The sequence below is a fragment of the Epinephelus moara genome, chromosome 3 (genome assembly GCF_006386435.1).
Source record: "Epinephelus moara isolate mb chromosome 3, YSFRI_EMoa_1.0, whole genome shotgun sequence".
In the NCBI taxonomy this organism is placed as follows: Eukaryota; Metazoa; Chordata; class Actinopteri; order Perciformes; family Serranidae; genus Epinephelus; species Epinephelus moara.
The window spans coordinates 12646412-12790590 of NC_065508.1; the positions used below are offsets into that span (position 1 = coordinate 12646412).

The window sequence follows — 144179 nt, forward strand, 5'->3', positions numbered from 1 at the left end:
CGTTTACACTGTGAAAAGTTACCAAAGGAACTGTTCCACACCATCCCCGTTTTTGGTTCCCCCTCTGTTGGGGTACCTAGCACACAGATCCAGTACTAAAAGGTGGAGCTGTGAACACTGCAGTCTGTTGATTGGTCAATAGCAGACGGTCACTCTGCTCAGGGCTGAGTTGTGGCTGGTTTGAGGCTCATGTAACCGCTGTTCATACCGTGGAGAGTTTTATCAATAAACTGTAACTATAACATGAAAGGATGTTTTGTTGCCTCTTACAGCAGCTGGAGTCAGAGAAAATATGACTTAATTTACTGGGCTGACTGCCAGCGACTTTTAAGGTGGAACGTTAACTTGTAATATTACTCAATGCATGAGTTGATGATGTGAATCCATCAACACACCTTAAATTTCACTGACAGGTTTGACCATCACTTCAGTTTTTATATGACATACACTTTTAGTCATGAGTGGATCGTCACGTGTTGAAATATATTAATACTGCATATATTCTAATCCTCACTCAAAAAAGCGCCGTGGAGTGTTGTTCCTGTGGGCTCCGGCAACACCATTTCCTGAGCGCAACTGTGCACATAGGGATCTTTGTCTTTGTTTAGATTATACTTTACGTAAGATTCCACACTGTATATCCAACACATTCTCACTATGACCTTGTCACGTATTCATGCTTCAACAGCAAACGCACATGGTTGGGTTTGGCTTTATAATCTTACAGGAAGCAAACACCACTCTCTCGGGTGAAAGTCGGTGTTTGTTGGACCGATCCACCCCAGCTGGACTTTAGCTGCCTTAAATTTTGTCCTTGTCCCGCCACATTTCCCCCCGACGCTGCTGCCAGGCACCGTTAAACTATAACGTATCACGCTGACGTTAAAGGACGCCTTTTTTCGTTGGTTACTGATGCTGCAAGTCACTGCCAAAGTGCCGGATTTCGACGACATCAGCGTGAGACCGGGTGTCGTATATCTTATAATTTCAAATATATTGTCTTTTTTTTCAGCAATGTCTTTGCAATGTTTTTTTTCTTCCATTCTGGTATACCATCTTGTAATGTGCAAGCCATTTGTTGTGTTCTCTTCCCCTAATGGTCCAATTCTGAATTATTATACATGTATTATAAACCTCACACAACATGCTCTGGCAGTACTGTACCTTATTTAATTATGCCAATAAAACAATTTTGAATTGGAGAGACAGTGAGGTAGAGAATAAAAGGGAAATGAGAGAAAGCAAAACAGAGAAGAAGAAGAACAGAAAAACAGTAATTGAATTGTAATTGAGGCTCTGGCAATATTGTTGATGCAACATTTACGCCTGTAAAGCATGCTGAATTGTTGAAATTGAATTGAGGGAGATACAGGAGCGGTAGACACTCACTTGGACATAAGTGGATGAGTGGAAGATTATTTTAATAAGAGAGCCCATAACTGCTTCATCAACAACATACTGTATGCTTCTTGCCTGTCATGCCAGAGAAGCGCGCGCGCACACACACACACACACACACACACACACACACACACACACACACACACACACACACACACACACAGATAGAGAGAGGGAGGGAGGGAGAGAGGAGAGAGATGTTTTGGCTTTCATCAGTCACATCTCGCTGTTGGAGGGGGATTGAAGCGGCTGCCTCGGAGCTCTCCGGTAACGGAGACAGTAGACGGCACTGACTCACACTGACGATCCACACACAGCACATTACAGACTCTACCTGCCCTGCAACCTGACAGGAGGAAGACGACAATGAAGACATAAAGGAACTTTCCTCTGTTTTTTTTGTGGGACCGTTTTCCACCCGCTGTTGACAGCAGGCTTCTCTTAAATCCGGGCATCACATAAAGTCAGCATGCATGTTATTGATTCATAAACACCAGATGGCGGTGAGTTGAAATATCAGTGAAACACATCTGAGTGTGTTGGGACGGGACAAGGTGGTTTTTAATCACCTCTTTCGTTACAACTGCGGACGACAAAACTTCCTTTCTCCCGGTGGCGGACCTTCTGTTTTCGTCTTTAATTTTGTCAAACATCACCCGACCTCCTCCTCCTCCTCCTCCTCCTCCTTCACCACCTCCTCCTCCACCTCCAACCGTCTTCACTTGATAAAACAACAGCCGCCGCGGAGACAAGACTACAGCCTGCCTGCCAGCGGTCAAAGGGAATCAAAATAACAATTAAGCGAACAGCAGCACAGGATTGGACCCTCACAAGGATGCTACTCCAGCACAGACACCACTAGACGGTCCAAACAGCCGCTGCCAATATGTTCAGGCGAGGTAAGAGAAAGAGGAATACACTTGTTTTTGTTGCTGATAGCGCGCGCGGCTGGGCTGCTTATCGATGTGTGTGTGAGTTTGTTCAAATTCTTGGAGTGTTTTTTTAATTAGTATTTTTAAATGTTGGCTTAAAGGAGTCGCAGCTACAGAAGCCCCTCTGTGATTCACCTTAACAACTTACCAGCCCTCCTTTATCCGCGCTGGCGGCCGGGAATGGGAAGGGAATTAAATATTTATCCACTTCATGTAAAAATTATTCTTAAAATAGCGAACCGCTGCCGCACTGCAGTTTGTAGGACTTGCCTGCACGAGGACGGCTGGTGCTGTTGCTGCGCGCGCCAGTGTGCGAAATGGAAAGAGAGCGCGTGAGGATGAAATTGTTGGGGAAAAGTTAACAATTGTGCTTTTTGTTGTAAAAGTTTGACTCGTTTGGGCACTTTGTGTGCGCGTGCACCTTTGGTTGAAATGTGCGCGCTTGTGTGTGTGCGTATGTATATGTATGTGCATGTGTGTGTGTGTGCGCGCGCGTGTGTGTGTGTGGTTACATTGGCGTGACAGAATGAGACGCCCAGCCTACCAACAGCAGGATATTTTGACTTCTGTCTGCGCCAAGGGAGAGGGTGGCTCTCCCAGTGGACCGGAAGGCAAGTGAACAACAGCACGCGCCCAGCACCTGGCTGTTTACTATCACACTGGCACGCGGCTGTTTTGTGGTGAGAAAAGGTATTGAGTTTTACCAGGATGACCTTGCCTTGTGTGTTTGTGTGTGTGTGTGTTGACAGGGAGGCTCCAACCCCACTGTCAGCTTCCTTTTTCTGCGCGCGCGTGCGTGCGTACATGAACGTGCACGTGTGTGACACACTTGCCATCACTTTTAATAAATCTTAAAAAGCCACAAACTTGTGTTTCATGTTAAAAAAAATACAGTTTTTTGAAAAGATTTTGTGAAATATTAACGCACACACAAACATACAAGACAGAGAAACATTTTTAAAGTATTTGTGGAGTGGTGACTCATCTGCTAATCCACCCCCTTTACAAAAAAAAAAAAATTTCATTGGGGCCTTCCGTGAAAGGCAGATTGTCAGAGCACTGCTTTGTGATGAGTGGAGCGCACGGCTGACTGCACCCTGAGAACATAATAGAAAAACATTCTTTAATAGAGACACTGGAAGTCTGTCATTTGTCATATCAATGCAGCCCAACGCAGAGGAGGGAAACAACACGTGTACATCCATGCACATCATTATCTATTAGCTCACTTGGTTGGCCCGAGTCAGGGCCCGAGTCAGGGCACAAGCTGGGCGATCTCCTCATTAAGGGTGGGACCTAATGGGCTTGACAGAGGGCTGATTAGTGCTGTCATTGTATATGTGCGTATGTATGACAGAGCAAAAGGAAGACAGAGGGAGCGCTTGCTGGCTGGAGGCAGACAAGCTTTAATTTTAATCTTCCTGTAATTTCAGATGGATAGCACCCACCCACATACACACACGACAAACAGCGGTGATGGCTGATGCGGTGTGCTTTGTATCTCCTCCTACAAATATGTGGCTGTCAGTAACAATAATAAAATTCAGAGTAATTGTGCAGTCTGCCTGAGATACAGTTATCTATGTCTGTCACCTTTACCCACAGTATCTCTCTGCGGTGGGATGAAACAAGAGAGAGGGAGTGAGGAGAAGGAGGGGAAGTGTTTCTGTGTAATGAAAACTCCCTCTCTCTTTCTCTCTTTGTGTGTGTTTCTCGTTCTTTCTCTATCTCTCTGCTTGGCCAGTTCCCGCTGCCAGCCTCAGTCTGAGAGGAGAGAGGCCTGGCAGGCTGATTGGCCACTAGGCTGGCTGGTTTGGGTAGCTGCCGAAGCTTTGTTTCCCGGCTTGTTTGAAGCTGGATTTGTTTCCCTTACTTGACTTTGCCTCTGTCTCCAACTCTTAAGTTGTCTCTCTCTTTATCTACAGCTTTTCACAGTCACGTACGCGCTGACACTGGGTGAACAAAACACATGCCTTAAAATTAGTTATGAAAAGAAAAGCTCTTGTATTGAGAAAGACACAAATGAAAGGCTTTATTATGCTCTGTCACAGTCTGTAAAAGTGCACAAACTCAGTGCCGCATTTGGAGTTTTATGTTTTCAGCTCAGCCTGCAGCTGACGATTGCTTTTATTATTCATCTGCTCCTTATTTTCTTTTCAATGAATCAGGTTTTGTCCATTAATGTCAGAAGATCCTCACATTTTAACAGCCACAACATGTCACTTTAGCTTGAAAAAAATCACTGAAATAATTCATAGATTATGAAAATAGCTGCTGAATGATTTGGTCAATTAATGATTCATTAATTTAGCTCCATTTTCTCCACTGTTACAGTTTATTAGTATCTTTAAGTTATGAATTTACACCGTTTTATTGTCTTGCTACACATGACTAAAAGCATCTAGTTTTTTCATGCCTCTGCACTGGAGACAGTTGCCTCTGGATGCATCGTGTTTTCGGGTTGTCCGTCCTTCCCTTCATTCTCATGAATGCGACATTTCAGGAACACCTTATGGCACAAACGTCCACCAGGACTCAACAATGAACTGATCAGAATTAGGTCGCCAAAGGTCACAGTAACCTCACAAACATTTTTGGCCATAACTCAAGAATTCAAATGCTAACTATTTTACACAAATGTCTAACAGGATAAAATGATAAAGTGATGACGTTTTACATCCAAAAGGTCAAAGGTCAGCTTCACTGTGACATCATATGTAAAAAACATATTTTCTGGCCATTACTTAACAGCATAACCTGAGTCCATCTTAAAACTGTGGTGATTGTATAGATCTTCTCTCCTGGCGGGTTGAGGATGTGTGTGATGTATCCATGTGTTAGAATTTGGAGCTCCTTTGCAGCAATGTCCACATTTGAAGCACTGTCAACTGGCATGGCGACATATGGATACATAGGAAATGGCAACTTGACCGTTTCAAGTCGGCATACAGCCGCGAGGCACTAATTCTGGTTTTTACCTTTAGAAAAATGCAGACTTGCAGCTTTTTGCTGAATCTAACGCACAATCAGGTAAGCTCATGATTTCAGTCGGAAAACGCCGCCATTCAGTGCAAGCACTTACGAGCCGACCTGATCAGCAGTCAGAATGCGTGGATCATTTTAAGAGTCAACATGACAGTGATGGATCAGACGAGCAAATCAATTGCAACAGATCGATACAAAGACCTTTCTTAGGGATTTGAAAGCACTTTGATAGACAGGGTTTTCTTTAAAGAATTGAATAATGGCACCGCACCATCGTAGTCTCCATCAAAATCAGCCCCATCGCTCTCCTTTCAAACAAGGCTACATAATTTCAGGCCATTATGGCATTTTAGAATGAAATACACAGTAAAATTGATGGCATCATTTGAGGCTTTCTGGGGGAGACTCCTCAGAGAGTTTGTTAATCACCAAAGTGTCGTCCTCAGGAATTTTATGCGTTAAGAGTTTTCAGAAATATCTAAGATTAAATACCTCAGATTAGGGTATGCAGACATTTGATAAACGAGCTGTGGCAATACATAAAGTGATAAATACACTGATTTTGAAAACATTGTGGGTTGAAGGCAGTTTGAGTTAAAGCGATGACAATATAATCTATGGTTTGGTGCACGTAGAGCTTTGCTGCCTGTGTCAGGAGTCAGGAGTACGCTACACATCTTTTAGCCTTTATGTGTGCACATTTTGGCAAACTGGCACTTAACAGTATACCAAATTTGACTTCCTGTTTTTAGTACACCCATGAATTCACAGATAAATACTTTAATATGGAGGAAAAATTAAAAACATAATGACTCTCAGGCCAGTTTTAGCAAATTACAACAAGCGTATAATGAGCATTTTCATGATGTCTAAGCAGATTTCTGAATGGTCATTTGGGATGGACAGCAGAGATATTGATTTGCATGGGAATTCTTAGTCACGCTGAATCTAATACACGTCTCATGTCTGTGTGTTCAGATTTGACAGTATCTGCCTCACGTCGCTCCCTCGCTGCCCCTCCTTCAACATCTGCTCTAAACAATTCATGAGGACTGCAGAACAGCATGTAGCGTCTATGGATTTGCTGGTGTTTGTGTGTCACATTACGACACATGCGTTCAATTTATATGGATGACAGCATGATTCCAGGGCTTTGGAATGTGTGTAAAGTCCTACTTCTTGAGTTGGGAAACTTCTAAAAGGCTCGACACTGTCTCTTCTCCTTCTTATCATTACCTCTTGATATGATTTCATCCTCTCGCTCTCGGCCCCCGCCAATGAATATACTGTAATCCACGAAAATGTGCAATATCTGAGGAATGTTCTGTGATATTACCTTCAGCCATGATAATATATAATGAACTTCAGCTCAGTACTGAAATCCACTGATCAATATCAATATACGATGGTAAAATTGCAAGTCACTGTTCATTCAGACTATAGCCTCAACCTCGCTCGAGGGCCAATGGCTTTGTCAGGGCCCAAATGTGAATAAAGTCTGGCGTGATTATAAAACTTTCCAGCAGTGTTACGCAGTTCCTGCTCAACTTGAGCCTTAACGAATGAGACGTTGCAACATACTGTATGTTCATGCACAAGTGCTGACCTGCATGTAAGTCACACATGCTAATGTGGTTGAAATAACTTGTCATCATCACACCTACTTTTCTCATAGGATGCATTTTTATTTTATCTGATGGCATTCCGACAAAACTCATGTCACATCCTTACTTTGTCTCTCCGAGTTGACAGTTGCATTGGCACACGCATACATTTTGCCTGCGGGCCGTTGTCAAGTCTACAGTCAAAACAATTAGAAGCTGCTGTTGCGTGTGTGTGTGTGTGTGTGTGTTTACTTGCATCTATGATAGCCTTGGTGGATGATAATAACATATGGATTAGTGACAAAATGTTTATTCGGGTCGTGAAGCACCAAATGGTGGGGTAATTGAGTGCTGAGATTGATCCAAATTTGCTCTTGCAGTACCGACATCCTGAGGCAGCGGACAGATTTTACAGATTAGGCAGAGGGACACAATATAGGCTATGTGGCACTTTGTGTGGATTCTGTGGATATATCATATTAGAGAGCTAAATCGTCTTGGGATTTGATGACTGGAATGGAATTTATATGATAATCAATTAGATCTCTAATGCAAGTCACAGCGGAGAACAGGATGAAACGCATCACCACACACACCGCCACACACAGCGAGCGTCCGTGCGATGGCTGTGCATATCAATGACCTTTGCAACCGCTCCTTCTGCCTGATCTCAAGGTCACTCACAGACTCCTTTCTTCTGCTGTATCCTGAGCTCAGTGTGGTCTGCCTGCTGAATTCTATTTCATCATTAAGTTGCACAACAATTTTCTGGAACGTGCGCAGCGTTCACAATCGATACACCGTGTTTAAATGCGTTAAAATAATTACAGGGACTGATGTTTTACAGCTCGGAGCTTCTTAGCTGGTGAACTCTCACAAACACAATGCAAAAAAAGAAAAAGAAAGAGAAACAGTTAATGAGCAGGAATTGTTTTGATGCTAAATAAACAAACACCAAGTGTTACAAAATTATGCTGCACAGAGCATGAAATGGCATTTCACAATGGCCCTGTGGCGTTTTATTTCAACTGTCTTGCCAGACGAAGCTCTATCCCACACTCATCTTTACATTCAAATATACTGCTCTGCACTTTCAATATGTTTCACCAGGTTACAGTGCAAGTTGATGGAGCCAGCCATCAGATAGTGGTAAAAACCATAAGGCCAGCACATCAAAATGAAATGGTTTTTGGCACTACTTGTATAATTGTCGCTGCAGCAAAGTTGTTGCTGAATTGTTGGTAAATATGGTGCACTAACTTGCTTATGAGTCACCGAGGTTCACCTTGAGAGCCGGTGACACACGCACACACACACATACACACAGCAGGAAGGTCCTTTGTGAATGGAGTGCCCAGTCAAATGAGACATTAATCCCTATCAGGAGCCCTGTGGAGGCCTCTGATTGCAGGTTTACTTAGCAACAGCTATGGCTAGTTGTGCATATACTGTATGTGTGTGTTTATTTGTGTGCATTATATACAGAGACACAGAGTGAGATTATGGTTACATGGGTATGAGAAAGTTTTCGGATGAAAGGGATACAGATGTGTGTGATCGCATGGCAAGAACACACAATCATAAGGATTTTGTGCGTGTGTGTGTTTGTGTGTGAGCATCAGGAATCGTTAGTGTAAATGTCAGAGCTGGAGGACTAGAGTTATACTTTAAACCGAGCAGATGCTGACGCAGACATGTAGAAAGAGAGGAAAGATGGAGAGAAAGTGTGAGACAGAAAGATGGACACAGGAAGAAACTGACTGATGATGTAGAAACAGCCTTCACCTGGAGGATGAGGGAATGAACAGAGAGAGAGCCGGTGGCGGGTGAAAACTGAGCTGACGGGAACTGATTGTGTGTGTGTGTGTGTGTGTGTGTGTTTCAGGCTGACTTTCAGTTTCTCCACCTTTGGACCAGGAACTTTGGTATTTTCTTGTCTCCAGAGGGAGAGACAGTTGGACAAACCAATCGCTTGCAGCGGCGTCCTTGTTTGCTGACTGAAGTGTATGAGCCACTATTATTCATGTTAACGCTGGCCTGGCTTATCTTATATTATAAGATAAGATAAGCCTTCATTGATCCCCAGAGGATATATTCGGGTTGTTGCAGCAGCAGCTGCGGCAGCACAAGGACAGTAATAAGTACAGATAAATAGAGGAAGTGAATAATAATAGATATAAAACTAGAATGAGAATAGAAGTAAAAATAGAAACAATACAGGAGCAATTAAAGGCAAAGCCAAGTATAGTATACGTAAACAGTGCACACCAGACAGTGTGCAGTAAAACAGTGTAATATAGTATGGTATATAAGATCTAGTATAAGATAAAATGTCGGGGGTGGGAGGGTGTCGTGTGCTTTGAATTGTGAAAATCCAGCAGTGGTTGACATGTTGTGGAGGGGGTGGCATCATGACATTTGAAACCATAAACTTAAAATGTCAGTGAGATGAGAAGATGGATATCAATCTCATGTCTGTGCATAAAGTACATAACTAGAGTGGCTTAGCTTAGCATTAAAGAAGTGTTTCACTGCTGGAAAGATGGTCTTTTCATAAAACTGGGCTGTGTATGCAGAAAAAGACGCAAATACTTTTGAAATTGGTGCAATATGACCAGAGAAAACAGAGAAAAAGGGCTGTGGCATTTGCTTTTACTTAAGAGGCAGAAAACCTACAACTACAAGAATGCAATGCGCCACTCTGGACCCATGAACGCTCTCACTGGTTGGTGACGTAATATGAGCTTGGTCATTTTGACACAGGGAATGGCACTGTCTAGTTTTACTGTTTCATCTGAGTTTGGTCTGTGTTTGAGAGAGTGAGGGTGCTTTCACACCTGCCCCGTTTGGTTTGGTTTGGTTTGGTTTGGTTTGGTTCGACTGAACTCAAGTTTGTTTGCCCCCCTAAGTGCGGTTCATTTGGGCAGGTATGAACACAGCAATCGCACTCGGGTGTGCACCAAAACAACCAGACTGAGACCTTCTTGAAGAGGTGTTATCGACCGGGTTACAAACGAACTCTAGTGTGGTTCATTTATTTTGGCAAGAACGTGTTCTGAATCAACTGCAGTCGCATTACGCATTGTTTTGGTTAAACAAGCATGAGCATGTTACAGTCCTGGAGGATTATTAATGTGCGCCTCCTCCTGTTAATATGCACATTCAGCACACAACATTGTTTTCTAGTTGGAGCGGCACCTCGTTTTCAAACTGTATGGTTTGACTAAAGTGAACAATGACAGCAATATAGTCCACGATGAGCAGCGTTAAAATCACCCTGCGTAGTTGTCCCTCCATTGTGACATTAGAAAGTGTCACATTTATCTTGCAAGTGTACTCTTCTTCAACGTTTTGCTTACTTCCTGGATTTTTCCCACATGGAAATTCTGACCAATCAAGAGCAGCATTCTCACACAAGGCATTTGATCTGGTCGTTTGTAAATGCTGCTGTGAGAACACGAACCAACTCTAGGCAGTTATACAACTTTGTAACAAAATGAATCCCTGATTCACACCAAAGCAAGCGAACTCTAGGTCTGAAAGCACCCTAAGAGTCCGCTTCTATACTCTTTGTGTCTCTGGTAGTGGGCATATGACAATGTGGAAGTACACTCTGTAGTTTGAGGAACTGTCCTAAAGCCAGCAAAAATCCACCAGATGCTATGAAACTTGTCATCCGGCAGATTTTGGCTGAGAAATGAGCAGGGAGATCTGGGGCGCTGGCAAGACGGAGGAACGTTTACCATAGTTCACTGACACATACTAACAACACTGATAGATACGAAGCTGGTTAACAATCGTTAAAGTATCCCTTTAAGGCTCAAGGCAGGAGGAAACATCTAGTCTGACTCTATCTTAAGTTAAAAAATATGCCTAAATACAACTTAAGCTTACAAACTTAAAACCTGCACATGTATAGAAATGTGTGACTGCATGGGGAGTTACATGTTTGAGCTCTTTCATATGACAGCAGTTCCTCCATCCAGCTTTAATGCAGGTTGCCAGATTGGTGAGCACTTTAGTCCCTGAGCAGGCACACTGATACCAAACTGCTCAACTTACATGATGACATGACAGTGCACGCTGCTTTTGTTTGCCAAGAAACAGATCCAACATGAAACTCCCCCTTAAAACCGCAAGCTGTTGTTTTTTACATCATCAAAAATTTGTTTAACAAGATACAAGCATGTCAGTTTGTGAGCTTTAAAAGTTTTGTAAGGCCTTGATGCATCGCATTGCTTTTTTTGTTAAACCTGTATCCTCTTTATTGAATCGTTGCCAGACAAACACCTAATCACCTGTCGTTAGCTGAACTGCTTTTTTACTGTGAAGTAAACTCACAGATCTATAGATTAAAGTCTGGCGGAGGACACTTGCTCTGGCTCTGATTGAGTGGGAGAGGCTGTTCCCATTTGGAAACGGAGATCCGTGTGGGTGCATGAGACCCTCAGAAATCACAGGGAGTACCACCAGCTGGTGCAGGAGCCTTGCCTGGATGATTATTGGTTCAAGATTTATTTTAGGATGAGTCAGGGAGATTTTGACAATCTGCTCTCAATTCTCAGGCCTAATTACATTTGGTGAAAATCAGAAAGTAATTGAGGCTACAATTTGTTCAGATATGTTTTGCAGCTTGCCTAGTAGGGCGATGATGCTGTGAGCTAATGTTAGCTTAACACAACCACTTATTGTCATCGCCACCACAGAAGGCCCATCTCAAAATTCATCCCATTGCACAATGGGTAAAAACACAAAGACGTTGGGCAATCTTTCTGTTTTCAGTTGCATTGTTTTCAATTCGAGGCATGTAGGGCATGCCTGCAAAAACATGAGGTGCATCAAGTGGGAAAAAGCGAGGCACTCAGCAACACTAAAGCAACGACCAAAACGCTTCACTCTAATTTAAAACCATTACAAAAAGCCGCCCCAGGCTGCTAACATGCGCTCCGTCTGATCGGGGGCCTAAGCCTACTTTTTCACTTGGTGCATGAAGTGCACAATTAACCTTGTTCTGCCCAGTGAGATTGATGCTGATATTTAATCTCATTCACAAACAGAAAGCTGGAAGCGTATTGAACTATACCTATAAATTAAAGCCATTACAAATAAATCATACTAGCTCCAAGCTGTAAGTCCCATATTTGTACATTATTGCTGATGCATTAGTCAGAAAGTTACACGGCACGTTCCTGAGCACAGTGACAAAAAAGAAAGAAAATCAAATCCTTTGTGTCTAACTCCCATGCAGGATATATCTCCTCTATCCCCCCTCTCCCCTCAAATCTCCTCTCCTCCCATGTCTTCTCCTCTGTAGCTGGTTCACTCTGTACCTGTTGAATAATTGATAGCTGTTTTGGTTTCCGATAAGGCGTTTGGGGTCCACAGCTCTCAGCAGTATGGGCTTGCTGCTTTCCTCACGGCAGATCACACGGCTCAGTCCATCCTTTCACTCTTTTCCTTTTCTTCGCTCCTGTTTTTATCTTGTCTTCTACCATCCCACATTATTCTGAAATGCGCCACTCACATTCCCTGTAACATGTTTGCACACGTACTGTATTGAAGGCAACAGCTCTTAGTCCAGGTTTTATTCTAGATAAGCTCTTGATATGCATCTTCTTCTGATTACAAACAATCCTGCAAATATGAATAAATAGTTGTTTTCTTTCCGGTTATTACCATGGAAACTGAACTTGTAGAGACAGGAAATAAGTAAATAGGATAAGGTACTTAACATGTCTACATAAGCTGGCTCATACTGCGGCACATGGAGCTTTTTGCATGGGATCAGGATCTGCGCTTTACTCTGGTGTTTACAGGGGTTAGATACAAGAACAGGAACACTCCATGTGAAAGAATTTCAACTTTGAAGTGGATGAGTCATCACTGCAAAGATTTTCTTGAAAGGTGTGTCAAATCGGTGGCATGCCAATGAGCAGCGTTTACAAACTCCCTCCACGCTGTCCATCATATCCCTGTTGGTTAGTTTCAACCTGAGATTTCTGTCCCTCTGAGATAAGCCAGTATGTTGAGACTGTCCTCAAGAGAAAACGACTGCATTAGTTGTTTGTTCAGATGCCCGAGGCTGCGTTTTGGCTTCTGTTAAGTCCTTCAAACTCACAGATCTGTTACTCCAATCGTCCTTCCTTAATTATCATCTCACAGGTGCTGAAACAATACGCCCCTGCCAATGCAACCCCTTGCCTTTTCTTTTAAGCAGTGCTATTTTCGATCTAAACGCCGACTTATGTGGACTATATGTATGCTTACCTGACAAGAACCGCTAGTGGTGATTGGAATTGTAACTGGTGTCTATCAGGAAGAAAGGCAGAAGTAGCAGGGGGTCGTTTGACAACACAGAAATAACTGAAATGGACATGACATCTTAACAATGCATTACATGATAGTGGGCACAAAATGTGTTAAAATTAAGTGCTGGCAACATGAAAACAATGACAATGCAAAGTGTAATTTGAACGGGTGAAGTTTTAAACATATCCGTATGGTTTGGTTAAGTTCAGGGAAAGAAAAACACTCTGCTAGGTTTAGAGAACTCAAAATCTCTAAATCAACTTGGTTAATTTAGGAAAAGAAGTGCCTACGTAAAGTTCTTTGCGTAGCTACTTAAAGCCCGTAAAATCACGTAACTATGTTGACTTTTGTTCTCACATGGGACACGCCAGCCTCCCAACACCTTATACTCCAAGGTCGAGTTGGATGGTTAGGTCAGCAAAGCGTGTGATTTTGACACTGCTGATCATTTCTTAATTACAGATAATGTTGATTTATTTATTCATGGCTGCAATATTTGGCAAGCAAAGTGGATCTGTTTACCATAACACTTGTTCCCAAACCTTAATCAATTTGTTTTTGTGCCTAACCATACCTTAGCTAATCATTGTCTCATATGAACTCTGGACAGTGTCTGAAGAATCAGGTCTGGACATTATCGGGGGTTTCCCTTTCACACATGTGGCACACATAAGGAGATTGCACGCATCCGAAGCATTCTAACCTACTGGAAATGATCCCTTTGGTTTTAGGCGAGAGATGGCAGGACATCACATGGATTACGCCATGGTCATGTACCTGGTTTGTAATTTGATCATAAACAACACAGTCTGTTGCGGTTTCTTGAATTTGTCTGATGATTTTGGCTCCGGCCCTTATCAACAGAAGTTCCCATATCTCATCATCTCTCCAGTTCGACATTTTCGTTGCTGTCTTCGTGTAAATGAGCCTTCTTCTTTACCCTCAGATGTTTGTTTCCTTCTGGTTTGCATGATAAAAGCCGTATGATAGAAACATGATCAAAACGCCCACTCGCTTGCTGTGAATACTCCGAACAATTACCTGCTCTATTCACACACGGGCTCAATCGGACATTACACAGACGTTGGGGAGCTGGCAGAGTAAAGTCTGTTTAATGTCCGATCCAACTGATTTGGACATTTGCGTTCTCACATACAGCTCCTCTGGGTAACGTCTAGATAATTTCATGTTTGCTCTGCGTGTGTGAAAAGTGGCTGATGTTTGCAATAGTAATCTTCGTTATTTGGAAAGTACTGATGATGGTGTGGTCCTGCCAGGGGTGTTAGATAGAAAACTCTAATATTGGTTTGTGTGGACGGCAATGCGTTTGTCTAATGTTAACATTTCTGTCTTCATTAATATATTCAATCATCGAGCTGTGATATTTCTGACTGATGAACCTGCAGTTTGGACTGCAAATGATTTTGCCTCCACTGAGCTCTGTTGTCCTGATTTTGCATAATGCTCATATCAGAATTCTGATCCCCAGACCTCTTTTATAGTTAACAAATTAATTCAACCTCATATGATCCATTCACATTGAAGCAGTGTTTGTACTTCAGATATTTCATAGTTAAAAGTCATTTTTCATTTATTATTTATGTTGTTTTGTCTGCCCCCGTTCAGCAAATCGCATATGGAGCACTTGAGTATTTGTGTATTAATATGTATGTACAGAAACTGCCTTGCAACCTCCTTTCTTTATTTGTTCCCTTGGCCTCTGAGAGTCTCTCTCTCTGCTGCCTCTCACTCCCTTTCTGCTACCTCTGTGCAGTAAAGTGTTTAGAGCCCTGTATTGGCTGTTACTCAGCATGTGGGGAATTGAAGGAGATGGGTTAAAGAGGGAGAAGAGTTCATCAAACCCAGGACAACAAGTCAATTCCTCCTGATTTACCACATCAATCCCCATCTGTCCCGCACTGTTCCTATACGCACACACACAACAAAACACGTGTGTGTCTGCACATACATAATCGCTCCAACAGACACACACACACGTGCTGACTTACTCACAAGCTCCCTTTTACATTTCCCCCTCTCTCTCTCTGTACTGCAGTATAGACAGACAGGAGCGGCAGCAGTAGCAGCTCTTACATAACTACATCACTGCATTAACGAGCCCATCTGCCTCTGACTGGTGCTTACACTTAGAGTTAGAGCTCTGTTCAAATGAAACACACCTAATGCAAGTGCACAAGGTATAGGGTCCACCTGCAGTGTCCCTACAAGCAGGCTGACCAAGTGATACAGACTCATATATGTACCTACTGCTTGTCTTTACTGAGCACATTTTCATTTTTTAAAAGGACATATACTCCTTATATATGACCATAGACCAGTGGTTCCCAAGTGGTGGGTCGTGGTCCAAAAGTGGGTCGCGGGTCCATTCTGAATGGACCACAAGTAACTCGCAAACTTGTCATGTTTGTAAAAAACACATTTTATTTTAAAGTACTGTGAATTTCCGGCACAGAGCTTTCATTTTGAAGTGCCATTTCCTGTTGCAGATTGAGTGACTAACTGAAAGATACTGGACAGAGACAACAAACTAGCTCGATGACTCGGCAAAACGCAAGTATGACGCTAAATGTATTAAACTGTGTGGACCTTGAACTAATGACAAAAAAGTAATCCGGGCCCTGTGGCTGGACCAGCTGGGAACCACTGCCATAGACTGTGTAAACATTCACTCAACACCCACTGGTTTGTGGACCCTTCGTTGTGAAGCGTCGAGTTTAGCATTTTGGACATCACCATCTTGGATTTTTGGAGCAAGATGTGACGATATTTGGATGAGAGGGTGGAGCTAAGCCTAACGCTAGCTGCTAGCTTGGTTAGCACAATGCACTTACAACTATGGTTAACTATAATAATGCTAATGGTAATTTTTGCTAGCAAAAAACAGGGACAAATCCATTAAAACAAAATGTATAACGAGAAAAACTGAACGGGTCTTTTAGCACAACCAAATGTCAAACTTTTTTAGACGACCAAAACATGACAATTAATTTCCAGGAACTGAAAAACACACCGAAACAGTGACAGCTACATCCATACTCTGTGAATCTTGGGTTAGGCCATGTTTATGTTACCTACCAAACATTGTTGCCATTGATAGCGACTTGTCAACCCACCTGTCACTTATCGCAGCCACGCCCTAAATTATGCGTAACTTTAAGCCTTAATAAAACTTAAAGTGAGTTGTATAAAAATTAACCCCCCTGTACAGTTGTCGTAAATGGGAAACTAGTGATAGAGCCCAAAACTTTTTTGTGGGCATATTGACATGGGGAGGGTCTATTGGGATTGACTCGCTGCTGGAGCCTCAAGTGGCCATTAGAGGAACTGCAGTTTTTGGCACTTCAGCGTTGGCTTTATTTTTCAGCCCTGTAGGTTGACACTTGTACATGACACTTAAATGACACATGATATGTAGTTATGTTGCTAGTTTTTAACTTTTAAGTTACAATCAAGGCAAAATGCTGTTGACATACACACTCGGTTGTCAGTTTATTAGGTAAACATAGCTACAATTATTTCAGTCTAGTACAGCAGTCCTGTAATGAATCCTGCCTTCTTGATTTTTATAATGTTGACTGTTTGACAAGGGTTCTAATATTTTGTTTGCTCTCACTGACCCAAAAGTGACAGACAAAATATCAGAAACACCTCTCAGTATAACCAATTACAATTCAACTGCACCTTCAAAACAATTTCAACAAAAATGAGCACTGTTGTATTAAACTGTGTTAGTTTTAGGTCGATGTACCTAATAAACTGTCAACCGAGTGTAGATAACCGTGTCCTTCATCTTATGCTCTTGTCTTTTCTTTGCACTGCTTCCTTTCTTCTCCCTGTCTAGTGCTAACACAATCAGAGGATTAATTTACTGGCAGAAAATAACTAAGCGAATTTTATAATAATTGAATAATTGTGTAAGTCATTTACTAAGAAAAATGGCAAATATTTCCTGGTCCCAGCAAGTTTGGCTCTGGGAACTTGCGGTGTGTATTTTTCACAGTTCTATGATGTTTTACCAGCTGAGTTATTCATCAGTAAATGATTGACAAATTAACTGATTAAAATCATTACATGAAGCCCTAACTCTGCAACGTGTATACCATTCAACTGTTCTGTTTTTGGGAATCTGGATCGTACAGCAGATTCCTTCACTCCCAACACACACAGAAACACACACACACATCCAAACACAAACACACAGACATTTGCCAGGACCCACTAGTGAGTTTAATGATGCTCATCCTGTTCCATTTTTACTGATGCTAAATCCAAGTCCTGACTAAATTCCTAAATTAGCCCGAGAACAAATAGGGAGAAGCCAAAAATGACTTCACATTGCAAAGCCCACGCATAGGTGCACCGGCATACCACACAAAGACACTGACGCATGAAATGGCTGAAATTACTGTAGAAGCAGCTTCTATTTTGTGGCAGTCCGTGTTTGATGCGTGCTTCAGAGTGATGACAGGAAGTAAAGATGGAGTGATGTGAGAGAACAGGAGATGAGGGACGTGTGAGAAAGTGTTGTTTGTCTGCTGCCACAGCTTGTTTGTGTCTTCAGTCTGAGTCTCATTATAACACGGAGGCACTTGTGTGTGCATGTGAGCACGGTGTGTGTTCACGTGTGTGTGTGTGTGTGTCACAGTTAGCCTTACATAACAATCTGATGCTCAGCTGGGGACACTATACCGATGAATCCCAGGACGCCCCTTTTATTGGATCGAGTGTGGAGGTTTTCTGGAACACAACTAAAAAAGTAATCAGAGACGAACTTTTACAGAGCTGGAAAAGTCATAAATGTGTACTCACTCTAATATTCCAGTAAATCAGCATCATTATCATACATCGCTGCACAAACCCACAGTCATTTTTATGACATTACATTTATATTTTAGGCACTGCTGATGCTCTTTCCCAGAATGAGTGAGTCAGAACACTTTAGATGGGCTTTTACATATCTTGTTTTTAGCGTTTCTCGTCCTGCCATATTGAATTCATGCCTGGAAATGCTATTTTTGTAGCTTGATTATAAATTACAATAAATAAAGTACTGTATCTTGTTGATGGAATGACTAAACAGGGGGAATATCAAATCAAGGGAATACATTTAAATCCCTAAACCAACACTGACACCATGTTCCGCAAATTAGAAATAATGTGTACATGATGGGCTCAAGGTACCGGCTGCTATAATCCACACTGAGTTTTCCCTTTAATGTAGCGAGCTTTGATTTTATGTCAGCAATCATTCAAAGTGGCGGCGATGAAACATCTCATTTATGGCATGTTTAACAATTGTAAAGAACATTTGCCTTTGAATTATGGAGAGATTATCACAGGTTGATATCATAAGAATGGAGCAGAATGTTCACCCAGAGCTTCCGTATGTGCCGAGGGAGACAACGTTAAATGTAGTGAGCTTTAAATAAAAGTGTCAAGACGGTATAGCTATTGTTGACAGAGCTGGTTTATGGGGATGCTGTTGTCCCATGTAAGTGGTGTTTATGGGAGACGTGTCCCTGCAGCATCTGTGTCAGCACAGTTAATGGTGAGGGTTAGGGTGTGTTAGAGGATGATTACTACAACGCTGAACTGATGCGGGGTGGCTCGCTGTTGAAGTGTTACAGCGGTGAGAGGGAGAGAAGGGTGAAGCCATCCACAGTGCACCCTCCGAACTCCCTCTTCCCCCTTTAACCAATACCGCATTAATCTTCTTAAGCTGTCAGCATGACCTAAAACTGATGATGCACAAGTGCGCAGAGAAGAGAGAAAAACTCCCGCCAAGTAGACAACAGCTTGTGACTAATAGTGAGTTTAGCGCAGCTCACCAAGCTCATAACTGAGTTGTAGCACCAGCACCTTGGCACAATTCAATTACTGCTTTGAGAAAGGTGCTTACCTCAGATGTTTCTGCTCACTCATAAGTCAGTCCAACACTCTGCCTGGTGTGTGTGTGACCTTCCTGTGAACCAGGGCGGGCTTGAGAACAGCGACTTTCGAGACCTTTTTTTCTTCCAGGTGTGCAAATTAACAGATGGCACCGCTGGCTCACAAGTTAATGTCAGCTCACCCGCATGACGTGAGACATCCGTGTGGTTATGCAGGTGCGAGTTAATGAAAGGTGTGCATGCAGGAGCGGTGTGAAGCAAATGCTGTAACACTGCAAGGATGTGTGAAATAGCGAGGAAAGGAAAATGTGACGGAGGATGAGGAGGGTGGGCAGGGACAACAACATTCATGAGCTGCACAGGACTGATTTTTTACACCTTTGCTTGCACCTGTTATTTAGTGATATAATGACCTAAGAGATAATCACAACGCAACAGATGCCTACCTAATAATACAATCAATCCCAAAAAGCCTGTATGACCTGTGTTGTTGTTATGATTACTACCGTGCTACTGCCCCAATAAGGATCTGGCTACACTGCAGCACAGCTGTCATGAAGATGGGCTGTCTGCCCAACTACACCAGCTGTGCCAGCCCGACCATCACTTAATCACCCTGGGAGGGAAGGAGGGAGGGAGCGGGAAGGGAGGATGAGTTGCAGGGTTAAAAAAAGAAAGAGCAAGTGGCGAGGGTGAGGAAGTTCAGAAGAAGAGAGTTGAAGGAAAACTGCAGAAGGGAACAATGGAGTAGGCACAACATTGAGGGGGAGCGAGTGAGGAAGTGGAGAAGGGGGAGGAGTGGGGATGCAGATGCTTAAGCAGGAAGGAAAAGCTGATGGATTTGAGAAGCAAAGGATACAAAGAAGGAGGAACGGATGTATGAGGGGGAAACACAGAGGTGTAAGAAGCAGGAAAAAGTGGAGCAAGAAGTGAAGCGAGGAAAAGTCGAGACAGATGAGGGTGGGGTGGAAGGTAAGTGTTGGGGGAAGAGTGATGGCAGTGAGAGTGACAACATGAGGAAGGGAAAGGTGAGAGAGTGATTTGTAAAAGGTGGGAGGGAGCTGAGGTGAAGGCAAACGGCCTTATACTGTCAAATGATGAAAAGGGTGTGTGTGTGTGAAAGAGATGGAGCAGGATGGAGGAGGCGATGATGTCAAACATGTTTTAGGTCGATTTCTCAGCCGGGCAGATCAATACCTCTGCAATCAGTCTTGTAATAGCAAGAGAGATATGCAACCACACAAAGTGCAGTACACTATATTTAGCAGTAACTTCTCACAGACTTTTAGCACTTGATACAAACGCTAGGCCTTGGGATCTGACTGCAGTTAACATCTCTTAATGAACTAGACCAAATGCTGCAGTAAACATTAAACTGAAGTCGACCTTTTAAACAAAACAATTTGTCTTTCTCTCTCTGTTGCCGACCGACCCATCTAACTATCTAACCATCTATGCTGCTCCTCTAATGCCTTTTTCTCTCTCCCCTCTCTGAATATGTGTGACTAACATCATGTCAGGCAACGACTCTCAGAGCAAATCATCCGTCCCCAGGGCAGATTTGTGCTTCACCGCTCAAGATTTAGGGCGACCGAGATGAGTACATTTGTCTATATTGTAAAGACAGGTTATGCTTTATCTTCACGCTGACTGACGATGAGTTGATGCTGAAGGGAGGATCACTTACACGTGGATATTAAACTTGGCTGCTAACATAAACATATTTTCACTGCCAAGATAAATACATCCCGTGAGTTAAAGTGAGTCTTTCACCCTAACCTGATCAGTCAGCGGCCATTGATCTGAGCACATGCAATCCTGGAAAGCTGCAGGTTTGTATTGAGCAGAAGCAGCAACGCTCGCATTCATCGACTCAGAACTTGGAAAAACTAATTGATATGGACAACTCCCAGGAACTGCTGTAGTGCTGCAAAGCCCAGTTTAATTTATTTACATGGAGAGTTACCTGGGGCCATGAGGGCTGCAAGAAAAAAATATTGATTTTTTGGGCTAATAACAAAATAAACCTATTTTTTGTGTTTTAAAAAAAAGAAGACTAATCGTTTTTTTTATTGTGAAAAAAGCAGGTTTATACAAAGAGCAGAATAAATGAACGATGAAATGAAACATGAAAAATATAATCAAATTGAATAATAGATTTTTGTATTTTATCATAGGTATAAAAAAAAAAGAAGTGAAACCATTAAAACTATGACACTAATACAGAGTGCCAGGGTCTCAGGATGTGTTCTGGTCCGCATTTCCTTCTGCCTGCTCCTACCTGCTCCGTCTCTTCCCATCCGTCTCCTCTGCTAGTCTTGGGGACCTTACACGCTCCGCTCGGCAACAGATCAAGACAAGCTACATCTTCTCCAAATGTCATTTCACAAGCATTCCCCCAGACGCGTTCATGGAAGAGGTTTTTCATGTAGTCACATGTGCACATGGGTTACGTGGGAGTTAAGTCTGCTTCCAAACACGCCATATTTTTGTCCTCATCAGCCGGTGTAATAACCACTCGTGTCTTGTGTGTATGTCATGAGTGTGTGCTAAATAGATAGGTAGGATGTGAGGTAAATAAAGTTGTTAGAGGGATTTAATTCATCCTAAATCATTCAGAGATGCCACCAGAAGAGATGGTAATATCATGTAATCCATGTCTTCAATCCTATTGCTGCCAGTTGTTTGGATGCTAGTTTGGTGGTTTAATAATGACAAGGATGCTTCAGCAAAGGTAGATAAATTGGATTAAATGTGTAGATCAGATACTAAATCTGTAAGCACACACTGCACAGACAGACTCTGTGGCATCATCATTTTCTGCCCCTGTTTACACCCCCACCACACCACACCTCCTACATCCCAGGTTTCCCTTCATACCACAATCCCTCCGCGTTAACCCATGAGCCCCCTGTGCTCCAGAGGCGACTGAGCACAGGCTTACTTTAAAGAGTTAGCATCCTAATACCTGCTGGAATAGGAGTCAGTCAGCCAGGCCAGAGCAGCGTTAAGCCCTCACTCTACTCACATCAAAGGGGACGGGCCATCCGCAGCCATCTCCCTGAGAGAGAGGGAGGATGGAGGGGAGAGACAGAGAGGAGGAGGGGGGGCTGTCATATATTCCCTTTATCACGGGGAATTTTATGGCTCAGACCTGTGATTCTGAGAGGAGTTTTATGGGCTGACCAAAGATGGGCAGCTTCAATTCAAAAGTAGAGCTGTCTCATCACTTCCCAAGGTGTGTGTGCAGAGTGTGTGTGTGCGTGGTTGTGTTTGTGTGTTTTGGCCCATTTGTGCCAACCTTACCTTTCTTTACTTTAAAGGCATATTTTATCATCCTGACAGCTTATTGTTTATCAATCCCGCTTTGTACGAGCTGATTCATGCACCCACCGCTGCCTTCCACTCAGACCTGCATTTTTAATTGAACGCTTCTCCGAGAGGGCAGGGGAAAAAAAAAAATCAATTAATCAATTCATTTTGGGGGTTGTGTTGCAGGTTGTTTCTCTTTTCTTGGATATCAGCTGTGTCATTTCAACACGAGCGTCCTTGGAAAACATATCAGCACTACAACTACTTTTCGATGCTCTCGTGATGTTTTATGGACGGATTATCAGATTTGCGTACTCAGGCGGTTGTTTTCATACCCTGACAGAGATATTATCACAAGATGGCGTGGGCGCCGTTACGTGTCGTACACAAACGTTTGAGTAGACGCTCCAGTTACGTTGCATTAGTGAAACATGTTCTCTGGAGATTATTCATACTCTGTTTTAATTATGATATGGTCTCACTACACAATAAGCCTCTTATCTGACTGTGAGCATCAGTTTATTTCTAAATGAGCCACTGATATCCAAAACCCAGGCATGTGCATGCCCGCAAAGTGTGACCAGCACACACAGACACACAGACACACATCACACATATACACCACCTTATACTATGTAGCCATTACTCTTAAGAATTATGAACAAATGCAAAAATACGGACTATTTAAAAGTCTCAATCAGGTTACTATCAGTAAGTCCTACATGGAGACACTAATTCATGTCAAGGTTATCTCACATGTATGAAAGCCTGTGAGGCAAGTGAGAAAAAAAGTCTGGTGATCCATTTTCTAAGTCTGATCTAAATTGTTTTCTCCTGCGTTTCTGACAAGTCTAAATAGGACTAAAAGCATTCATGTTTTCTTCCAGGCCAGCTACATATATTGTGTTATCAAGCTCTTTAACATTACTGCCATGTCTTTCTTTTGGCTGAAAATGCATTTTACTGGTCACTAATCATACTTACCCTTTTGAGACCCGAGCTTTTCTTTGGTATGCATTTTTAATTTGTCTATTTGGGATCAGTGGAACCCAATAATTATGAATAAAAAACTCAACATTGTCAAATGAGAGGTGACAATAAAGTCCCACTGTCCTCAAATGAGTACTTTCTAATTAACAGTGTCTTACAGTAGCTTGTTACTATTGCTAAAATTGGTTGTTGCCATCAAACTATGAACATTATTAATAATAAATAAATGAGAATTTTTAAGATTGTCTGCAGACTGACTTGGCAGATATGGCTGCCATCTTGTTTTTACATGGATTAGTGTATTGTGCTCTTACTACCACTAGATGGCACAAAAAGTGTCCATGAACGTGGACAACAGGTCAAAGTTAAGTAGAATGAAGTGTAAGGGTCAAGTAAACACAAAATGTGATGTACATAATTGATTGTTAAATTGTATGATTTATGTATCAGACGCCAGAAAGACTAGCTGACATCAGGCTGTTAGCTAATGGGAATCCTAATACTCTATAATACACTCACTGCTAATCTGCTGTTAGCATTAGCTATACTGATATAAACCATTAGCCTGCGATAGCGAGTAAAAAATAATATGTTGAATTGCTTTAAGTCCTATTTAGACCATGGGGTAGTGGTGCACTTCTGACTGAATGGGTTGAAAGAATAAGTTTAACAAACAGAAACAAAATGATCCTGACAGAAAAAAACAAACTGCCAAACCTGTTTTCACAAAATGATGCTGGCAAAAGTTTTTTCCAGAGAGTTGTGTGGTGGACTGTAAGGCAAATGGTTAGAATTATTAACCAGTTGGATAAACGGATCGCAAATCATGGTGAGTGACGATAAGCCGAGTTTCCCGCACATTAATTTATTCGTGGCGGCCTGCCACAATACCAACTTTTACCACCACGTGTTCATGTCCAATTTTCTGAGCTGTACATTTCATTAGGGATGCTGTTGGAAAATATATACACTATTTGGTTATTCAGAGCACCACAGTCTTGGAGTGCAGAGCGTACTCTGGGCACAGACGGAGCAGCAGAACGCCAAGCGCAGTGAAAGTGAAACTTAACTGTTAATTAATTCATATAGAAATACATCACTATTTCTTGGAACAACACACATTTTAGTCTTGTCCATTGTTTTCAAAACTACTTCAGATTAAATAGGCTGCATTCCCATGGAAACTGCACACCCCGTGGTGCAGTGGTGGGTCTAAAAGTTTGCTTTCACTTGCCTCTGCAGCAGCTCCTCTGATCTAATCCATCGATCTGATCTGATCTGCTCTGCTCTGATCAGCGGACCTTAAACTGTTCAGATGATATATTCTCCACCCACGACTTAAACTGCTGCTGTAGATAAAAACAAAAAACCCAGAAAGTCCCACCGCAAATATTAAATTGAGCGGAGGAGATAAAGTTGATTTACATTTTTCATTCAACAGCAGCTCAGACCGGTAACATCATGATCAATACAGTCATGTGATGCAGAGAAGACATATTGCCTGAGTTTACTTCAGTGTGAACAGTCTGCTGGTAATGGCATCCTTAATCATTAGTTTAGTAGGCAGTATGCAGCACATACTGATTGAGTATTTAGCATGCAGTATATTAGTATGCAATTTCTAACACAGCCAAAGTTTTCAGGGGCTTTAATATATTTCAGGGGGAAACAGACACAGATTGTGTTTGTGATGTTAACACGTCAACACATTGCTCTATTGAACACATGCAAGATGTTTACTGCCAGTTTAAACATTCCCATAGTCTATCGTCAGAGAGACAAGGACATGAGCTCCTTCTCCAATACTTACACACACACGCAGCACAGTTATCATTGTGGTCATAGTGTACGTCTGTGTCTTTCCACATCATCTGTCATAAGCCATGAGTCAGTGTCACGTGTTTGAATATTTCACCACATAATTAGATTAACACAGGCATTGACAATGCATATTCCATCACCAATAACATCACTCTTCACAGATAAATGACCTTTCATAGATGACTTCATGTCACATTACGTTATTTCCAAAAAAAGTTTCAGCCACCAAAAACTTTAATTACATGAAGTTTCAGTCAAAGGGCAGGCGCTTCCTATTAGAGCTGCTACTCTGACCAACATTCATTTATCATGCAGGACAAAAAGTGAGTTGTAAAAGAGGCGTAGATGCAAGTTTATCCATTAATAGAAGCATCAACAGACTGCTCTGTAACATAATACAGAGTGCATATGCGTGGTTAGCCATTAGTGTTTAGTGGATGCTGGACATCAGCCCACAGGGCCAGAACTGTAAAAGTTCCTTACTATGTATTATAAACACAGCGCTGTACTTGTACTGACAGGATACCAGGAAATATGGAGTATATATTATGACTGCAACGAACCATTGTGTTCATTACTGATTAATGTGATGACTGTTTTCTTAGTTAATTGATCAGTTTTTTGGTTTATAGAACGTCAGAAAATAGCAGAAGAAAACAGCCTCTCACAGTTTCCCAGAGTGGAAGGTGATGTCAGTCCAAAATCCACAGATTCACAGTTCACAGTGACATGAAACAGAGAAGATAAGAAGAAGTCCTCATATTGAAGGACAGATGACGAGCATCTTTGTGTCCTTTTTGCTTAAAAATGTTAGATTCAGTGTACCTCTCTGTGCTGTCATTTGTCTCTGATTCAGGTTCCTGCACACATTATTACAGACTGTATGAGAAAGTCTTCTTTATACAACCATAGTATTAAACACTGGTACATTTTTCTCCATAAGGTCATATGACACAAACTGCCCCTTTATCTATGTTCTCCACTGACTCCTAAAACTATCCGTAGCCACAACCTTCAGTCATGTGGGGCAGTGTATGTACATCATTTCTTGCACCTGCACTGTCTTTTTTAGTTTGTTTGTTCTTTTATGTGAAACTCTTCATGCTGCTGTCTTAGCCAGGACTTCTTGCAAAAGAGGTTTTGAACCTCAATCGGAACTTCCTGGTAAAATAAAGGTCATTGCTCCTAAATACATAATTGCAAGAGATGCACTCAGATTTGTCCCAACAGCTTTATTGGCCCACGTTTTCATGGAGATATGCCGTAAGAAGGCATTCCTGCACGGGGTTAAGATGCAAAGCAACAGAATGAAGGTTATATTCTACATATATGCTTTATACTGAAGAGAATGTAACCCCTTTGTAACTATTAATATTTTGATTAGTAACTGTAATTTAATTACGTATTTTTTCCTCAGTAACTGAAATGAATTACAATGACATTTATTTAGTAACCTAAATATATAACTCGTGAACTATGAATTTTCATTCATTCATTCATTCATTCATTCATCGTCTAACCGCTTCATCCTCTTGAGGGTCGTGGGGGGGCTGGAGCCTATCCCAGCTGACATCGGGCGAGAGGCAGGGTACACCCTGGACNGCGAGAGTGCTAACCACCACACCACCATGCCGCCCCAGAGAGAGAGGGGATGACATGCAGCAAAGGGCCACAGGCTGGACTCGAACCCGGGCCGCTGCGGCAACAGCCTTGTACATGGGGCGCCTACTCTACCACTAAGCCACTGACGCCCCACTATGAATTTTATTTATTTTAAATGACATTGGAAGTAAGTAAGTTTGTAGGTTATGACAAGAGTTAGGAGAAAGACACAGCTGACCTGAGTGGAGTGAGAGGTCATATATCACTGTGGGAGGAGGGATAAATAGTTCCAACTGGGTGGTGCAGTAATAGGTCATGTAATAGTTGACGTTGAGGTTTTCGATGACCCACATGTGCTTATTGCGGTTAATACACTGAAATAGTTTCACCTTTGGTTTCTTGTACCGCTGGTGATGCATAATTGAAATCTTAGTCTGCAGTGGTGCTAATTGCTGAGTACTCAGTGTAAGAGCATCATCATACTAAATATTAAATGTACTGAAGTATTTTCAGGAAAGAGCAGTTCACTGTGCTGGTTTCTATTATAGAACAGGCGGGACCTAAAAAAGTACATTATTTTTAGTCTTTCAAACTCCACTGCAGTACTCTGTCTGTGTCAGTCTCCTTCTCCCTCTGTCTCTCTCTCACACAAACACAAACACACACACACACACACTCACGACAGAGCATTGACCATATTGAATGAAGTTCATTCTACTGACTATGTTCATTGACAATGTCACCATGGTATCCGGGATAAACCGATCAATTCTCCTTCATCTACAAGGAAGCTAGAGAGGCACTAAGCCTGTCTATGGAGCGGCATTATGCATTATGGACAGACCAATTAAGAAAGGGAGACAGAACTCCGGATGGAGATGAGACACTCAGGCAAAAATACTGAAATGTGGGAAGACGTCTACGCCGAGAGACTGTGCATAAAGTCAGATTGATGGTGTTGAACAAAGAAGAGATGGGAAAAGAATGATCTGAATGGATGAAAAAGAAAGACACTCATCAAGCCAACAGAAAGAGATCGATGCAAATGAACAACGTTAAAGTCGAGAGTGTATTGGAGCAGAAAGTGGGTTTTCGCAGTGATATAAGCTCCATCCAATAACAATCACTCATCCAGCAGGAGAGGAGATGGTAGAGCAGAGTAGATGCCACTGTTTTAGAATATATAAGCACAGCTGTCGCCTACAGCTAAAGCAGAACGATTACAGCTCAACTCTGTAACATCTGCTGCTCCCGAGCCGCGGAGAGGAGACCGCTGGAAAATACCGTAGAGAGAGGAATTAAAGACAAGGCTTGGAGCAGGGCAGGGGTCCTTTACGCCGCGTCACGGTGTCCATCCTATCTGTGTCACCTCTTCTTGTGATCTCGGTCGTTGTCCCACTTTGCAGAGGTGGAAACGAAGGGAGCAAGAGACGGGGAGGGGGAGGGTGAAATGTGTAAAACATTGACAGATGGAGGGGAGATTTTTGCACCAAAGCCACAAGGGTATGCAGCACCACCCTGATAACTGGTCGGGTGTGAGCGTGCACGCATGTCTTGTGTGTGAAAACAGAGGTTTGGCCTCATTAGGAGCTTGTTTGGGTAGGACAGGGCAACGCTACCGTGAGAAGGAGGATCAAGAGGGAGCAAAGAGGAAGCTTGAAGTACAGCAGGGATTGAAGTCAGATTGAAGGCTAGTCTCTGCAAAGACTGCGAGAGAAGGACATCAAAGAAATGCAAGAAATACACAGTTAATGGGCTCACTCGTATGTGCAGGGCCATTCATGTAGCCTTGGCTGAACAAAACCTTTTAAGTAAGTTTAAAAGCAAAACGGATCCAAAGTAAATTTTTTCATGTATTAATCATGGTTATGTTTCCTATAATGAATATATTTTACAGGACAATAATTTCAGTTATTAAATTTAATGGCTGCTTTGAATGTAAAAATTGAAACACAGAGGCTTAAAGTCTAAAAAACAGAGTCATTATGCTCCAGGATACAAAAGTGTTGAAATGACCAAGATTCTAATGATTTAGAGTCTTTCCAGGAAATTGCTCTCACTCTGAGTGCAGCCTGAGGAGAGGCCAAGTGGTCATTAAAATCTAAAAAGGTTTATCCCCATGACACCATGAATGTGCTCAGCAGCCGTCCTTGTACTCTGCCAATCAGGAGACATTTCTTTAGTGCCATCTTGATATTCTTGCCTGAGGGTGGTATTAGAGGAAAGGTTGAGTATCTGAACCTAAGAAGTTATCCTCCGGGGACCCTGAATGTCATCAGTAAATTTCATATAACTCTGGACGTTCAGTTTTGTGTACATAACTGACAGTTTGACCTGAAGGTGACACAAGAGGAAAGTTTGGAGGCCATCCAAAACACCTACTATGGGTACTGCGCAAATCAAGAGAACATTTAATGGAATTAACTTTCAGTATGTAAGAAGGGGACATTTTGAGATCATGAGTCCAGAATGACAAGATCTCCTCCTTTAAGGTGCTTGAACAAGCTTAGTCTATTTCAAGCTCTCTGTCCCAGGGTTCATTCATCTATATGTGGTGGCCCACCACCATATCTGATATCAGACATATCACAAATGTGTAAAGTTTGTAGAGAATACACTTTATTTTAAGTCCAGTGAAATTTTCAGCACAGAGCTTTTATTTTGAAGTGCCGTTACCTGCTGTAGAGTGAGTGACTAACGGACAGCAACTGCACAGAGACAGCAAACTAGCTCGACGACATGGCAAAGCGCAAGTATGACGCTGTATGTTTTTAACTGTGTGGACCTTGAACTAAGGAGAAATCTGGACCCTGTGGTTGGACCAGTTGGGAACCACTGCACTTAACTATTGATTAGGAGCACTGTTATTCAGAGCACCACACTCTCAAAGCGTGGAGCATACTGTGGGCGCAGACGAAGCAGTAGAGCGCCAGAGCACCAGGCACCGTGAAAGTGAAACTTATTATCAGTTCATATAGAAATAGAGTGCTCTGTTTCTTAGAATAACAGGGCTCTCATTTTAGTGTTGTCTATTGTTTTTCAAAACTACTTTAAATGAAACAAACTGTGTTCCCATAGAAACTGCCTGTGGTTGAGCACTGGGTGTAAAAGTTTTAGTTTTTATACGCCTCTGCAGCAGCTGCTCCTCTTATCCATCGATCTGATCTGATCTGATCTGATCTGATCAGCTGTGATCGATCCGACCACAAACTGCATGACTGATCAGTTCTCCACCCTGTGACTCAAACTCAAAAACATCATGAAGAGTTATGCCTGCGCTGTGTTCACAGACCCACAAAAACTGAATTTAGAGTGGGGATGCAGAATGATCTCAAAGGATTACAGGCACACAGAAAAAAAAAAAAAACACTCTCCACCCTTTGTCACATACCACCACATAAAGATTCTAATTCTGTGGGAAAAACACTGCAGTCCATACACATGGACAATTTTGTCCAGTGGTGGCACTGGAAAGAAGCAAGTGGGCCACAACTAACATCAGGATTGATCCTCTAGGGACCATGAATGAATGAATGAATATCAGCAACAAAAAAACAAAACAAACGGAAATAAGTTATCTTTAGATACCAAGCCATGGATGTCACAGGGTCACCATAATCAGTATTGTGACTCTTCTATCCATATTACTGTCGATCAAGTGCCCCATGAATAAGTCCTAAAACCCATAAGTAAGTTAGCATGTTACCACAACACGCTCCCTTGTCTCAAAGTCAATGGGCTTTTTGAATGGGTTTTTGGTTGGATATCCTGAAATAAGATCTGTGGTAAACACAGGCTGAAGAGACTTACACCAGTAAATACCCCACTCCTGAATTTTGAAGCTTTTATGTGTCTTAAAAAGGCGGTTACTAACAAGTGGCTAATGAGACGACAACAGAATGTGATCACACTGAGCCACGCCGAACACAGCTTTACAATCTTGTTACAGTGGTGACATTAGGTCATGCGACCGTGGTGTAGCTCATTTATAGCCTAACACTGGCTCTTTACTTCTGGCGGTTGCATTCAGACTTCAATAACCATGAAAGTGGTGTTCATTTGTGAATCATAAACGTTTGTTTGCTACAGAGCTTATTTTCGGCAATAATCCAAAATCCAGTGGAAAATCCCACAGGCTTCTTGACGAGGGAACCAGTGTGATGCTAACTTCTACGTCAGCCTACAGAAAAACATCATCCCTGGAGCACTCTATAGGCTATGACCAGTAGCTATGAAAACATCACGTTCTGGAGCAGTATTTGATGGGCAGACGATCTGACTGACTGACACATCCATCCTTTCAAAATAGGACTGAAAAATAACATACAAGTGCCGATGATTCATCATGGGATGAGTCGAAGTCGAACACACCAGGGATTTTGTGGAACTTTTGTTCTTACTGTTTGAAACCAAATTAGATGCAAAACAAAAACATGTTAATGCGACAGTTTTGTTTGTGCCAAGTTTTGTTTACAGTGTGAGCTTTGGAAAAAATATGCTGTTAGGTTGTCATGTTGTGACTTTCACACCTACAAACTCACACACAGGCACATGCACATACATACCAGCATGCACCTGGCACAAGAAAGAGAAACACACTGAATAGGTTGTTACTGAATTCTGATTTGGTTTGCTGTTTTGGACATTTTTTTCAATTTAAAACAGTTTTGGATATAATATGTGGCCATTACTGCCATTGTAATCACTGCTCAAAATACAATGATAATAATATAAAATACAGATCATATTGTGTTTGCCATAACGCAGCCATTGTGCACATCATTGTACCGGCACTTTGAGTGCAGTAAGATCAAATTCAAGTCTAGCAATCTTTGTCACAGAGGCTAAGTAGACGGCGAATTAAAAACCACAGCGAGGGAAGAGAGAAAAGAGGAATTTGGAGCAGAATTGATGAGGTGTAAAAAGAAAATGGGGCTGCGGTGGCTTTGATGTTTTCACACAGCATCCCTGACAGCCATGCTGCAATGGGACTAAGAAATTTTCCCATTATTTAAGCCATGAATGTGGAGAGTGCACCAAGCTAACATGGAGGAAAACAGAAAACAAGCATGTAAAAGCGAGCAGACCTCAATGTAGATTCTAGAGGTTTCTATTGACAGGATGTGATTGAGCCTGAGTGGCTGCAGAGGTGACTCACACATGCTGTATTCCATCCGTGTAGCCAAATCCAAACAGTTCAGTTCAGAGTAGTGTAGTACTCTTAGTAATATTTGTTTACAGCGTTTTAAAAGAGAGCTGGCTCCCCACATATAAAGCAGCTTGACAACAGTATTCCTTTCCCTGGTGGATTTTATTTTGTTAACAATTTATTTTTCCTTCATCACACTCACCCTGCAGCCCTCCTTTTAAAAGTGTCACAAAGACACACATGCTCTCAAACAAATAATCCTCCACACACAGCTGAAATACACACGTAGATAAGTATGTGTAAGAGAGAAGGCACACACACACCAACAGGTAGACAGAAGAATGAAAACAAACCATTTCTGTCTCCACACACAGACACACGCAGACCTATGGAGGTCAAAGAGGACAGGCTGCTGATTACCGGGAGGAGGTTTCATAACACTGTCCAGTGCCAGAGTATAAAGAATTAGACACAGAGTCTGTGGAGCTTATGTTCTGTAATAAGGACCGAGGAGTGGGATAAACAAGAAATAGAATCCCCCCTGTTTCTTTCTGTGTTTAGAAAAATAAGTATCTTGATACCTACATTGTACTAAATATGTCTCAGGTTCAAAGGTTAGGATTGCATATTTGTCTGTGAAACTCAGCAGAGGTCAGACTTGAATAAGGGTTGGAGATATTTATGCGGGCAATGTTGGAAATCAATGAGCACGGCTGCTTTATTCAATTAAATTCAAAACACTTTGTCACTTAATTCAAGACATTATGTCAATATTGGATTTCAGGGATTTTTGCATCAATGTGACCTTAAAGGGTTTTCTGAAGTGAGGCTGTATGAGGTACCTGTCCACAGTCAGTGTATTAGCTACAGTAGATGTCCGTTGGCACGCCCACAGTTTGGAGAAGCAGGCTGGGGTGCCAACATGGAGTCCAAGCCATATACTGCTGTGGATGGGGGACAGCAGCAAAATGGATTCAGGCTACCTAAAAAACAGTTTTTGTTAACAGCTTAGTTCCCATCTTTGCTCTCGTCAAAGCCAGCACTCTCCATTGTCAAAAGTAGTAATTTTGGCTCGCTGAACACAGGAGCTGCTGGTCCACTGCTGCCTAGATCAGTCAGTTTGTGTCATTGTGTGACTTTGGTGAATTCGAACTAACACTTCTGAACACCAAAGTCACACAATGACACACACAAAATACATGATGGAGGCAGCAGTAGACCAGCTGCTCCTGTGTTGAGCAAATCTAGGGCTGTACCCGACTCAGAATTACATCAGTCGAACCAGATTTGTAAGTTAAATGCAAATATTTTTTCCCTCCATATAAAGTTTGAAAGTTTGAACAGGGCTCAGCGCAGGGGTGGCTTTCATGCAATATAGGAAACAAGCTAACGGCGCTAACAGAAATCGATCAGAAATGTGCAGCATTTGTTGCCGACACTAGGTATTTACCGAAAGCCAGAGACTGCGACATGTTACAAATCTGTGAGATTTAGATTGTCCACTTCCAAGCAGTCTCTGACTGACAATTCGAAGCTCGGATTTTCGGGAACTGCCCATTGGTCCGACCATATTAAACCCATTGTTCCGAAGTCCGTTCCGAAATCATCATGATGCCCTGTGGTTAAGGTCTGGTTAGGTTTAGGTTTAGCATATCACAATATCGCAATAATATCGTATCGTGACCTAAATATCATGATAATATTGTATCGCAGGTCCTCTGGTGATTCCCATTCCTAACTGTTACTAGTGATTCTCCATTTTGTGTGCCTTATGACATGCCTGTGACACGATGCACATTCCTGTCAGTGATTTCATATTATTACACTGAACAACAGGTGGAGGTAATACGTCAGAAGCCACTGTGATACACAGGCGAACAGAAACAAGAAGACGGCTAGGTCTTAGAATTTTCCAAAAAAAGCGTCTTTGCAAATGTCTTGAGGAAGGAAATGTGTTGAGCATGTTTCTTAGACCTCAAGGACACACACAATGTGTTTTGGTGTGAACACTGTGTGTATTTGTGTGTGTGAGAGAGCGTGTTTTCTTGTACACGGATGTTTAACTCAGCTCAACTTTCAGCAGCTGACTGATTCCTCCTTATGTAACTCTGTTTCATATTTCATAGTCTTCTATTTCAGCCCCTCCGCCTGACATTGGCGGCTTCGTAGATATGAGGCAAAGAAATGTGTGAGATGTGACAGACATGTTGAGGAAATAAAAGGAGGGAAGGGAGAAAGAGGGTGAAAGAAGCAGGAGCAGACAGCAGACATGGGAGTGGGCTGAAGTGACTAAATGAAACAGCATTTACAGAAACTTTTCATAGTTTGCCATGACTTTCCGAGATGCCAAATTTAGAGATTTTGCCACTCCGAGGGAAGCATTTGAAAAGCATTTCAGCATACTTTTCCATGACTGACTACTAACCTGATTTGACCTGACGGTTTAAACCCCACACATCTGGCGAGGTTAAACCGAATGCTAATATTTACATGCTAAAATGATTTGTGCCGGGTCTTTAGGCGTTTTAAGTGAAAAAAAAGTTGTCTACGTGATGTGACGTCATGCCTGTAATCCTATAAAGACACTAGCAGGAAGAGGCGTAACATTCAAACCCTCAGCGAATATTGTTCAGCTGTCATATTCATCAGAGTCTGATCCCATTTGCGGGGATCAACGCCCCGGGAACATAATCTCACAATAATCTCTCTCTGTTTATAAACACAAGTATCCCAGTGTTTAAATCAAATGTATTTTGTGTAATAGAACAGAATGGACTCACATCTTATTTCACATGTTAGCGTCATCGTCCAAATCAAAAACAGCACTTCTCCAATACAGTAATATTGGCTATTTAATGCCTTTGTGTGAGATGCTTTCTCCATCGCCTGGAGGTTCACATTAAATCGTTTTCCCATATGCCTCAGACAACTGCCAAAACACACACACATACACACACACACTCCGAACACAATCTAATCCTCCTTTATTGTCCCAATCCACATCTCCTTTCACAGGGCCGCAGGAGGAAGGCATTTATGCAAAAAAAGGCCCAGTGCACTAATATGGAGATACACAGACAAGCACATTCACACATATGTTCATATCCCCCCACACACACAGACACACACACAAGCTCTTTCTCTCCAGTTGTGTCCCAGATGAAAAGGTGCCAATTATTACAGTAGTTTTACAGGAGATTTCATAGCCATCTCTGTATGCAAATTTCAAACTTGTTTGAAATAAACGCCTTCCCCATCAAAGAATAATTTGCTTTTTGCCTGTCTCTCTGTTTTTGTCACATACATGCACCAGCGCCACAGTCAGACACACTCAAGCACACAGGCACATCAACGCTGACAAACTATGAGAGGTAGCAGCAATAGAAATCTGTCCAGACTGGAAATGATAAGACAGCTGTGGCAGCACATCACAGCGCCGCAGCACGTTCATTTGTAAGTAGCCTGCAGAGACTCGAGGAAGTGTGTGAAGTCTGCTTGGATGTAGAATATGCATGTACACAGGTGTGTTGTGTGACTCAAGGAGGCAAACATTCATTGATTAAAATGTATTACAATAGGCTGAAAAGGTCTGCAGCAACAAAACCCTTTTCAATGTGGAAAACAAAGCAATTAAAGGGAGAGATGACAGTGTGCAGTCAGGTACAATCAAGTCAAATTTTGTGTCAAATTTCAATTTCACTGCAGTGTTTTCCCCACTGAGGAACTACGCTCAAAGTACAAAGCATCAGGGACATCTTCCTGATTTCCGGTTGCAGTCACATTTTAATTATCACAAGCTTTTTACCAGAACTCATCAGTTTCTGTTTATCAGAGTGTTTGCATGTTCTGTTTAACTTTGTGATTGATATTTAATAAGGGGACTCCATAACAGATAATGGCTTTTGCCTGGATTCACCTCATCAGGGTACTTGATGGAAACCGCTACCATCCCTAATGTGTTGCACATCCAGTGCACAGCTCCATACCCACTGTGACTGGAGAAATATACCAGGATCCCGTCAGCTGTGGCAGCTCTGTCCATTTTCGTACATCACCGAATCACACTCTGGAAATCCTCTCCATTACCACCGACAAATGTAACTCATGTCAAGATTTCCCCCACACCAAAACAGGCCCAGTTCCTGGAGCCATTCGCTTTTCTCCTTCATCTTCTCTACCCCTGTCAGTTTTCACCTCTGTGACAAACCTCTCCTGTTCTCAGATCTGTGAGATCTCAGCCACTGACCACGCCAGACTGGTTGCTGTGGACGTGAGAGGATGCCCAATACAGTCGTGACCTCAGCCACCTGAGTCGCAGCACTGCTCTGAAGAAACTGCAGAAGAAAATTGCGAGAAATTGCAAATTCAGCCTTGATGTGACTGGCCAAGTTCTTCCATCCCAAACTTTTTGCTGTCACGCATACCCTCAAGCAATTTGCAACTTAAGTAAACACAGACCTATTTCCAAAAGCTGTTAAACATGTTGTTCCACCACAGCTATAAACTTACCTTGACTTGAGCTAAGTCTACTCACTTTGACAGATTCTGCTGATCCACTTTGACAGTTAAACATATCGCCCAAAGTGATCTCATTAAGTAACTAATTAAAGCTTTCAGTTTACTGTGTACACTGATGTTGGAAGTCACAGCAGCAATGAGAATCATCATTGTCTATCATTCGTTATTTCGTGAAATACGGAATTCACTATCACAAAATTAAAATACAATTTATTATTTCATTATTCATGTATGAATCCAACACAAAAAATAATTAACAACTTGCCATGCATATTTTCAATTTTATGCGTCAAAAATAGCAAATGGACCTACTTTGATTTTGATATTTAATGTTTTGATTAATGTGATCAGGAAGTTACTGACTTCTTCATGTGTTCCATTTGATAAACGGAATATTCTGGACAACACTCTCATACCTAAACGACAGAATAGGTCAATTTCTACTGACTTCCAAAATGACAGATGTGACCATCCTCAAAACAACATTTATTTCTGTTCTAATAGTCGCAGTTTTAAATATGTCCTTAACATCATAAAATGACAGCCGTTACAATATTAAACTTTGTGAATAGGTTTAAACAACAAAACTAGGTGGTAAGGTTTAGAAAAACGTCGGTTTGTCACATCACCTACATCACTACACAGACATACTACAAAATGTTATTAAAAGAAGTCAATGTTGACTTTGGGTCACAAACAGGGGTCTCCATGGGTGAAAGTCCTGTGCTTGTTTGACAACATCCACCACCCCTCCCACCCACTCTTTAGGACTTCTTCCATCTTCAAACAACGTTACATGGACTTGAACGCTTTTTATACTGAGTCACTTTACTTCCACTTTTGCCACGATAATAATTACTAAGGCCACTAGAGGGCACTGCCTTATAATAACGTAAGTATGGGTCATGATAAGCTGCTTGCACAGTCGACTTATATTGGCTAGGTTATCAAGTGTAACAAAGAGGTCAGTAACCTCCTGGTCACACAAATTGGACACATTACATATGAAAATCAAATTCAGTCCATGCTTGTTTTTTTTATTTGACAAGAGTATGACATCTAAGTATGAAAAACAAGCCATTATTATAATATTTTGTTTGTTTTTGTTTTTTTGGCATTGGATTCATAAATGATTGACAACAAAGTGATAATTTTTATTTTTAATTTTCCAAATTTGGATTCCCAATTGAACATGACCAAATGATACACGCATCAATGAGTCAAAAGCACTTGGAGCTGGAGTACTGTTGTTGTAAACACTTCATTTAGACAAAACAAACAATGAATGCATGATCTTTTGTCTGCTAAGTTAAAAAAAAAAAATACCTTTCAGGCACAAACAATGGGGCTGCAGTTTTGCTCGGCTGTGGTTGGTTGAAGTGTGGGAGGTGTAAAGTCTCTGGCTTAACTTTTTTAACAGCTGAGACAGTTCTGCTGAAAAACACTAAAACATTTAGAGCTCATAAATATCTTAACGCTCTGCGCTGGTTCTTTAAAGCCTCAACTGAGGCGACAGGCAATTTTATTTCACTTCTATGCACTCAACAAGATGAAATTAAATGTAAAATATGTAGCATAAGCTCATTGTGCAGTGTTGATAGACGCAGCTGTCAATTAAAATGTTGATGCTATCAGCCTATGATGTGGTAGCTCATTGATGCTAGCTGGTAGCAGCACACTACAACTGTATTATTTTCAAGTGCATGGCTGTCTGAGTGTGCAGTAACCGTATAATGCATTCAAATCATGGACTTGCGGTTAAGAATGAGGACGAAAGAGGTTTCTGGATACAAAAAGAGCATATTGCAAACATTGTGAAGAAAATTCTTTGATGTTGATAATGATGATGATAGATCTTTCAGCACTCGAGGGTTATGCACAAGGCCAAACCCATCTGAGGGTCTCAGACAATTTCAAAATGACCTTTACATCACACAAAGAGAGTTTCATCTACTGTAGAAAAAAAATGAAAGCTAGTGAAGCACAAAGCCTAAAGTGGACAATGAAAAGTAGGCAGACCAGGGAAGCTCAACATTTACCACGGCCAGTGTAGACAAAAGAACCTCGATATGTTTGCAGCACAATCGAAAGAAGTATCCACTCGACACCACAGTGTAGCTGATGTCCAGTAGTCAACACGTCAGACTAATATCAAACTTGTTATTCAACTCATGCTCAGGCTTGTCCAACATTTATGAGCAAATGTTTCCAGACGCTGAACTTGCAAAGTTATATTCATGTTGTGCAACAAAAACAGCTTCCCTTTCATGTTTTGGTCTGTCATCTAGCTTCAGAAGATAGGCACTCAGCTATATAAGGTTGTCAAAGAGCGATGTCATATCTTTTGAAGAAGGTTTAAACAAAGTGACACTGTCTGAAAACATAGTTTTACAGTGCTGGAGTGTTAAAGAGGGAGAGGCTGTTGTGTTTTACCTGGCTTCAGACCTTGCAGATATGTTATAAACTATGAATACAATTTTTTGAACATTTCTGAAATGACCTTCTTCAAATTCTCTAATCTCTATCTGGAACTTTTTAAAGATATTCTAACAGCACAGAAGCCCCACAAAACCCAGACGAGTCAGAGTTGATCAGTCTTGGCAGCTGCGGTCCACAGTGTATGGCAGTTTTCATCAACAGTGGAGAGAGACCGAGATGGGAAACTGGAAGACATAATGCCCAAATGTACTCAAGCTGTTGCTGCCATTTACTTGCATCTGGAGTACAAACACATGGAGGAAACCGCACACAGTCACAACATCATCCATTTCAAAAAGTTAATGTAGAAATATGTCAGTGATCACATCTGTAGAGATCAAATATTTCTTAATATTTAAAGATAGATTTTCATTAAATCAACCTTTTTTTCTGCAATAATAATTCATTGCACTCAGTAATTATCTCCCATTGTGTTAGTTTTCATTGTTAGTGGCAGGGTCCGCCACACCCGCACTGGACTAAGGACTCTAAGGAAACAAGATGCATGCATGTAATTCAGCATCGGTGATATCAGCCTTGTTTGCAATCTTTACACCATATTAGAACTGTATTAAGGGAGTTATTGCTCATGCAAACGGCACAGTTCCAACCATTAAATGTTCATCAAGAAATGTATAATTTTGTGATTTTTTATTTTATCAGCATGTCAGTTTTAATTCTTGCACGTTCTCAGCAAGCTCACTAACTGTACTATGTGGAAAGCTATTTGCACCACGTGTGGCATCAGTCTTTTTAGTGCAGCTATTTTTTTTCACCAAGTAGTTAATTAAAACAACATGAGTTTATTTTGCTGCACTGTAAATACTGACTCCAGTTGCTCTTCTGTTGTATTCATGACAAAGTAGCTGCTCAGCTAGTGTTTTAGTGTTAAACTCCAATTGCTGTTCCTATTTTAAACACAGGTGTTACTAACAACTTAAAAAAAGCATTGCAATTGCTGTTACTTATAATTAAAATGTAGCCCGTGCATGCCACAGCACAGTGAGGTTGCACTAGGACCCGAGATGTAGGTCAGTTCAGATGGATGAGAGCAACACTTTCATAAGACCGTTCAAACAACCAGAGACAGTGAGAGCCCCGAAAGCCACTCGGGCAACTTTTCCCTAATACACCACTAGATGTTTTTGCGCACCACTATTTCCTTTCAAATTTTCTTCAAAGTTTTGTGTCAGAGGATGGCTGAAAAATTTAACAGTTGAAGAGCGTGCAGGAATAGATTCACAGTCAGAGAAAAATACAACTTGCAAAGCAGAAGATGTCAAAGTGCCCTCATCCAGGCACCTCATCAGCATCCTACAGTACTTTGCAAAAGGCCACTGTTGCTTATGCACATGAGTGGCATGACAGCAGCCCCCCCAAGTGCACATCCCTTTGAGGCAGAGCCACAGTTTTTTCCTTTGTTGCAGTGCAGCTAAAACATTTCTGAAATTTCAGATAGATGCCCCAGTGGTGGCCTTTTGGTTAAAGGAACTGGAACACTTTAGAGGGGGGCATCCTATTATCTCTGGTAGACTGAAAAAAATACTCAAAACAGTGAAGTTGGAACAGCTTGAAAAACACGGTGATGAAGCCATAAAAGACAGTATTCACATTAAAGCAAGCTATAGATACAGTATCATAAAATCACCAGGAAAACCAGCTGAGCTTTTAAGTAGATGAAGACGGAGTGCCTCTCCCTGACTGCCAGTGAAAAGTTGATTGAGAGAGCTGCTCTGATGTGTACTGCTTTCAGACGCACGAGCTCCCTTGATCCTGCGTTCATGATGCAGAATGCCAAACAGTTGGAGAACGTCCTATAGATTCTACTTAACCCCAAAGTGTTGATCTGTTTCCCAGCGTGGCAAAATCCTGGCTGAATACAAACCCTTTGTGACAGAGATGATTACAAAGTACAAAGCGCAGTCCCATTTTGTTTACAGCCTCTCCTGCTGAGTTGGATGATTGAACAGTGAAAAAGAAGAGTAGTCAGTACATCCCAATGGGCTTTTGAAATCATGCATGCCGCATAATGCTCAAAGTAGAGGTTCCCACACACCTACATGCACAACACACACAATCATGCCTTGTGATATAATTTAAAAAAGAAAATCTCATCTGATACATTTGCATGCGCTTGTGCTCACGCATTCTCATCTCCTCTAATAACGGGTGATTCATCAACAATTGGTTCAGTCTGAATCAGTCTTTCCAGCGAATCTGGTGCGAAAATGATTTCTGTGTGAGAGTTAGAAATCAGACTCCGCAATCAGAGACCACAGTGCTCCATATGTGAACATGCTCCTTTAAATCTCTGTCCATAGTCCAGCAGTACTTTGGTTCAGGTGTAAATGCTTACTCAGCATTGTCTTTCTCGCACAATGCGAGCTGCATGCACCAAAATAATCCAGAATAATCCATTATGCACATTCTACTGATGAAAGCAGGACCGTAATTACTCATCAACATGGCAGCAGAATGTTGCTTATGAATCATGTGTGTTTTGTAACTAGCTTTTTTTTGTCAAGCCAGTCATTAACATACACTATGACAGGTTTTTTTAAACAATTGTGAGGCAACATGTTCTTCTTCAAAAAGTTTTGGTTTGTGTATATTCAGGTCAGAGATGTGCGCAGCATAAATGCAGCCCTCTGCTGTTGTTCGCCTTGATGTTACTTGCTGATGGAGAATTTTCAAAGTCTGTCCTTTCTTTAAAACACCTACATACTTGGCTGACGTGCATTTGTAAGTGCTGCACACTGTAATTTATTGTTTCGTCTATTTTAAAGTACTCCTCCGCTCAGAAATGGGTTTTGCTTGTTGTTACTTCACCTGAGTGTTTGAGCTTCACTTTGATGTATGTGTTTTTACACTAGAAGGCTGTTTGTACTCATGGGCTGAAGGGGCAAGGTTTCTGAGTGTTCACCTGAAATCTCAGTTTAACACATGTGCATGTGAGCATCATTCTGTGACATCACAGCTAGTTTACCAGTCAGGGTCCAGTCCAAAGCCTCCAGTACACATACACTGAGAGGCGACCTTTCAGTGAACTAGGAGACATCTTGTGTCCATCAGTTAAACTTATGAAATAAACAATATTTGCACATCATAGATCCTGGATTGGGGATGGGAATAGCCGATGCCTTTTTTAGAGTTAACAAGGTAATTATGGAAAACACATGGACACCAATTATTATTTCAAGCAAAGTACTGTATTTTTATGTCTTAAAAGCAAACTTTGGTATTTTTTAACCCATGTTAAGCCATATTTTTTAAGTGATTAATAGAAACAACAGTTTTTGAAATTGGTCCAGTATTGAGAGAGACCGCTGCAGCTTAACAGGCTGCGCGTTCAGGTTATTGTGCACAATTTATGTCCATTAAAAGTTCTTGGTTTTGTCACTGACAGGCTCACATTGTTATTATAGGTTTATGACAACACTGCAAAAAGACCTGACAGAGAAATAAAATTATTTTCCTTACTTTTTGTTGATCTGGTCTGTCTGTTAGTGTTGGTAACCAAGTCTCACTGAAGAAGAAGTCTTGTTCTGAAATCTTGCTGACTTTTCCACATTGTCAAAATTAGCTAAACATTCAGTCATGACATTGGAAATCTTTGAGATCATGCTAGGCTCCACAACAAATGTGTAACTTCTCTATGGCTGTCCCCAACTAAGAGTTTTCCCAGTCGACCAATAGTCTTCATTTAGGGCCATTAGTCGACTAGTCGCCGGCATGTTTACCATATTACTTTGACTATTAAATTATATATTCTGGACAGGGCAACACAATGATTTGAGTTCAAGATGTGAGAAAGAATAGTATCAGTAACACTGTTAACACTGTGCTACATTACAGAGAAATACAAAACCGTACTAATGAACCTTCATTAATATAGGCCTATATTTTATCTACAAGTGCACGTCACACACTGAGCGAGCCGCCTGTTAATGACGCTGTGGGCAAAGCAGTAATGATTGTGCTAAGTGGCTAATTGGCATGTAGCTATTTCCATGTTTCAGATGATACGTCATGTTTGTAGTCGACCAGTGAAGATGAGTTTACATGTCACCTTGGGTTCTTCCTTCACCTTCTCAAAATGATCCCACACTTTGGATTTCCTGCGCGACATGTTATTAACTAGCCCGTGGAATAACCGCAGTAAATTAGGGGCCGTACACAAGCTGGGTCTTTAACCGGCTGGAGGTCAGGCGCTGGGTGCTTTTGCCTTATTAGTGCTAGCTTTAAAGAGCACGGCGGTTGTGTCTGAGGTAGCCCTGCACTAAAATGATCAACTTTTCTCTATTTATCAGACTGAATATTTACAGAAGAAGGGAAAGATATCTGTCAGCTGTGAGTGGTTTGTGACGTGACTCCTGTCTGATTACCGAGTGTGGCCTCTTCCTGTGTCTGTCCATTTAAACTAAATTCCCACATGGTCCAGTCATACAGGTTTTGATTTATTTTGACAAGGCGCAGCTCCTAATAGAGCTGCACACTTGTTCTTTTTTTTTTAGACTAAGCAACCAACGAAATATTGCAGACTAATGACCTTTATGGTTGACTAATGCTTGGTCGACTATTAGAGGGCAGCCCTAAATTTCTCTGTAAAGGCACTGTTATCAGATGTAAATTGCTTACAGATATTACATTGCAGATGTGGCTGCAGCGCTCTTTCTCACTACTGGACCAGTTTCAAAATTGTTGTCTCCATTAGTCATTAGACACAAAAACATGGGGGAATAAGGTCCACGTTGAGAATATCAAAGTTTCCCTTTCCCATGTCTACAAGGATCTTTAAATATGTATGTGTGTGATGTAGCATAAACACATCGGCCTATAAAAATGCTAAAATGTAATCGAATGAAGCTGCAAAAATAGAGTTACAAACTCAGATCGGCTCTACATCTCTTCTAATGTGACACTGGACTACAAATTCGCTGTTATTGCTTTCGGCACAATTTATTTTCATCTACTGTAGCTCCATCATTGAGTACATGATATAAAACGGAAACATGTCCTTGAGCTAGAGACCAAATCTCCCAAATGTTTTAATAAGATGTGAAGCAACTGTCCTGCATGTGCATATTTTCCCCTTTCAAATGCTCCTCATTGTAAAAACTGTCACACATGAAGTCCTCAGGGCATCCTGGTGGCTCAGTTGGCTCAGCAGTTACCATGTACCAGTGATGTCCTGGTTTCATGTCTGTGACATTTGTCTCATGTCAACACCCAGTCCCCCTTTTTTCTGTCTCACTCTATTGTAGAGTGTCAAAAAAAAGAAGAAAAAAGGCCATAAATAATCTGTAAAAATGGTCTTTTTGTGTTTTTGTGTTACATCTGCACTACAACATTCAGTCAACACACGGGACTTAGGAAACTAGCTTTTGGAATCACTGTGCCTCCAACAAGGTACTGCAGTCTTTTCTCTTCTCCTCTCTATTACTGTCATGCTCCACAAAAACACTGCATTTAGTACTGTCAATGCTGCTGTAAGCACTGACCTTTTTAAGTCTATTTCCATCCCGTGGATCTGTATCTTCTGTGGTTAGCGCACGCCTCGTGGAGCAGAAACTATTCCCCAATAAAGCAGAGAACGGTTATCTCGTGATTGTGTTTACTGCGCACTTTATGATGTCTGGTCTCAAACAGTTGGACATTTGGCTGATTTATGTTCACTTTGGTGTGCCTTTAGATCATAAGTCATTTATTTTCTGGTTGCAGCTTACCAAGTGTGAGGATTTTCTCAGATTTACATCATTGTAAATTAAATATCTTTGAGTTTTGGCCTCTTGCTTTGAAGATGTGGGACTCCGGGAACTTATAATGGGTATTTTTAGCGTCGCTCTAGGGATGGTAATGTCGGTCAGTTGGTCTACCACTCCAAATTGAAATATCTCAGCATGTGTTAAATGCCAAAAAAAAATGGTTCAGACATTCATGGTCCCCAAAGGATGAATTCTACTGACTTTTGGAGAATTTGGTGATCCCATGACCTCTCCTCTAGTGTCACCACAAGGCTACTGTGTGGTTCAGAGTGAAATGTCTCAACAACTATTGAATGGATTGCCATGAAATTTGGTTCAGACATTCACATCTCCTTCAGGATGAATTGTAACAACTTTGGTGGCACCATGTGGTCCTGAGGGACTGTCCATTGTTCCGATGGCCCAAAATCTCAAAGCCCTGTTAGTCCAAAAAATGTCCCATTGGACCGAAAGCCTATTTCTCTGACAGCCTGTTATCCCAAAAACCATTGCTTCAAAGTCTTGTTTCTCTAAAAATACATACTCGCTGCAGTTCGACAACACAGTCGCCAAAAAAAAGACAAAAGTGGCATTGTACATTTCTGTATACCACGTTTGTCGTTTGTCAATGCTGTGGTGAATGTGTGGTTGGGTTAAGGCCAGGGATGCATGATAGAATCGGCATGTCATCGGTATCGGCCGATATCGTCTTTAAAATGATCAGAGTTGGCCAACATCCTTTTTTTTAATTGAATGAATGAATGAATGTTACGTACATTGAAAAGCATTTTATTTCATGTCTCCAACTGATGGTGGGCCATCACCATAAGAGTATGCATGTGTAATATGATAAGAGACTTGATGATCACTAAAATTAGGTGAGGAAAAAAGTGGATATATCGATATTGGTATCGGTTATCGGCCAAATAAGTTGTTATATATTGACACATCAGATATCGGCAAAAATCAAATATCGTGCATCCCCAGTTTAGGCACAAAAACCACTTGGTTATAATTAGGAAAATATCATGATTTGGCTTAAAACACCAACATTAGATAGCACAGAAGTCATTGAAAAAGGATAGACAGGTCGGTTACAAACACTTGCTGCTAAGAAACGCCACGAAAGGTCGGTAAAAACACCTGGGATTGATGGCTCAAACGCTGCTGGGAAACTGAAACTTTACCAGTAGAGAGGGTGTACTGTTGGAGAAACGGTATTTTGGAGCAATGGCCTTCAGACTTTGGGATAGCGGGTTGTTGCAGAATTTGGCTTTTGGTCCAGTGGGACATTTTTGGGCCATCGGGACAATGGCTTGTCCTACACTATGGTTTATGACCAAATTCTTGCAAAACCCATGACATCCCCGCCTCAGACGTGATTGCTTTTGATGCTGATTATCAGATGTTAGCATGCTAAACTAAGATGGTAAAAGCAGTGGACATTACTTGTTAGCATGTTAACATGCTGGTATTAACATTTAGCTAAACGCACCATTGCCCCAAGGACAGACTCACATAGCCATTTACTATTTTCTGACATCCCATAGACTCAATGATTCATTTATGAATTAACAGAATGAAGAGAGACATTTATCATTAGCTGCAGCCCTGGTTTCGGCAGTGCACGGCTTGATCAGTTTTCCTGCTGTGATTATAGTCTCGGCTCTGTTTTCCTCTCTGCCTCACAATGTGCATCTTTCTATCACATCACAATTACATCCCCCTTTTGTTTATGTGACAGTGCGTCTGTTTACACGAACACTGCACCTCATTGACCCCTGTTTGTGGCGTCCTTCCTTTTTATCTTTCCCTCCGATCATTCCTTTTCTCTCTCTCCGCTCTCCTCCTGTCCTGCTGTTATAATCCGTCTCACCGTTGCCCCTCAGCTCTTAGCACTCAGGTAGACTCATTATATTGCAAGGCCAGCTGGTAATTAGTGATATTTTAACAAGCTTGTGAATTGCTCCCAGTCCCACCCCTCTTCATCTCTTTCTTTCTCTCACCAGCCCCCCCGCCCAACCCTCCACCCTCCCCTTCAGCTTCACCGTCTTTCTCTTGTCCTGGTCTCTCTCTCTTGTGTCCCAATTTCACATTACAGCTGAAATCAGATATCAGATAAACACCACAGATGGAGTAGCTGTAGTGCCTGAGCCCCAGCACTCCGCATCCTCTTCTGATTGTTTCGATTAGCATTCTACCTTTGTGCATCTGCAATTAAAAACAGAGGAGGGATGTTTCATCACATCCGCAGTATCATATCATGTCACATTTTCGCTTGTCTCATCCGAGCCTCCTGACACTGTTTATTTGGCCACCTTTCTTTTTCAATCTCATCTAATCTTATCGCCCTGCACTGTTCCAGTATTTGGCTTCATCATGTCTCCCCTGACTAACCCCCACCCCACCTCCCTGGTGCTCCTCTATCATTCTGCTTGCTATGCCGCTCACACAGACCTGTCTAATTACAGTGGAAAGAGGAAAGAAAAAAAAAAGACAGAACAAGAAAGAACAAGACACATCCCTCTCTCCACCCCTCCGAGCCTTCTTTCTCTTGTTCTCTCTGTGCTTTCTTTCATTTTATTCGGTTTTTTTCCCCTCTCAACCTCTCGTCTTCACACACACACACACAAACACACACACACACACACACACACACACACACACACACACACACACACACACACACACACACAGAGTTAAATGCAAACACACGTTGAGTTGTACGCTGTTCACATATTGTCCAGATGGGCGAGGCAGCTGAAGACGTGAGCTGGTGTCATCAGCAGATTTGAATAACTGCCTATTAAAAAAAAGAAAGGAAAAGCAATGATGGAAGTGTTGTTTGTCTAAGTGTGTTTGTGTGTGTGTGTGTGTGTGTGTGTGTGTGTGTGTTGTTCTCACACAAGGCTTCGACCCTTTGTAAACCACAGGCAAACGAACAAATTAGAAAATGCAGCAAAATTATCTAAAATGCACAGATTCACACAGCTATTGAAGTGTCCTTGAGCAACACACTGCCTCTCTGTGAGCTCCAGGGTCCAGCAGGTCCTGTTCTGTCCTGAGCTTTCCACTCTGACCTTGCTGTGCAGAGGAGACATTGAAAAGTGAAGAGAGTCTCCCTGCAGGAGTGAAGCAGCTCTCACACAACAACATAAGTTACTGAAGCTGATTCATGTTCGATGACAGATCCAGATGTTTGTCGGCGCTCTTGTTGCCTTTTGAGTTTAACAGACTGAGTCTGAGCGGCTCGATTAGCTTGGCCTTTGTCTCACATGGGAGACCTCAATTAATTTAGGCTGCTTGGCCAGGGCTGGTTGCCATGCCAATTGGTGATCAAATCACACCAGTGCTTTTATGACCTCTGTTCTTTTCATTGCTACCGATGCGCTACATTTAGCCCAACGGGCGGCTGTTATTGTGTTTCCCGGCCTCTATTTGCTTTGAACAGACAACATGTTCTGCTTGTAATGCCGCTCATTTATTTTCACCTGGGAGGACAAATACTGTAAGTGAAACCAGCCACCAGCTAAGAGGGAAGAGGCAAGATGAAAACGAGTGATTCTTCTCCCCCTAAAACCACAGTTGCGATCATCGATAAGCTAATTGTGAGCTCATTATTTCTGCATTTCATTTTTCCAAAACAAATTATCAGTGCGGAAATTGGATAGGAGTTTAACTGTTTAGTTCAGTCTGTTACTTTTTTAATGAGGCATCTTGGCGCACAATCAGCAACTTATTTGCCTTTTTTCATCATTTGTCTTTCTTTTTGAAAGCGTGCAGTGTGTTGTGAGCTGTTGAGAGGGCCCACTTTAGTGTGAACAGTGTGCTGTGAACAGTGTCTTCTTCCAGCAGCAAGTAATTTTTGATTCATGTGTGGCCATAAAATCCAGGTAAAAAACACTTTAAGGGAATACTTTCTTTTAGAAAATAAGACAGATGTGATGACAATTTGTGATTGCAAGAGGATCTATTTCCTAATGACAGTTTATTGATCTGGATATGGTGCAGTCAGACACAGTAAGTGGGGACAGGTTTTGTTTTTGGCTTCTTTAGAGATACAGTGGTAGAAAACTTAGAATACTGTGTTTGGCCTCCAGATGCATGCTTTCACACCTGCCCTGTTTGGTTCGGTTTGCCCCCTAAGTGCGGTTCGTTTGGGCAGGTGTGAACACAGCAATCACTCTCAGTTGCACACCTGAGATCTTCTTGGAGGGAGGGTCTCTGTCCAGCTACAAACGAACTCTGGTGCGGTTCAGTTCAAGCAATTTTACTGACAGATATTCTAATGGTGGAATAAAATCAAGATTGTTTTACCTCAGTTGGTGCATGCTTCTCTGATCTTGATCTTTTAGCGTAAGGTGGTCATAAAACTCAGCCTGAGCTGTCTTAAGTCATTTTTTTCTCCTCTTAAAAGACAAAATCAAACATGTTTAATATTATTGTAAGTTTTTATTCTTGGCTCATGCAAATAGTTAAGAATAGGAGTGCTCCCGCCAGCACCAAACAAGAAGCATCCAGGTAGACAGTAAACAGTAAAGAGAAACTGGTGGAGGGAACAAGAGTCAGCGTTTAATTTGGCGCGTACCTGATCCACCAAACAGCGTTTATTTTAGTAAGAAGTCTTTTTTTTTTTTTAAAGGTTTGCCTCTTATTCCCCAGTCTCCTCCCAATAAAATAGTGCAGTGCAGTGGCGAGTTGAGGCGCCAAAATCCAAAATGTAAAATACTGTTTATCTTTAATGATTATATTGACGTCGAATTTACAAGAATACTGTCAACATATGACAACTTGTGTTTTTTTTTAGAAAGGGAGTTTGGCATAATGTTTTTCACCAGAAGCAGGATGGGAAATCATTTCAAAAGGAATTCAGTTGTAGGCTTGCAAATAGGGACCTTGCAACATCCCCAACTCTTACAGTCTGTGAGTGAAAGCTCACATTGTCTTTAGATGTGAGAAGGTGTCTGACTTTAGTCTTTAAAAAGTCCTTTCAAAGTCCTCTAGTGTATGGTGGGCATGAAGGACGCCATTTCCCAAAATATTGAACTATTCCTTTAAACCATTATGCAATTTTTTTTTCAAAAATCTGTTTATTTTTCAGTAAAAATATGAACATTGATGAGCCCTCTGTTCCTGAAGCTGCAGCTGGATTACCCTTGTGCGTGATAGGAGGAGGTGTGTCATCATGTGTGTGTGTTTTATCTTCAGAAATGGTATTATAAAATGTTTTATTTATGATTTAGGCTGTCTTTAGCATTACTGTCACTACTGGTGGCAGGTAGCACCGATACGGGTTTGTGTGCATGCGTGTATGTGTGTACATGTGTGCTTGTTTTTGGATTACGGTGGGATGGCAGAAGTGCTGAAGATGAAGGTTAGGGTTGAGCTAATGGTCGTTAAAGGCCCCAGTGTTTATCTTGTCCTTGTCAACATGAAATATAACCTCCCTCTCTCTCTCTGTGTGGCGGTAGCTGTGTGTTATTGCTGTGGGCCTCGGTCGTCTGCTCACCTCTGAAAGCCGGATTCGTGTGTAGCCACCGCAGCGGATCATTGGGAAATTTAATTACCCGTCTGAAAGCTCTTTCAATCAGACAGATTACCCGCTCGGCGTGTGCGCCTCTGTGTTTATGTGGGTGCGCATCGGGCTGTGTATGTGCGTGTTTGCAGGCGTATACGGTCAGTGCGTATGCGTGTGTTAGCACAGGCTGCCCACTGAGCACCACTCCTGGGAGCCCGGAGAGGCTGAGCAGGGAGAGAAGCAGTTTTTTTTTTTTTTTTTTTTTTTTTAAATGCTTTTTTCTCACACAAGTGAAAGTAAGATTAATGGAGGGTGTATTTGATCGATTTCCGTCACGCAGAGACAGATTTCTCACAAAGAAAATCAAAAGAAAACTGAACCTTTGATATTCTAACCCCAGACTCCGTTTTATTTAATAATACCGCATGATACTAAGCAGCCCACAAAAGCAGCAGATTCCGAACCTTAGGCAAATAAAATAGCCTTAACACCTTTGAAACGTACAGCTGGATGGAAAATCAAACAAATCAATTTGGTATTGGGGTCTTAGTGACAGATTCTTTACGTGGTACTGCCGTTTAATACTCCTCCCTGGCTTTCTTCACCCTTTCCGCTGAGGCCTAATCCCTTAGTCATGTGGCCTGACTATATGTGTGTTGTTTTCTCTTTTCTTCTCAACTGGACCAAATAATTCCTGTGAATTATGCTAAAACACAATACAGCCACAGCGCTCAGTTCCATTGCAACAAAGCCAGTATGGAGGCTGGGGAGAGGGATTTAGTGTTAGTGTGTTTGCCTTCAACACCAGAGATCTGGGGCCAGATGTATGAACAATGTGTCTGCATGTTTTTTTGTGCGAATACATTGTTCATGCCATTTCCCTACACATAAGCTGGTATTTATAAAAGCAGAATGTAGGATGAGGAATTGCGTACATCGCACTCACTGCGGACCAGATTTACACATACAGTATGATACACTGGCAAACGCATTTTTTTACACAGCGATCTGTACAGTATAATGCCAACCAAAGGACATTTACCAGCATACACTTTGTTGTACTGATTTATGCTTGATGAATTTCATCATTCTTTTTATTTACTTTGGAGCCATCATCTCCCTGTGTTCAGGATCTTTTGATGATTTATGCTCCACTGTGAAGCACTTTGTAAATCTTGTTCCAAAATGAGCACTATAAATTAATCTTTTATTATCTTCCTGACATTTAATAATGATGATTGAGACATTGCCGCCGATGATGGAGCAGAAAGAAAGGCAGGTGATGTTATAGAGCAATGAAGTCCACATAGGGAGGTGGCCGGGGTTGATAAGAGTCAAAGTGAGACCTCTGTTCATTTCCCTTATTTCAACAGTCAACTGCGCTGACTGAAAATCATTCCCTAACCTTCACTACGTACTTATTATTGCAACCATAACAATAAAGGTCTCCTAACCTTAAAGAAGTACTTATCTTAACTCAAACCATGATATTTCCCAGATCAGCTTTGATGTACCTTGGTGTAGGTGCCGTCTAAAGCCCCTTTCCCACCGGGCAAAAACTCCACTAACACCTGCTGACATCTGGCTTTTGTCTTTAGTAGGAGAGGCTGCAATCGTTATTCACTCCTGGGACAAATGACTCTGCAGTAGTCAGGGGTATTTATCGGCTCAGGCTTGGATCAGCAGCGATTGGCAGAGATGGAAATATGACACGCAGGTGGACACACTAAGCTGTTGGGAGAAGTTTGCCTAGAAGGCTTTTTGCCAGGAAGAGATTTCTTGGATAAAGGTTGGACAAATACATTGGGGTTTGGGTTGAAATGATTACATTTCTGCCTGAAAGGAAAACTAGGCACATTCCTCCATATGCATGTGCTAAATTTCGTCCATTTTCCAGCTTGATGCAATGACACCAGAGAGATTGAGTAAGTAACAGATATAAAAAGAGAAATAACCATTGAAACACTGTAACTAGCTTCCATGCTGCTTTCTACTGTTTACTAACCCTGTTTTCTGGCACATTAGTACGCTGAACATGACAGAACGGTAAAACAACAACAACAAAAAACAGAAAGGCACACACATCTACTGCAGAGCCTTGTAGACAGCTCTGGTCTACAGGCAATGGGAACGGAGTCTATTCTCTATATGAAACCTGCATATAGGCGTTAATTTTGGTAGAAAAGGGTTTAACACACTGATGTTTACCTGTGTTGAGATATGCTGACTGTGAGGACCATAGCATATGATTCACTTCATTTTCATACTTCACCCGTGCCCTGTATGGAAGCATCTGCATTTGTAATGTTTCCCCACTCGTCTGTTCAGACTTTATATCGTCACCTAAACTTTGGCACTGCGTTTCCCAACAATTGTCCTCAGTAATGGACACTGTAGGCTTGTCCCAATACTCACACTTCCCCTAGAAATACCCACTTGCACTTGGTTGCGTGCGTTCACGTTTAGGCTAGTGGTATCCCAAAACAGAATTGAGGTAGTGGAAGTTAAAACCCGCCCTAGATTCCAAGGGAGCCCCGACCCACACTTTCAAAGAAGTGGAAGATGAAGTCAGCAACTTTGGCGAGATTTGGAAAACGATTTGTTACAGTACGATCGGAATGTAGGCTAAACAAACAACAGATGGTTGGACTAGCGTAAACTCATCGGCAACTTGTTTGACCACGGCGTCAAAATATTTAAACAAATCGACTTACTCGAACAAAATCGATCAGAACTAGAAGACGTCGTAGGCGCCTCCTGTTTTCAGCATTTCTTCTCCGTTGATTCATCAGATGGAGAAGAAGAAACATAGCGCCACAACACATGGCTGGAGCCGGCATTTTCATTGCGTCGCTGCTACGCGTGACGTATGCCTGCACGTTGGTCACGCCGATTTGCATGAAGTGGTGTCCCATTTCTTTGGGAAAGATCTCTACCCTAATATTTCTCACTTCCCTCATCAAGGGTTATCTTGCAAACGAGGGCACTCAATACTAAGTGCAAGATTTAAGGGGTAGAAATGGGACAGGCCTCTGCACACTGGTTTCCAGTAAGTTTAAAAACCAGTGTCTCTGACTGTACCGATACCATGTAGCTGCATGGTTTTAACCTCCTGCTGCATATTAGACCTTTAATCCCCTATGAGCCAGTATGCAGCCTCGACTACCTACTTTCTAAAGTCAAAGGCAAAAGGTGACCAGGTTTTTGCTGTCAGAGCTCTGGAGCTTTGAGAGACATGTCTGAAACATGAGAGGAAAAGTTTCAACTTAATATCTTTTTGGAAAAAAATATACTTCCTTGACCAAATATCTTCAGTGCTAGTAATTTGAGAATGACCTGATTTAATCTTAATGAATTATATCGGATTCTATTTTAGTTAAGCCAACATTCAAAAATATTTTTTGTGCTGTAACTTGAAGAATTTATTCAGTATTAAAATGTATTATTATTATTGTAACAATAATAGTGCTACCAGTAATAGCATTAGCAGCAGTGTGACTTTTATTTTGTCTGTCTAATCTAAGTTTTCTCAAAAACTTTTAATTGGGTTTCCATTAAACTCAAACTTTAAGAGGGAAAAACAATGTTGTGATCAGAAATAATGTTTTGTTTTGCTTTGTTTATTATTTATTTATAGTCCAAGATGCCAGTCAAGCACATGGTTGTTAGATTTTTATTCAAAGTTGTCTACATGCTGTTAATTTGGAGCTTCAAATTTGGAGTTTCTTTTTGTTTTTATGCAATATGTTAATGTTGGGACAATTAAAAGTATCCTTGACAGAGGATAACAACAATCCCAGGATGAACTAGAGGGTGATATTACTGCAAGTGGGAAAATGGAAAATACTGAATGTTTAGTATCCAGAGGGTTAAAAATGATCAATGTCACCTAAAATGTAACTGACAGTAAAGATGCTCTTTGGTGTGACATCCATTTGAGGGTTGATTAGCATTGGTGATGCTGTGCACTCTAAGTGCATTTAAAGTAATCGACTGATTGGTACTGGATGTTTTCCAGTAAAACAAGTTGATCAATATCTTCGCAGTTTAGCAAAAAGTTCCTCTCAGCTTTAGTTTCCAGATTAGACGACTTAGCTGAAGTCAAAGTGACTGACAGTGTTGAAGCATTAGCTGGTGCTTTTATGTATAACCACCCTTTAATCTTCAGTAGCTTTCAATGAGTGAGCAGTTAGGGGTTCAATCTTACTCTGGGGCACTTTGACAAGACACACTGTGGTTTGGAAACAGTTTGGCAGCTGCAGAATTTGTTGCTGTGAACCCAGAGTTACTCAGTCTGGCCTGGAAGCAGACAACGTACAGAATGTCCATGTGAGAGGAGATGGAACGGACAAGCTGCATGGCGATAAGAAAATAACTCTGCACTGTCACTGGCTGGGCTAGGAGCAGATGAAATTCAGGAATACCAAATCTCTTTGCCGTGCCTGACTGATCTACTGTTTGCCTGCTGCTTTGCATCCTTCTGTTGCCTTGGGCACACACAGAAACAGTGCAGATCAAAGAGTAAGCTAATGTGCAATGTTGCAACAAGATTTTAAACAAGATTGTTCACGACTTCTCATTTGGACTCCTTGATAAAATACCATCACCTTATGACAGAGCGGGAGCCAGAAATGCATTCAGAGCAGGATGATATACTGAAAGATAGCGAGAGAATATGATTGACACAGCAGGTGCAGGACAAAAATAGAGCAAACATGCAATACAAAAATACTGAAATATGTTTGAAATATAGATGTTGAGTCCTAAAAATTTGAGACCATCGGGGAGGGAAAACACACAATTGTACTCAATGTTTCAAACTTATTCTGTATTAATGGAACATATTTTCTAGTAACAAGTGCTCACATTTAATGGAGGCAATGATAAGCAGAAGGCTCTCAAAGTTAATGAGGTTCATCGTTAATAATTTGATGCCGAATTTAGAATCTCCCCTCTTACCCCTCTGGAGAGCTTCAAAACTCCTGAAGGTACACTTACCCCAGTTTGGGAATAGTGGTACTACATACAATATGCTCTTCAGTGTAGAGGAAAAAACCCTCAACAGATCCAGGGGCCTCATTTCAGATTCTCACACACACACACACACACACACACCCCCACACACACACACATTTTGTGATTCCCAAAACAGCTCCAGTCAAAGCAGTGATTCATGCTGCTTACTACTGAATTGGAAAATTTGCCAATTTCCTGACTTTACTTTTTCGCAAAACGCCAAAAGTTCTCCTTTTAAATGGCTGCCTGCTGAGCTGTTGCTGCACTTTTGTTCCGTTCCCAGAGGGGATAGTTTGAAAAACTCACACTGGTAAAAACAAACAATGGTCTGGTAGCTGTAGGTTGATACTGCAAGGTTATGAGGTGTCACAGCCAGGCTTGGATGGTATCTATTTTTTCATACCTTCACACCTCTCTGACATTTCACAAGGGTATGTGGTAGATTAGATAGATAGATGGCAGAGTTTGTGTTTTAAAAAATGTAATCTGTGTCTTATATATAATGCTACAATGAAGGATGTCCATATTAAACATGGCCGATGTTTCAAATAATGAGGTAAACATATGTAAAAACAATCCTGTGACCACAAAACCTCAAGTTTCCTACCATTGTAAACACTAGCTTAATGAAGCTACATGCTAATGTTAGAGAAACATGTAAACTCGGTCGCATATGCTGTAAATTTCTCCCAGATTTAGGTTTAGAAGCTCCTATTGGTGATTTCTCAGGGTAATATGAGCTACTATCTGTGTTACAGTCATTTCCTGTCTGCAAGTACACTGCTAACATACATGTAGCTAAATGCTAATGTCAGGGAAACAATAATCTTGGTTGCTGATGTTAATTTCTCCCCAGTTTTGGATCATATTCCTGCTGGAATATGTCTCCTTTGGTTTAGGAGCTTTTATTGGTGATCTTTCACGTTAAAAAAAGCACCACTATTCACTGTGAAAGTCATTTCCGAGCTGCAATGACATCACAGAGAAACACTGACCAATGAGATGCAGACTGGGCTTTTTCGGGAGCGGGGCTTGAAGAGACAGGCGTTGACCTTGTACTAAAACATATTAATGAATGCTTATTTAGATCTGTTAGTAATGCTGATGGGGTGAATTCGACTTAAAAGGCTGTGTTACCTTTAATATGAGGCTCAAATAGCCTAGGTTTCGCGGCTCCACACAGATTTATTTTTCATTTTTGGCCAGAAATGGCTCTTCTGATAGTAAAAGTTGCCGACCCCTGTTCTAGTAGAAACCTTAAAACATGCATAAAGAGGCAGACGCGGATCATTAATCATCAATAAAATTACCCATTCACTTTCCCAACCAAGATATTCTCAGTGAGGGGTCTGAAACCAAAAGGCCTCGTTTGTGAAATATTTTTAAGCTGCACTCAACGATAAAATCAAAACATTTTATAAAGAATGAGCCCACAATTCGACTGTGGGACAGTCAAGTGACACAAGTGAGTAAAACCAGAGCCTGTGCATTTGATGGGAGTGCTGTAATAGAGACAGAGCAGGGAATTGTTAAGAGAGGGGTATTATAGAATTATTACTGTTCAGAACATGCACTGTTGCATAATGCAAGAGTCAACGCTTTGATTCCTCCAACTGCCTGTATGCTTTAACTTCCAGCGGTACAGATGCTGTCTTTCAGTTTAAAACAGTATGCAAATGCTCTTCTGGGAATCAAGTGCTTATTTCCTGCATAAAACATAGTTATTCTGGTTCAAGCTTGCCTTCATTTTGCACTTGAATTAATTTTCCCTAAAACCTGTCTCGAATGGGAGCACAGCAATTCTTCAACTTTACTCTTATACAATGACACATTTGCATTGTTTCCCATGGTTATTTCCATATTCATATCCCCACTCTTATTCTCATGTTTCCATAATTATGACTTATGTACAGTAACATATTCCCTTGTCAATATTCATGCCATTGGGATCTGCCTGCAGCACTGCAGTACTACACAAAGCACTGTAAGTACAGTAAGTGGACAGTCGTGTTGAAATGACGACACACTGTAATAGTATGCACATATTTGGTTTTTATGTGTTATTCTGTAAGTGTGCTATATTCATGCACATGCTTCACTGCTTTGGCCTATACGCCTCTTACATCATGTCTGACCCACAAGAGTCGGTCCGCATATATATCTGTGCTTGTTCCTCTTGTACATTTTTATGATGTACAGTCAGGACCAGTTGTAGTTCAGCGATGGAGTTTGATACTCAGTGTGGATGAGTCACATCACTGCTGGTTCCAGTCTGTCACTGTTAGCTTCCTCAGCTCGGCCTCGGGACACATGCTCAGGGTTCCCAACCTTTTAGACTTGTGACGCCTTAAAATGAAGAAATGTTTACTTGTGACCCACTTTCCTTGTTTTAGTTGGTTAATAATTAGGAAGCCTGAAGAGGTAGAAGCTCCCAAGTAATTCACAAGAAACAAAAAACAGTTGAGAGAAAATGTATGTAGTAATTCTGTGTAGAAGAATTTTTCCTTTTTTTGCATTTTAACCAGACCCTCAGGAACGCTGCTCAGCCTTGCTTCCAATTTTTCCCAGTGGCCACTCACGGTAACTGCAACAAAAAAAAAATCCCCTGCTGCCCAAAAGCATTTCCCTCCGAGAACACTATTATAAAAGAGATGTCTGTAAAACTGTTAACGGGACACGTCAAACTATCGAACACGTCAAATTATGGAGGTTTCATATTTGTAAAACCTTTCTCAAGCTGAGAAAAGTGATTTAAAAATCCTTCATGTCATCACAATGTAAAGTCCATCAGCCAAGCGGAAACTCACTGACGGGACCAGCAGGAGAAACACTGCTGCGCATATTCAGTGGGCTGCACACCCTGGAAGCAAAGCCGGAAGGTAGAAACTTTTTGCCGTATGAGCTAGGAGAGCAATTCCATTGGACTGAACAGATGCCATCCTGCTAATATAACTCAGATTTTAGATGCTGTGTCTTCACATTGCTTTGTGCAGGGTCCACCATTTTGGTCCAATCTGAAATATCTCAACAAATGTTCAATGGATTGCCAATAAATTTCATACAGTCATGGTCCACAGAGGATGAACCGAAATAACTTTGGTAATCCCATAAATTTTACTCTTGTGCTGCTATCAGATCAAAAGTTCATCTTCCATAATATTTTACCTTCTTACCCTATATTTGCAAAACTAATGACATTACAATACGCCTAAAGAAGAATTCACACTTATGCGTTGACTCATTGCCCTAACTTCCTGTTTGAAATTGTCGCTATTAAGCCATGTTTAGTGTGTGTTTTGAATCAGCTCAACCTTACACCACTTCACAGAAACCCCGCTGCGGACTGGTGATTTGGAGGTGTAGCTGCAGAGTGACAGACATCACCACTGCACAAGTATAAATACTCACACCGGCGTAGGCCACGTGTGCAGGCTACGGCATAGAGCTGACACACAAGTATAAACCCGTCTTCAGATAAAGATGTTGAGCGCTAAATAACAGATGTTAGCATGCTAACATGTTAAATCAAGATAATGAACCTGGTTAACATTACACCTGCTAAACATCAGCATGTTAACAGAGCGGAGTGCAGCCTCAGGGCCATTAACGTGGTCACAGTTCCTGCTCTATCTTATCAAATTAAAAACTTAGTGTCATCTACAAATGGTGAACAAACCACAGAAACAGCACTGAATCCAGTACAGCAGCCTGATTTGCTTAACACTGTAGAAGCTGCTAATTATTCCTGTTACTTGTTTGTTACACATAAATCTTCTGTATAGGGAAAGTTCTGGGGGTTTATGCGCCAACATCTGGCACATGGATACAGTTCATCTAGTCTCAACATCTTTACTGCGGAGCTGAGCTGACAGTTGAGCAACGCCATTATAGAACACATGTTTCTTAAATCCCCACAGCGATGCACAATTATCATATTCTGTTTCCACGTCGCTGAGTGTAGGTCGAAACTTTTGATTATGCTGGTACTGTATGTGCGTTTTGCAGCCCAGCGCATCGTGTGCAGTGACTTTAATGCGTATTCTAGCAGGTTTCCTCAAGGCACTACACCACCAACATGTACATGCATAAAGACATAAAGAGTGACACTCTAAGGGTCAGTGTATGTGACTCTATGTGCACGGTGGGTTTGATACTCTGAAGCTGACCCGCTTGACATCGTGTCAAAAATATGTCCTGCTCTCCATCTTGTATTTTCCATCTCCCGTCTCTCTTCACCTCTCACCTCCTTGCTGCATGACCATCCAATAACCAGTGCCACGCTTCATTAAGTGACCATTTGAGTGTGTGGAGAAACATCTCCTGTTCTTCCTGGCATCGTTAGTTTTGACCTCTACTGTCTCGAGCATTTACCACTGTTTTAATCTCATGTGTGCAGAATGAGAGGCAGATTTTTTTTTAACAATATGATTTTCACATGTGCACTGTTGTACTACAGTGTTTTCAAATACTTCCTAGTGCTCTCAGAGTACATGTCAGGGTGTACTAATAACTCAAGGAAGTATGATGTATGGAAAAATTGCACTATTTTATGGGTTTTGTAGAGAATTGCTGCTTTCAAGGAACAGATTTCACTTAATCAGTAATGTCTGCACACAGAACCAGCAGCCCAGTTAACAGGACATGATGTCCCTCAGCTGCACTGTTCTGCGCCGTCAAGGGGGACTTTCCATGTTGGCAGGCAGGCAGGCAGGCTTATTTATGAAGCATTATCTAATATTTTATCATAGCAGTTAATCTTACTCCACTAATACCCACATGCGTCAACTATTATATCCTAGTGTATTTAAGGCTTATGGCTCTATCAAAGCTTTTTTTTTTTTTAACTTCTCTTCTCTCAGCAGAACAAAAATCACCTTACAAACAACACAGCGCTGAGCTCGCCTTTGATTTCAAAGAGCAGGTATTTACATGTTCCTGTGTGCTGGGCCTGAAGCTAGTGAAGGTCAAAGCACAGGTAACATGCTGCACTCACATGACGTGGCGAGCTTTTGATGCCATTGCGAGTGAATTTCTTCCTCACAATTAAAATGAAAGAGCCATTGGAGATGAGAGTGAGGAAAGCAAGATGTTTTTTCAGATGTGTGCAGAAGTTATTTTGTGAATGTGTGTAGCACAGCAGCGGAGTATTTGCTTCTTGAGCATTTCGAGATTTTAAAAAGTTCCAGATGAATTTTCTCCATTCACGATGGCTCCGTTTGTTTTGCATTTGTTTCTGTGCGTGTAATAATCTGCACTTCTGACGACTCCTCTTGCCACGTTTTAATCCTGCTCTAATTTCTGTCTTCACCTCACCAAAGGTAGAAAACATCCAATACTAAATCCTATTTTTCTCTATCCTTGATAACCTCTGACCTTGGCTAAGCCAGAGAAAAGCCCTCTGGGAAATGAAACATGAAGCCAGTTATTTGATGCTTTTTTACAGATCCCTGCACACTAACATTCATAAGGGCCCAGAGACACACACACGCCCTCAGTCACTCACACACACACAGATACAAGCACCGACCTCTACACCTGGATGGCTTTAAGACTGACCATTTAACATGAAGATGATCCTGTGACCCTGAAGTAACACGTGGAATCTTTGACATCACCGCTCAATTGTACGTATTGATGTCGGTCTTAGCAGATGACTTTGATAATGGAGGGCCTGTGCGAAGAAGACTTTGAGTGTGTGTGTGGGGGGGGGGGCTTCATCCCTGTGGGAGCAGTTATTCTGAGAGGGAATGGATGGTGTGTCACATTGTGCTGCGTTGGGCAGAAACACAACAGTTTTAGTAATGGCAACCCATTGACCTCTCCACTAATGCCTCGCACCCTCCTTTCTTGGAATCACAACACCTCCAAAACAGCATAGTATATTTGATATTTATATGTATATATATATATATATATATATATATATTTGAATATTTGATAAATTATGAACCATAGCATCTTGTAGAATTTTTTTACAGTGCAAAATATTACAGCTTTTAAAAAATAATGAGGGAGTTGGGAAAAAAAGATTCATAACTTTGTTGTGCACCTACACGTTAGGACTGCACGATATACGGAAAATACCAACTCAAACCATTGTGTTGCCCCCGCCCAAAATATATTATTTTATAATTAAATTAATATCGCAAACATGCGGGTGACTAGTCAAATAATGGCCCTTAATGACGACTATTGGTCGACGAGGAAATTTCTCAGTCTGGGGCAGCGCTCATCCTGTCACTGGTTCCTCTTTCAACCAATAAGTTATTCAGCCCTAGTCTAACACTGTGTTTATTGCACAAATTGACATTGCGATGGTGATATGTATACAAATTTTATATATACAGTACAGGCCAAAAGTTTGGACACACCTTCTCATTCAATGCGTTTTCTTTATTTTCATGACNACACTGTGTTTATTGCACAAATTGACATTGCGATGGTGATATGTATACAAATTTTATATATATGTATACATATAGTGCATCTCTGCTATGCATAATGCGGCTTTGATGTCTGACAAGTCAGTAATTAGCAGCGACTGGCCCGCTAACTGGTACCAGTCCATGCAGTGTTAACTTCAGATCTGCAGAACTGTTGACAAGAATGAACTCTTCTCTCTGTTACACACTCTCCGCCCGCTGCCAACTTCTGCCAGTGTAACCAATAAGTGTAAACCTACTATTCCCAACCACAGCCACAAAAACAAAATATTGTCTTCCCTCTCCTCCTGGAGCTGTCCGTGGCTCTGACACATTTCTTTTTATGGCTGGAACCCCCTGAAAGTGTGTAGCTCGACAATGCAATGTGAACACTGTTCTGTGGGAGCAAGAAATAGATGTAATCAAAATTGGAAGTGCATGCCTTCAAATAAAACAGATAAGACAGTGTTGAAGATGCTTACATGTAAGGCAAGTTTAGGCTAAAGGTTTGGTAATAAACTTAACAAAAATTGGTCACGGTCAGACTCATTAAATGACATTATCATTTTCACACTTGCTGGAGTGACAAATAAACTAGTCCTGAAACTGCTGCACCACTGAAAATAATATGAGCTTGACTGCTCTGAAAATGTGTATCATACATTGAGCACTTAAACCGCCTGAAACTGGGTACCTTTAAACAACAGACAATAAAAACGATTCATTGTTCACGAAGTGAGATACGTCCACCCACCACACTTTGTAATTCTGTCTATTTAAAAGTCAAATTACCACCTGTTTCTACTCTCGTCTCTGCTTGTGTTATGCTGCGAAAATATAGTCCTCTCATCTCTCAGTCACGTGGAAAATGTCATTCGTGACAGCTGTTCCTGAGAAGTGTCAATTATTTGCAGGCAAATTTTAAGATGGAATTCGTGTCTATATTCAGAGTTGACGGCCCTGGTTCAGAACCAATTATTATAATGCATTTTAAATAATTTGAATAAGATGTAAAAAAACAAAAAAAACAATCACAAATCCTCAAATTTAGTCCCTGATTAACTGTGAACTGAGCGGCACCAGGATGCGAATCAGCATAACATCACAGACTAAAGTCTTAATTTTCTGGTTTCCAGCTGTGGGAGAGAGATACGCACACACACACACTCAAACACACACACAGCTAATGGTGATGTCCTACTTAAGAAAAAATATCACACTCTCTGAGCACTGTTAGCCTTGAAATGACACATCTGTGTGATCATTATCGTTGTTATGTAGACTTTGGAGTGATGCTCTTTTTACTTTTTCTTACATCCACACTGGGGTTGGCTTTGATCATTACCATTTCATAAACCGCCTTTATTTCTGCCAGTAGCCAGCAAACTGAGCACCGCTGTATTAATAATCATCTGTGGGCGAGGACCGTGTCTGTCATTCTCCTCTCAAGGTAACAACATTGGCAGAGTTTTGAGGACAGAAATGTTTTACAGCAGGAATAACGTTTTTTTTGACTGCAGCCTCAAACATTCATCGAGCATCTTTTCATTTAGCATCTCCAGTCAGCAGCATATTCTTCCTCTTGCACCCAATTAGGGTATTGTCAGCCCATTAAATGCCCATTATCTGTGGGTATAAGCCTCACAGATATGGGTCAGTAGAGGCCTGCTACACCTACTGGTAGTTTCAGTAGCCTGTTATCAGCCCATTTAATGGCAGATACCAGCTTATTAGGTTTCACAAGTTCAGGCACCACAATGACATGGTTTGGTTTGGATAATAGTTGGGTGTAAATATTGGTCTCACATGGGACTCCCACTCTGTTCTCCTGAGTAAAAGTCCTGCGTTTCACCCATCCACCACTGCCTCCCATCCTTATACAGGGAGAAAGTCCCATTGAAGCCATTTCTGGCAGAAAGTTTAATTCCATGGCCTGATAATAACCTTCTCAACGTAAGTAGCTGTAGGAGGCCCCTACTCACCCATACAACGCTTATCACAGCCATTTAATGGCCTGATAACAGCCAAATCAGTTTCTTCTTCTGACAGAGCAGCAGCCTCTCACCACCTCTACCCTCTATGCCAAACTAACACTTCCTGATCCAGTCTGTCCACTGAGCGCACACAGACTAAACTGTTACCAGCTGTCCCATCCAGCTCCTGGTAACACAGCCAACAAGCCGACCCCTGAAATGTTTTAGTAACAGAGAGCTTCTGATATTAGTTAGTCATGTAATTACTAAATGCCTTTATTTCCTTGACATTTTGACATGTTACTGTAGTAAAAGCACAGGTGTAAATAATAAAATGAATGACGGCTGAATTCCATTTAGCTGCTTCAGTTGTAGGGTTTTGGTATTGTGTGTGCTGCTCACTGTCACACTGTCACGGCTTAATGGGACACTTCAATAGAATGGATTACTAATACCTGTGCTTTTACTGTACTACCTCACAAGTCAAAGTATCTGCTGTGGGGAAAGACCTTTTTTAAATTGCACTCCCTCACACTACAGAATAAAGTATTGACAATAAAAATAATGTAACATATTTCCTAGTGAGAATACTTGTTTCAGTCAGGACACTCACCTTAAGTTTCAGCAACATATGGCAATAATCAATGTTGTGCATGAATGTGTTAAAAAACATGTTCATTGAATGTGCTAACCTATCAGTTTGCAACTCATGAGCTTAAACCTGAGCATCGTTCTCTCTCCAGACAGTTACCGACAACTGGCTGACACAACATAACACTGGCATGGCTAGTGCTAGTGGCACTTCAGACAACATAGCTACCGGTACTGCTGAAGCCAGCTCATATGGATATTTAAAGGATTTTATGTCCAGTCAGTTCAGATTCCAACACACACACTCACATTATATGCCAACTGTGTTTGCTAGGTCTTAAAGGATAAGTTCAAACATCAGCCACACCAACAACAAATCTGAAACGACACATCGAGTTGAAGCATCTGACGAGTCTGGAAAATACCTGGGAGCGAATGATGATCACATGATTTGATCTCAAAAAATTAACTAAACTTCGGGTTAGCTCATGTGAAGTGTGAACATGCGCAACACTGACAATGATATACTATCGAGCTGCTGTGGCGTCAAGGATGTACTCATCATTGGTGTATAAATAATAGCCCACGTTTTTAATAGATTAACAGCTGAAGGTAAACAAAAATCCAGACTTTCACTGCTACAATCACTCTTCTATTAAAACCTGACAAAGACCCCGCTTCCCCATCAAGCTACCATCCCCTATCTCTCCTCAACACAGATATATAAATCATCAGCCAAGCCCTAGCACTACGAATCAAAATAGTTACTCCATCTATTATCCAATCAGACCAAACTGGCTTTATGGAAGGAAGACTCTCAACTAACAACCTATGCGGACGAGTCAACCTAATATATTACACATCACACACAAACTCACCAACAGCCATAGTGCCATTAGACGCAGAAAAGGCATGTGTTAAAGTAAATTGGATAATTTTATTTTCCACACTAAGCATTGGTGTATACAAATCGAATGAGTGCATGATCTGCCTAGTGTTACTGTCGATGACATATGACTGATTGGTATAAAGAACGTGACTATAAAAAGCCTGTATACCACAAGGGAAAAACAAGCAGAAGAAGAAAATACAGTCTTAAATCTTACATTTTACTGCACTCTTTCAAGATAATACATGTTTACATTTGGTATAAAGTACTGTATTTACAGCAGTTGACAGTGTTTCCAGTATGAACATGACAGCAGTGTGGCTGCTTATTCCTTCCAAACTGCTCATCATCCACCACGATCCCTTTTAACATTACCTTGATGAACTGCGCAGATCTTGTCAAAATAAAAGTAAACCCTGCCTCAAACTAATCATTACAAGAGATGGAAATTACAGTCATCTTGCAAGAGCGTCCATTTTTCATGTCTCCCTTGTGTCTGATTTTCCTGAACACACGCAAACACCGCTAATTTTATCAAAGCTTATGCCTGATGTGTTTGATTCTTATCTGTCGGTCTCCATCCATTATTTTCAGACAGACTTTTTTTTTTTTTTTCCCCTTCCATCCTTGTCCCGTCCTGCCCTCCCGGCTTCAGCAGCATGTCAAATAGATAATCAATAGCCTCCCGTGGCTTTGTTCCCCTGCATGCTAGATAATAGTTAGAGTTGCCAGTGTGCTGAACACACCTCATTAACCACTGGTTGCAGTGGTTTGGCTTTTCCAGTGCAGCCTCAGCCCCTAGTCAACAGTATGACTAATGCACCTGACAGTCATGGCAATGACACACATATTTCAGCGCTGCTGCCACTTCATGGGTGACGATTCTCATCACATTCGGACTCACTCCAAGTCAGGTTATGAAAAACAGACGACTGCTTCTCTCATATTCTGCATCTTTATTTATTTGTCTTTAATGCGGAAATGTACATAAATAAAAGCACATACATTGCTTCCTGTATGTGTGGCTGCATGAAGGGTGGCGGGTTAAAATCAATCTGGAGGTGTGAGAAGTATTTTAAAGGAAGATACTAGCTGACTGAAAAGTCCATCTTATATCACACAGACTATACCGACACACACACACACACACACCATATTGTCAAAACATGGATGTGGGAGGCCGAATGCAAAATAAGCAAGGGAGACAAAGAGAATAGAGAAATGGACAGAGAGAGCCAGCGATGGTTGTGTGAATCGTAAAGAAGGATGGAGAAGCTCAGAGATAATCCAGAGACTGTTGTCAGCAGTTCTGCCTGAGTGCATACGTGTGCATGTGTGTGTGTGTGTGTGTGAGACTGAGAGAGAGACCTGCATGGGGTGTTATTTAAAGTCACACATGTACAGAGACAAGCATCACCTGAGCAGTGCGTGCTCTGCTGAAAGGCTGACTTCCTATCCGCAAATCAATACATGTATTTATCAGGGAGAACGTGAAATGTCTCGTGTTGTCCGCCGTGAATGTGAATCAGAAAACTTTGCAGTTCTCTGTGGTGCTAATGGTTTATTTACACATTATACTGCACACTCACACATCTAAAACTCCTGCAACATGGACAGACAGGAAAACAACAGTTCAATACAAACAATGCAATCAGCTCAAAAACAGCCAATTACAAGACAGAGTTACCAGCATGGAGGGACTAAAGGGTAACTGAAGGTTTTAATTAATATCCACAGTTACTGGGGATAATTGTGGACAGTTTTTTATTTAAATAATTAGAATGCTTCAATGAGAAAAGAGAATGTAAAAATGGACATTTTAAGCCTCATATCTTTAGAGCACAAACAGCTCTCTTTCTCTCTGCTTCCTGCCTCCTCTCCTTGCATCTTTCAAGTTCTTTTTTTCCCTCCACCTCATATTCCACCTCTTCCTTGATTGGACAATCTCCCTTACTGGAGATTTTGATTGGCTCAGAGGCTCAGAGAGCCTTGTCGTGCAGTCTCTGTGTCATACGGAGACAAGGCTGAGGCGTCTCTATTTCAGACGCTCGTGGAGATGCACACACAAATGTGCATGCGTGCAGACTCGCACACCCAGGCTAATTTTTCCTCCACTTTTCACCCAAACACTCCAATGTTATGATATTGAATCTAAATAATTGAAATGGAGTCCTATCTGCACACTATTCCCCAAAGTAATTATGTGAAGCAGAGACGGAGACTGTGCGCATCAGCCCCATCATGTCATCATGTTAGTCATCTTGTTCATTCCATTTCATTTCCTACAAGCCGTAAAAGTTTAAATTCGATGGTATCCCTCAGCACAGCAAACACACGAGTCAAGACATTATTTAGTCGCTCAGATCATTTCACAATAATGTTGTGATTCTTTGGGTGGAATTGAAATCGCTAGGGGGAAAAAAAGTAGACTAAAAGCACATGGAGGCATGAAATTTATTTTTCAAGGAATGATCTGATGATCTTGACTTCCACCCCCCTAAAAATCCCTGTCAGAGCACAGTCAATCTCTGCTCCTCTTTCAGTGTTCTTGTTCATTATTAAACACATGTCTGCAGTCGTGTTGAGCATGGTATGTAGGTGTTACTACTGTCACAGCTTTGCATGGTGATGCCTTAATAGAGATCATGTCTGGTGCAATATTATTACATACCAAAAGCACATTATGTCTCCAGTCCTGGTTGTTTTTATATTAAGAGGCAACAAAAATACTCCTGCACATGACCCCCAAGAAAACACTATTTGTCATATTTACACCTACACAGAGCGAGGCTAGCTGTGTCCCCCTGTTTCTAATTTATATTGACAGATATTTGCATATGTATGCAGAATCTGTGGGCAACGGAACAAGATGTTGGTATTGGAAGTGTTCTGGTCTTGTAGTCTGAGTAATGTTGAGCAGTTTGAGCAGCTGGTAAACAAATAGTCCATGTGGAGAGGCAGAATGCATCGGCCGAAACTCAATCACCTGACAGTGATTCAGCTATTTTTAGCTTTTTTCTTTATTTATTTTTTTTAAATTTATTTTTATTTATTTAATTTTAATTTATCTGCATTCATACACAGATATCTGTCTATTGAGATTAGCCAAAATGGCCAGCACACAGAGGAGAAGGTCTTGCCCTAGATTTATTTATTAATGTTTTTATTCAACCTTTATTTAACCAGGAAGTCCCACTGAGATTGAAAATCTCTTTTACAAGAGAGACCTGGCCAAGGTAGCAGACACATTGAAATGCAACAAATACAACATATAATACAAACATCCAGAATAAAGAAAACATCCATTCAAACATAGTGGCCTCTAAAGAAAAAAAGGACATGTCTCTGTCACCACATTCTGTATGATGCCCTGAAATTCATCGATGGATATAAGTGTTTCAAATTTTAGATCTTTCAGACGATTGTTCCATGTCCATGGTGCAGAGTAGGAGAATGCAGTTTTCCCCAGATCTGTTAAAACCCAATCACATGGAGGAGCGTAGCTGGTAACTACCAGAGCTGACACACAGAAGGTTGCAGAGTTAGGCCGGAAGTTTGCCCAATATTGCTTTATAGACAAAAAAAAAACAACTGAGAGGTCAGTGACGTCCAAGCCACCAAATCATAAAGAACGCAGTGATGACTAAGTGACTTTGCATTTGTAATAAAACATAGAGGTATTCACTAGCTACACCAGATCCTCCAAAGAATTGGCCTTTCCCCCAGAGACTTTGTCACCAAACAATAGCCAATGGATTCCAATGTTGCCATGTTCTCATTTTTTATGCTAAGCTAACTGTCTGCAGCTTCTATCCTCACTTACCCCACAGACATGAGATTTATACTGATCTATGTATCCAACTCTCAGCAGGACATGAATACTTCCCATAATCAGAAACTATTCCTTCAACTGATGCAGTACTTTTGTGGATAGCAGGGATGAGGGGGGTCCCGTCCCCCTTGTTAGCTCAATGACCAAAATGAATCCCCCTTCTTAACTTGCCACACCCCTCCATTATGAGTTCACAAATAGGCGGCCTGCGATCTGGGTCCAGACCTTGGAACAGTCCTATCTGGACCCAGACCTTTAACCATCAACTTACTGAGGATTATTAAATTTGAACGCAGCGTTTGTTTTACCGGTGCAGCATTTCTAGTATTTTGTGGCCTAGAAGACTCACAGACCAATTGCATGCTTTGTAAATCATCTCACGTGATGCTATTCAGCCAACAGTACATGTATGCATCTAGTACACGTATCCCTGTCTATAACTATGTGTCAAAAAACAAACAGTAACAAAACAACAGTTTAAGAGGATTGGACAGCCTTGGCAGAGGTATGCATTCTCTGAGTGCTTTCTACTTTGAAAACTGGCACTGGTTTGCAACTGTATAAGGCCTCTCTGCTTAGCAAATTTACAGACACAGCATAAAATAACTGAGCAGGAACCAAAGCAAACAGAATTCGACTGTGTAGAACTTTAAGCTCACATCCTAAAACATAATCAGAACCTGACCTTGACATGTCAAATGCAACGATGCTGGAGGCATCATTTCAGCTGAATCGTGACTTACTCATTGTGGGCATAGAGATATATTTTCTTCATATATAATATAGAAATATACAGTAGATCAGCAACTTGGGAAGAGAATTATATGAAATGTGAAATTATGAATTATTTCTTCTTCCAGATAATTTGCCCTATTGAATTTACTCGACTTATCATCTATCACTGGAGTCCCATGAGGCTTAGTGGAGCATGTTTCACTCAGCTGTATATCAGATCCTCTGAGCTCTTCTGTTACTGTACATCACATTAATTCATATAATCCCCGGCTCTGCCATCCTTTACATTAACATTGCCAGTACAATCATGCCAAGGAATAAACCCATGGATTACTTGTGCATAGTTAGATGTTTAAAAAAAGAATGACAGGAAGAAGACAAGAGACATAAGAGAGAGGTGGGAGGAGATGACGTGAGTGATTGAAAGAGTGATGAAAGATGAGGGGATACACAGATGGGTTCAGGTCAGGATGAGGAAAGAGAAGATAACTGTGATTTGGATTTTAATGCCAGATGAAGCGGAGGGGAAGGGGTGGAGAGAAGGGAGGGAAAGAGAGCAAGGGCTACATCAGGAAAGGATGAATATTTCATCAAACTTGTGAAGACCTGGAACACACAGAGAGAGAAGGGGGGGCGAGGTGGGGAGAGTGAGGGCAAAAATAGAGAGAAAGAACAAGAGAAGGACATTTACATCTGGAGCCAGCGGTACCAGCTGTTCATCAAGTTCAAAGTGCAGTTATACCCATAGAGTGAATAAAATAATGGACGTCGCTATGGTGACATCACCCATGGTTTGTGGACTGCTGTTTTGAAGCCTTGAATTGGCATTTTGGCCATCTTGGCTTTTTGGAGTCAGAGGTGACCATATGGGCGAGAGGCTGGAGCCGGGAGCGAGGGATAGATATGACTTGTAGACTCACTCAAGCAGCCCCGCCCTCAAATACATATCATTTTAAGAATAATAAAATGCAAATGGGTGAGTTTACCCCCTGAACAGTTGTCATGAATGATGAAATTAGATATAGAGACCAAAAGCGTTTTTCATATCAGGCTGTAAACATGTTTTTTTCTGCTATAAGGTTGGGCATTTTAACATGGGAGTCAAAGAGGATTGACTCACTTCTCAGCCTCAAGTGGCCATTGGAGGAACTGCAGTTTTTGGCACCTCCATGTTGGCTTTATTTCTCAGCCCCGGAGGTTGCCGCTTGTATTACCGTTAGTAATACAAGTAGTGGGGACTTATGCATCACTATAATTAAATATGTTTTGAAACGAAGCAACCTTTAGCTCACCTGGTAGCTTGTATGCCCCATACAGACGGAGTCCTTTGCAGCGGCCCATGGCCAGAAAAAGAAGTGGGTATACCCCTTATATCTGTGTATACCCTCCACTTCACCACTGAGTACGCAGGTCATACTGAAGTATGCAGGCTCCAACTATGGCCATAAGTATCAACAGTTAACCAACGCTCTACCTGAAGACACTGAACACTTAAAGACATATTTTACTGCTGGAAAGATAGTCCTGTCATAAAACTGAAATGTGTATGCAATTAAAGACCCAAACACTTTTAATAAAAGGACTGTGGCATTCACTTTTGCTCAAAAGGTAAGAAAACCTACAACTACCAGAATGCACTGCACCTCAGTGGACCAATAAACTGTCTTGCAGACACAGTGGCAACTGGCTGGTGACAGCGAGCTTGTTAAACAGTACGCTAAAACGTGTTTCTGAAAACATCTGAGGAGAGAAATAGGGATTTTAATAGCAGAATCTTGGTTTACTTTTGATCATCGCTGCTTATTTTTTAATTTTAACGCTCAATCTCCATTTTAACAGCCACTGTTTTAACTATGCAGGAAACAGTATGGCACCCACTTCCTGTTCACAAACTCTCGCTATTACAGCTAAACAGGGCACTAAAATGTGTTTCTAAAGAACATTTTAGGTGAGAAATAGGCAGTGCAGTAACAGAATCTTGGTTTATTTTTGATCAGCACTGCCTAGTTTGAGTTTGTCACTTCCCTCTCACCATACAACAAAGGTAAATCTGATATGTTTAATACATCACCTCCTAAAACTGTAATTTTGGAGGTTTTGTTACAGCTCATGTGACTTTCTGCTTACATTGCTTTTGATTGGACTGTGCTGAAGATGTTTCTTCGACTTTCCTGTTTGCTGTGCTGGTGTAACAGAAAGCAGATTGTGTACTCTGCAGTTGGTTATTTAGTTGCAGGTGGAACTTTTACTTAAAGTAACACATAAGTATAAGGCGATCAAGGTGGCGGAAAACACAGACTGGTAGTGTCTGTGGGAAGGACTAGTGAACGTGAACGGGGGTGTCTGCATCACTGTTGTCAAAGTCTCTCTTTCTGCCCATCCAGACTAAAATGCAATCCCAGGATGTTCAAACCAAAACAAGTTCATGAACATTTTCAAAGGTCCATGTTTAAGGGGTTTTAAAAATGCATGAGTGTCAACGCTGGGGGTTAATGTACCAAAAGTTATGTGCTTAAAAATGAAAATGTATCTGTGTTAACGTCGCCTTACAGCTGAATTACACAAAAGTCATAAGGCTACTAGTTGAGACATTTCTGAATCCTGTATTAATCAATTTTTTTAGCCACTGGTGTGCAGAGTAGCAAGCTGTCAATGCAACCTTGACATATTGTCACCTTAAAAATTTGATATGGCAAACTAGTATGCAAACAGACATGGAGAAACATCGGAAGTCTTTCGAAGTCGCATTTGTTTCCTCCCTATTAGCTCTGTTTTTGGGTTCCACCAGCTCCTGAGGGAAATATCTGGCTATGTATCTGCTAAATGCTGCACTGTGTTCACCAGCTAACTTTGTCTGTCTGGCTATTGATGCAGGGCAGGTAGCATATAGCTGGTTTATCACAGCTTTTTTTTTTTTTCTTTTTTTTTTTACTGAAAACAGCTTCTGCTGAAAATAACACTGTGAGAGTGAACCAAAGAAGTGAAGTTGTGTTTTGTAAGATTATAAGCTGAAGGACATTTAACTGCACTCTAAGGTGATAAGTCTGTGGGTTCATCAGTATGAACAGTACCCTTTCATATTACACTCATTTCATCCATTGTTAATGTACAAATATTGATCTGCAGCTCTAAGTTTTAATGGTGTAACCTGATGTAGTTTGAAAGTAGCTGGAAGCGACTGAGAACTTAGGAAAGAACTTACAAATAGCAAGTGCAACACAGTCCTTTCCTTTCCTCTCTTTTATATCCTCTCCATGCCTTGTTTTCTACCACACTGACTTTCCCCCTGCTCTTACAATCACTTACTATTTTCTCCTTCCCCTCAGCCTCTCTCTTTACCTCCTCTCCTCTTTTCTTCTTCCTCGCTCTATATCAAAAGTGGTTTCCTCTTCTCACCTCTCCTCAGTTTATTTTGGTCCTGTGCCTGTTAGCAGCGCAGGGCGGTTGTCACCCTTATCCACCACCCCTTTGCTACCCACCCCTCACTCTTCCCCTCCCTCCTCTTTACACTGCCCTAAATAATTTTCATGCTGGTAATCTTCATCTCCTCCTTTCGCTTATGATCACTTTTTCTCCCGTCGTGGCTGGTCGGTTCAGTCTCGGCCAACGCTGTGCACCTTCTTCCTCTTGTTTATCTTCTCTCTCCCTCCTCCTCACTCTGTCCGTCTCTCCTCTCCCGGTCATTTAGCAGGTATATTTTCAGCAGAGGAAGCGTACGTTTTGGCATTAGCCTCCGTGCTGGGGTTCATCAGTGCCGGGGTGCGAGGACTCAGCCTGAGAGGTTGCGCGGGGGTTACTGCCACTGTGGAACTATAATTACCTCAGCTGTCAGTCAAACAGCAATGCATCCACACACACACACACACTCACACACACACACATATATATAAGGTCTCTTGTGAAGTCAGTGGGACTGTAATTGTACGTCTGGCTCCTTTACTTTATGTAAGAATACAGTGAATAACTGCTGCTGCTGCTGCCCAGCATCCTGCTGTGAGTTCCACTTCTGGTGCCAACAAAGGCTGACTTACAGTATGAGTAACTAAAAGGAAGAATTATCCGGTGTTTAATGCGTGTTAATATTTGTGTTCCTGTTTGTCTGTATGCATGTATATGCTTGATTTCTTTAGTTTTTCTAAGGGTGCTCAAGTTTCCGTGGGGCAGTTTTGTCTCTGCTGACTCATGAGCAAGATTCTTGAGGGTCACCAAAGGTCATCTTCTTCGATTCCCGTTCTGCATGTGATTGCGTTGCTTGAGGAAACCTTCAGACATCAGAAAAATACTGAGCTAATTAGAGGGGGTCTGGCTGATGTTTTTGAAGGAATTTCTCTATAAGGCTGTGCGGGGATAGTGGTGGGCGTACTACAGTATAAAACAAAATATCTGTAGGCCAGGGATTTAGTATTAGCCTAATGGTGTGCAGGATTTTACACAGAGAGACATCTTTGGGGTATGGCAGCAGTAAATGGGAAAATAAACAATGAAAATTAAAACCCTCCACTCCCGTTTTTAAACAGATTGTGAAAATACCCTGTCAGTCACTGGAAATGCCTATCATGCAAAGTATGAAATTGTTAAAATATCGCTTCCATGTTGTTTGGCGTGAAAAAAGAGAAATTCCAGTGAATACAAGTGCAAAACAAACCAATAACCAATTATGTTTTCATCTGGCAACAGTCTCCAGATGTGACAAGCGCCTCATTTTTTTTGTTGGCTGCGTGTGCTTTCACTGGAATATATCTATCTTGATTGTATCATGTACCAAATGTGTGCTATCGTGTGTTTGTTGCAGCATCCTGGTCTCAGTAATTGGAAAACAAAGTCAAATTCATTTTAAATCCACTTTCGACCTCGTAAACCTTGAAGCATGCCAATTAGTGATGGGTAGTGAGCGCAGTACAGTGGAGACAACACATTGTTTGGAGTGCAGTTAATGCTGCTAACATGGTGCCGCTTGTATGCCGAGTGAGGATTCAGGGAGAGCTGTGTTAAATATTTCAGCTGATGTCCTCGCAGGCATTTGCTGTACTCGGAGGGAGAGACTATTGATGTGGTTAACAGCTGAAAGATGGATGAGGATAGATCATACTAAAGTAGCAATAACAACAAGGCAATAACAGTTTATCATCTTTGTTTTTCACTGTAACATTACTGCAGTTTAGAGTACCATTGGAAGTGAAAACGTGAGCTGGAAAAACTCTGGCTGAGATGGAGTGATGGAAAAACTGAGCGGGTCCCAGAGTGCTGTGAGATTTGGATCCCAGCTGCACAACTGTTACACCAACAGGGAAGAGTTAATGTGGAAAAAGCACAGACTGTAAAAAAAATAATGAACGTAGCCGCCGTGATGTCATCCACTAATTTGTAGACTCTTAAGTTTGGCATTTTGGCCGTCGCCATCTTGGATTTGTGGAGCTAGAAGTGACCATATTTGGACGAGAGGGTGGAGCTATGGAGGAGCGAGGAGTGGATCTGTGTCATAGACTGTGGTGACCTCTCGCAGACAGTCACTCAAGGTCACGCCCTTAAATATGCATAACTTTGAGCCTTGATAACATTTAAACCAGTGAGTTATATAAAAACTCACCTCCCATAGTGTCGTCCAAAAAATCAAGTTATCAATACTGATTCTGAATATTTGAGTTACAATACTCATCTTCTGCATCTCTCTTGTTTTGACAATGAGTCGACACGCACCGCCGTGGTGCCACAATAGCCCTGCCTCTTCTTACTCACTCTCAGTATGCACACAATCAAGACATACTGCTTTCTCACAATATTACGCCCTGAGCCTTAACCCTCTTGCTTTTATGTCCGTTACCTTGGAGATAAACAAACGCCACTCACCGAGTTCGCCAGAGACGAAGATCAACCCAGAAAGATCTGCTGCTGTTACTTTGCAATGTTTATAACTGCACAGATTGTAGATTCTAACATTGTATATTTGCAACAGTGAAATTACATCTGCATTTCTCATTTTATAAACAATTAATATTCCTATTATTACTGTTCAACTGGTCATCAGTTACTTTAATGTGCTGTCATCCATCGTTAGGACTTCTGACAGCTGTCAATCAGATGTCAAACAGCTGTCATCTTTCTGCAGCTCAGTCGATGCGACGTATCGTCCACTGTGCAGAGGATTGTGGGTCAGAATAGCCAGAAAATGATGTTTGCTTGCATACTGCAAAATCGGACCGGATGTAGTAGAACATCCTGGTATTTTTGGCATTCTGCATTTGACATACTATGCATTGGGACATACTAAATCTTTTTCTGGCATACTATATAGTATGGTAGTATGGGTGCTGGAACGCTCAGTCTGTCTCATTCACTCTGGTTGCATACAGGCTTCTGCTGCACAGATTTGTTCTGATTTTTACTTGTACTTCATTATCTCTTTAATGTGTTACAATCGCAGAGGCTTTTGGACACACTCCACTCCTGCAATGAATAACGTTTTCATTAATATAAAAAAGTTTTAAGTATTGTCAGTATTTACTACAGTCATTCTGCTGTTCTCTGCTTCTAAACAAGAAATTATAAGTCCTTGTTGTCATGTTATAGCCTTGTTATATTTATCTTAGGATAAAAAAATAATTTATTTACGCCCTTCATGTCAAAGTTTCCCTGTGTTATTGAAAATGGTATAGATTATCGATATTTTAAGTATTGTATTGCAGTAACACATTCCAGTATCGTGACAGCACTAACAGTTGTCATGAACTGGGAAATTCATTAAACAGACCAAAATCTTTAAATCTTTACTTTATTAATCCCCCTGAGGGGAAATTCAATTTTTTCACTCTGTTATCAATTACACACAGGTCCGAAATACACACATGCACAATCAGGACCTATACATGCACTAAGTGGAGAGATATCAGAGTGAGTCAGGTGTTCGGTGCCTTGCTCCAGGGCACCTTGGCAGTGCCCAGGAGGTGAACTGGCACCTCTCCAACTACCAGTCCACGCTCCATATTTGGACTTGAACAGGCGACCTCTGGTTCCCAACCCAAGTTCCTATGGACTGAGCTACTGCCGCCCCATCATGTCCTTTGTCTTATCTTTTCCTTTCTTTGCTGTGTCTGCTCTCACCATCTCGGTCACTGAACTGGCCTCTACCAGAATATGCATCTTTATGAAACCCCGCCATTAAAATCCAATAACAAGCAACAAATCTGATCTTTGAAGAAGGACTCTTTCTCATCTCGGCCCGCCTCTTTCCTGTCTCTGTCTCAGCAACAAGGTGGATTCTGTCTGAAATACCGACACACAAAGCGAAGAAGAGCCGTAGATGTTTTCCCGGCTATTATTTCCAGCTCTCTCCATGCCGTAATACGCTCAGCGCTCTGTTTTGATGTGTACAATAAACTTATCAGAGGAACACTGCAGGAGGTCTGTGCAACACTGGGAGTGGCGCGGTAGGGAAGGCAGCTTAGGAGCTTATGGACAACCAACACAGCTGTTATAGACAAAACAACACTGAGCTGCACCATTCTACATCCTGCTTGCTGCCAAGCATGGCAAATCATGCAGCGCCGCTTTCTCCTAACAGGTGCAAATGTTTATGACCGACAATGAATAAATAAAGAAATAAACAAACTGTGGGAAAATATGGTGCAGTGAGTTCAAACTTGACTCAAAAACTCTAGGTGTCTGTTCCTGCAGTCATATTGGAGATGTTTTACCACTGTGAAGACTGGAGGCAGTAATAAATGACTTTTTACAACTGTGTCAACGCTCTCACACATTTAATGATTCCCTGCATGTTTCAAATGCATCAATTTATCCATTTTTTGGTTGGATAATGGCACTGCTCTGCGTAAAGTGCAAGAGAGCATAAACAGGTGCCAAATGTTGCACCCTAGAGTGTCTCTCCCCATTTACACCCTTCCTCTTTTACATTCTGAAAATCTGAGTGTTTACTTCATTTCTCACTTTTCCTTCTCCCTCAGCTCCCCTTCCTTTTTTTCCCTCTCTCCCTGTTTTACATCCCTTGTCCTTTAATCGGACTTTTTTGAGAAGTAGAGAGAAGAGAGAACGTCTCCAGGAGATTTGAGAAGCCCATAAAGTAAAGCGGCTCTCTTCCAAAGGCAGCTAAGAGGCTCAGGGGAGGATGGCAGTCGCCGTCTTCTTCCAGAACATGTGCCTCAAAGCAGTGACATGGTGTCATAGTGAAAGAGGAGCACAGAGGAGGAGAGGAGAAAGTGAAAAAAGCAAAGGGGTGGAAGAGAGACAGAAAGAGACAGAGAAAGAGAAAGACAGAGAGAGAAAGAACTTGGTCAACTTGTCATCCATTATAGATTGCCTATTATTCATTCAGGCCCAACTCGCCTTGTGCTGTGCTGTTCTCCCGCTTTCATCTCTGCTCTCTTACTCAATCTTTCTGCATGTCTGTATCTGTCTCTAGGCAGAAAACACACTGTGCAGTATTTTAGGATCTCCATAAGGGCAGCTCTGACGTGTACAGTAAAGTGTAGGGCTGTGCACTTCTTACAACACACACACATTCAAAACATATCGATCACAAAAAGACATGGCACACAACAAAAGAACAAACAACCTACCTACTGAACTCACAATGAAGTCAAGAAAAAACTTCACTGCTCCGACAGTAGATTTGTCTGTGCAGTGAAATCATTTTACTACACGTATCGACTGATTCAGAAATAAAGGCGATGGAGCCTATACCTGCCATATTGTACAGCACTTTGTTTTTAAAAGATTATTATACACACACCGGGCCTCATTGAACTGTATCTTCCTGAGTTTTTTATCTTGATTTGTTTTTGAGGAAGGTCCTAAGAAAAGGCATGTTCTTGAACTGGGAATAGCCCACACCTGTGTTCTTATAATGATGAATCCCATCGTCCTTGAAAGCTGAAAGCGTATGCTAGTTCATCTTAATTAACACAGGTAAACGCCCCACCAATCCCCTTAAAAGGGCACAAGACTGCAGAGCCATGTGCATACACTGAAGAAGAAGAAGACGAAGAAGTACAGAAGGAATAAAATGCTGCAGGGATGACTGGTTTGGTTTCCTTGTAAAGAAGCCAATAGGATTTTTCTATTGAATTTTGGATTATTGCAGAAAATAAGCTTTTTGGCAAACAAAAGTTTAGGTTAGGTTTTGTTTAGCAAGATAATCTCTCATCTATGGTCATGAACTCTGGGTAGTGACCTAAAGAATGAGATCACGGATGGTGGAAATGACTTTACTCCGTGGGGTGGCTGGGCTCAGCCTTAGAGATAGGGTAAGGAGCTTGGACATCTGGAGGGAGCTCGGAGTAGAGCCGCTGCTCCTTCGCGTCGAAAGGGGTCAGGTGAGGTGGTGGGGGCATCTGACTAGGATGCCTCCTGGGCGCCTCCCGCTGGAGGTGTCCCAGGCACGTCCCACTGGTAGGAGGCCCCGGGGCAGAACCAGAACACGCTGGAGGGATTACATACCTCGTCTGGCCTTGGGGTCCCCCAGGAGGAGCTGGAAAGCGTTGCCGGGGAAAGGGATGTCTGGGGTGCTTTGCTCGGCCTGCTGCTCCTGCGACCCGGCCCCGGATAAGCGGATGGAAATGGATGGGTGGATGGATGGATGGATGGATGGATGGATGGATGGATGGATGGATGGAAGATAATCTTCACAAATAAACACCACTTTTTGGAATTTTGATGCATAAATGCAATCGCTAGAAGTAAAAAGCTAACATTTGGCTATAAACGGACTACACTACAGTTGCATGTCATAACGTCTCCACAACAACAAGTCTGTAAAGCTGTGTTCAGCATGATGATGTTCTGAAGTCTCAAGTAGTCACTTGTTAGCAACTGCCTTTTTTAAGACACACAAGAGCTTCAAAATTCACAAGTTTTATATCGTAGAACAAAACATGAAAGCTTGTGTGAACCACAGACCTTATTTCCAGTGTCTAACCTAAAACCTACAGACTTTAAAATACAGGGTGTAGCTACTGTGATGACACCTACTGGTTTGTGGACTTCCGCTCTGAAGCCTCGAGACAGCTTGTCACTCAAAGCAGCCTGCTCAACTGTAAGCTACTAGCTACTAAGCTACTAACTTTAAGCAATTAATGTCACACACTATAGAGACCAAAAACTTTTTTTTGTACTTATTTCTATATTTATTTCAGCTGGCCATTTTAACATGGGGGCCTATGGTGATTGACTGGCTGTTAGAGACAAAAGTAGCCATTCAAGGAATTGCAGGTTTTGGCACTTACTTGCTGGCTTCATTTCTCAGCTCTGGAGGTTGCTGCTTGCAAAACCCATTCAAAAAACCCACTAACTGCAAGACAAGGGAATGCTAAAATGCTCATTTCTGGGTTATAGGACTTCTCCCTGCACCAGTTGGTTAAGTCAAGACTGCCAAAACAAAAGTCTAAAGAGGGTGGAGCACAGGACTACAAACAAAAAAATTCCAGTAGTTCTGCTGTGGAGGTACCTCTATAGGATGTGAACGCCAAACAAGCTGTTATATTCAGTAGCATCAGTTGCAGAGAGGTGCATAGGACACTAAAAATACATGTTAATCAACCACCTGACCAGCAAACTGGAAACGATATAGTAGCACAACTGTCAGGACCGAGGTCAATGACAAGCACCACCGAACTCTCAATGTGTGTGTGTGTATGTGTGCATTTAAGAGAGAGACAGAAAAGGTTGAAGACAGTATTTGTGCAATGTTTTGGTCGGTTATTAATAAAGTACTCTGAATGCTCAGTTGGTCCTGCTCGCCCGGAGTGCCCAAGATATTTTCTGAGCATTATTCTGTATAGCAATTTCCTGCCTGCCTCAATATGCAGTGTCTTTGGAAATGCCGAGATCCTGGCTTGTTGTCAAAATAAAAGTTAAGTGAGTTTTAACAACATTTGTGATGACCGACACACCGCTGGCTCATGAAAAGGTTTAAAAGGTTAAAAGAAAGCAGCACACAGCCATGTGTGCATCGCATCAACACCACCCGTTCTGGAATAACCTTTGGTGTTCCTTTCACGGCAACAACCACTGTAAATAAGCCAGCTCTCACAGGTGGCTCACCACTTGGTCAATCACAGCACTGCACTGCTCCACAGGATACCAGAGATGCTATTCATGTTAACATGCTCAGGAGCTGCTCAGTAAACAGTTTGATGCTGTGTTGTTGCCATAAAATAGCTTCAGAAGGTCAGAGGAGAGAGTTGGTGGTGAATGCTTTAGAAACCCAAATAGCTGTTAGTGCAACAGTTGTCTCTGAGAGAAGCGCACAATACCGACCTGCTGCAATGTCACAAACACCTACAAGGTCTAAATTCAAGCATCTCGCATGATGGCAAGAATTTACATTTTACAGATTTTTAACCTTACTCAGGAGAACAGGAGTTAGACATATGCAGTGTGGGTTTAATGGAAGACATTATGCTTAGGTGTAAAATAACACTGCATTGGCCAAGGATGTAAAGGATGTCTGCATTTCACCTACGCTCCACATTTGTTTTTGAGACCTTCTTATGTGTAAGAAGATGATGCAACATTGAAAGCTTCCTTTTTATGATACAGGAAATAAACATTTGCATGTCTGGCTAATAACAACCTGCAAAGTTACGACATTTAACCATCACATATTAAAATGAGCTGGGAAATGTTTTCTTACTCAACAGAAGCAGGAACACCTCAGATATGTAAGAGTGAGAATTAGCTTCTGTCATGTGTAAGATTCAAATGTGGCACCTCACTGTCAGCCTCAGCAGATCCTGGTTTTTGAAACATAATGTAACAGCCTTAGCCTGAGGAAAATGTTGGCAGTGTACATTTCTGCACACCACAGATTTACTCCTCACATTTCTGCGTTTCATATGTATCAATGTTTCTCAAGTGGCATAGCTCTGATTACATGTATATGAGCTGACTTTTTCAGCCAGAGGTGTAGGACAGTGTTTCCTCAATTGGTCCAGCTATGGGGTCCAGATGTCTCCTTAGTCATTAGTTCAAGGTCCACACAGTTATATACATTCAGTGTCATACTTGAGATTGGCCTTATGGTCGAGCTAGTTTGCGTCCCTGTCACGTAGCTGCCTGTTAGTTACTCACTCTACAGCAGGAAACAGCAAAGGTATAATATGTAGTTTTTCCACATAAAAATGTCTAAAAACGACTAAACCAATATTATATATTTTGTTTAGTTGTGTACTTTGATTATCAGAAATGTTTCCAACAATTTTTCAAACCCAGATAAATATGAAATATTAATAAAAGTTACGGACCGTGTCATTAGGTCGCATGTCAATGGCGACGTAACTCCAGTTACCATAGCCATTAAATGAAGGAGAAGAAGAAGAAGCAGACCGGATGAGACGTCAGAGAATGAACGTTACTGTTGCTAGGCTAAGCTAACTCGTCATGGATCATGATTATGCATTGACGGTTGCTGCACCTTCTGACACCGAAGCTGTCCCGGTAAACAAGCCGGTAAAACGGAAACGTACGGGTCAACCAAGCGATCCCAGAAGAATTTGGGATAAGAAGAGAGCTAAATCAAGGAAAAATATTGGTGTGGCCTTTCTGAGATGGAGAGAGCTTCGTGAAAATCTAGGACTACAATTCAACGCCGACCTTGCGTGTGTTCTACTAGACAAGCAAACATCTGGCTGATGTTATCGAAATATTAATCATTTCCACCAGAGTATTGCAAGCACTGCCGCCCGCCGGGGCACCAGCGCTCCGGCCAGCCACGGTCGGTTTCGGTTTCACGGAGTGAAGAACGTCAGATCTGTATCTGTTATATGACTACAACTCCCATGATCCCACGCTACTTCGTGATGTCATCCAACTCCGTCTTCTGTTATTGTTTTGGTTTGAGACCCCTAGCGACAGAAAATTACATATTGCACGTTTAAAAGAAAAGTTTTGGGCCGAAAATTCACTGTACTTAAAGATAAAGTGTGTTTTTTACAAACTTGACAACTGCGTTCCATTTGGGAACCAATGGTGTAGGAGATGGTGGTTAGACGGACACCTAGGCAAGACAGTTGCAAGGCTTCAAACCACTGTTCAAAACAAAGAAAGAACAAAAGCGGTTGTTTTTTAGCGAGACATTGCTTCATTTCCTGTTGTGATTGTGGCACCAAAACCGGGTATTTAACAACAAAACGTGATCTTTTCCCAGTCATTGAGCATAAACATAACCACAAGTTAAGTACAGTGTTGTTAAAACAAAGAAACTTAAAGGTTTCAACCTCTGCTACATAACAACATACACATGGTTTGCAGAAATATGCAATGCCTACATTTATTCTGGCCACTGGGTTGCAATTAAACAAGTTTCTTTAGCTCTATAAATGATTCTAAGAAAAAGTAGTAAACCTGATCAACACAGAAACCTGATTTAAGAGTATTCTGATAGTTTGACCATCTGCACGACAAAGACCCTGCACAGGTTAAGGGCCTGTCCCAATACCCACACTTCCCCTAGAAATACCCACTTGCACTTGGTTGTGCACATTCACGTTTAGGCTAGTGGTGTCCCAAACCAGAAATGAGGTAGTGGAAGTGGTTTCCAGCACCTAAAACCCGTCCTAGATTCCAAGGGAGCCCCGACCCACACTTTCAACGAAGTGGAAACACCTTGCAAAGTCAGCAAAGTTTTGGAAAACAATTTGTTACTGTACGATCGGAATGTCTATACAAACAACAGATGGTTGGACTAGCATAAACTCATCAGCAACTCAGTTGAACACAGCGTCAAAATATTTAAACAAATCAACTTACCCAAACAAAACCGATCAGAACTAGAAGACGTCGTAGGCGCCTCCTGTTTTCAGCATTTCTTCTCCGTTGATTCATCAGACGGAGAAGAATAAACATAGCGCCACAACACAAGCGCTGGAGCCGGCATTTTCATTGCGTCGCTAATACATGTGACGTATGCCTGCACGTCGGCCATGCCGATTTGCATGAAGTGGTGTCTCATTTCTTAGGGAAAGATCTCTACCCTAATATTTCTCACTTCCCTCATCAAGGGTTATCTCGCAAACGAGGGCACTCAATACCAAGCAGAAGATTTAAGGGATAGAAATGGAATTGGGCCTAAGTATTGCTTTGTTCAGTAGGTTGGTCAGACAGAAATCTGATTACTGACATGATCAGTACATGTTAAATGTAGTTTCTGTCAGTAATGAGCCTACTTGTGCACATGAAGCACGCCATCTGTTTTCTTCCTTAGACTGATTTCTCACATTAATCTGGTTTCTGGTGTGCATGTAAATGTAGTCATTGAGGAGAAGTCCTGTCAACAGGCGGGTGTGATTCAGTGCTCTGCAATGTCAGTTGGAATATATGCACCAGAGTTCCCCAAAATCCTCTCATTCTGGATTTCTCTCTCTTGTGTCAGGTAGTTTTCATTCTAGCAGTCTAATTAGGGTCCGATTTACACCTGAGCCGACAGGTGACTGCAGTTAATTACATGGAAGCATGCAGAGACTGAACTGGATTTGAGGATCACTGACACACACACACACACACACACACACACACAGGAACACGCCTGCAGATACTTAGACACATGACACATGCATGCAGACACACATTGCCCACGCATGCACTGAACATTTCCCACTGCTCCCTCCTCACCTTCTTGTCACTGTCAAAGTAGTTACATAACGTCTGTGAGACTAGACGCCACTAAAACGCAACAAACAAATAGTTTAACCTCTTGAGACTGAAGAAGAAACAAGAGAAAACACTCTGCTCTTTGCTCCTGAAGTGCTGTCAGACTTTGTTTTATCACGGGAGACAATGCAGAAAAGTTGCTCTTGAATTTGGAGTTGCGGGGGCGTCGTCCAGGTTTCTTTTTATGGAAGCAAAAGGTTTGCTTTGTGGCAGTTGGGTCTAACATTTTCAGGCCTGTTCTTTGTCATCATTCATTGTTTCCAGCAGGAGTTTAAAAAGGACAGTTCTGGTTTATTACAGCTTTAATTTTCAGAGTCTTGGTCATCATTTCTGTTGGTTACTGTGTGAAAATGTAGTTCTTACCATAGACATTGCTGAGCTCTGGATGACACTTCAAAGAAGTCTGACATGGCAAGGAGGTAAAACATAAAAATAGGGATGCACCAATATGGATTTTTTCAACCGATACCAATAACTGATAATTACCTGCTTCTCTTGGCCGATACAATAACTGATAATTTCACATTTTTGTATTTTAAAAAGAAGTGTATAACCTGTAGTGTATGTGCACCAGAGGGTGAGAAAGGCTGAGATGTAGTGAGAAAATATGGCTGATTTAATATTCCATAGTTCTGATCGAACCCAACCAACCTTACATCACCATTGCTAACAAAACAAAAACAAAGAACAGTTCTGACTCTTCATACTGCATTTTTATAAACACACTCAGGCACCATCTCATCATCCCACCACAGACTAGCCTACAACAACCGAGTAGAACAGCGATGCACCATTGATTTACACACATTAACACCCAACTCAGTCAAACGAGCGGCTGTGTCTCACTACTGCAGCCAGAGAGGTAACAATACAAATAATCGCTAACTGTAGCATCACATAGGTTTAACAACAAAGTCAAGCCTTTTAAAAACATTTTTTTAAAGATATTTTTTTGGGCATTTTAGCCATCAATTGATAGGACAGAAAAGCGTGAAAGGGGGAGAGAGAGTGGGAGTGACATGCAGCAGAGGGCCACGGGCTGGAGTCGAGCCTGGGCTGCTGCGGCAACAGCCATGGGGCACGTGCTCTAACCACTAAGCCACCAACGCCCCAAGCCTTTTAAAAACTTGGTGTTGGATGCACACTGCTGCTGCTAATTAGCTCATGCTAACACTCTGGAGACGGTCCTTCAGCGCTATGTCAAACCTGTGTCCGGCGGTCAAAGGTCAGACCCTCCACACTATGGACACAAGACGTCTGCAGTGCGACACATTTTGCCCTCTAGTTAGCTCTGTTCTTCTTCTCTGTGTTTCTTGGCAGCTTACAAACCGAGTTTAGAGGTACATGTACTGCCACACACTGTGTCAGAGTGTATAGATGCTAGCCTTGTAAAGTCAATGACAGCAGTCTGGCTTCATATTATCAGCGCTATTTATTGGCTATAATTTTAATTATTAGAATAATGCATAATTATAAAAATGTCCCATTACTGGACGATAATTTATTGCCCAGATATATATCATTCATCCCTACTGAAAATTAGCACAACTAGAAATGTCTGTAATAATCCCACATTACTTCCTACAGTAAAGTGTGGGTGCACAAACATGAGTAAGAATGGCAGGTCACAGTTGATACAGAAATAAAGTGTGATGGATGTTTACACCAGGCAGTCTGGGTAATAATTTTACGGTTTGCTGATGTTCTCTCCTCTGAGCAAGTTTGACTAACCTGAGGGTTTGTTTTAAACCTACATGATCCATGGCCCTGTCAAAGAGATTTGTGGAGATAGCGCTGCATTCCAAAATCTCAGCAATTGACCGCTCACCTACCAACAAAGGTAGCAACCAAGTGTTATTTCCAAAGGCAAGGACTGTTATGTGCTGTCAGTATTAACATGTGGGGTTACAGGTAACCATAGTGGATGCTTCAGAAATGAACAGGTATTTTTCTGAGATGAAATAAGATTAGAAGAGTGCTCTTTGTTTATTTTGGAGAAGTCTACAGTTTAGCAGCTAAAGCCAAACTTGTGTTAGTATCACATTTGCCAAACATCTCAGTCATCCTTCATCATCAAATCCTTTAAAGTAAGTAGTAAAGCACACTGTTAGAAACTACCAAGGTTAAAGCATAAATCTAACCACTGTGTTGCTTTGTCCAAGTCCAAGTATTTCTATAGTGAGCTTTCAAACCATCCCAGGGTTATGTTAGAATACATAACATGTCAGTTACATGTTTTATTTATAATACTGTACAAGAACATGCCTTTCTCCTACATGGATCATCAGCTGGCTGACTTTCTACCTGGGATACTGAGCTGTAACCGTCGTCTTTTTGCATGTTATCTTGTATGTAGCCATTATGTGCATACCTAAAGGTATACTACAAGGAACTGTCAGTTACTACTTGTAAACGCAACATTCAGACTTGGCCCCTCCTCCATTCACTGCCAGCTACAATTGTTGTAATAAAAAAGCTAACGAAGCTAACCCAGTCATCTACCTGTCCAACAGAACACAGGCCAACTTCACTCCTCTCCTATACCCCTGTTACAATGAAATTAGTGTATACGTGCAAGATTTTTAAATGCAGGAGCACCTGCTAAAAACAGGTGATAGACTCTTACCATTGCCAGTGGATGAGTATGCCTCTATGTCTCCCAGTGGACGAGTAAGCTAGATGTTAATGGATGCTATTGATTTCTGTCCAATGGGAAAGGGGCTCCACAGTGCTCACCAGCGAAAGTGAAAGCCAACCCCTTGACCTTTTTTTCGGCGCTGTGTCCGTGTTTTTTGTAGCTTCCTCTTGGTTGCATGCTACTTACAGTCTAGCGCCTGTTGCTACCTTTTTATAAAGACCTGACCTCACCTGTGCACTCAGACTAGGAACATCCCCACCACGGCAAAATAAGATGAAAATAAGAAAATACAGGAAGGAGCAACCTCTAGCTCTCCAGGTAGAGTGTGCGCCACATGTAGGCAGATTCCTGAGCAGCAGCCATGGTTTGATTCCAACCTGTGGCCCTTTGCTGCATGTCATCCCCATGGTCTCTCCCCGCTTTCCCATCAGTTGTTTTATGATAAAGGAAAAAAGCCCTTAAAAAATGATCTTCAATTTAAAAAAAAGAAAAAAAGAAAATACAGGCAGAGGGCTGAGTCTTTGCGGATAAATACACAAGCAGACTAGCCTGGAAATCCAGACCCAAATCTAGAAAGATTTAGGGTCTGGCTATGAGTAATGAAAATGGCCCAACTCGAGGGGCGGCACCAAGCATGCATTTGAAAATATCACTGCACGCAATTGGATAACACTACGACCAATCAGAACAATACACGGGGTGACGTATCCAGAGCTTAGCTACCAGCGGAGCTAACTGGTAGATTAGACTCTTGCCGTATCCGGTCGGCAAAACAGCAAAAACGTCCTTCTTGCAAAGGAAAGATTCGAGCGCCGTCTTCTGTTCCTCTTTTAGAGAAAAAGCCAAGTCTAACTCGTTCATTGTAGCGGCCAAAGCCGTTTCAAACAACTGGTGTTCATCCGTAGCCATCTTGCAATGTTTACTGACTGATTCCGGACTTCGTCGTCGCAGCGCTGTCGTCATCTGTTTAGCTCGCCTCTGGCCCGCCTATATCAAATACACCGATGTGATTGGTGCAGCTCGGCTCCAACGGCATGGGTAATGAGCATCATTACTGATTGCCAGAGTGACTCGCTGAGCAAATTCAAATTGTGCTCTCGCGAGAACCCTGGATTTCCAGGGTACCAGCAGACACTTCTAGTGGGTCAAATGATGACTGAGATTGATTTATATCAATGTATGTCAATACACTGTTGTTTATAAAAATCCTCCATAATATACCTTTAGGACTCCTTTTACAAGCTTATTCTTTTGAAACCAATCAGCTGAAAACATTGAAACATCATTTGGAGATTGAGTTCTTAACCAACTGAAGTTATGGAGCAAGCATTAGCAGTTCATTAGAAGTCATACCTGCTAGCTACAGCTGATAAAATCTGTATATATCAGCCACAAATGAGAAACTTACTTTGTTTATTACATCTTTGCAAAATCTAAAATACATTGTTTAAAATGTTGCTGCAAATTTTGGTCGGTATATCTTGCACTTTTATAATCATAGTTATGATCATATTCAGGATATGTTGTTTACATGAGCACAGAGAAATCAGGTTATTTATATTCCCCGTATACATGATTAATACTAGTTCCCGGTTACTGATTGATTACTGCGTCCTATTTGTGCAGGTGCAGCGATGTCTACCAAACAAACTGGCACTTTTGTAACCTTTAATCTGACACTCACATCCTGTAACTGTTACACTTAAAAAAAAAATGACAGTGGCTTAAAGGGAATCCTTTTTCACATTTACCGGGCTTAGCACTAATAATTTCCAACTGAGTGTTGCCGACTTGGCTCCTCAACCTGGTCGCTGGCAATGGGAGATGAGAGCGACAGAAAATTTTACACAAGTCCTTGACTTTGACTGGTGTCTGCCTGTCACTTTAACTGCCACCGTGCGGAACAAGAGAGCAGTGGATGAAGATCCGCAGCCATAACTGTTGGTCACGATGGAGTTCACTGATTCCCAGTGGAGAGAAAATTTTCACTACAGGCTTGAATAGAGGGCTGTACACATGCCGCATCTTTAACCACCCGGAAAATGCAAGGTCGGGCACTGGGCACTACTTTTGTGACTTTTTCGAGCCAGCTTTCAAGACCAAGGTGGCAGGTTGCGTCTGAGGTTGCTAAGCAACCTTAACAAGCACTGTACCATAGCCCATTTACCTGAAATCCTGATTGCAGAGCTGATCTTCTTCCAGGCGCTGTTTATAAGTGTGTGGGCCTATCGTCCGTGGGACAGATGTAAAGCTCTGGCAGCCCTGCACCAAAACAATCAAATTTTCCATATTTATCACAGACTGATATTTACAGAAGAAGGGAAAGATATCTGGGGCTGTGATTGGTTAATCCTCATCACATGACATGCGGTGCACACTGCTACATTCCAAAAGTAGAACTGAGTTTATCTCGGTGCACAGCCGTTGTGCCCTGAAAAATAGCTATCGGGAACATGTGCACGCCGTAACGGTGTTGCTCTGGTGTTTGAGCGTGTCTGCTGCACGTCTACATTGAAAACAATGAATTTGGGGCGCAAAAAACCATCCAGTCCTCACTATATTTAACTCTTTAAATACAGAAACACAAAACTCTGTTTCCTGGTCGCTCCAGAAGAGAGGTGCTTTCACCACCGCCGTTGCTGTTACCATGTAACCAAGGTAACAGCCGTGCCTGCGCAGATATTCAGCAGCCCTCAATAACCGGGATAAGGTGTAGACATGCCACAGTATCACGATTTCTTTAGGTGTATTCCACCTCAGATATTCAGGTTTCTCATAAACACAATAAGGCTTTATCCCGGTTTCTGTAAACAGGATATGGTGTTTACATGCTCAAATATCAACGGGATACTCCACTAACTCATTAATACACAGGTTATTCATGTACATGTAAACGCACTGATAGTAAACAGCCAATGTGCAGCACACAGAAGGCTCAACAGGCATAGCAACAGTAACTAAGGGGGCAGGGATCAGTGACTTACTTATATCATAATCATCTTTTATCACTAATAGGAGTTATGGTCAAAACTCTGAAAGTTCTAATAAACTGTTATTATCCTTTTAAAAGATTACATCGTTTGTTTTTGTAAAAATGTAGTTACTGCATAATTTTCTCCATAGTTTATTCCTGTGCATATTTGTGTTTGTGTGTGTGTGTGTATTTGGTACTGTGTGTATGTGGTCTGTCTCATCCTCCCAGCTGAGAAGCATTGCTGTTAATTACTTAGTTGTTGAATGTTGCGAGGGCGATCCCAAGGCCTTATGGGATGGGGTGTAAATACGAGCTGAACACAGCAGGATGTTTGTGTGCATGTGGGCGAGCAACAGTGTGTGTGTTTGTGTGTGTGTGCCTTAGTGTGTCCGTGTAGTGTTATGTGCATTTTGCAAAGTCAGAGTGTAATCGCTGTGTATGTTTTGTAAGGAGCCAACCAGAGAGAGAGATAATGCACTGCACTACAGGTAACAAATCCCTGTGCAGTGAGTACGTGAGGCAGAGAAATGTATGGAGTTAAAGAAGTGAACAAAATGGCTTCAAAATCCAATTTCCCAAACCTGCTCTACATTCAGCAGGGAGTGCTTGTTCCTAAATGCAGCATAACTTAGATTTTTTAAACGACATTTGGCTTGTAGTATTTTTTTTTCTATCATTTCTACCCATGTCATGTGTCATACTGCACATCTCTGTGACAGGCAGCAGTCAGAGGGAATACTGAATTTAATTTTAATAAGTTTGTTTGTTTGTGCATTTAGACACACTGCAGTGATGGGCAAATGTTCTTTTCAGTGTACTAAATCACTAGAATCTATTAACAGAATTTGTGCAAAAGATTCGTTGACCAAAACTTGCAGAGCTTGACCGGAGCTTCGACTGCACATAGTCCCACTCACTGAACTGAAACATGGCTGAACATTCAGTTTAGCTGACTAACTAGTAAAATGAGGATGGAGAATTTAGTTAGATAAAAATACAGTTTGAAAAGGGAAAGCGAAAGTCCATGTTTTTGCAGCGTGTAATTACTAAATAAAATTTTTGGTACTACTTTAAGACTTCAAGACTCAGTGACTGTTTACAGCTGGTAAACAATGGAGGAGAAACTGATGGTAGCGGTTGCTGTATACCCAGAGCAGGTTGTCAAACTGCCCCCAAGTCATCCTAAAATATGCCTGGAACTGGCCTTCATTGAGGTGAAGCTCCTGGACCAACTGGTGGTGCTCCCCATGACCCACATTCTTTTTTAGGGTCTCATGTACCCACACAGATCTCCGTTTCCCTGCGCCAAAAAAACTGTTTGCTGACAGCCTCTCACTCTCAACCAGAGCTACAGCAAGTACCGTCCGTCTGTCTACTTTAGGAACTAGATACTAATTACTGTGAAATAAGTAAAATAAATAAACAAACAGTAAATTGATTACACTGGTTAGAATAAGGAGGTGAGTCTGTGGGTGCCTGGCATTCAATTTAACAAAAAAAAAAAAAAGGGCAGAGCGGCGCGCGTTGTGTTTTACAACCTGCAAAATGCTTTCTGTGTGACTGGGACCTTTCTGAACCTGCACCGTTTCCTCACCATAAAAGGATCTGAGACAGTTTCAGGCTCAGCCAGCCTTTTTTTTTTTTTTTTATAATGCAGGTTTCACCACGTGTTGTAAACTACGAAAGGTGGTGAGATTTAAAAAAAAATAATAATAATTTTAAAATGTTTGTAATCTAATAAGTAAAGATGCAGCAATTTTGTCTATGATTGTTTAATGACTTGAATCACTCACTTAGTGACTCCCTGCACGTTTGCTCATGACTGACTAGCCCATCGTTTCAGAAAGTGATTCACTTCAACCAAAAGATCTGTTCTTTTGAACAAATTGTTCATGAATGACACAACACTAGCAGACTGCTGAATTTATTCATGTCTCGTTGGAGTTTAGCGTGTTTCTGTATGCATACATGTCGTGTTACTGTAAGTCTAGTCTATGCATGTTAATAAATGTATTGCTGGGACATTGTGTGTGTGCGTGTTTGTGTGTCTATAAGCGTGTTCCCCTATTTTCAGCTCTGAAAATGCTCATTTATGGTTTTCCAAACGTTTGTTTTTTTAATCTACTTCACTTCAAAGGGGCACATGGAGAGCTGGGGGCCTTCTAGCATATGGGCTCTAATTGAAGGAGAGACAGACAAACAGAGAGATAAAGAGAGAGAGGGAGAGAAAGAAATTTGAGGTTGAGAGTGTGTGAGTGTGTGTGTGAGTGTGTGTGTGTGTGTGTGTGTGTGTGTATAAGGGGTGGGGGAAGTGCTGGCATACAGTTACCTCTCTGCAGTGAGACACTTTACCATCATGCAAAACCCTGCAGCAGAGAACAACGGTAACAACCCTCTGTATGTGTGTGTGTGTGTGTGTGTGTGTTCAGAGCTGCCATACGCTGGCAGGAGAAAGTGGTATTTGTAAGATGCATAAGCACACACATAAACACACAGACTTATGTTACTGCCATTGCCTACCAGCCCTCTGCTAGTTGGAGGGAAAATGTCAACCAGCACTCCCTCTCTCTCTCATACACACAAACACACAACAATTTTTGCTCATTCCGCTCAGCAGGACTGGATAAAATTTATAATTTTCGATACCGGTGCCAGTACGATTCCAAAGTCTTAGCGTCAGCACAAAAAATATACTTTTTCTTCCAGATATCCTATTTTTAAAAATATCAGCAGGTTTCTATTTAATACTTTAAGACTCATTCCTCAAATAAATGTGTCATTTTGTCTTTCGTGTTTCTATCTATCTATTTAGGTCGGTGCAGTGGTTAGCACTGTTGTACCTCACAGCAGTGTGTGTTGCAGGTTCAAACCTGCATGTACTCTTTGTGGGTTTTCTCCAGCTTTGTCCCACAGTCCAAAGAGCAGTTTAGTTTCATTAGGGACTCTAAATTGCCCGTAGGTGCGACTGTGAACATAAATGGTTTTCTGTCTTTATGTGTCAGCCCTGTGATAGTCTGGCAACCTGACCAGGGTGCCCAGTGTCAACTGGGATGGGCTCCAGTCCTCCCTTGACTCTGTACCAGTGTAAGCGCATATGGACAATAAATGAATGTTTCTATTTAACATCATGAGACAAACTCTTGAAATGAATGTGGTGTAAAATAGAAGCACAAAAGACTTCATGAAAACAAACTCCTCAAATAAATGTGTTTCATTTTGTATGAAGCAGTACGACAACTCTGTTTAAATAACAAAAACATGTAAAATGTGTCAACACTAAGCTGCCTAAATTTGTGTTTTTGGCCTTGTCTATAATGTAACCAACAATAATTTTTATTTTGATTAATCTGCTCATTATTTTCCATTTCGTTGTTTTATTCTATTTAAATGTCAGAAAAAACTGGAGAAAAAAATTAAAATATAATTTGTCACAGCCCGAGGCAATGTAGTCTGATTGCTTGTTTTGTCCAAATAACAGTCTAAAACCCAAAAATATTTAGTTTAAAATCATATATGCCAAAGAAAAGGAACAAATCCTCACATTTGAGAAGCCACAGAACGTGTTTGCTGAGAAACTGATTGAAATGATTAATCAATCATCCCAAATTATGCTAAATATAAAAACTGAGGCCTCTCATATTAGTTCAGACAAAGGAACAAAGGCTTTGTAGTCTGGTGATCGTGCCGGGTCAGGAGCTGTGTGGCAGTAAACTTGACTTTGTCTCCTCTAACTTTCTCTGTGATAACTCATGTTAAACCATAATGTAGCCGATTACACGGCGCAGCTGCTATCATTCATTTGCAATCATAAAATAGAGGTTTGATTGGTGTCTTCGTACAGTAGCACAGTAAATACTGGCTGCCTGGCAGTTAACAGGTGATATTTATGAGACTAATTACACAGTGAGTTCAGCTGGATTGAAACCGTATAACTGATAATGGAGACAGAGGAGCTTTAACCAACTGAGGCTGTGAGTGATGTTGATGTTTTATTTGTTGCCAACCAAAAAAGGGTGCAGAACAAGACAAGATTCAGCAGTTTGTCTAATGTTGAGGCAGAAAAACAAACAGAGAGGGACAGTTTTCAGGGACTTTTTCTCAATTGTATCACCATGCAGAAGGAAGCATGCATCTACTGATAGCTCAGCTAGCACCACTGAGCTAGCTAACATTACAGCTCAGCCAAGGAGGATGCCATTAATGTTTACATCTCACGCTGTCACAAGCACGAGCCTTCGTCCATGAGTAGATGCACACTTCCTTCTGCAAGACGTTATGGTTGGCGAGTGTAGTTCTTTTGGGGGTTTTTTTCATTGTTTTGCAAGTCGAAGGTAAGTCACAAGTTTTTGCACTCAAGTCCAAAGTCAAGACAGGTGAGTCCCCAGGAGTAAGGGGTCTCAAGTCTTAAACTTTGATTTTCAAGTCATAATTTGCTCTTCACTTCACCAAATCTAATGTCATTTTAACAACAGAGAGATAACGTTAGCTAAGCAAGAGCTCATTTTCTTGATATTTGCCTTGGCTTACAAATGTCGAAAGAAGTTGGAAGTTGTTGCATTTTCGTGCATAATTTTTAACCTACACATTTTGCATTCTGCGATTAATTTCATGTTGGCTGCCACATTGTTTTTGTACACAAGCAAAATAATTTTTGCCGTAATTTTAACCAACCAGCGCTCAGTAACGTAACGTTAGTTCTTCATGACTCCCTCCTGTAACTTTAATGGTTGCTGTTGGATTAATTCAAACAAAGTGGATCTGGGGGATTAAGTGTCCACTTGCTTGGAAAGAATAGCAGTAACATTAGTTGGTTTAGGAAGTCAAGTATTTTTAAGTCGAAAAGGATTGAGCCCAAGTGAAGTCACAAGTCACTGGTGTTAAAGTCCAATTTAAGTTGCAAGTCTTTTTTGATTATATCAAGTCGAGTCTAACGTCATCAAATTTGTGACTCAAGTCTGACTCGATTTCCCACGTGAAACTACTCCCAACATGATCTGCAGATTGTGTTGAGTAACTGGGTCATGATTCTTTGCTCATTGCTGTTGAATTTTCTTAAATGATTTTTCTTTCTTTTTTTGGCACTTTGAGCACCACAAGTTGAGTGCCATTTATTCCATTATATTTGAGAGAAGGCAGACATCTCTACAGCCGGTATCTCCAGCACTCTGCAGCTCACACCAAAACAATCAACATTGATAAAAAGCCTTACAGGGAAGAGGGAACACTTGTTTATCGGATTTTGAGGTGAAAAGTCCCTTTAAAAAAAGACAGCTTGCCAAAATTTTGTCGGCTTATTATGAATGTCGACTCCGAAACACACAAAGAGCAGAAACCTCTCTTTTCACACACGTTCTTTTTTTATCTATGTCTCTAATTCTCTCGCACACATTACACCACCCGGTTTTGTAAAAATCCTTGACTGCAGCACTTCACAAATGAAGCATCAGAATTCAGAGCCACACTGCCTGATAGGTCAATCCCTATTCAGATACAAAGACAAATTCAGGAGGTGGAGGAGGAGGAAGATGAGGAGAAGGAACAGAGGAGTGGAAACAGAGTGAAGAGAGGGGTCAGAGGAAGGTGGTGCAAAACTGGTGAGAAATTGAGAGGATTATACAGCCAAGGTGAAGGTGGATTGAGTGGATGGACTTGAATCGGGAGGGAGGATGGAGTCAGAGATATGCATTCATAATTCATTTCCAAGCTGGTGTGTGCATTTGTATGTGAGGTTTTGGTGTGAAGTACAATGTGTGCGTGCATGGGATGGCGTGCTTTTGTGATGCCATGCGAGTAGCACATGTTTGTGGGAGCAAAAAGGTGTGTCTTCATGCATGCCACTGAGAATATAAATGCGGGTATAGCGATGTCCGTGTTTGCAGGTGGTATATTCCAACGTAGTGATGAGTGTTCGTGTGCGCTTGTGAATGCAGGTTCCTGTCTTTTAATGGGTGCCCACGTGTGTGCGCGTTTGCAGGTGTGTTTGTGTGCGACACGTGTGGCCTTGAGGAAAAAAATCAAAACATTTTTGGAGTTGTGATGAGTGCTGTTGCCAGTGTGCTGAAAAAAGATCAGGGACACACTGCACTCAGGGTACGCTTCTCTCTTCGTTACTCGCCTCAGGTGAGGAAGGGAACGGAGTCGCCCTGTCTGGAATAAAATGTTTCAGCTGAATTCAAAAATAACGAATTGGGAAGATGTCTCTTGTTAAGGAGCCCTTGTCCTTGTGTGTATGTGTGTGCCAAAAAGGAGGTTCACGGGAAATTTCTTGGAGTTTAGCCTCTTAGGCGGCACTCATTATGTGAACAAGTTGGACCTAGACCCAAACCCAGTCATGAACCTAACCCTTCATTCCACTCAAATTAGAAAAAAGATTTTTTCATTTGGCCCTTGCGTGTATCTCCCCACGCAGATAGTTTTAGTTTTATTTGCGGAGGCTTTGATACATCCGTCTCAGCAACCTCTACTGCCACCCCAATACAATGGAGGTGAATCGAATTTCATTTTCTGATGTTCAAAGCGCCTAAAAAATGACATCTGAAAACCTCAACAGTGACATGTCTTCCCAGAAACAGTGTCCCAGTCACCCTGGATAATCCACAGACCTCTCTGTGAACTGTTTTCATTCAAACTACTCTCTACCGATACAGATAGCGGCAATGAACTGTGAGCTGCTGCAATCACCCGAAGAAGATAAATAAGAAGTAGAGAGAGGCAGGAAACAAGGAAGGATGAGAAGAAACTCAGGCAAAAAAAACCCAGGAAGTTGGAAGTGAATGAACAGAGTAAAAAGTGAATAAAGAGGGATGAAATGTTGAATTATGATGACTGAGTGTGGTAATATTCACTGTCAAGAAATCTCAAGTATTGCCTGAATCATGCGAACTGATGCCCTGCCACATCATTTCTGGAGTGCACCCATTCAGACGCTCTCACAAAGCAACCAAAAGCTTTCCGCTCCACTCTGCAGCTCTTGTTAAATCCAACTGAGAAAAAACAAAATCAAACTCAAACTTTAAAACTTGTGGTAGCTTTCTTGCCCTCGTGTTTTCCAAGTCAAACTCAAATATAGACCGAATCACAATGTTTGTCTACAATAACTTCCAGACAGTCTAAAATACAGTTTGCTGAGGCTCTGTCCTCAGCAGTACTTTGCTTAGCTTCCATGCTGGTTGATTTGGTTTATCAAAGATGCTGGCAAAGTACATAAAGTACATAAAATTAGAAATGTCACATAGGCTTGACCGCCGATTCATTCATTTTCTGTAACCGCTTATCCTGTTGGGGGTCACAGGTGTGCTGGAGCCTATCCCAGCTGACATTGGACAAAGGGCGGGGTACACCCCCGACAGGTCGCCAGACTATCACAGGGCTGACAGATAGAGCCAAACAGCCTTTCACACTCACATTCACACCTACGGCCAATTTGGAGTCACCAATTAACCTGCATGTCTTTGGACTGTGGGAGGAAGCTGGAGTACCTGGAGAAAACCCATGCCGACACAAGGAGAACATGCAAACTCCACACAGAGGGGCTCCCCCACCCTGGGTCCGAACCAGGAACCCTCTTGCTGTGACACGACATTGCTAACTACTGCATCACTGTGCCGCCCGACTGTTTAACTACATATCTTTAAACACACAGTTACTGAAAACACAGAAATACACAAGTTTGCTGGTTTCAATTATCTCTGCATTTCAAAACAATTGTCAGTTGTCTACCCAGATGTGAGTCGTGTTGTTAGCTTAATGTCACAGTTATTTGGTCTATAGATGAGGTTGTACATACAAGTGTGGACCCATAGAGTAAAACATACCTTTAAAATAATTGGCAGTACTTCATTTTTAGTCTTGATCACATTTCACTACTTCATTAACTCGTATCCTATTACCTGGATCTTCACAGACATTACTCTTGGCTTTTAGAGACAGCAACAAAACAATTAAACTGAGAACCTCTCTCTGTGTGGTTTATGTAAACCTATATTTCTGTTGCAGAACGAGTGTCTAATGTATGTAAAGCTCTACTGTCCTTTTTTTTCTTCTCTCAATCCCTCTCATACTGCGCTACAGAAAAGCTATTTAAAGAGCCAATCTCGAGTTTATTTTTAGAAATATCAGATTTTCAATCACATCAATGCCAGTGTGCCTCGCTATTTTTATCTGCCTTCTTTTAGGGTGCAAAATTCAAGGAAGTCACAATTCAGATCAGCAGTAAAACACAAAGAGTGAGGACGGAGAGCATATAGCTCAACAGCAGAGCAGATGATTGCACTGCAGGAGTGGTTTGAAAGGTTTCTGTCAATGTTTAGAGACATTATCATGTCGTGACTGAGTCATCACTGGAGCCCATTGTCACTGCTGTGAATGCAAGCTGTACAGCTGCCGTCCTCCACGGAGAAGCAGGCTGCAAACTTTTCAGAGCCACTTTTCAATCCTACAGACGGCGAGACAGTTTTTCAGTGGAGTTCTCTCTTTAAATAGAAACAAGATCTCCAAAATGGGAGGGCAAACAAGTCCATGATCAAAATCAAAAGGGTAGCTGAGAAGTAAACAGAGCGCAACCTCACAGGAACCACAGAAGAAACAAACTATACAGCAGAACAGGACGAGTCATTTCCAGATGATTCTAACCTTCGCAGAAGCCGAACGCCATGACTGATGGCGGAGTTTAACCAGCAACCTTCAGATTAGCCAGATCTGATGACGGATTGAGGGAGTTTAACCGACATGCTCTTCTCGCTTCATCCATCTCTCTTTAGCTGATGGGGCAAAGCTGTGACACCTCCTCCTGTTCGCCTGTCATACATCCTTCCTCTCCCTTCCACTGCCCTTCTCATATTTCCTGACTGATGTCTTCTCTCCACTATTTCTCTGTCATGCCACCTGAATGTATTTTCCTCTAGCGCCAGGGTATGATGTCAACAAGAGAAAGCGGGGCCGAAGCATAGCACTTTGGTACGCTAATATCATGCTAATAGTGTTGTGAGAATGCTTAAAATTGCTGTCAGTTGTAAGCTATTAGAAACATTTCAGTCTGACACTCTGGATTTAGATAGAGGGGGTTGATCCAGCAATTTCATTCCAGCGCAGTTTACTGTATGTAGTTGTGCTCTCAAGTCATTAATCATTTTGTTGCTGTAGGTCTCACATTTGTCAGCTGCTAGATAACTCATTTTGGAAAGAAACTGATCGCATCAAGCGCTGACAGTTCTATGGCGCTTAAAATCACTCTCCGTGGGGAGGCTGCTTAATGAGAGACCTGATGACGATCTCCCCCGTCTGTTTTGGCCAATCAGTCTGAAAAATGGCCCATGCCTGCCTGTGATTGGCTCAGTCACAGGCAAGTGTGCAGTAACAGCGTGTTATCCGATAAAACACCCCGGTGACAGATGATCCTTCGGACATGTCAGTGTGCTGAAATCGCTCACTTAACTTGTCATTCTGGATATTTGGATTTGTAACCCTTCATCTTCTTCTGCCTCCTTCCTCTTTTCTTCTCTCTTTTCTCAAATCTGTGCGTGTCTGATTTACAAGTGTAATCCGCGAGCATGACGGAAATTTTCTCGCTCCGAGAGCCTCAAAAACAAATACCGTGGAAACAAGGTGCAAGAGAGCGCAGACAGTCATTGCCATGAAAGATTTATGCAATAATAAGTCCTGATGTACTTTTAGCAGTCTTTGTAATAGAGACAGATGGGAAACTAAACGAACAACAGGGAGGAGAGCGGAGGAGGGTGACAAAGGGTGATTCATACCTGCAGTGTATAGAGGAGAGAGCAGGGGATGATGTAGTCACAAGAAGAGGAAGAGAGATTTTGCTCGTGCTTGGGGAATTGGACAAACAGCCATAAAGAGAAGAAACAGCTCGCCCCGATGCTGCACTTTCCCTTCCTCTTCTCATTGGCTTGTTGGACAGGCTCATTTCTCCCAGCTCTCCACTGAGAGGATCTGCCAAAAAGCGTTCCAGATCCAGTCATGGCAAGACACAGAAGAGCAATCAGCACTCTAGCCACAACTGCTGCAACACATAAACTGCACACATAGGTTCACACACACCATCTCAGCAGACACAGATGCCTTCTGCAAAATCAGGGTCAGTCAGCTGTGAAATTCCCGTGTATTAGCTCCATTGGGGGTTTACATCTGTGTTAGTGTGTGTATGAGTGTCACTTTGCATCTGAATTTATGCCTGCAAGCTTGTGAGTTATTGTTTGGAATAGTGCACTTCTCATCGTTATCACTTTTTTTTTTTTTAATTTGTTTTTTTACTGATTTTCAGCAAAATACTTTCACCCAGATTTTATGTTCCCACGCATCCAAACATTATGTTTTCAGCTCTAAGAGGACTCTGATCGCATCAATTTACAATAAACAAGGTTCTCTTTCAATACTAGCGGCTCAGATGCTCATATAATACCTCTGGGAATGAAAAGTGAAGAGAGAAATGGCACAAATAAGCAACTGATTGTGAACCGATGCACCTCTAAGTAATTTGGAAAATAAGCAGTTGAAACACAGTGCTTTGCCCCTGCATATGTTCTTTTTGCATAGCTTGTTTTCCAGTTTTCACCTATTTCATGATCAAAATAATGCTCCCTGTGTCGAGTCAGGAGTGTGTGTGTGTCTCAGCTCCCTGTGCCCTTGCGTGCCTGAAAACATTAGTGTTCGACGCCTGAGGAGGAGGAGGTGCCACACCTCCTCATCGAAGTCTGAACATGGCCACTGTTTCCCATTGACACATGTCACCCTGTCGGCCTGTGTTATCATCGTGGTTTCAGTGAGGCAGGACGAGACGGAGAGCAGCAGCAGCAGCAGCACTACTGTACTCCCGCTCACATCTTTCCTCCACTAATAGGCAGGAGTTAAATAGGGAAAGCTGTGACCTGCATCATCTGATTATGCATGTGGAGAGTGTGTGTATATGGGAGGGAGGGGTGGGCAAAGTTTTCTGAGTATAATTAGAGCTTGATTAGTGTTGAGATAAGCTTAGCCTTTCAAATGACCCAATTACTGCATGCAAAGAGGGTAGAGGTTATTTTTGCATTTTTCTCTCTCCCTCTCTCTCTCAATGTTTCAGACACGTATGCACTAAACGTGATCAGAGTAAAGTGTGTGTGGGTATATTGTGTGCTGAACAGATGTCGCAATGCCGGGTCCGGGACCAAGGAGGACGCGACAGAACAAGGCGGTGTCAGGCAGGGGAGGATAGACCGCACAAGACCAGCCCTAATTATAAGATACCCAGATATCCTGAAAAATATCTTTCAAGCAGGGCTTCTCGGATTTGTTAAGCAGGCAAGGTACCACTTAAGGTGCTTCATGATAATGAACATCGATTTTTCTTTCAACTTTAAGCACTCTGCTTCCCTGCTGGACAGAGGCAGACAATACCGCTGTGCTGGGGATCCTGAGGTTAAAGAGTCTGCAGTTTCCTATTATCACACGAAATTAAAAGCACTATAACTGGCAGATTTGCATGCTTTAGCGCATTAACAATAGCTATTTTCCAAACTGTATACTGTACTGCAAGTGTTCAGATCTCCTCCTCTCCAGGCAGCCACTGATGTACGCTGCTAGAGACATCAACATGCTTGAGATGGGTAGTCCATCACAGCGAGTGCTTCACTGCCACTCATTTGACACTGTGTATTCACAAGCAAGGACGGTTTTGATTGTTACTGGTGGTGTATTCAAGGACACTTCAACATCCAAAATTTCTACTTCAGCTATTCATAATCATTTGCTTTCACAAAACTGAACCAAGAAGACAGATGACAACCAAACGTGGAGAAAAAAAAAATCACATCAGTGTGGATGTTCCTTTTTGGCAAGCAAATCATCCCTCTTGAGGCAATCAAGGACACATCAACGAATACATTTAAAAAGACTATTCTGATAGATCTGGACGCCTAAACTCTTTGTGGGACAGCAGTATTTTTGTTCTTCAAGCCATGTCCCAAAGGCATTAGTGCCACGACTTCTAAGATGCTCTGTAAACACTCAGAGCTGCTCGTAGGTATACCTACGAAAAGTAATGCAGCAGAGTTCATCCGCATAATCATGGAGGGTGCAATAATGTGACAAATGCACCTACAGGAGTAAAGGAGGAAGTAGTGTGACTGAACATCTGCGTAAGGAGACAAGTGGTCACGTCCCATGTGTAACCAAATGAACGTTTAGTTATTTTAAGGCAGTGGTTCCCAACTGGTGGGTTGCATTCTGAATGGTCTGCAAGTGACTCCCAAACATGTCAAGTTTTGAAGTACAGTGAATTTCTGGCACAGAGCTTTTATTTTGGAGTGAAGGTTCCTGCTGTACAGTGAGTCACTTACAGACAGCTTCTTGACAGAGACGGCAAAATAGCTCGACAGCATTGCCAAACGCAAGTATGATGCTGAATATATTACAACTGTGTGGACCTTGAACTAATGACTAAGTAGAAATCTGGACCCCATGCTGGACCAGTTGGGACCCACTGTTTAAGTATGTAACGTGACGAAGGCCAACTGTGTTTCTTTACCTTGACCTAACCTATGTAACTTTACTTTCCTAATCATACCCCACATAATTTTGGACACTAATTTGTTGGGCACCAATTTATTAGATACCATACGACCCGGGAACAGTGGACAGGATCAAGGATCAAGACAGGGACATAGCTATTTACTTCTACTCTGCCCGGTCAGCCAGTGAGTGCGACTTTAAATAAAAGAAACTTTCAACACTACGAAACAGTAATTCCTAGGCCACAGAGGATCAGTGGTGCAGAGCCGGAAATATTGACCTGATTTGTCTCCAATATGAAGATGGATGCAATGGTTATGTACTATATTACATGAGAGGGGAGGATTATATAGTGCAGAGATATTTCAGCTGTGTCTTTGAGGCAATGACGCCATTTAAATCTCTCATTAACTCTGCCAGAGATTTATCACCATTTGAATGAGCAACGCTAAATGATCTTTGGGATTATGCTAAGCTAAATCAACCACCAACAAGAGAGGAGCAGCATCTATATTGAGTGTCTGAGCTAGCCGTTGTCCCTTCTGCACCCCCTTCTCACTCTTTGCCTCCTCGTCATTTTTTTTTGTAAATTCCCCTCTTATTTGTCTCCTTTTTTCCAAACTGTGTTTTTCTCTTGCTTTTTTCTGGTTGAATCCTGCCAGTGCTGCTTAATTAGGGTTGATTATCTGTGTCTGTATGTGGGTGTATGAGCCTGCGGCCTGCGTGCACATGTGTGTGCGCACCTGGATGCACAAAAGAATGTTTCAGTGTGACTAAATGCTTTATTTTTTTCTGCAAGTTGAGTTGTGTGTTAATCAATTTGCGAGTGTTTATCTGACTCACCTCGCAGAAGGTCAAAGAATTAGTTGGCACTTCATCGGAAGTCGCAGTTGTGTAGTTGTGCAGAGTAGACAGACATTTACACACCTACCTATATAATGGTCTACGCTTCGCAGTAGATCCCTGTCACCCCCATCATCCTTTTTTAGCTGCCGTCTCACTCGCTCTGCTCTCTCTCCCTCCCACACCGCCACGCTGTGCCTCTCTCCCCTTGCCTCGGCTTTCATGTTTTAAGAGCTCCTCATTCCCTTTGAGTATGATATTGCCCACATCCTCCCCTCTCTGGCTCCCCTCCTCTCCTTTTCCCTCCCTCTCGCACATTCCCCGCTCTGCTACTTTCTCCTTGTGTTTGCCAGAATGAGTGGCAGGTGTCTCCTCCAGATGCCAAGTTGTAGTTGGGAGGCAGTTGCGATGATGGCCTGACAAGCAGCATGTGTATGTGCTTATGTGGGGTTTCTTTTCTTTTCTTTTCTTTTCTTTTCNAGAGAAACAGAGGAGGGAGATGGCTCTTGTAATTGAACCCTGGCTGTGCTTGATGAAGCTTTCAGCAAATATCTAACCGGGGAGGCTAAGATGAGAATTTAGACAAACAACCAGCGGGAAACGGATGCAGAGACAAAGCGAGCAAAGAAAGAAAATGAGAGAGAGAGAGAGAGAGAGAGAGAGAGAGAGAGAGAGGGGAGAGTTTTGATTAAAAAGGCATCACTTGCTGAAATGGACAATTACTTGTGTAAAGTGAAAGCCATGTGTGTATACCAACCCAGAGGACAAAAGGACATCATCACCAGTGTGATTATGATCCAATCAAGCTGGAATTTGAACAGCAAAACAGCTCTGGTTGTGTGGTGTGGTGTGGTAGACAGCACTCTATCACTTTTCTAAAAGGAGAATTACACAGATACGGCCATAACGTGGGCACTGTGTATGTGGACACCCTGTGCTTTATACTGTTGTGTTCTTTTCGTTGGAACCCCTAGTTCCAGTACAGGGACTCTTGATGCGACAGCAAACAGTGATGCCTGTTTTAAGTCAAACTGAAACTTTTTATACGAGGGAATATGCACTGAAATAGTACTGCACATTGATTTGCATTTCCAGTTTTTAAATACAAAAAAGTAGCGGTGGGAATCACCAGAGGATCCACAATATAATATTATCACGATACTTAAGCCATGATACAAGATTATTGGGATTTTAAATATGTTTTGATATGCAGAGTATTGGGATGAAATATATTGCAATATAGTTTAGTTTATTTGCACATACATGTGTAGAAAATACAGGAAAAAGAAATTAAAAGTTAAAACATTGTGCAGGAGAGGTCAGAAGCCAAAAATGGCTCATGAAGATACTTCCGTCTATTAAATAACAACAATCATACATAAAAAGAAAAGGATGAAAATAAAGATTGCATAACTGAATAAGAGTTCCAGACTTAGAAGTATTACAAAATCGTAACAACAAAAAAACACAAAACGAATTACAAATAAATCAGTGAAGTGTTAAGAGTTCTTTTCAGATGTTTTTTGAATAACAATGTAGATTACCTTTCTTTAACTGTAAATTATGTCCCCAAAGGAAACCTTTATTAACACCTGTTCTAATTTTAAAAAAGTTTTCAGTCTGTTCATCTGACTTCAGCCTTCCTTTTTTTTTTACAGCAAATTGTATGTAGTGGACTGAAAAGCAATGAGCAGTAGGCTATCTAAAGTTTAACTTTTGTCTATTTATATGATTAAAAAAACCCTGATAATTGGCACTGTGTGATGATATTGCCACACAAAAATATTGCAATACTATACTGCATTGATTTTTCCCCCTGACCCCGAAGCTAAGCTAGGCTAATCAGCTTCCATTTGGAAAGCCAAAACTAGTTAGCGCCACTTACCACTAAACTCTCAACTTTTGTGAGCAAAGCGATTTGTGTGTGAAGTGAAGTGTGGTTGTTGTTCTTTGTCGTTTATAACCTGCGAGACAGCTGAATTTCCCTTCGGGGATGAATAAAGTTCTTTCTATTCTATTCTATTAATGTGAGCTCCACTTTGTGACCGGTGTCTGTGAAATGTACTATATTTAAACTGTACTTCCTTGATTCCAGTTATGGTGGTGGCAAAATGCAACAGGTAACAACATCGGTTTGCTTCTTAATGTCACATATAGTTATATTCTAATCTATTTTTAGTTTCTGCCCACACAGATATTAAACCAATCAAAAGGCAATACCAACATCATCCGTTTGAAACAAAACTAAATGAATGGCCTTGTGGGAAACACTAGTGTAGGGGCCACTATCACAGCATTTTTTTTGTTTTTTGTTTTTTTTAGCAATTATAAATCTATCTTACAAGACACGTCAGAACTAATACAAAAGACATCTGTACTGGTTTCTGAACTCTAATTGTAATTGCAGTTTGACTTCCAGACAATAGCGTGCTTCCAATTTTTTCTACAACGCTGAGGAAGACTTTTTCCTGTATGAACATTAAAAATACCCCCGTGCACAAAGCCAGTACAGTTTGCTGTATGTCCAGGCCTGCACGGAGCCCTGACCTCTGACCTCAACCTGACAACACTTTTGGGATTAACTGAAACACCGACTACGAGCTGGGCCTCATTGCTCATCAGTGTCTGATCTTACTAATGTTAATCCCTGCAGCCAGGTTCAAAAATCTTGTGAAAAGCTTTTCCAGTAGAGTGGAGGCTGTTAAACTGCAGCAGCAGATTATTTTTCAAGTATTTTGGGGGTATTTTAAGCCATTTCAGACAGTGAAAAGGCGACAGGAAGATGCAACAAAAGGGCCATGGCGGGACATTGTAGTGCAGAGGTCAGCATCTTAACCTCTGAGCTACAGGGCCAGCAAATAATCCTCCTGGTTTTGCAATGAGGTGATTAAGAATTAAATGCTTTGTGGCTGTAACACTCGGGTAACCACATACTTATGCACTGCGTGCATGTGTAGTGACTGATGTTTACTCTGGTAGTCTGGTATTGTTCAGGTATTTTATACATATTAGATGAACAGTAGAGAAAATGTGTATTTTCTCTGATTGCTGCCTTTTATCGAGACGAGTAATCAAATTTGCAAATGATTTAGCAAAAGCAAACATAAGACGATTAAGCCGCGGCCCACATGCTGCGCTCCATCTTTGTTCAGAGCAAAGCGCCTGGTTGACAAAAATCACACAAATATTTCAATCTTAAGAAGGTAGTAGGTATCAGATGAGCTTTAAAACATTACAACCCTTCGCCAGAGATTCACACTGGGCACAAATCACTTTTATGGAAACTCACCCTGATTCATTTCCCTATTTAACAGCAGTACATGGGGAAATGCGTCATGGAGAATTACTGGTAAAACATATTTTCATTTACATCTACGCTCCTTACTGGGAGCTGTAACAGGTCTGAGGCTTGGCTTAATGCCAGCTTGATGCCTCGGCTAATTGCTGATTTGCAGTTAATTGTCTATTTATGTATTGCAGACTGCGCCAGTGCTGTGGAGCTGAAGGCATTAAAATCTATGTGCTGACGTGGTGTTAAAATGTTTGGAAACATGTTTTCAACACTTGAAAACAAGGTACAAAGAATCTGATGTTGATGCAGGATTGGAGATTTTCCCTCACTGCAGCTGAGAGCAGTACAGAAAAAAAAGCACAGCTCATGCATTATCTAAACGAGTATACTATTCAAACCTTGAACTGCAAATGTTTTTTTCTGTTTTGCCACTTGCTATCAAAAGCAGACTATCACTATAATAGAGTAATAGACATAATTGTATGTTTCATGAGGCAAGTGATAAATAAAATGTTTGAACGACTGGATGCTGGTGGGAGATTTGATGCCCCCAGTGTCACAGCCATATGGCAGTCAGCAACTTCTCTACCTAATATCATCACTTCCATCTCTCAATCTATAAATTTTAAAACACCCACAAGCTGCGAGCAGAGATGTAGACACATTTCCCTCAGATGGGCTCAAATGTATACAAGCTCAACCAGGGACAGTCATGTACGCACTATATTACACAATAAACAGCAGGGAGATATAGAGGATATAATTGGGAAGAATGAAAGAGGCAAAGCGGAGGAAGGAGGAAGTCAGATATGAAGCGATGATGATGAAAATACAAAAAGAAAAAAAAAAAGAAGGACTGCAGGGGTAAACAGAAGGCAACGACGAAGCAAAAGCAATTGGAAATGCAAACTAATGCTAGAGGCACCATCACAAGAACATGTCAAGCAGACTTGTACTGAAGACAATTTGAATATACATATATATATATATATATATATAAGAAATTAATGGGACCAGTGGGAACACCCCAGTGGTGAGTTTAACACTGTAAACTAAAATTAACAGCTGAGAAATCACAAATGTCATCTGTGACGCAGTTTGGCTTTGAACAAAGAAAATTGCTCAACTATCATTCATGGACCTCTAGTCGCATGTAGAGCGCACTTTACCAGACATACGGATAAACTTGAAGAGCTAAATGTCACCATCATGTCAGTTTTGTTGATAACATTTACAAGCTGAAAGGATCTAAGAAAGACTGACAATGCAAAAGGTTCTATTCAAACCAAGAAAATACAGCTCAGCCATGTAATTCACACACAAACACAAAAGGACACAGCCGTAGATACTAACAGGCAATGCAAGCGCACATTCTTACCCACTCACATACAGAAAGTAGCAAATAGCAGCTTTATACCTAATTAACAGACACAGCAGGCGGGGCAGAGCGGTGCATGAGGGTAAAGCTGTGGAGGAAGGGAAGTGTAAACGTTGTGGAGAAAAGGATGCAGAGGAGCATGAAGCAAAGGGCAACACAGATGGACAGATAAGGCAGAGGAGGAGAGACAGAAAGAATGGAGAGATAAAATCATTTGATGACCCAGGGCACTGAATACACACTGTATGTTAGAGCTTTTGAAAATATCGTTTGACCAATCAAAGAGAGGGTGTAAAGAGCTCGCCGGCATCAGCATCAATAATAAATGTGAAGTGGTCATTGTTTATTTATTATCCGACCTTCCTTCAACCCAGCAGTGGGTCTATCAATATGAAAATACATTTGTCACATGGCCAAACGGTTTGAAACAAAAGATCTCATCAAGATAGAGAATATATTTATAGTGTCTTTATGTGTGTTGTAAACATGTAAACACATTCACAAAATGGTACTGTTTATTTATAAGTCTAACAACTGTTAAAGAAGAAATTTTATTTAAATTCATTCATTTTCCATAACTGTTAATCCTGTAAGGGGTCGCGGGGGGCTGGAGCCTATCCCAGCTGACATTGGGCGAGAGGCAGGGTACACCCTGGACATCCCAGCTGACATTGGGCGAGAGGCAGGGTACACCCTGGACAGGTCGCCAAACCATCACAGGGCTGACACATAGAGACAGACAACCATTCACACTCACATTCACACCTACGGCCAATTTAGAGTCACCAGTTAACCTGCATGTCTTTGGACTGTGGGAGGAAGCTGGAGTACCCAGAGAAAACCCACGCTGACACGGGGAGAACATGCAAACTCCACACTCCCCCACCCTGGGTTCAAACCAGGAACCCTCTTACTCTGAGGCAACAATGCTAACCACTGCACCACCGTGCCGCCAGTTTAAGTATTACTACTTATTTGTTATCTAGCTAACTCAGATAGCAGGACTTAGAGAGTTTGGCAGCCATGGTAGTGTCCCTGACCCAGCCTACTCTTCCACTCTCTGACTGGCTGGTGCTCATTGCCTTTGTTGGTTAGGATTAGGCAAGAGGGTTGGGATTGGTTAGGGTCAGAGCATGTGAGCGGAGCGGAGCGGGTGAAAATTTCCGCTCCTCGCTCGCAGACCTGTCACTTTGCGCCGCTTGTCCGCTCCACTTGGTTCTGCACATTCTTCGCTCCGCTCCATCATAAATTTTATCCCGCTCCACTCGCTCACCACTCCGCTCAAAAAAACTGCGTCGTACTACCCTAACCTGTAATCTTCTATTCACAAATAAAACTGGGTCTGCCCATTTTTCCGACAGCCCATTGGTCCGACATCCCATTGTTCCGACCATATTAAACCCATTGTTCCGAAGTCCCGTTGTTCCGAAATCATCATGATGCCCTGTGGTTAAGGTCTGGTTAGGTTTAGGCACAAAAACCACTTGGTTAGGGTTAGGAAAAGATCATGGTGTGGGTTAAAATGAAAAAGAAAGTGGCAAACACATAAGCCGTGAGCCTGCTTCGCCTCAAGCCTTTCCCAGCTGACCCAGAGCCGGTCGCGGCGCACCATCAAGGCAGAAATACGCCCGCCGGGAGCCGTTCAGCACCGCGGAGAGCTCCCCACACAACCCGGACCCCAGAGTTAATAACAGGAGGTTATGGTGTTTCATTCTCTCCTCTCTATGACACTTGTATCTCGACCAGTAGCCTACTTTTGTTGCGTTGCTGATCCTCTATGGTACACAAATACAGTAATAATCACATATCGGAACAACGGGACGTCGGACTAATGAGAGGTCGGAACAATGAGAGGTCGGAACAATGCTACGGCACCAATAAAACATGAGCTTGGTAGATTCTCCGGGGAAGCCCTCTCCCCGCAGTTAGGGACCGTTCTACACGGTACCGCTGGCAGGGTGGAAATAAGTCAAAGTGTAGAGGAGACGGACCGGGTTAAGCGGCCGACCTCCGGGGAAGCCCTCTCGCCTCTCCCCGCAGTTAGGGACCGTTCTCCAAGGTACCGCTGCTTCTCTTCTCAGTTTCTTTTTCTGAAGTACACAGTAAACTCATAGTTTTGAAAGAAAATAGTGTGGGTGTGCGCAGGTGCAAAGATGCATTCTGGGTGGGGCATGAGCGACCGGAGCGAAATTGGAGCGAGAGATAAGGCTCCGCTCCACCTTTTAAAAAAATAGCCGCTCCTCGCTCAACACAAAATCCTCCCACTCCCCGCTCCCCGCTCCACTCACATGCTCTGGTTAGGGTTAGGGTAAGAATGTCAGGGTGAGCCAATCAGAGACAGAGCAAGGCAAAGTAGGGCAGGCAGGTCATGCCTTTGCCATCCTAGACACACACACGTTCATACGCTGGTGGACAAGGCTGCCATACATGGTGCCACCTGCTACTCAATTTTTAACACACTCACAATGATGGAGCAGCCATTGTGAGCTATCTTGCTCAAGGATACTTTGACATGCGGACAGGAAGAGCTGGAGATCGAACCGCCGCTCTTCCGATCAGTGGACAACCCGCTCTACCTTCTGATCCGCAGCCGCCCAAATGTAGTATAGTTGCATTTTAAGCTAAATGTTAATATCAGCCTGCTAACATTCTCATAATTACAACTTGCTCACATTTAAAAAACATAGTAGTCACGCACATCTAAAAACCGTTTAAAGCAGGTGCTGGACAAAAAAATAGCAATAATCAACAGGAAAAAAGGGAGGAGTGAATCACGGAGGCAGCAACACGTTTTGAAAACATCTCAAATTCAATATCGGAACAGGAAAATATGAGGGAACCTGAGAATGGACTGTTACATTCAGCACTCACCTGTGGGAAAAGACACGGAAGAGGTTATAAGACAACACTGGAATATTCTGGACACAAATCCTTCACTGAAAGGATGCTTTAATAACCCTCCTCGTGTTGTGTATAAAAGACCACATTATCTTCGCAATATGCTGGTCAGAGCAGACCCCCCCACCCCCAGCCCCCTCAAATCCCACCTGGCAATTACAGAGGTGGAAACGGCCAACAATGCCATTTTACATTAAAAACACAGACCCACAGTCATCCTCATTCTGGAGAAATGTTTGACATTAAGGACATTGTTTCTTGTAAAATGAAAAATGTCATACAAATGTTGAAGTGTCCCTGCAGCCTCGCATACATTTGAAAAACAATGAGGGCCCGAAAAACTAGGATCACTGAACACAGAAGTGCCATTTGTAATCATGATGCATCACGTCTAGTTGCTGTCCACTTCACTAAAGCCCAACATAGCATATCCACTCTCAGATACGCTGAGACCATTAAAGGTCCTCACAGAGGAGGAGATATTGACTCTCTTCTTCTGAAAAAAGACTGAATTTCATTGCCATCCATCCAGTTGTCAACTTCATGGTGGCACCAGAGAATAAGTGAGGGGATCTACAAAATCAGCAGGCTTCATCCTCTGGGGACCATGAATGTGTGCACAACGTTTCATGGCAATCTGCGCAGCAGTTGAGATATTTCAGTCTGGACCAAAGGGGTGGACCGATAAGCAGAACAACACAATCGGGGCGACTGTGGCTCAGAGGTAGACTGGGTTGTACACTAATTGGAGTGCATGTGAATGGTTACTGAGTAGCAGGTGGCACCTTGTATGGTAGCCTTGGACACCAGTGTGTGACTGTGTGTGTGAATGGGTGAATGTGACATGAAGTGTAAAAGTGCTTTGAGTGGTTGGAAGACAAGAAAAGCACTTTACAAGTCCATTCACCACTTAACATTGCCATCCATAGCATGAATGTGTAGAGAGAAGTGGACACAGCATGGGGGAGGGGGGGGGCAGTTCNGGGGGGGGGGGGGGGGGGGGGGCAGTTCATTCCTATGACAGCTGCTCAGTGGTGCATGATGCCAAAAATGTTTGATTTGCTGGGGTAGAAAACTAACCAGATCTTTCACATCGTGGGGCCCATAGAGTACGCGCACTAGTGACTTTGCTGGTCGAGCAGCTAATTTCCAGTTTAGTCCTCTTCTGACTTGAATAAAGATAAAGTGATTTAATCATGCAGCTCTTCTAGACTTCCTGAACGTTATCAGAGGGAATGGATTAAACCCTGATAGCAAAGCAAGTCATTTTGTGGAGGCTGTGACACTCAGAAAAAATGTATCCACTATTCACAGACGTCTCTCTTCCAATGTAAATCTATGGGGAAAAGTCTGTTTGGGGCACAAAGGCAACATGATAGATCTAGAAGCTGTAATTCCACAATTTGGCCACTATGTCAAATTGGTTTCAAAGCCCAGTGCTGTTCCTGGGGGCTTTATCCATAGAGCCACACGGTTTTCGTAGCTTAATATAATCACTAATCATTTCTCAAACATACCGTAAAACTTCAATTCATAGTCCAGGCTATTTTTTGTCTAAAATCACTGAAATCAACAGGCCTATATTTGGGGCAGGTGTCTATATGGGACAGGCGTTTAATGCCTTTCACACAAAACTGCTGCCCAGCAAAGATCAGCAAATACAATCAAATTGTTAAACCAGTATTATTATTACTTGTATAAAAAACAGGCTTCAGATAACATCAGTTATGAATCTTTCATATGATCTAGCTCCGAGAGACAGAGCATCAGAGAGAGAGAGCTACAGTACTTGAGGATTACAGAACCCAGCACACCGACACAGCACCACTTTATCCTGTTAAAAACAATACTCACAACTTGGATTGATTTTTGTGAAAAGCCCTTTCGATTCTTTTGATCTGAGGACCCTGATGGACTAAAGGAATATGAATAACTTACAGGGTAATTGAGGAATGGACACACAATTTGAGGCAGCCAACAACCCAGTTTTTGTACATCTGAAAAACTTCTATTGCTAGTAAAAGGGACTGGGCATTTTTACGGTAAATTTAAGTCTAATACAGGCCAATGACACTGTAGATAGTTGTAAAAAATACTTACAATAACTAACAAAAATGTATTGTTTTAATCATATATCATGAAAAATGTGTATTGTGTTTCATAAAGTGTAAAAATGCCTTAAATCCACAAATAATCATATATATTTATTGATGTTGGTTCAACAGGATAGGAGACGGGCTGCCACAATGACAGCTGTTTTTTTTTCCCCTTCTTCTTGTTGATGAAAAGATCAGCCTTGTCAAATACAACAGACACCGCCTACACAATATGTATCAGATAAAATGTCATGGATACAGAGAGACATGTGGACAAACACACACACACCTGCGCGTATGTGGTTACACAAGTGTACAGACCTATACAGACGCATGTGTACCACACAGGATAATGCTGCCCTGACATTTCAGAACATGTTGTTCTTTTACTGAGCCGAGCAGCAGTGTCCTGGAAACTGACATCTGTCCATCACATCTGTCCGTGCCACTGAGACACACACACACACACAAAGGCTGGACACATGTGCACACATGGTGTTCATATTGTATCGTAACTCTCTGTCCGGACATCACTGCCCGGATCAGCGTGTCTCCATCCTCATCTCTTTTGCCTTTACCCTTTTTATTCTTACCTCGCTGGCCTCACAATCAAACACTGGAGGGAACCAAGGTGGGGAAAAAAAAAAAAAATCAAATAAATAAATAAGGAGTGAGACGAGAGGAATCTCAAAACAAAAAGTAATATCCACTTCACACGCATGCTGCAGATGATTCCCGCTTCATCCTCCACCTCCTCTCTCCCCCTCTTTCTCACTCTCCCTTATTGTGGGAATGTATTACAGGTGAGGTGCGTGTTCACTTGTAAGCAGGAGAAACATCGATTTTCTGTCGCCTTTATAGGATAACCAAAGGATGTAACACTGTTCAGTGCGTGATAGGATGCTGCTGTGCGTGTCTGTGTTCGCCGTATCATCGAGATTGGTCCGAGGAAAACATAAATAAAAATGTGACAATCATACTACCACACCAAAGAAAAACACAAGACTACACACACTGCTCTAAAAATAGTTTGTAGACCTGAGCAGTGTTTTTAGGAGGTGTTGTGAAGGGGCCTCTGTGATTTTCAAGGTTTTGCAAAACATGAAAAAATGATCCCGTGAGTTTGGATTTGAGTTTAAGATGAAGATAATAGTGAAGGTTAAGAGAAGAACGGGCTCGCGAAACAGCACAGGAATGTTTTTGTGCATACGTGTATGTGTGTGTTTGTAAGATATTTGTGTCAGCGTTGTAATTTGTCTGCACTGAACCATGCCTATTGTTGTCTTTGTAAACTGAGAGCAATGAGTGTTTCATTTAAGATGTGTCTGATAACAGGAGCTCTGCTGTATGAATTCAATTAATTCCGCCTGCATTCTGTTTCCCTCCATCCTCCTCTCTTCTCCTCTCTGCTCCTAGGTTATGGTGGGGTGGAGCTACTGTTGGTGCTGTGTGGCCTGGATCTCTCTCTGCCCTGCCCTCGCCACTGCATCTGCTACACTTCACCTAGCACAGTCTCCTGCCAGGCCCACAACTTCCATGCCGTGCCCGAGGGCATCCCTGCCCAGAGCGAGCGCGTCTTCCTGCAGAACAACAAGATCCAGCGGCTGCTCCGCGGCCACTTCTCGCCCACCACCACCATGTTGTGGCTTTACTCCAACAACATCTCCTACATACAACCATCCACCTTCCACGGCTTTGATCGCCTGGAGGAGCTCGACCTTGGGGACAACCGGCACCTGAAGGCGGTTGCTTCAGACACTTTCCTGGGCCTGGGCAGGCTACACGCCCTGCACCTATACCACTGTGGCCTGATCAGCCTGCCTCCAGGGATCTTTGCGGGCCTCCATAATCTCCAGTATCTCTACCTACAGGTACATGGATAACAGCCTCCTTTTATCTCTACTGTATATTGCATCTGCCACCACAATCGCATTACGGTGTAATCTGTCCATCAGCCTGGCTCAGCACTTACTGCCTATTCTGATTTATTCAATTTATTTTAATTGGACACTGATCAAATGCTAGCTGTTATCCTGAGTGCAGGGAAAATACCACAAAGCAGCGCTCACATTGAAGTAAGCTACAGTATATCTGCTGTGGTAAACAACTGGAGGGAAACAGTATAGAATTTGAAATCCAGCATTGAGTGTGGGATTGCATTATTTACATGGTGGATTTATGAGGGGGGAGGCTTCTACTATATGGAAAAGATCATCAGTCCATGCTATTGATGGCTAAAATCAATTAATACACTGAGTGGGTGGCTTGAATGCTCGACAGCATTCTTATGTCTATAACAGCTTGTCCAATGTACAGAAAACCACAGCTAGTTGTGTGTAAATCACCTACAATGGCCCCCATCCTTTAACAGAATCCTCAACCTCAAATGCACCACTCAAAGGGCAAAGAAAATCCTTTCTGACCCCTCTTACACTGCTCACCACTATTTTTTTTTTAGCTACTGCCCTCTGGAAGCTGTTCAGATCACTGACTATTCAACCACCCTGCATCAAAAAATAATACAGTCTTTGAATTCCTTGCATAGTCCAGCTATTTCCTGCACTTACTATGCTTTTATAATGTATACTGAGCAACAAGACAAAGCTATTCTTTGTGTTGTATAATGTATGCATGTAATAGCATGATATTATTGATGTCTTTTGTAATGCCGGAACTGACCTAAAAAGCCGTATAAGGGCATACTACTGCTGATATCAATGTTTCAAGTGGTAAGAAAGATGCACTGACTGCAATTATGTTGGCGACTCCAATTTTTTTGACATAGTATATTGAAATAGTAAAAGTGCATGTATGATATCAAAGATGAGTGTCTCATTGAGCGTCCACAAAAATCCGAGAAAAATAAATGTGTTTAATTATTGGAAAACCTGTTCAAAAACAGCTCATGTGGCTGCTCAAACCATTTCTCAAAGGTGTGATCAGATCACACTTGACTGGCTTTGACTTACCAATTTTTTTCCCTTTCAATCAACAGCCTTAAAACATTTTGCTGGCACAAAACAATCCACTAAATCTATAAAAATTGACCCTACTTATAAGAAAACTAACTAGACTAACTAACAAACCAGTTTAGATGACCCAGCTCCTTGTTTTTATTCAACTTTACCTCCCAGAATATGACACTATTCATTTTAGCATTTTCTATTCACTTACATGAAACAGTTAGCATTAGCTTTTCTATGTGAAACTTTTGAGCTTATTGTCAAGTTGTATGCTAGTTATCATGACTAATTGGCTAACTAGCAGACTAGGATAGACCACCCATATTTGTGTTTTTATCGCGTTATGCCCCCCAGACTAAGAAGCCAAGTGTTTTAGCATCCTCAATCCACTACAGGAAACGGTTAGCATTAGCTCTGCTATGCTACACTTTTAGTTAGCTTAACACAGTAGCTTTCAAACCATGTGCAACATGCATCAGAATGAATTGCAACTTATGAGAACAGGTTACAGCGGCTCTGACAATAGTCTGTTACTGTCCATGCTGCTGTTCAGCGCATGCATCTAAATTTGATCGGCACAGGGTCAGCTACATCTGAGACTGGCCAGCCAGTCACCGGTCATGTCTACCAATTCAGGACAACAGCCAATCAACTGGTGCATCTTAAGTTTTTCAAATAACAACACATCACAATACAGCGAATTAAAGTAAAATCACATATAAAGTATGATGTTAAGTGCAGTGCACTTCGTTTAAAGAATCTGTTTTGACCTTTCCTCCTTCCTCTACATCCTGGCAGGACAACCAGTTGGAGTTCCTGGAGGACGACCTGTTCATCGACCTTCTGAACCTCAGTCATCTCTTCCTGCATGGCAATAAACTATGGAGCCTTCGCCAGAACACTTTCCGTGGTCTGGGGGTCTTAGACCGCCTTCTTCTCCACCAGAACCGCATCCAGTGGGTTGACCGCCAGGCTTTCCATGACCTGCGGCGCCTCACCACCCTGTACCTGTTTAATAACTCCCTGACTGAGCTATCTGGATCCAGCTTGACTCTGCTGCCGGCCCTGGAGTACCTTCGACTGAACGACAACCCCTGGGAATGCGATTGCAAGGCCCTGTCACTTTGGGATTGGCTGCGGAGGTTCAGAGGCTCCACCTCCTCCCTCATATGTGTTTCACCACCAGAGCTGGCACAAAAGGACCTGAAATCGCTGAAGAAAGAGGAGCTGCCCAGTTGCTTGTCAGGAGAGGGTCATGCACATGGCACCCCAGGCAGAGAGATGGAGCATGGAGAGTCATTGAACCACCTGAATCGTCACAGAAATCATCACAACCACCATCAGCGGCCGTACTTGCCCCATGGGGACCAGTACAGCTTGCCTTCCCCCTCACCCCTGCCACGGCCACCCAAGGGAGGCCGCAGAAACTGCACCCGCCGGGGCCGAAAGGCAAAAGGGGGGCTCAATGAGGTGCAGGTACTACGGGAGGGGGGTGAGAAAGACTATGCTCCAGATGGAAGTAAATATGACCTGTCTGGAACTGGGCGGAGGAAGAACAAGTGCATCCCAAGAACTTCTGTCGGCCCACCAATTGGGGTCCAGAGAGCCAATAATAAAGCAGGGTCACACTTTGCAGATTATATTTTCTGTTTACCACCAGCTCTGCTGCTGTCACTCATCTCTGTCATCCTACGCTGAGACACGAAATGGACACTTTTGTGCTGGTGATGCAACCTTATGATTCACTCTCCTGAACCATCCTGCCCTGGCTCTTTAAAATGAGGCATGTGTGCATAACTGTGTGTGTACATGACTGTGTATAAAGAACATTATCAAATATCTACTGTTGAAATATCCCTGCGGTATTAAGGCAGGAATCTATACGAGTCATAATCAAAAACATGGAAGTCAGGGAAAACAATTTAGCCCGTCGCTTTGATGATGTCACCAAGGGAACATCAGGAAAACTTTACATTTGTCTCTGTGGCATCAATGGCATCACTGCATTCCTGTACTTATAAAAACTGTACAGCCACATAAAATAACAAGCCAATGATTCATTCAAGTAATCGCGAGAAGACCCCACAATATGGATCAAAACAGTTCAAGGCTCAGTCTCTGTCTTCAGCCTTCTAGACACAATACTGCTCTCTCGGAGCACCCTCCATCTGTCACTCACGCTGAGACAAAGACGGTCATTCATAACTGTCACACTGCTCACTCAACAGCACCTTGAGATCCAGAAACAAAATGCCACAGACACAAGTGGCAGTAAAATGAGTCATTGTAGAGTCATAACGGTAGTAACTAGAATCACAATATACCTACCAATAAAGTGGTTTCACTTGCAGGTCTCACAGCAGGGTGAACCCACTTTAATGCACATTTGTATCCTTTTAATGGAAACTCTAAAAAAAACACCACTGGAGTTGTGACACATCTCTATAGCTGACAAATCTTCAAACTAGTGCTGGTAAAAGGTCTTTACTGTCCTTGCAACCCATCAACTTAAAAGCCATTCAGAACCAACCTTTCATTATAAGAGCCAACTGGTCACAGTCAGTGTAAATGGGCGCGTGAATGAACGTCTGTGTCACTGTTTGTGTGAGTGTGTGTCTACTAAAAAAAAAAAAAACACTAAAGCCATGCGGGTAGAACGACACGAGATAAGAGTGCCTAATGACAGCCAGTGGCCAATAAGGACAAACTTCAGAGGCAAGGGTGGTTTCTTCCACTCTTGGACCTCACTGGCTATAAAACAGAGGCCTCAATGGGCCTGAAAGTTCAACACATGCAGGCCGAGGAAAAACTGAGGCCCGAGCCTGGCTCACAAAACTTCAGACTCCCAGAAACTATTATGCACTTTCCTCTGTAATGCTGTGGAGGTGAATGGAAAAATACAAATCCCCCGAGCAGAGATGATTCAATTCAAATAGTCGCAGGAGTGTTTAATACTGGGGGAGAAAAGGCCCTACAATCAGGGAGGAGTGCTGATGACCACCACAATACTGCAATATATCTCCTGCAATTGTCTAATCAACTGCTTAAAGTGGAAAACAACAAAATCAATTCCGTGATGACCACCACAGGGCAAAGGGACTGACAAACTTCTGCTGTCTTTGTCCTCTCTGGTGTGTTTAGTATGCTCCAAAACAGATGGACTTGACGATCTTTAAGCCCTGATTGGAGAGTTGGATATTAATGCTGCTATGTCCGGGAAGACGGCCACTTTCTGAGGCTCGGGATTCTTCTTGGGTAAATAACAAGGGCAGAGAGGACTATGGGACGCGGTGCCCATGGATGAACTGGAGCGGTTCAAGCACACACACCCCTACTGAAGCCCGATCACCTTCACAGCCTTCCCCTCCCACTGCAAACTGCTAACCCCTGTCAGTCTGGGGCTTTCAAATCCCAGAGCAGAGCACCACAGGTTTTGACTTTCGACCTGAACTATTTCAGAGTCACTCAGTCTCAAGTGCTCAACTACAATAGGCGAAACCTGTACAGATACACAGGGGCCATCCGGGTACCTTAACTAGCCAGTAATGCTAAAGGACTTTATTTCTTATAGCATTACAAAGTTATAAATTCTATTTTAAGAAGGAGCTGCCCTTGTATGCAAAAGGATGACCGAGCTAAAAAGCTACAAATCATGACATGCTGACAAAAAGCACAATAAATTATTAGTATGGTTTGCTGGCAACCTATAAATGTGTGGTTCGGATGGGAATCAAAGAGCGGGGGCCACATTTGTACCCTGCTTGTGCGTGTTTCCTGCTGCGCCCCGCCTTTTCGTGTCTATCTATCTAAATGTTGGGGACGAACAGAAGCCTGTCACTGGTGTCATTCTCCTGACATGTAGGATTAGAGACCCCTTCTGGTGAACTTGTTCGTGCTGCTGTGAACCCAGAGGTGATGTAAATTGTGTCTGTTTATTCCTGTGAGGATGACTTTTTTGTAAAAAATACAAAAAACAAAACACAACAAAAAAACAAGGGAAGAAAAAGAAAAAAGACAAACTCTCTGTTGTGTCTCAGTAGTTCCCTAAAAAATAAACAGGGAGCTAGGGGCTGGAAGTTTATTTTTTATTTAATATGATTATTATCATCATTTCAGTTTTTTGAGTTCTGTCCTTTTTTTTTTTTTTGTTTCGCTGAGTCATTCAAGATAAACGGTACACTGCACTGCCCCCCTCCTGCTCCTCCTCTTTTCTTTTCTATCTTCCTATTTCTCCCTCTATCTTCGCTCCCTCCTTCTCTGCTCCTCCCTCCTTCCCTGCCTCCCTTCCCGTCTGCTTTTTCTCATCCTCCCTCCCCGCCTCTCTGCTCCTCTCTCCTCCACCCTTGTTGCCCCCTCCTTATTCTGTTCCTCTCCTCTCTTCCTTTGTGCAACCCAAATGTTTTGTATGTGGTTATCAAACAATGCCAGACTCAAAAGCTGTTTATAAATAACATTAAACAGAAAGTGTCCTCAAATGGCTGAGGTGGTCTGTGTTTGTTTGCCTCCCGTTTGTAAGTGCATGTGCACAGCTGTCTGTGTGTGCACGTGTGCGTGTGTGAGTGTGTGTGTGGCTAATAGACAGACCTCTGAAATGAGCCCTGAGGCTGAATGATAAGGCAATGAAAGGAAAGAAAAAATGGTTAAAAAGTAGAAAAAAAGGTAATGGAATAAGTACGCACATTCATCTACTGCTGGGAGAGAAACACACCCTCATTTAACCAGGATATATTTTGGCCTCCTTCATGCCCTAGTTTCACTCATATACTCCCAGCCTCGCATGAAATATGCATCTGAATGACTGTAAGAACACACACATGCACACACACAAATACACACACCTGTCCAGCTGTATTAGCCGTGAGGGTGTGAAGGAGGTGTCTTGTGTCAGGCCAAGGTGAGGTCAAACGGAGCTCTAGCATGTGCTACGTCTACTCTGATCCTCTGCACGGTGTTCACATTTATGCATGTGCTTTTGCACGTGGCGCTGAATTTGTTTGTTTGTGTATTAGATGTGCGTGTCCACGGGTGTACCAAGTATGCCCACTGTCACGGCAGATCCAGCCTGACAGCCGGCGAGGGCAGAGGAAGAGGTGTGCCTCTGAGAGACAGTATCACTGCTCTGTTTGTAAAACAAAGCTGACAATTGGGAGAGAGAAAGAGAGAGAGAGGGAGAGATAGAGGGAGCAGGAGAATGAGTGGAGCACAAGGATTTAAAGGCAGAGGGGTGGAGATATCTGCGAAAGAAATCCATGAAGTAGTTATCAGTACCAAACAGACCAGCAGCCAGGGCAGAGGAAGTGGGCATACTATGGGTGGCTGCAGCATCAGCTCCGAGTTGTGTTTGGTCAATCACAGCATGTGTCCCAAACAAAGCCCGGGCGGCAGTTTACATGTGTTCACCCATGTAGAGAGGCACCACATGTGATGAAGAGCAGCGTTTGAATCAGAGCACAGAGATTCTGTCTCAGTGAGCCCAGGGAGTATGTGAAATATGAATCTAAAACAGGACTCAGACGAATAAAGTTATTTTAATTATGAAGGGACTTAAGATTTCCTTTATATAGGAACAATAGAGTGACCTGAGAGAGAGAAGATAAGTGCATGGAAAAGAGGAAGAATAAATAAACAAAAGAGCAAAGATTGAAAGTAAGGGTGCTTCCAGACCTAGAGTTCCCTTGCTTTGTTCCAAATCAGGGACTACTTTTGTTACAAAGCAAAGCATGCATTTACAAGCGGAGCAGATAAAATGCCTTGCCCGAACGCTGCTCTTGATTGGTCAGAATTTCCATGTGGGAAAAATCCAGAAAGTAAACAAAACGTTGAAGAAGACAACACTTGCAAGATAAGTGTGACACTTTCTAATGTCACAATGGAGGGACAACTACGCAGGTTGATTTTAGCGCTGCTCATCGTGGACTATATTGCTGTCATTGTTCATTTTAGTCAAACCATACAGTTTGAAAACTCCAGCTAGAAAACAATGTTTTGATGCATTGGATGTGCTGAATGTGCATATTAAGGCAGTACAGGAGGAGGTGCACATTAATAATCCTCCAGGACTGTAACATGCTCATGTTTAACCCAAACAATGTGTCATGTGACTGCAGTTGGTTCGGATTGAGGTTGCAACAAGTTCTCACCACCAGCAAATCGCACCAGAGTTCTTCGACCTCTTCAAGATGGTCTTGGTCAGGTTGTTTTGTTGCACAGCCGAGTGTGATTGTTGTGTTCACACCTGCCCAAACAAATCACACTTAGGGAGCAAACAAACTTGAGTTCAATTGAACCGAACCAAACAGGGCAGGTGTGAAAGCACCCTAATATTTAGGGGGATTTAGTGGCATCTAGTGAGGATTGCAGATTGCAACCAGCTGAAACTTTTCCAGGTTGGAATTTTTTACTTAGAGCTGAATTACTGGCATAGGTGTCTTCTTTTCAGTGATTACAATCAATAATAACGCTGAAAAAAACCAGTGTCACATTACAAATCAGTTTCTCCAGTGCTGTTCGACCTGTCTGAGATGCACGCCAGTGAATGTGTGCTCACCTTTTTCTGACCCTGACAGATGTTCAAGAGATTTTCAACAGGAGTTGAAATGTACACAGAGGTCTCCTCCTCTCCAAAACAAACAGACCCGGTGATTTAAACTGATAGAGACACTGAATAAAGCAGTTTCATATTTAAAAAAAAAACAGTGTTTTTCCAATGCTGTTCAGTTTGTCAGAGACTGGCCACAAGCCCAGCACCTGCTAATGTGTGCTCACCTTTTTCCTCTGACAACTTAAGATCCAGACGTTCAGGAGGTTTTCACCAGGAGCCAGATTACCGCAGAGGTCTCTTCCTCTCCACAACAAATGGACCCGGTAATTTAAACTGGTAAAAGACTGAATAAAGCAGTTTTGTGTAAAAAATACTCGTGTTTTTACGACACTGCTCATCTTATGGTGGTTGATGCAAAAACGCGAATGGCCCTATCTAGAGCCAGCCAAACAGCTCATTCTAAGGTAACGGAAAACACATTGATTCTTATTTTGAGGTGATTATACGCTAAAGAAAACATATTAATTAGATTATATTCCATTTCTGCCAATATGTCCCCCTAAATCCTACACACTGGACCTTTAGAAAGGAAGCAACATTAAAGACACAACAGTAAAGAGAATGACGAAGCAAGGGAGGATCTTATTAAGGAAGAGGAGGGATGAAGGAATGATAAAAGGGAGATTGCAGAAAGTTAGTAAAAGTGAACGCTATGAGGAAAAAGTTAGGACAAAATAAGTGAAGATGGAAGGAAAAAGAAAGGGCAAAAGAATGATAACAGTGAATGACAGAAGGAGAGAGGGATGAAAGGAATGCAAAAACAGAAGAGATTCGAAGATACAAAGATGCTGTAAGGGACGATCAGAGGAATGTGAGAAGTTAAGGAAGGAAGGATTTTAGGAAGAAAACAAGGTACTAGTGAGAAAAGAGAGGGACGCACAGGGAAAGAGAGAAATCATCCATAGAGACATGTATACAGGCTTCATGATCAAACAGAAGAACAGCTCATCCACTAGTTCAGTCCCTAAGCTGAGGATCTGAAATAGCCGCATGTGAATATTTATATATGCCTATGTTCCCTTCCAAAGGCAAAGAGGCCAAGCAAAATTGATTTCTCTGTGTGAATCCCCGAAGAGTTGAGACTCAGCAATAGAAAAGCAGAAAAGAGCAAGGGAGAGTAAAAAGAAAGAAATAAAGCACTGCTAGAAAGCACAGTGGGAGATTTTGTGAAACAAGTGGAAAGCGAAGAAATGGAAGACACCTTCAGTGAAATGCAAATGTATGATGTTTCCACCAAACTGATGCATACACCATTTGTCCTGTGTTCACTCTGTCTCTCTGTCGCTCTCTCTCTCTCTCTCTCTCTCAGGAGCAAAATATTCCCACTACGTGATTTGATTTTCGTTGCCATCACCATCCAAGCGCACAGTGTCTACCACGCACCAGCTCACATGCCTTACAGTACCCCCCTGTAAGCACCATTTAACACCAGCCGTCTTTTCAGTACCATAACTCCATCAGGCTTCATTACGCTCATTACAGGCAGATATCTGATTCTAATTAGGAGGAAGGTCAAAGTGTTGGGCCTTAATGGAGGTGGCAAGGACGTGGAGCCATGAAACCACAAGCCCTTTTTTCTGTTAGATCTGGAAAAACTGAAGGCCTGTCTGCGTCAAGTCAAAACTTTCATCACATTCACCCGCACTTTCACATTTATTGACGGCCCCTTTTACTCCATCTTAGTCTAAACCCGCCATACTGAGTGGTTCCATTATTCAATATGTCTACATCTTTTTAAAGGGTAACAAAAGTTCATGCGCACGCGAACAAAAAGGGGAACAGTCAGCCACAGTTGGAGACATTTTCAACCTTTTAGCGGCAGAGTCTTACACAGGGAAATTAGAGGAATGGCATTTGAATATGCAGCTGATGTCTTCATCATCTGTTGTGTATGCATGCTGAATCAAACGTGTCGGTGTGTTTTCATCAGTTCTCGAGTCTTGCTGCAGCTTTATTAAATGTTTCATCATCCCGGATTAATGTTTTAAATAAGTGAAAGTCTCTGTGTTTGCGCTGGAACACGGCGCCCTGTGTTGTGTCAGAAACAATATTTGTGTTTCTAACTACATTTTTAATGCACTGTTCCCTCAGCCAAACGAATAATCTCGAAACAGATTAAACAAATCAACTGAAACACATCTGTAGGGAAGCGACGGTAGCCAGGCGTTATTGTGCCCATGCTGGTTCCCATCTGAGAGCTGAATAACACTGACAAACCATGACTGAATAGAGTATTTGTGGGCTTAAGTAATTAATACTATGGAGAACGGGAAAAAAAAAAAAAAAAAAACATTGGCCAAAATGTATTTTGGAGCAAACATACCAAAAAGCAGTGGCTCCCAACTGGTCCAGCCACAGGGTCCAGATTTCTCCTTAGTCATTTGTACAACGTTTGCTGTCTCTGTCAAGTGGCTGTCCCGTAGTCACAGCAGAAGGCAGCTCTTCAAAATAAAAGCTATGTGCTGTAAATTCAATGTACTTTTTTTTTTTTGTGTTACTTTGTTGGTGTACAAAGTTGACACATTTCCTTGGGGTGTCGGTAGTGCAGTGGATAGTGTCAGCGCCCCATATACAATGGCAATGCCTTGCTGCAGCAGTCACATGTTCAACTCCAGCTTGCAACCATTTGCTGCATGTCAGCCCCCGCTCTCCCTCTCCCCCATTTCACTCTATCCTGAACATTAAAGGCAAACAGCCCCAAAAAATAATCTTAAAAAAAAAAAAAAAATTGACACATTCCCAAGTCACAGGTAAAATACAACAGTTTCCATGATTACCATTTGTTTGCTTGTGCTCAAGCTTGTGATACCTTAAGTATTTTGTGCAATGTTTTCATGAACTTTAAGAGATTCTTTGAGTATGAGACCAAGATAAGGAGAAAACCTTAAATACTTAAGTAAACATTTTAAAGAAACCCAAAAGAGAGGACGTGTTTTGTGCAACCGATTTTATCAAAGAAAGCCTGATCCCGGACGTTAAGGAAAATCTTAAGTTAAGATGTTTTGTGCAACCGGCCCCAGACTTCCTTTTTTATCATAAAACAGGTATACAGTAGCTGCTACATTAATATTGTGAAAGTATCAAAATGCTCAGTCAACAGAGGAATGCAGACAGACCCTATTTAGAAACTTTTGTCTTGAAAAGAGTCATCACGACTGCGCTAAAACAGAGTGTCAGACAAAGGGTAAACACAGGTATATTTAGGCAGACAGTGTATGTGTATAAAATGTATTTTTTGAACAATAAACCTGTTAACATATTAGTAGAAACCCAAAATAAAACTAGAAACCTGAAAATGAGTATAAAATGAGACTACACTTCATGCTGAGCTAAATGCTAACATCAGCATTCTAACATGCTCACAATGACAATACTACAGTAACATACTAATGTTTAGCAGGGGATGTTTGCTATTGTTAGCATGTCAAAATTTGTTACGAAGCACTAAACACACATCTTAATTTAGATACTTCTACTAGTACACTTCCATGTAGTACGCTGTACTTACTTGCGTGGTGCCTAAATTTCGACAGGGTAGTGTCTCATATTGAACACGGCTTGTTATGCACTTACCAGAAATGAAGATCGCAACATTTGACTGCTTGTTCTTGCTTTTAATGGCAAATTGCAACTGGCGGGGCATTTATTCCGACATTTGGCTGCCATCGTCATCTGCCAAAATATCTGCCAGCTTGTTTGCTTGTTCATGGGAATAACTGCAACTAACACAGCTTTCTTGGCCACCAATATGAGCTCAAAATAGCAAGCCTAAGTACAGAAGAATGCAAATTGAGACACAGCAAAAGTGCAGCCAAGGCTGATGGGATCTGATCATAAACCAAAGAATAAGACAGATTAGAACCTTGACCTGATGGTAGCACAAGAGGAAAAGTCAGGACATCACTAAAGCAGGATTCATCCTCTGGGGATTATGAATGTCTGCACAAAGTTTCATAGCAATCAATCCAGTAGTTGAGATATTTCAGTCTGGATCAAAGTGTAGGACCAAACAACCAATAAACTGACAGATCGCCATCGCCATCTCTAGAGCCACGCTGCTAGTATGGCTTAAAAGGTTGTAAATTGTGTTGGAAAATGTTTGAATAAAAAAGACATGGAAGTGAACACCTCTTGGCTCACATAACAGAAGCAGCTGCCCACGGACATGCAGTAAGATCTCACAGCTTTGGCCATTCCCCCCCACTGGGTGCCCACAGGAGACTGTGCGAGGCTGCCTCAACAATGACCTTAGTGCAGCTGTCTGCTGCCTCACCACAAAGGTGTTTGCAGTTGGTTTGGCTGATTAGACCTCTACAGAAAATGCTTGACTGTCAATCAGGCCGGACACCAGTCGAGCATCAGTGTCCAGTGACCCGTGTAGATGACTCACTTCAAGATTACGGTGTGAAAAGAAAAGCATCATCATGCCAAGAATCAAGTTGCAGAGTGCTCTTCAATGTGATGCCATATACTCTAAGCTGAGAACTGCCACAGACTCTAACCTTCCTTGAGAGGTATAAGAACTGTGTTTTTCTACTTTTTCCTTAAAAAAAAGAAGAAAAAAAAGTTAGGAACATCACCAGAGCTCCCCCGCTAATGGGGTGCTATCTATTATTTCTCAGTGCTCTGCTGTGCTGGGTGGTTTCGTAGAGGAGACAGCATCTCACTGTTAGCCCTCTATCTGTCATCTAGATGCTCTTCTAATTCCTACATCATAAGTTCTTATATATTATTAATTATTTGCAGCTTTTCAGCTGAAAGTTATACTCCTTTTAGTTTTTATGATGCATAAGTTCACCCCTTGTTTTGATTTTGGATCTTGTCACTGTGTCCCAGCTTCCCACATCCCTGTCAAACCATTTCACCTCACTGTTCGGTTTTGTATTGTGCCATCTTCGTCATTCAGTTTGAGGGTGTGAGAAAGTTAGATTAGCTCAAGTGCTTGAACTTACCTGTGTAACTAAGCAGCTCCTCTCAAAAGTAGGAAGTGTTACTGTAATCTATACATTTATGAACCTGTCAACTTCCACATTCATGGTCTGGCTGGACTTGCGGTAAGACTGCCAAGTCAGTACTGCCATGTCAGATAGCAGTTTTATGAGTCTTTTTTTTTCACTTTGAGGTCAGCTATGTGGCAAGCTAAAAATTTTGAGTTACTTTTGGTAGAAAAGCTGGTGTAGGTGAATTAAAGGTCCAGTTGGTGAGATTTAGGGGGACATATTGGCAGAAATGGCATATAATATAACAAGTATGTTTTCTTTAGTGAATAATAACCTGAAAACAAGAACTGTTGTGTCTTTGTGACCTTTATATTTATACCCACATCGAGAGCAGGTCTTCATCCATGGAGTTGGCCATGTTGCACTGTCATGTTTCTACAGTAGCCCTGAGCGGACAAACCAAAATACTGGCTAGTTATCAGAGAAAAAAAGTGGGCACATATAGCAAGGGCTGGGCTATAGGCCAGTCTGCAATCAGCCAAACAGCTTCGGACAAATGCTTTTTTCCAGAGTTTCTACCAGTTTAAATCACCTCGTGTATTTGTTTTGGAGAGGAAGAGACCTCTGCGAATAATTTGGCTCCTGATAAAAACCTCCTGAAAAATAAATACAGAAGAAATTCTAACCAAGAGTTCATGCTTGGCACACGGGAGAAGTTTCCGCTAGATGCCACTAAATCCAACACAGTGTTCCTTTAAGAGGGGTTTCACTTACTTTTGAGAAAAGCTGATGTTGTATAACTTCAAGCTGTGTCAAACTACATAAAAAAGGCATCAATGAATTTGACTGACTCTGGACAGGTAGGGCATACTGGTCCTGAACGCACAACAAGACAGACATGAACTCACATGGGTATCACACACACAACAAACAAACTAGATTCATATAAATACAGAACATGCACAGAGATGATATTTCACATCAATTCTCTGATCTCGTCCTCCTCCACAAGCTCACACTGAGCTCGGCTCAGCCAAGATCACACTGTAATGATAAACTTCCTCCAAGACCACATCAGATACCGAGCTCAGATATGGTTATTCCCCAAAAGAGCAACTCCAACCAGTGCAGGAATATTCTAATTAGTGCAGTGATATGGATAAATCTAAACCCAGCAATCCACCTGATTCGCAGCAGCAGGCTAAGAAACATCCACTGTACATAATTATTCACTCACTGACATGAGCACATTAAAAATTAAAAACAAATTCATGGCTTGGATCAGACAATTATAAGCAGCAGACCATCACTGCATGGAAACAAGTTCATATTTCACCATTTGTGAATCAACAGCATGAAAGTAGCATAATGCAGCAGCTAAACAACGACCAAATTAAAAGAGAAATAAGCCAAAATAAGAAAGTAATTCACACTGAATACCAATGCAGATAATGTACAGAGACAGATGGCAGCAGCGAGCAGACACAAAAGATCAACACTTGAGTACTAAATCTTAGGAGGCAAATACCATTATTGATATTTGAGAGTATCCAACATAAACACATAACTCAAGCAAACATTTATGCAAAGATCCCTTAAACTTGGCTGTGAAAGAACTGAGACCAAGACAGGCACTGGGCAGGACATGGTAGCCTATAGCAGTGATACTCAATTTACAGCCCCTGGGCCAAATCTGGCCCGCAATAGGGTGCTGGGGGGGGGCCCAAACTATATTATAATTCACAATGAGAATAAATTCATTCACACTGGGATTTTTCATTGTACTTTGAATGTAAATACAGTGTGAGTGTGTATAAAAAGCAACAAAATTGAGCTTGTTTCCTAAAATACGTGCCAATAGAGGATCCCTACCGCTGACAGTGGTCCAGGCTAAGCCCCGAATGTCCTCAAACCCCAGAAACACCCCTATGTACACATAACCTATGTGGGGCTTCTGTGAATGGCCCCTGGCCTCCTGTCATTTTAAAAAAGTAATGTAAGTTGAGTATCCCTGGCTTATAGAGTGAAACTCGTCGGGCTCTCTGGTTGACAAATCGCCTATGTAATGGCGACACAGTATACAAATGATATCCCAAACAAATCTTTGGCATTTCAATTTCTTATTGGCCAACATTTACCCTGATAAGAATATAATTGCAATAACCCTAAACTAAAATTAACAAATAATACCATGTCAATCAAAATCAAATCAACCAGGACAACAACAAAAAAATACAGCAGCCATATTGCCAAGCACACAAACAGACCGGACATTTCCCAGACATCCAGTCATGACATGCGTGCTAGCATGGCAGAGGACACTTGCCTGTACCTGTATAAAATGAATCTGTGATCCCCCTGCATCTCAGCAGTGCTTTCACCTTGAGGCTACATGATATGGCAACCTTCAAAGAGTGAGGAGCTTCAGGTGCATGATGCATTGAACCCAAACTGGATTTTATTTCATCCACAAAACCATCCTGAAGGGACATGAATGGACTATTGGCAGGTGAGCATCTTTATGAAATGATGCATGAGCAGTAGTAGCAGCCATCAGGTGTTTGTGACAGAGTTTGCACATGGCAGGAAACAGCAGAGCAGCATGAGGAGGCACGGCTGGTTTAAATAAACTGCCTTACTGCAAGGGTGCGTTGGATGTGTCACATGTAGCAGAGCACAACCTGTGTCAGCCAAAACATAGTGCTTTAACAGTTAAATGTGTCTGTATTTAAACCATTGAAGAAGCACAAGTATAAAACCGGAAGTGGCTTAATTGTAACATTTTCTTACCATATTAATATCTTGACAAGCTGTTAGAAGTGACGGTTTTAGCTGGTGACTCATTTTCACTGGCAGAAATGGTACCTATCAAATTTAGCCGGCTGTAGCTAACTAATATTAGCCACATTACACATACATATAATATTAGCCTTATTCCACGAGTTGGCCAAACTACAAAACAAACAATGCTGTTCAGACAAAGATGGTTAAATAACACTCGACATACCACTCTCCATTGTTTTAATGTTACAAGAATGAACGGTGGGGTTTTTTTTTCCACCACTGAAAAACAGGAACAGAGTGGTGTCTCTTACTGTATAAATGATCTATGTCATCACGCCAGGTCATGTTTAGTATCTTATTAAAATATTTAACTCCAAGTGAAATACTAACACCGTCATATAATGTCAAAATGCTCCAGTGCAAATAAATCTTACATTATAAATTTTACCAAATTAAAAATATGGAAGCAATAGGAAAAAAATGTACTTAAAATATCAAAGGTAAAAGTGCTCATTATTCATAACAAATGGTCCCTGTCAGTGCATTATCAAATTATTAGATAAGATTCTGCCAAATAAACAATGTTGACAAGGTAACAGATAAATGACTTGATGATTTTAAACTTATTACATTTGATACCTCTCTAGCAAATGTTTTAAACTGAGCAATAAAGCTGAAAAAATAACCCAAAATAGGCTATGTAAAAAAAAAAAAAAAAGGCATTCCTGCACAATGAAAATATACAAAGCAACAGAATGAATGTTACAGTGGAGAGCAGGGCACAATCTAATTTTAGGGGGTTTTTTATACTCTAACATGCACATTTCTGCTACAAATGAACAGTTGATGTTTTTTTCTATAACTTACCTTTCTTCTGCAGTTGCACTGAGAAGTTGCAGAAGTGAAATGTTGCAACATGTAACAGGCAGAGGGTTAGTTGTAACACATGTTGGCGAAGTCTGTTTAACACGATTAATTCAATACATTTCCATCTGTATACTATAGGTAGTTACTGTTTATGGATCTATCCATTCCTCGTCTAACCACCAATTCTTCATGAATGGAAAGATCAACACATAGATAAATAGTATGTGTGGATTTTAATTTTTTTCTCTTTTTTCATCCATGACAGATTGATGGATAGATGTATGTAGATACCCATCTCTCCATCTACATCAAGGGAAGGAGGTTTAACCTAGAGCCACATGTCAAAATATGAGTGTTGATTGATGAATATTGACAAGGCTGTGAAATCGTGTGCCAATAAGGTAACTGACAAATTACTCCCCAACACTGCTAATGTGAAAGCAGCATTTAAATGGTGAAGCTGCTCAACGTTGGGCCAATTTTAACTACTTTATTTATATTGCACAGTTAATTCTATAGCAATGTATCATGTATTGTAAAGTCATCATATTTTTTCTAAAATAATCTTAAAATGCAAAGTAATTACAGCTGTTAGATAAATGTAGTGGAGTAGAAGCCAGGCCTTTAGTTCATAAAAATAATTACAATTCATTACTGTGCTGGTCAGGTAAATTACAATTATATTTTCTCCCAAACTGTAAAGTCTTACCTGAAGAAGTGAGCAGACTTCATTATATTTAAGTCATAGATGGATTACTAAACGAGCGTACAGGGCACAGGCCCAGGGGCCCAAAGTGTCAGGGGCCTCTCTAGCCTTCATCTGCACAACGTTACTTGAAAAGACAAATACAGACCAGGAAGAGACTAAAAATGACCACAAAGAGACACAAAACAACTACAAATATTTGCAAAACAGCTGCAAAGAAACACAAAGAGACTCAAAACAACTACGAAAAGGGACAAAACAATCACAAGGAACACAAAATGACTGCAAAGCAACTACAAAGAAACAAACAATGTGACTAGAGAGATGCAAAGCAACGACAAAGAGACTCAAAATGACTACAGAGATGCAAAGCAACGACAAAGAGACTCAAAATGACTACAGAGATGCAAAGCAACTATGAAGGGACTCAAAATGACTACAGAGGGACACAAAACCACAGACAGATGCATAATGACTACAAAGAGACACAAAACAATAGAGTCTGAACAACTATAAAGTCTGTGTGTCTTGCTCCTATGTAGGACAGGTGGGGCCTTCTGCGCGTCAGGGTCCAGGGGCCCATTGTCTCATAATCCACCCATGATTTAAGTGCTGTCTCAGATCAGCGGCTCCAGCACCATTATTGTTCGGCATATTGAGAACAGAGGAGAGATGTGTAATGATCATCTGGTTGCAGAAGGCAAATGCACCATATGGCAGACAAGAGCACATTGCTCTCTGAAAGTTGTGAATGATTATGAATCTGATACTAGGCAATGTTCAGTTTTAATCCTCTTAGTCTTGAGTGCAAGGATCAATACTGTACAAAACCACTGTGAACTCTCTCATGAACTTGGCAGCTCCTACTTATACTGCACGTCTGATAAATAGATTCATAGTAACAGGGATTCATAGATAATAGAGAGAAAATGAAGTGTGTGATAATGGAATAAACACAGTGACAGTGTAAGTTTACATTTCCAACTAGTGTAGCAGCTGTGGCACAGCTGTTAACAGTGGGGAGTTATGAGTATCTCAAAGTGCAGTAGGCCATGGTACAATAGGGCCAATCAGGTCTCAGAGAGCACACAATACTGAGACTGTCCTTCTTAAAGTCAAGAATGACTTTCGTCTGGCCGCGGCTGCTGGATGATGTTCAGTCGTAATCCTCTTAGCCCGGAGTGCAGGTTTCAACTCCGCACCGCTCCATTTTGATCGGCTGTGACAGAAAGTGTCCATGAGGTTACTTACATGGCCTCTGTTATTGTGCCGTATCTAAGTCACATGAGGTCAAGAGGCCAAAACATGTTTTCATGCACGCGTCACATCACACAGACATATTGTTTGAGAGATATCTGTGAAATGTGAAGGACTTGTCCCGCAGTATTTTAAGATTATCCAGTGCAGTTTATGTAACACTGCTGGTATGCAATGTGTTGTAGCATGAGGAGAGGGAGAAAATGGAGCAGTCCTCAGGAGTAGTAGTTGATATTCTCAGGAATGCTTTCAATTAAGGGCTTCTCTCTTTCCCTTATTAATTAAAGCCTAAGCATTTGGAAAATTAAAACCACATAGAGGGGGAGAATGAGAGAGAGAGGGAGAACAATGACTTAAGTGTAGGTGGCTTGTGCCTTGAGCTTTTTGCGTGTGCGAGTGAATTCACATAATGGCAGGGAAAGCAGTCAGGAGGAGGGAGAAAGCAGGGTGGGAGCAGGACTCAGAAAATAAAGGAGAAACAAAAGAGCTTCTTGTCATTCTCATCCTTATCTTCTCCTCTTCATAACCTCGCCCTGTTTATCTGACTTGTATTGCAGATTCCCTCCATCATGGTTTAATCTGTTTTTTATGAGCCTGCCTGAGCCATGTGTGTGTGTGTGTGTGTGTGTGTGTGTGTACCAAGAGGCTGGTTACAACAAAGAATGCAGTGTTTATTTGGTTATCATCAATTCCAAGTCGCAAGACTGCTCAGCGTGTCCTTCGAGACCACGGCTGATGTAGCATTCATGTAAGTCCTCAAGGCAGGAATACTACTGACAGCATGTTGCAATGGTATTTATTGACAAATCCTTCGCAGGGATGGTTGCCACAATATTTATCATTACGATTAAGAATTGTGTTTGGTGGGCGGCTTACTTGTAGACCAGCAGAAAGTAGTTTAGAGGCTAGTGGATGTATGCAAGCATAACAGAGCTAATCAAAGGGATCATCGCTGACTCCAGCACATATATATATAGTATGCATAGTATATATATCGTTGCAGCACACAATATTTCCTGTGTATAACCAGCTCTGTGTGGAACATCTGCAGTCATTAGTGATGTTTCTCTTCTTTTTCTTCTCCTTTTATTTAAGCTGTTGAAAGTTTCACCGTGATAAAAATCTATTTCAAGAGAGATATGTCCAAAAGAGCAGCAGTTTGACGACAACTATAATTCACACAATATAGACAAGGTGTGAATACTGCCCCACACCACACAATAGAGCACAGAGAATACTGCTCACAGCCCGAGTGAACTTTTAAAGGTTTCTGAATTCTCGAGTGACCATCAAAATAAATTAGAATACAAAACCTTTGACTGAGAGAGTTAGGTGAAGGCAGTTCTTAAAAACTGACTTGAATTAATTAAGAGTAATCACCTCAGGCAATTTAACATCGAGGGAGCAGCATATTTAACCCCCTCAAACCTCACTGACCCGCCGGTGGGCTGGTCATTAAAAACCAACCAAACTTTATTTTAGATTTTATTGGAAATCCAAAAGTTTGCAAACATACCTAATGTGTCAGGCTGAAACTGGGGGGAAATTAGCATAAAACTATTCTTTTCTTTTGATGGAAATATTCCAGATGGCGCAGCCATAAAAACATGGGGTTTGAATATTTCCCTGAAGTGTGGACGTTATACAGCTTCAATGAAGAGTTGCTGATACAGAATATACAGTATGTGGACCCAAGCCCAGAACTAAGACAGGCTGCAGATGAAGTCGAACAGGTTTATTGAAGGAGAACTAAAGCAGGCGATGACCAAGGTGAGTAGGAACGACAGAAGGAGAAAGAGAATGGAGAGTTGCTGGCCGGTATGGCGGCAGAGGATGCAGAGGGAATGAGTTGGCAAGCAGGCAGACAGGCAAGTGAACACAAATCCCGGAGCACAGGGAACAAACAAGCATTAGACGAGGTACAAATACACAAGTAGACACCACTGAGACTAGAACAACGGGCCGACTGTGAGTGGAAGAAAAGCCAGGGTTGGTATACTGTGGGTGGATGAGCTGACTGCAAGCAGGTGTGAAGGGAGGGCACATGTTAATGGCAGGACAGGAATGAGATTCACACACAAGCAAACTGGCGGCATGGTAGACAAGGAGTGGGGAACATGAACACGGGGAAACACAATGGAGTGACAGGGGCATGGCCACGGCCGTTAAAGTGGCAACTTCCGGGGCTGGAAAATGAAGCCAATGCGAAGTGGCAAAAACTGCAGTACCTCTAATGGCCACTCGAGGCTGGATCCACACGTGAGTCAATTCCCAACGACCCCATGCCTAACTTGCTTGTAACTTCACAGCTGAAATAAACATATTTACAGTCTGGTTCAAAAACTGGTTATGGTCTGTAGAGCTAATATCCCTGTTCATGACAACTGTACAGATTTTATTAAGGCTTAAAGTTAAGCATGATTAAGGGTGTGGCTGCTTGAGTGGCAGAGTGTCTGCAAGGTCTGAGTCAGATCCACCCCTTGCCCCTCTGCAGATCCACCCTCTCATTTCAAGATTGCGACAGCTAAACTGCCGGACTCAGCTTCAAAATGAGTCCACATACCTGTATGTGACATCACATACAGGCTATGAACATGCAAATTATGACCCTTTTCTGCCGGACGCAAAGGTGAACCATGGAGGTAGTGTAACCTCTGCAAAATCAACAATTTCTGTAACTTTAACACCCACCATGGTTTACATCCTGAAACCTAGCAAGGAATAGATCCTCGAAGTGTTGTCCATTTGAGTTAGGCTGAATCCAAATGTCCGAGCTTCACCGCACTTGCAGACTCATGGACTTTGTGGACGCATTCCCAGGAAGTCTAGGAGTGCTGAGGGCAGTTCAAATACACAATTCCTCCAGTCCACAAGGAGCCTAAACTGACTTTCTACAAACAATACTTGAATCTTGTAGGCCAGAAATAATATTCAACAACAAATACAGGCTGTAGATGTGAATCAAAATGCATCGTATTATTACAGCCTACCCTAAAGGTTGTGCAATGTAATGCCAAATATAAAGGCTGGAAAAGTGGCCAAAAAACAACTAAAGAAGATCTTCTGATGTAACTAATAGGCCTACCCAGTATTTATTTAGTCATAGCCTGGTCCTTATATACAACCATCTCTGTATTTGAATGTCTGTAGTCAGACACAAAACAACCCTATACATGGGATTTATATCTTCTTATCTGCAGGGACAGATGAGTGGACAGAATATGACAGCAGTTACAATGACCGTAATTGTCGCCGGAACATTTCCATGGCAATAACATATATATATATAACAGTCTCAAGGGCTGTCTATCAGCGGCTTGCATTCTCTGCCCCCACAGACTTCATGTGATGACAGTGAACTCATCACAGTGTGTACAACTGAAGTTCACAAAGGCTCAGCCCCCAAGTCCAGAGGGTGGACATTTGGATTCAGCCTTAGTATCTAAGTTTAGGAAATACAAAGTGTCTGTCATTCATCTTTCAAAGCTAAATGGTAGGGTTCAGTATCAGTACTTAAGGTATTGACTGAAATAACCCAGTAACAAGTAATATCAAAACTTTTTCATTCAGTCATATGAAGTGGAAACAAAAGTATCAAGTGAAGTACTCTGTGGTATCACTTAAAGGGAATTGGTTTTGGTACTGTTATCGTTTTTAAATGATACCCAGCCCTGCTAGTTGGAGACCGTTGCTTCCAGCAAAGGAGAGAAAGCCTTCTCGCAATTAAGGAGGTAAATACTGTAACCACTCTAGCTTTGGCTTTAATGACACAAGCTCTGGCATAAATCCAAATTACACAAAGGGTTGGGAGAGATTGTTCAATACTCATATGAAGTTCATTTCTTGACCTTGGGATGAGTATGCGTGACAAAATAATCTTAACACACTTAAATTAGGATAATTTAGTCGTTTCATTGTTTCCCAGGCCAGTAAGTGGATTGTTGAGAAACAATGTCATCCTTTGTTGTCATTTTTAAAGGCAATGACGAATGATTTAGTCATGTTGGTTAATGTGGAGGACTCTCTTAACACAGAGAGCTGATATCTGCACACTAACAATCACAGGGACTGCCCAATAATGGGTACATTTTTCCCAATAATTAAAGGCTGTTTTGACCCAGTGTTACTAAATTATGGTCATTTAACAAAGTGTTAGACACAACAAACGTTTACCTTACAACTGTCACAAATGTGCTGTTAGTTGTACACAATAATGAACAGATGAAATTCAAAACTGCAAAGGATAAACATATTATTAGCAATCAGTAACTAGTGACATTTACATAAAAAAAATGGCTAGTATAGTAAAAACAATTGGAAACCATACAGAAAAAACTCAAAGAAAAATGAAACACTAACACTGGTGATGAAACAGCCCAATGTCTTGAGTGGTTTCAACCATAGACTGTAGATAAAGATGGTTGACATGACAGCTCCCCTAAAGTGAGGCCAAACATGTTCGCCCCCTGTTGGCTGGCTACAGTAAAGGTCATTATACAACCATAATATCATCCATTGGTTTGTGTGCTGCCCTTTTGAAGCCTTGAGTTTGGCATTTTGGCCTTTGCCATCTGGTTTTTCTGGAGCAAGAAGTGACCATATTTGGATGAGAGGGTGGAGCTGTGGAGCAGCGAGGGGTGGATCTGACTCATAGACTGTGGATTCGCCTCACAGACAGCCTGTCACTCAAGCAGTCCCGCCATTAAATATACATAACTTTAGGCCTTGATAAAATCTAAATGGGTGATTAATAAAAAAAAATGTGTCCTGCGTACAGTCGTCATGAATGTTTAAAGTAGCTATAGAGACCAAAACTGATTTTGTACCAGGTTACAAACATGTTTATTTCTGCTTTAAAGTTGGGCATTCTAACATTGGAGTCTATGGGGCGCATATTCCAGCAAGACAATGCCAAGTTACATTCTGCTTGTGTTACAGCTGCGGGTACTAGACTGGCCTGTCTGCAGTCCAAAGCTGATTCCCTATGAAAATGTGTGGCACATTATGAAGCATAAAATGCAGAAATGGAGGCCCTGGTCTGTTGAGCAGCTTAAGTCATATATAAGGCAAGAATGGGAAACAATTTTACTTTTCAAAACTTCAACAATATGTGTCCTCAGTTCCCAAACACTTACTGAGTGTTGTTAAAAGAAAAGGTGGTGTGGTCCTGTGGTACACATGCCCCTGTCCAGATGTTTTGGGAGCTTGTTGCAGGCATTTACTTCAGAATGAGTGTATATTTACAATAACAATAATAAAGTTTATGAGCATGAATACCTTGCCTTTGTACTATATTCAATTGAATATTGGTCACCATGGGGATCGCTACTGAATGATGTCACAAGTACAAGATGGCAGTGGCTATATATTGAGCATAGCGTTTGTTCAGGCAGGACATGATGTCAAGCTCAGCTCATATCCCAGCTACATCAACTGATCTCAAACAGCCCAATCAGCTGATGGAGCAGCTGATTGATAAAAGGAAGTCAGCTGATAGATCACATGATTCCTTTCTAGGCAAGCGATTGGAGAATCTCATTCAGGGCGCCCTATTTAAACTGCTCTGGCCTGTCTACTGTTGCTGTTTCCTCTGCAAGCTGCTTTGCAACCTGCCTCCACCCCAGCTCCTCCTTTTCATGCTGTGTCTGACTTATCAGTGTCATTTCTGTTTGTCACTGATGCTGCTCTGTACTGTTCCCAGGGGGTCTTTGCTGCTGCTCTCCCTGCTGTTGGCTTTCCACGTAGGCGCATGGAAGGGCAGGGAGGTGTGCTCTCTCTGCCGTAGGCTTTCCACGTAGGCGCAAAAGGTGTGCTCTCTCTGCCTTAGGCTTTCCACGTAGGCACATGGAAGGGCAGATAGGTGTGCTCTCTCCGTTTTGGGCTTTCGATGTAGGCGCAGAAAGGTGTGCTCTCTCTGCCTTAGGCTTTCTACATAGGCACATGGAAGGGCAGATAGGTGTGCTCTCTCAGCCTTAGGCTTTCCATGTAGGCACATGGAAGGGCAGAAAGGTGTGCTCTCTCTGCTTTAGGCTTTCTACGTAGGCGTGTGGAAGAGGCTTTCTGCCTAGGCCTGAGAAAATAAAAGAGAGAGGCCCCAGACCATACTAAAACCATATCGCCAAATATAACACTGCAAATGGAAATAAAGTTGTCTTTGACTAAAGTGTTCCTGACTGAACTAAGATATTTTAGCTACACTTTTGTGACCCAAACTCTCAAACATCATGACAGAACAGGTAATTTTAGTATAGAAACAAACTCTAGAATAGCAGTCATACAAAAATCTTTTTTTTTTTTTTTTACATATCATTGAAGTTCTTATAACGAAGCTGAACCTGAACTCACCCTGAGATCAAACAGGCACGCTATCAGAGGCAGAACCTGCAGGAAACCCTGCGTTCCTGCTCCTAAAACATAGGCAACACTGTGAGTTTAAGTGTGACTCATGCACATAACGTGCCTCAACTTTCTTTATTGTATGCAACAGAGTGTCTAAATTCTAACGAATGAATTCTCCAGAAACGGAGGGAATCTATCCATAACTTGCTGGTTCATGATAAACTCAATGAAGCCGCGAACTGCTCACTAAAACTCCCTTGGAAAAAAAAGTGATTCTATACTCATTGTCACTCACTGTTTCTCTGTAAAGCTTTTCTCAGCTCCCCGTCCGAGAGCCCATTAATATCTGAAGAAAAAGTGATGGAATTGAATTTCATTTTTCTTTTCTTTCTTTCTTTTTTTTTTTTTTTTTTTTTTTTTTTTTTTTTTTTTACCGGGCAGAAAAGCTGTCAGCAGATTATGTGGGAGGACAGCGAGTTGACAAGATTTGTCAGTTTTCACTCTCTTCCACCCCCCCTCCCTCCTGCTCTCTCACACACACACACACACACACACACACTCACACACTCACACACTTAGATACATCTGAGCAGGAAAAGCCCATCGCTTACATGCTCTAACCAAATAAATAAAGGCACAAAAAAAAAGGACGTAAGGATAAATGTGCTGATTTGTATTACAATTTATTTACCTCTCCTTCCCTGCTCATATCATCACTGCCTTCCTGGCTGCTTTTTGTTCCCTCCATCAAACCCTCTCTGCCTCTATTTTTCTCCATCATTCTGTCTACTTTTGTCTCACTCACCCACTCTCTAACTCTGTCACCTCTCCTTATGTCTCACATCTCAGTCCCCATCCCCTCCTCCTTCTCCTTTCCTGCCAGATGCCTATGATTCACATTCGAAGTGTTTATACCTCCTGCTGTTCCTCTCTTTCCTCCCACCCTCACACTCTTACCTCATCCTCACGGTTTCTCCCTCTCCCTCAGCTCTGCTCGGCTCTTCCTCATTCCTTCCCTCTCCTCATTTCTTCTTCTTCTCCCACTGTTTTTCCTCCCCCCCTCCTGTGCCTCTTAGATAACTGTCTTCGCCGCTGACACTTTCATCACTGTAAGACCAACAGAAACGGAGGAGGGTGCGACACCCATCCATGTCACCCTGTCACTCCCTCTTCATCCCTCTGTGTGGATTCCTCCCATCTTTTCTTCCACAGCAGCTTTCTTAGATCCATCACTTCCATCCTTGCCAAGTAAATCACCTCCTCTCCTCCTTGTTACTCTGGGAGACTTTTTCCCATGTTGTTATGTGACAAAGTTGCTTCAACAACTTCTTATGACAGCCTCAATTGAAGGCTCCCAACATGCTATTTATACTGTATATGGGTCATATAGAGTTCAAATGCTAGACCAAAACAAACAAGACTACTCCAGTAGTTCATTTTTTCAACACAGAGCAACATAATGCATTACCTGGAAGATATAGGAATGATTCAGTCATGTGTTTGGCTATTGTCTTGCAGCATTACTCAGGTTTCAATCCAAATGTAACGCAAATTCTAACAGAATTTTTAGAAAACTGGTGAGAGAAATTCTAATGTATCTGTTTTCTATGCGAATTTTGGAAGTTGGTTCATTAAGATAAACAATGGGTGGTGCCAATCTGCCATTATATTACTGCAGAGGAAGAGGGTGCAATGAGGGAAAGCAACCATAATGACAAAGAGCACACTGGACAAGGGATATAGATGGACAGATGGATGGAAATGTGCCTACTATCTCACTTTGAATGTCTAATCTGCAGTTGTGTCTGAAGTTGTTGCATACTGTAAGTGGCAGGGAGGGCTAAAAAATATTTTGATGAAATACAGTACACAAGTTCTAGTTTTGGCAAAAACAAATCTCTAACCAAGGCTGCTCTTCAGGTAATTAATGAGCATCTGGTGATCTTTTCTAAAAAACAAGATGGAACAAACTTCAGAGGGAAAATGTCTAAAATCTGAAATCTGCTTAGTAAGTTTTTCCTCATATATTCTGGTTTAAATTTACATGTATTTGTGCCTAATGTGTATCCTTAGCTGTTATAAATCAAACAAGAGCTCATATTCAGACACTGGATTCTATAACTGTCAGGTATGTATAAATATAGGAAGGAGTACGTATGTCCAAGCCAAAAAGGTGAGTCCTTAATAAGTATTATGATGCATTTGCTCTTGTCTTTATATTCAAGGCTGCTATACTCAGTGTTTTTACATCAGCAATGGATCAAAAGACAATGTGTAAGTGCAGAGGGGTCACTCGCAGTGACAGACCTACAGAGAACTATGACCAACTCTGCAGTTCCCCTCGACTCTGCAGAGCACTTCAGCACTTTTTTTCCCAGTGTTTTTGCAGTCTGCAACTTGCTGTCTTGGTTCACTCTCACAGCTCTCATTAGAGTTGCTTTTGGTCGCAGCAGGCAGCTGTTTTCAGCAAAAAGCTCTAAAATCCCACTGCACACTACGTGACAGACAAAGTTCACAACTAGCTGGTGAACATAGTGGAGCATTTAGCTGCCAAAAAGCCAGATATTTCCCTCAGGAGTTGGTGGAGACCAACAACAGAGCTCAAAGAGAGTAAATATTGAAAGCCAGTGATGCTCCCAAGCCAATAACCAGAATAAATATTGGAGTTTTACATTTCTGCAAACCACAGATATGTTAGATTTGTTTATTTGTAGTGGACATGTTGAAACTTTGTGTCTTTACTTTTTAATTTTCAATTCTAATGCTGTGGTTAATGGGTGGTTATGTTTAGGCACAAGAACTACTCAGTGGGTTAGGAAAAGATCATGATCCTGGCCAGGGGTCGCGTTAACCGGATATTCTCAGTCATTGACCGTTTTTTTACAACTGTGACCGGAAAATCTGAAGGCCGTCGGTCATTTTGACCGGTTGCAATTACCACCCCTGCCCACTTGGCGGCGGAGTGCACAGTACTGCAAAGAAAAAGTCATTCATCTGCTTCATGTAGCGTTGTTGACATAACGCCCTGGACACACCGGACGCGGAACTGAAGCACGGCGCCCAGCAGCGGAGGCAGTTTTCAGTCAGCGCCCATGTTAACATGAAATTCCACACAGGCCGCTGAGCAGAGCGGAGCGCCCGCGGAGTAGAGGCAGCGCTTCAGTTTGGCGTCCGGTCTCTTTTTCACGGGAGCCGCGAGCGCTTCTGTCAAGTTGGATCGAGCGGATCGTACCAAACAGGAAGTCGGACACAGAAAAGACGAGAGAACCCGGCCAATTTTCAAAATAAAATAAGAACAACACGCACTGAGGAACGTGAGGAGAAAATACCGTGTTTATAATTTAAAATAACACAACAGTGCATAACCGAACACATTTTTCAATACCATAATCACTTCATTACAATTTTAATTTTGTGTCACCGAGCCTACAGACATAACTACATAACGCCCTGGACACACCAGACGCGTTAGTGTCCAGGGCGAAGCCTAATGGCATGGGTGTGTGGATGTGAATATCTTTATTTTCATTTAAAAACGAAAATTAAAATGACCGGCAAAAATAGATTATGACCGGATTTTTATGATCCTGTCGGTCAAAATGACCGGTGATGAAAAAGTCTAGCGCAACGTCTGATCTTGGCTTACCTAGTTTTTTTTTGCTACAAACACGCCTAGAAATGTCCTGATGTCTCATTAAAAGATATCCAGTTTCGTCACCACACTCGACTGGAAATGTCCTTATGTCTTAGTAAAAGAATTCCTGGTTTTGTTGCAACAAACACTGCTCGAAATGTCCCAACACAATACCTGCTTTTGTTATTTGTTAGACCTAAACAGTGGTCTGCTGCTGTCTGATGTCTCGTGACGCTGTCACGCCATCACCATCCCCTCCTCCTCCTGGTGAGAAACTCAGTGCACTTTATAAATGTTGATATGACACATATGAGATGTATAAATGTAACATATCCGTGGTATGCAGAAACATACCATGCCAGCTTGTTTTCTGGCGATGCTCCTTATTATTATGGAGACTGGATTTAGAAAGCATCACTTCCTGGATGTGTGAATAAGTGACTGCAACAAGTTAATCACATTAGGGTGTTAAGATGTCAATTTTTAGCTTCCACTGGCCACAAGTGGCAAGATGATAAAAAAAAAAAGTAGTTGATGAAAGTATATTTTTACCTGTTACAGCAACACGGATGTGGATTCTTTCTTTTATTTCATTTGTCTATTGACAAAAGCTGCGGTCTCAAGAACAGACAACAACAGGGTGACGCTTTGTTCTACGAGTTGTGCTCTCTTCTGTGCTCAATCATATTTTGTAAACTTGAAAACTCCCATGATTTATTACCTCTGCAGGGACACATGAACAGATGTTGAGTACGCTGCTGGGCTGCGGCTTTGTGCATTAACTGTATGTGCCCTTGGGTTGCACTTTGACTTTGACTCAGGTGAGAAAGAGCAGATTTTATTTTGATTTTAACAATGTTTCAATTACTGTGTTTGTTATTTTTTGTTGTTTTTTCTCATTATGTGATGGAATAACACTGTCTAAGTAGGTGTAATCAAGACTGTAAAAATAATGGATGTCCGTACTGTGACGCCACCCATTGGTTTGTAGACTCCCGTTTTGAAGCCTCAAGTGTGACATTGCGACCATCTCACTCTTTTTAGGAACCAGAAGTGACAGTATTTGGGTGAGCGCTG

The 144179-nt window shown here is 41.8% G+C and overlaps 1 protein-coding gene across 1 annotated transcript; it reads left to right on the forward strand.

Moving 5' to 3' along the window:
• Nucleotides 1–1652: 1652 nt before the first annotated feature.
• Nucleotides 1653–120392, forward strand: LOC126387783 (reticulon-4 receptor-like 1). The gene is made up of 3 exons (XM_050040444.1): nucleotides 1653–2300; nucleotides 114428–114882; nucleotides 116773–120392. Exons 1-3 carry the CDS (start codon nucleotides 2288–2290, stop codon nucleotides 117670–117672), a joined length of 1368 nt encoding a protein of 455 aa, XP_049896401.1. The 5' UTR covers nucleotides 1653–2287; the 3' UTR covers nucleotides 117673–120392.
• The last annotated feature ends 23787 nt before the right edge of the window (nucleotides 120393–144179 follow it).

Coding starts and splice junctions, on each gene's coding strand:
- LOC126387783 (XM_050040444.1), top strand. Junction 114,883..116,772: donor TCCAGTATCTCTACCTACAG/GTACATGGATAA, acceptor ACATCCTGGCAG/GACAACCAGTTGGAGTTCCT.